At 39.6% G+C, this 144179-nt stretch overlaps 7 protein-coding genes across 9 annotated transcripts; 3 read left to right on the top strand and 4 right to left on the bottom strand.

Annotated features, from left to right (window-relative positions):
• The first annotated feature begins 61176 nt into the window (after positions 1–61176).
• On the top strand, positions 61177–77592 carry LOC149289086 (sarcoplasmic/endoplasmic reticulum calcium ATPase 2-like). Of its 2 annotated transcripts, XM_089491106.1 has the most exons (20): positions 61177–61294; positions 62190–62207; positions 62298–62380; positions 63878–63982; positions 65211–65349; positions 67642–67722; positions 67957–68042; positions 69335–69799; positions 71578–71666; positions 72225–72327; positions 73418–73549; positions 73635–73757; positions 74090–74308; positions 74881–75216; positions 75649–75869; positions 76102–76304; positions 76507–76592; positions 76841–76974; positions 77124–77241; positions 77323–77592. In XM_089491106.1, exons 1-20 carry the CDS (start codon positions 61177–61179, stop codon positions 77590–77592), a joined length of 3129 nt encoding a protein of 1042 aa, XP_089347232.1. The 2 variants fall into 2 exon arrangements, with proteins under 2 accessions (XP_089347232.1, XP_089347233.1); XM_089491107.1 differs by lacking the exon at positions 63878–63982.
• A 16212-nt stretch (positions 77593–93804) lies between these two features.
• On the bottom strand, positions 93805–101547 carry LOC149289085 (anaphase-promoting complex subunit 7-like). Of its 2 annotated transcripts, XM_089491055.1 has the most exons (11): positions 101447–101547; positions 100698–100884; positions 99653–99772; positions 99436–99547; positions 98617–98770; positions 98024–98166; positions 97646–97763; positions 97256–97452; positions 95663–95887; positions 94583–94733; positions 93805–93994 (listed from the first exon to the last, which is right to left on the bottom strand). In XM_089491055.1, the coding sequence occupies exons 1-11, from the start codon at positions 101545–101547 to the stop codon at positions 93805–93807; spliced, it is 1698 nt and encodes a 565-aa protein (XP_089347181.1). The 2 variants fall into 2 exon arrangements, with proteins under 2 accessions (XP_089347181.1, XP_089347182.1); XM_089491056.1 differs by lacking the exon at positions 95663–95887.
• Positions 101548–102337: 790 nt separating this feature from the next.
• On the top strand, positions 102338–106641 carry LOC149289084 (ubiquitin-conjugating enzyme E2 G1-like). The gene is made up of 5 exons (XM_089491053.1): positions 102338–102380; positions 103003–103105; positions 103605–103702; positions 105972–106150; positions 106555–106641. Exons 1-5 carry the CDS (start codon positions 102338–102340, stop codon positions 106639–106641), a joined length of 510 nt encoding a protein of 169 aa, XP_089347179.1.
• Positions 106642–110717: 4076 nt separating this feature from the next.
• Positions 110718–116186, bottom strand: LOC149289083 (actin-related protein 2/3 complex subunit 3-A). Its single transcript, XM_089491008.1, has 7 exons — positions 116181–116186; positions 114852–114951; positions 114074–114150; positions 113474–113542; positions 111972–112098; positions 111212–111306; positions 110718–110780 (listed from the first exon to the last, which is right to left on the bottom strand). Exons 1-7 carry the CDS (start codon positions 116184–116186, stop codon positions 110718–110720), a joined length of 537 nt encoding a protein of 178 aa, XP_089347134.1.
• A 2269-nt stretch (positions 116187–118455) lies between these two features.
• LOC149289082 (GPN-loop GTPase 3) lies at positions 118456–123839 on the bottom strand. Its single transcript, XM_089491007.1, has 8 exons — positions 123792–123839; positions 123080–123188; positions 121489–121656; positions 120826–120950; positions 119937–120052; positions 119691–119787; positions 119401–119529; positions 118456–118524 (listed from the first exon to the last, which is right to left on the bottom strand). Exons 1-8 carry the CDS (start codon positions 123837–123839, stop codon positions 118456–118458), a joined length of 861 nt encoding a protein of 286 aa, XP_089347133.1.
• A 5164-nt stretch (positions 123840–129003) lies between these two features.
• On the bottom strand, positions 129004–131847 carry LOC149289081 (vacuolar protein sorting-associated protein 29-like). The gene is given in 5 exon segments (XM_089491005.1): positions 129004–129121; positions 129466–129701; positions 130500–130691; positions 131787–131805; positions 131807–131847. Coding segments are annotated over 5 exon segments (606 nt in total).
• A 1381-nt stretch (positions 131848–133228) lies between these two features.
• On the top strand, positions 133229–140470 carry LOC149289080 (cell cycle checkpoint control protein RAD9B-like). Its single transcript, XM_089491004.1, has 10 exons — positions 133229–133262; positions 134548–134618; positions 135550–135699; positions 136295–136409; positions 137060–137159; positions 137588–137801; positions 138064–138128; positions 138515–138628; positions 139037–139214; positions 140339–140470. Exons 1-10 carry the CDS (start codon positions 133229–133231, stop codon positions 140468–140470), a joined length of 1173 nt encoding a protein of 390 aa, XP_089347130.1.
• Positions 140471–144179: the final 3709 nt, after the last annotated feature.

The raw sequence follows: 144179 nt of genomic DNA, 5'->3' as shown, positions 1-144179 counted from the left end.
TCCGGATGCCTCCAAACCGTTTATTGTGGAGGTTGATGCCTCCGAAGTTGGAGTTGGAGCAGTCCTTTCTCAGAGGAAGGACTTCAATGACAGGCTTCATCCGTGCGCCTTTTTCTCAAAAAAATTTTCTCCTGCTGAGATGAATTATGATGTAGGTAACCGTGAACTTTTAGGTATTGTTATGGCTCTTCAGGAGTGGAGACACCTTCTGGAAGGGGCAAGGAACCCTATCACAATTTTGACCGACCACAAGAACCTAGAATACCTTAGTCACGCTAAAAGACTGAACCCTAGACAGGCCAGGTGGTCATTATTCCTTTCCAGATTTTTGTTTATCATTTCATACCGGCCTGGATCAAGGAATGTCAAAGCGGATGCGTTATCCAGGCAGTTTGTCTCCGACCAAGACTCCAAGTCTGAACCTGAACCTATTATCCCTCCTTCTCAGATTATTGCCTCCGTCTCCACTCATCTATTTTCTACTTTGGTCTCTTGTATTCTCTCAGCTCAATCTAAAGCTCCTGTCCACAGTACATGGCCCATGGACACCCTGTTTGTGCCGGAGCGGGAGAGGGAACGCGTTATGTCCTGGGGTCATGCGTCCTTAACCTCGGGTCATCCTAATGCCCAGCGAACCTTTCGGTTCATTCGTAGACAGTTCTGGTGGCCTACTATGCATATTGACTGCTTTGATTTTGTCGCCGCATGTACTAGGTGTGCTACTGCCAAAAACTCTCATGTCAAACCCTCGGGGTTACTTCAACCCTTGCCCGTACCCTCCCGCCCGTGGTCACATTTAGCCATGGATTTTGTTGTGGATCTTCCCCCTTCCCAGGGCTTCACCGTCGTTTGGGTGGTAGTCGACCGATTTTCTAAAATGGCTCATTTTGTTCCCCTCCCCAAATTACCCTCGGCCCCGGAGTTAGTTCCTGTGTTTATCAACCATGTCGTTCGTCTGCACGGTCTCCCGCTCCAGGTTGTGTCTGATCAGGGGGTGCAATTCACAGCTCTGTTTTGGAGGACCTTCTGTGCCTCTCTGGGTGTTTCCCTAGCCTTTTCTTCTGCCTACCACCCCCAAACTAACGGTATCACGGAAAGAACCAACCAGTCGCTTGAGCAATTTTTACGTCTTTTTATTAATGAACACCAGGATGATTGGGCTTTACTTCTACCTTGGGCTGAATTCGCTAGGAATAATACTGTTCACGAGTCCTCCAAGATTAGTCCTTTCTTTTGTAACTATGGTTTTCACCCTTCTTCTTTGCCTTCTTCTTTCGCTCCTTCTCAAGTTCCGGCAGTAGACCTATATGTAAAACAATTACCGTTAGTTTGGGACGAAGTGCGCCGTTCTCTGGTTAATGCTGCTCACAAGTATAAGCGTTATGCGGATCGGCGTCGCCGTTTGGGTCCCTCCTTCATGAATGGGGATAGGGTATGGCTCTCCACTAAGAACCTTAGACTTAAAGTTCCGTCTATGAAATTTGCCCCCCGTTATATCGGCCCGTTTCGAATTCGTCGTAAGGTCAACCCGGTCGCTTATGAATTAATTCTTCCCCCCTCCCTTAGGATACCCAGGGTTTTTCATGTTTCTCTGCTCAAACCCCTCACCTGTAACCGCTTTACCCGATTGACTCGCCGTCCTCGTCCTGTTGTCATTGATTCCCAGGTGGAATATGAGGTGCAGTCTATTTTAGATTCAAGAAAAATTAGGAACTCCGTCTCTTACCTGGTCCACTGGAAGGGGTATGGTCCTGAAGAGAGATCTTGGGTTCCTGCTCGGGACCTACACGCTCCTGCTTTGCTCCGGTCTTTTCATAGGAAATTTCCGCATAAACCTAGTATGTGTCGGCCTATGGCCGGCCCTCACAGGGGGGGTAATGTCACTGTCCCGGCTCCGGACGCAGCCGGGAGTGTCTCCGTCCCGGCTCCGGACGCAGCCGGGAGTGTCTCCGTCACGGCTCCGGACGCCGCCGGGAGGAGGTCTGGCCGCGGGTCCCGTACGCCGGCCGTTCGGGACGGCGGTCGGTCCTCCGCCCGCGGCACTAGTAGCGGGCGAAGGGTTGTCCGCGGGTCCCGGGAAAACATCCTCCCGGACAGCGGACGACCCTCCGCCCGAGGTAGTAGGACACGGGGAGGCTTCGGCCCCGGGAACAGTAGTTCCCGGAGCCAGTATACTTACCCGTCCTCCGGTCGTCGGTCCGCCTCCCGGGCACGCTGCACGTTGCAGGAGGATTGATGGACGGCTGGGGGCGTGGTTTTGGTCCTGGTCTGGGAGGGGCTTGTGGAATGGCGCCAGTTTTAAAAGCCGGCTGTGCCTTTCACAAGCACCCTGTTGTGGTCTTCAGTTCGTGTATCTAGCTCGTGCATCTTGCTTCCTGTTTTTGACCTTCGGCTTGCCTGACTCTCCCTTGCTCCACGATTCGGTACCTTTGCTTGTTTTCTCTGGTTTTGACCCCTGGCTCGTCCGACTACCTGCTCCGTGTATCAGACCCCTGGCTCGTCCGACTACCCGCTCCGTGTATCAGACCCCTGGCTCGTCCGACTACCCGCTCCGTGTATCAGACCCCTGGCTCGTCCGACTATCCTGCTTTGTGCTCCTGTCTCGTGCTGTGCCTTGCCGCGGCTGCTGCCGCTCAGAGTCTATCTCCAGCTGGTGGGAGGTTGTCCACTGTTGGGATCATCTAAGTCCTGGACTGCTGCTGCTGGGAATTCCCCTCTCAGTAGCGGTAGTTTGGGCGGAAGAACTTCTGCGGGGACGACCTTCCTTAATAGTCCAGCGAAACAGTGACAAATCCTTTTCAAGTTAATGTTTGGGTTATTTTTGGGTTATTAGAAACAATATGCATTCATCATCATCATCATCATCAATACTGCACTGTCCAGTTGAAATACACACGCGTGACAAGCCTGGAGATGAGAGTTATAAGTATCCTTAAGCAAATTCTTCAAACACAGTCTATTCCATAATAATACTTGTGCAATAACCACGCAAGACACCAGCTATGAAAATTATACTGTGACGTAGTTTCATGAACTAACATGTAAAGAATTACTTAGTGTTCTGGTCATCCTCTGTTTCACTAGCTAACAGGATAAAATGCTGATATGGCATACTGCACCGTAATACACAGCATTACGTGTTACTCAGGTTTAAAATAGTTCTTTCTAAAAACTTTGGATATATACTCTAAAATAATGTATACAGAGGCAGTGTCTCCTAGGAAACTATTTAGGTAATAAGTCTGTCTATTTAAGTTGTTTAATCATGAATAAAATGCTATAGCAACTGGGTCGTTCATTGACCTTCTAAAATGGAGCTGGCAAATTCCCACCAACGTTTACCTTATCAGGTTAACCGACAAAGTGATCATGATCAAGTTGGACAGATTCAGAAAACGAAAATACCTAGTTTTCTGAAAAATGCAATGGAAACTGAAAATAATTTTAGTAAATAATGTTATGTTAGAAGTTTACAGTCTTTAAGGGTATGGATAATTGAGTCAACCGCCAACAATTCAAGAGCTAGCATTATGGCGGACGGAGACTAGTGTTATATAGCAGGCTATGCTTTATACTTCGTACATGCATTGTTTTTTTTGTAAGGGAGCATTCAGCATTTAATTTGAATATATATCAGCGTATCTACCCCACAGAATATGAAAGCTGATAAGAACTGCTGGCTCACTTTTCATTCTGACAAGTGGGGTTGGTAAGAACATTTGTTTAAGTCTACATAAAAACTGGTTTATGGGATTTATTAAAATATTGTCTGAACCAATAAAATAATGCCAGTGCCATAAAAAGCACTAATCATAGTTATAAAAATGATAACACCATTGATATTTTTTTTTGAACTGGATTTTAATCCTTTCTGAGACTTTCCCCAGTAATGAGAGCAGGCAGAGTTTATTGATTATGATTGGCAAAGATGGCTAATTCCCAGTAATCAGTAGTCACATGAACCAGGTGTGCTGTGGTTCTACCATATCTTCAATAAAGTTCCTAACCAAAACAACATTACATGTCAACATCGCGGTTTAAAGAACAGACTAAAACTCAACTATATTGAGCTAACTACAAAACTATCACAGATCTGCCACCAAATACCGTATTGGCTCGGATATAGGCCGCCCCTGTATATAGGCCGCACCCTAAAAGTTTGGTGCTTTTTTAAAGAAAAGTTTAAAGTTTTTTTCTTTAAAAAAGCACCAAAAAAACATGCTGACACTCTGTCTCCCCCCTGAGATATGCTGCCACTCTGTCTCCCCCCCCGAGATATGCTGCCACTGTCCTCCTCCCCCCCCGAGATATGCTGCCACTGTCCTCCTCCCCCCCCGAGATATGCTGCCACTGTCCTCCTCCCCCCTCGAGATATGCTGCCACTGTCCTCCCTCCCCCCCCGAGATATGCTGCCACTCTGCCCCCCCCCGACTTACCAGAGGAGACTCCCGGGTGTCTTGCGGGGCCGGCAGGGGACATCTACGCAATATGCGTATACAACTTCCGGTGCCGGAAGTTGCGTAGATGTCCCCCGCCGGCCCCGGAAGACACCCGGGAGTCTCCTCTGGTAAGTCTTGGGGGCAGAGGTAAAACGCATCGTGCGGACGGTCACCGGCTGTGGCGATGCGGGTAAACAACCTCCGCAGCCGGTGACCATCCGCACGATGCGCTTAGACAACCTCCCGTGCCGACACCCCCCCCGTGGAAAGTGCTGGCAGGGGAGGCTGTCTGAGCGTATCGAGGAGTAGGATGCAGGTCCCCTGCACCGCTGCGGGGGATCTGTATCCTAACCCTGCTGCCTGCCCGGCACTAGACCCCGAATATAGGCCGCACCCCCACTTTAAAGACTTAAAGTGGGGGGAAAAAGTGCGGCCTATATTCGAGCCAATACGGTATTTAAAACCTAAACAAATACTTTGTTTAATACTGTAAATGGTCCTTGTTTATGGAGGTTTTCAAGAGTAAATATTACATCAGAGCCCTGACCCCAAAGTCCATGGCTTAACAAGTTACCACCCAGCATTAAACATAACAGCTGTTGTTTTATTATCAAAAGTTTTGTCCTCTTGTGGGTTTGAAAACATTTCCCACATTGCTTCTTGAAACATGCAACAACAAAAAATGAAAAAACATAATAATAAAGAATAATGTTCATTTATATTACATAAATTTGATTATCCAAACATTTGTTTTTTTCATTTGAAGGGAATGGGGGAGAGAAACAGTATCTGAGTTTAACTGCTGTATCTATTATATATTTCCCACACTCCTACACGGACATCACCCAGAATGCTCTGAATGAACATTGCCCTGTCATAATTCATAAAAAAGGAGATTCCATCACTTCTAGGTGGCCAGGTATTAACTGCTACAATTCACATGCCACATTTTCTGGAAAAAATGCAGTCCATACATACCCAGGCAGCCACTAACATACATACTCAGACAGACAGACACACACATACACACAGCTCACTTACTCCGCAAAGCCCCAGTCTGTCTTTGATCCGTCTATCCCTGGATCCGCCATTGTGCTGAGCTCCAGCATATGATGTCATATACTGGCAGAATCACAAGGGAGCAGGAAGACCGAGGTCCGAACAGACCCGCAATCCCTTTATTTGTGCTGGTTAGAGGGAGATGCGTGATCTCTACAACTACCCCGGATCCTCTAGCGCAGGGGCGTCCAACATGCGGCCCGCGGAACCTCGAGGTGCGGCCCGCGTGAGATCGGCAGCCAGGATCAAAAGAGCCCTGCTGCTTACTTGTGGGAGGGTCTATTCTCTGCTCCAGACCTGCTTTCTCTGTGGGGAGAACGAGGGAGGCCGCGCCCCCTGCTGAAGTCTGCGAGCGGAATCGAGAGCTGTAGAGCAGGTAAGGGGGTGAGGTAGGTTGTGTGAATGAGTATGTCTGATTGAGGGAATGAATCTGTGAATGAATGAATTTGTGTGTGTGTGATAGCATGGATGTGTAAGTGCTGGAACCTAGGCATGATGGGACTGTGATTGCTGTTAGCAATCACACTCCTATCATGCCAAGTCAGCCAGTACATGCTGAAACCTGGCTAGCTGCCCCCCTTGTGTATTGATGCTGCCAGCAGTATGGGGTCTGCACCAGCACGTATTGGCTGACTTGGGATGATAGGAGTGTGATTGCTAACATCTAACAGCAATCACAGTCCCATCATGCCTAGGTTCCAGCATTTACTGGTTGCCTGGGTATAAAAAGAGTGTGTTTGCTTTTAGCAATCACACTCCTATCATGCTAAGTCATATTGTTGATTTTTTTTTGTACAATTGTGGTGTGTTACTTTTAATAAAAGTGTGGTTACACACTAAAATTGGACAGAAAATACAATGCCCAGCCAACCAGTACACGCTGGAATCTGGGTATGCTTGAGATTGCTGTTAACAATCATAATATATTATTTTTTTTGTACAATTTTGGTGTGTAACTTACTTTTATTAAAAGTGTGGGGGGTCACTTTCAGTTTCGGCTAAGTGAACCCTGAATTTTCGGTTTTGGTCCAGAATTTTCATTTTAGTGCATCGCTAAAATAAATAGAACTATTTTATTTTTACTTATCCAGAATCCTGAATTTGTAGGCCCAGAAATCCCAGAAATCAGTGAGAGGAAAAGTAAAGGTTTTGTGTCATTTACTTTATTTTAATCTGCATATCTTATTAAAGGCCATATTTTTTCTCAGTGAAAAATGAGTGCGGCCCTCGCACGTATACAATTCTGATGAAGTGGCCCACTGCAGAAAAAACTTGGACACCCCTGCTCTAGCGGATCTAGTCTGCTGCAGAGGAAGCGCCCCCACATAGATCTGCGCTCTAGGCCGGTGCTTACTTTGCCTATAGGTAGCACAGGCCCTGCAGTCAAATTATAGCTTTGTTAGGGTTGATATTTGCCACCCTGTTCCCATGCTGCCCCATGCTATTCAGTTCACACAAAAAGATCACATACTCTTCTTTGTAGTCTTCTTTGGCCAAATGCGTGATGAGATTTGTGCATTTCAAAATCTCATATTTCTTTATATGTTCGTTAGGATGTTTCTTGAATTATTTATGGTCGTTAGCCCCACTGAGAGTTCCATGTGTTAGCCATTTGTATATGCAAGCTCATCGGCTTCCATCCCTCGGTGTCCATGCCTACTTAATATACTTTGATTTCTTTAATCATTTATTCATGGTGTAGCAAACAGACCAATAAGTCCCCTGAGTGGAAAGATTTAAAAATACGATCACTGACCAAGTACTTTTCACTATACAGTTATGAGTATCTAGTCACATTGTTGGAATGCATTAAGCCCCTCTTTGAAGTAAAATATACAGTGTCACATCTGTTTTTTTAAGGACTACAATGCATCACTAGCATTTTATTATTTTAAAGCTTATTTATATTTGTTCATTGCATTCAGCATTTGGGTTCTATTTACATGTCTCGGTAAGGAGGTAGTCAGTCCTACCCTTACTTGAAAAAGTTGTATTTCAGAATTTTTAAAATATTTCCTTCCATAGGTATAATATCTATATGAAAATTAAATAGACACAGTGTAATGACATTTTATGTGTAAAATTGGTTAGAATGTCCCAGAATGATTTTTGTTTTTAAACTAGATAGCCATGATAAAGTACCCGATCCGGGCTGCCTGTGCCAATCTCCAAAGGATAACATGGAGAAATTAGGTGCGTCTCCCATTCTTTGCCACCTCCCTGGACAGGGTAGGCATTTTTTCCATGAGCCATCCTATCTCCCCATCCAAAGGGTGTGCCATAATCTTATTGGAGTTTTTGTGTAAGACCTCTGTTTATTGGGTAATGTGTTCCAAAGCCTGTTTAATGGTGTGTATAGAAGACATGTTTTTTACCCAAATAAAGGTGTGGGTGTTCTTGGGAAACTGCGTGGCCTGTTTTACTACCTGGATAGTTAAAGGGTGCTTTTTGACTCCCATTCCCTGCAGGATTACTGATTCAGCTTCACCTCTTCAGGCGGCTTCAGGGTCACCTGGTTGCTGTTACAGGTGGCATTGATGCTCTAGTATATTGGGTATACCGTTAACCTTCTTGTGATATGAATTGCATATAACAGACTGGATTCTTCGCACTGCATGAATCTGCTCTGGATGCAATACAGTGTAGTATATTATGGAGATAATTATACCATCTTTATTTTTATTATGTCATCATTATTATGTCATCATATAATACAGCATAATATAAATACAGGCAAGAGAGGCACCATAACGCACAAGGATACCAGTATTTTTAATGTTATCAAAATGATATAACATAGTATTGGAAAAGTACAAGAAATAGAGCCTCCCTCCCCCAAAACATGTGTATTGGGTATATGACGTTTTGATGCTATAGCTGAAAAATTGAAAGAAAACACTCCCCATCCGTGTCCTCTATTTGCATGCCCCTTCAACGTTAATCCAGAAAAAAATTACCGTCATGCTGAGTGCAGCCATTAACTTTTCTTTTGTAGGAGAAAATTAAATATCAGCCTTCCTTCAGACAAGGTCATGATTATTAAAACCGAGTAAAATATTACATACATAATACAATATAGATATGTCCATAATGGTATAAGTGAATCTTATTTTCCTTGCTGTTCTCTGTATAGTGGAATATTTTTGCCCACCATAAGTAAGTCCCACCTGAAGAATAAACTTGTAACCCATCGTCTGCAATATCTTCTTCCATATAATCTTGTGTAATGACTTTTAAATCCATTGGGATAAAATGTTCCCTCAAAAGCTATTTTCAATAACTATTTTTTGCCTAAAGTAATTTTTGTAATATAAAAAAGCAAATAGGTCTAATCTTTTTTCATTAATTATTTTTGTTGCTATTTCTGGATTCATAGTGATTTTAATATTAACAATTCCTAATAGTCAAGATGAGCTCTAGACATACTATACATTTTATATGAAGTCCACAGCTTAAACTCTATCCATGTATACTTTGTGCGGAAAGAGAAATCACCATAATCAGTTGTATCAAGTGCATTTACCTTTCATGCTGCCCTAGGCCTGATCAAAGCTCAGCACGTCTCTCACACCCGCGTTTACAATAATTAATGCACGATAGGGAGAATAGACAACAAAATCGTGATCAACGGCTGGTACTTGAAGTTGAAACATGTTTGTAGATCACACCAGATTCAGTAAGTAAGATATTAGCCAATAGCTACTGACACTAACAAAAGGAAACAGGACACAAATAACTCAAATTAGGAAAAAAGTGGCAAGTACAATATTTTGATATCCGAGTAAACATTGATAGATCATTACACATCTTCATCATGAATCATTGTCTCCTTTTTGCACAATTATATCAAAATCTTCCATAATCATACATTTTATCATATTTGTTAAAATCTGAAATGATTTGAATTATAGCATACTTTGTGTCCTTTCCCATATTCTCTAAGCAAATTAGTGTGTACCATTTTAGGTACTCCAAGAGGAAATCCATAGCATACTCCATAGTATATGGCCCAGTTCCAATCTTCTTCCCAACTGGCCCATTAAGAGCTACGGCGCTCCAGGGAGCACAATCATCCTCTACCACACTACTAGTTATAATGCATCTATAAGTCCTGTATCCTGTTGCTTTACTTACCTGTTTTATATCATTAACTATTGCTTTTATTCTTTAATTGACAGGCCAATCACTCAGACATGCCTGGTTTATAATTTAATAAAGTTTTATCTAAACTCACTGTACATATGAGTACACGTTTCTCATCGATTTATCCAAAACTGCTGTGCACATAAGTACACATTCTATATAATCTCTGGTTTGTTTTGTATTTTTTATAGTCAGCTAATAAAATTACTTTTATTAAGTGATTGAGCAAAATTTTAATAATTTTTTGTTAAATATTGTACAGAAACTTAATATGGACACGTCTGCCATCATTTATAATGCCAAGGAATCGTCCATTGTGAAAAACTGTTTAAGATGACCAACAAACAATATATCCAGATTGTCCTTACAGATCATTTAACTGCTATTAGATTACGGAACAAAAAGAAAATATTGACAATATACACATGGAGTTGGTGCTATATCCTGTATTACAGAAATTAATTATTAACTCCAGCATAGTGGGGAGCCAGAAGGCTAAGAAGGCTAGACAGGTGCTGGTGGTAGGGGATTCAATTATAAGGAAGGTCGCCAGGACCCCGAATGCCAAACAGTATGCTGTCTCCCGGGTGCTCGGGTTCGACATATTGTGGACCGGGTAGACAGATTGTTGGGAGGGGCTGGAGATGATCCAGCTGTCGTAGTACATGTTGGTGCAAACGACATAGTTAAGGGCAGGTGGGGGGTCCCTAAAAATTATTTTAGGGCACTAGGTCAGAAACTTAGGCAAAGGACCTCCAAGGTAATGTTCTCTGGAATATTACCAGTACCACGCGCTACTTCAGGGAGACAGCGGGAGCTTAGGGAGATCAATGCGGTGCTAAGAGCGTGGTGTAAGAAAGAGGGATTCGGGTTTTTGGAGAACTGGGCAGACTTTGCAGTCGGCTACAGACTCTACAGCAGGGATGGACTGCACCTCAATGAGGAGGGGGCTGCAGTGCTAGGGGAGAGGATGGCTAGGGGAATTGAGGATCTTTTAAACTTGTTTCTGGGGTTGAGGATAAAGATAGAAATGAAGTTCTAGCTAGAGTAGACTGGAAAGGGGGTCTAGCTATGGAGAAAGGGTGTGAGAGCATTGGTGGGGTTAGCACAGACAATATGGTGTTGCATAGTACAAAACCTGCTGTCAAGAATTATTTGTCAACCGTTACACCAGAAATGGGTAGTAACCTTAAATGTCTTTTAGCAAATACGAGAAGCTTGGCAAACAAAATGGGTGAGCTGGAAATATTGGTAAGTAATGAACAATATGACTTGATCGGTATCACGGAAACGTGGTGGGATGATAGGCATGACTGGTCAGTAAATTTACAAGGATATTCACTTTTTAGAAGGGACAGAGTAAATAAAAAAGGGGGAGGGATTTGTTTAAATACAAACCCTAAACTTAAGCCCAGTATTAAGGAAGATGTGCAGGATGACAGTAGTAATGTGGAGAGGCTGTGGGTAGAGATTAACCTAGATAATAGAAAGAGTCACACACTACTTGTGGGTGTATGCTACAAGCCACCCAACATTAGCAATGAGGGGGAAGATCAGCTGCTATTTCAAATTGAAAAGACTGCAAATAGGAATGAAGTTTTAATCATGGGAGATTTTAATTACCCAGATATAGATTGGAATAGTGGAACCTGCTTAATGACCAATTTATGTTGCAAATTAGTAGAGACCCCAAACAGAATGGATGCCTGCCTAGATCTGGTAATAACTAACAATGAGGAACTTATCTCAAACATTAAAGTAAGAGAACACTTGGGAAATAGTGACCATAACATGGTTTCATTTGAGATTAATTCCAAAAAGCAAATGGGTAACTGCTCTACCAAAACATTTAATTTCAGAAGGGCAAACTTTGACAGGCTAAAGTCAACCATGGAATATATAGACTGGGATGGATTGTTCTCTGGGTTAAACACAGAGGACAAATGGAATACCTTTAAGCACAAGTAAAACAGGAAATAAGGAATAAACAATTGGCATTTAAGCATTATAAAAGCGAGGGGACGGGAGTATCATTTATGGCATACAAAGATGCCAACAAAGCCTGCAAAAAGGAGATTAAAATCGCTAAACTAGAAAATGAGAAATTTATTGCCAAGGAAAGTAAAACCAATCCAAAGAAATTTTTTAAGTATGTAAATGGAAAAAAGTTAAAGGTAGAGAATGTTGCTGGAAATTTGGAAAGCCGACATCTTAAATTCTTTTTTTTCTTCTGTTTATACCAAGGAAGAGCCAATGACGGAGCCCCTGCTGGCTAATTTTAAGGAACCCTTGCAGCAAACATGGGATTGGCTGACACAAGAAAAAGTGCTCAAGTAATTAAATACTGTTAAGGTAGACAAGGCCCCTGGACCGGATGGTATACACCCAAGGGTACTGAAGGAGCTAAGCCTAATTCTGGCCCAACCATTATTACTGATATTTAGGGATTCTTTCAGCTCGGGCATAGTTCCATTCGATTGGCGCAAGGCAGATGTGCCCATATTTAAAAAGGGATCAAAATCTCAACCGGGCAATTACAGGCCAGTAAGCTTAACATCGGTAGTGGGGAAATTATTTGAAGGGTTGCTAAAGGTATACATTCAAGATCATATCTTGATCCATAATCCAATTAGTAAAAGTCAACATGGATTTGTGAAAGACCGATCTTGTCAAACCAACCTATTAGCATTCTATGAAGAAGTTAGTAAAAATATAGACCTGGGGGTGGTTGTAGATGTGATTTATCTGGACTTTGCTAAGGCATTTGATACGGTTCCACATAAAAGGCTAATCTATAAATTAACAGAAATAGGCTTAGGGGCAAATGTCTGTATGTGGATCAGAAATTGGCTAAAAGATAGAATGCAGAGGGTTGTTGTGAATGGATGTTTCTCAGCCTGTACGGAGGTGTTAAGTGGAGTGCCTCAGGGGTCTGTCCTCGGTCCTCTTCTATTTTATTTATTTATAAATGATCTCCCAAGCTGCATTGAGAGCCATGTCAGTTTTTGCTGATGACACAAAATTAGGCCCGGGTAATTCAGACTAATCTTGATGTTTCTTCTTTTCAGGAAGATTTAGACAGACTTGGGGACTGGGTGTGCAAGTGGCAGATGAGGTTCAACATAGAGAAATGCAAAGTTATGCATTATGGTAAAAATAATAAAAATGCAACCTATTCTTTAAATGGAATATCCTTGGGGAAAACTACCAATGAGAAGGATTTAGGAATAACAGTTGACAACAGACTTGACAACAGTGTGCAATGCCAGCAAGCAGCTGCGAGGGCCAATAAGGTTTTGGCATGCAAAAAGAGGTATCGATTCAAGGGAGGAGGATATTATCTTGCCTCTTGACAGGTCATTGGTAAGACCTCACCTTGAATATGTGGTACAATTCTGGACACCGGTCCTTAAAAAGGACATTATGGAATTAGAAAAAGTGCAAAGGAGGGCTACGAAATTAATAAGGGGATTGGGTGATACTAGTTATGAAGAGAGACTAAAAAAGTTAAAATTATATACACTGGAAAAAAGGCGTCTCAGAGGGGATATGATAACATTATACAAATATATGCAGGGCCAATATAAAGAGCTCTTCAGTGACCTGTTCATTAACAGAAATATACAAAGAGGTCACCCTCTGAGACTGGAAGAGCGCAGGTTTCATAGACGACAAAGGAAGGGATTCTTTACAGTGAGGACAATAAAGGTATGGAATTCACTTCCTAGGGAGGTGGTGTTATCCAATACATTAGATACCTTCAAAAGGGGCCTCAATAGTTTCTTAGAAAGGCATGACATACAGGGATATAAATGGAATAACATTAATATTTTAGAGCTTCTTGATCCAAGGCGAAATCCGTTTGCCTCTTGGAGTCAAGAAGGAATTTTTTACCCTGATGGCAGAATTCGAAGTAGCTTAATTAGGAGTTTTTTGCCTTCTTTTGGATCAAGAATAGGAAGGTTAGGTAGAAGGGTTGAACTTGATGGACTTAGGTCTTTTTTCAACCTTACGAACTATGTAACTATGTAACTCAGATCAAATCTATAAACTGCACAAAAAAGTAATCAGTTCTTTGCGTTACTAACGCAAATATACTGTTTGATCTTCAAATGGTATTGGTAACTATATGACATCCGAGCAAACAGAAGAGTGTAAATTCATGTTGAAAAACAGTAGTTGAAATCCTACTGAAATCACTCACATTAATGATTTGCTCAAGGACCTTGACTGTTGCTATGCACATTAAGAAATAATAATACATCTAGAATACCTATACCTTCTGTATGGATTCTGTAAGGAACAGGAAAAAAACTATTATTATTATTATCAGCCCACATAGTGAGAATTCCCCATATCCAGTTGCCCATTTCCTCGCCTTCAGCTGTTTTATGTGCAGAAGTCATCTCCCTGCACTTGATATACTTACCAGGGCTTGCCTGGCAAACACTGCGGGTAAATGTAGTAAAGGTGATATCAAACATTTATTTTAAAGGGTAATTGATTACCGGTACTGTAAATTTCCAACACAGAGTTCTGGGTATATACTGTATACTTATACCTACACTACCATTCAAAAGTTTAGGGTCACCTAGAAATGTCCTTATTTTTTAAAGAAAAGCAAATAAAAAATTAAAATAACATGAAATGGATCAAAAATACTTTATCACTCCTGTATTTATGTTAAACAGCGAGAAGTTTCCTTGTTTTACATGAAAATAGCTAAGTGACCTACGTATTTGGGGTCAGACAAAGTGCCAGTGAAGATATATATGTGCATGTGTATTTATATAAGATATAAATCTGGAACAAAGGAGCTTCTCCTTCCCGGGATATCTGTGGTGTGTAAAAGGACATCTCTCTCGCACAACTCATTGAAGCTCAAAGCAGCTGGGCTACAGCAGCATAAGACCACACAAGCTTACACTTGTATCAGGCAAATCCTAGGTAACTAACCTAATAAAGTGGCCACTGTGATAATGCATGGTCACATAAGTAGCTCATAGAACACAGATCTGGTTACTTATTACTGATACAGTTTTAGTATACCGCAATCTATTTCTGTACATGGGGTTTACATAGACACCCTAGTTCCATAGTCTGTATTGTAATGAATTCCTCATGAGCTTAATGTTCCTGGTGCTGGAGAATTCCATGTGCTCTGAAAACCTATTTCCAACATTGACATCTGTCAAGCACGGCTGGACTAATATTTTCCAATCTTTTCTTCATTAGTCAGAGTGTCCAGCTGGGTGATTAAGACTAAACCATTCTATTTACCACAGACATCATATTATTATATAAAAACTAGAACTGTTTTAACAAGACAAAACCAGACAATTTTTCTAAAAATATTTTTTAAAAGGTGAGACTAGTAGTACAACACGTGGTAGGGGTTCCTGTTAAAAAGTGATTAACATCTGTATGCTGTTATCAAATTTACGTCAGGCCTATAAGACGTGTTCCTACCCTAAACATCACTGACCTTCTCCTATAACAGCACTTCACTTTGCATCTTAATAATCAATGGGGAAATTACCAATGTTCTGTAACTAGAAACACTCAATTAACGTGCTGTTTTTGTAAAAAATAATGATAATAAAAAAAATAATATATATATATATAAGATTAGTTTTTAACCGTGCTTGCCTTCTTCTCATCGTATAACGCACAATACGGAGCAAGCATTTTTTTCTATGTCTTGGCAAATTGTCATACGTTTGTAGCAGCTTCCAACATCTTATCCTTTGCACATTTAATGTTGTAAACTATCTGAGAGAGCTCCTTTAACATGAAGTTTTTTTTTTTCGGGGACATCTTCATCCCTTTCATCATGAACAATTTCCTTGTTTGTGTTGATAAGTTCGCCTTCACTGAGTTCCTCTGGCTGCATATCTAGAGTCTCTTTAACAACGGCAGTGTCAACATTCCCACAGTCAGCTATTCCTTCTATTTTTATTTTATGTTCGATTTTAAATAAGGACAGTGTGGTAAAAATTTCTGCCTTTCTGCAGACATATTACTCGCTGTTACTTAATGCTATGAGGCTTAAATGCTTTCAATTGCGTGCTTTATGTCAAGTTTCTTCCAAAACTCAGCTAAAGAAATTGCATGGTCTCCAATTGTTGCGTCAACAGCCTGCCTGAAAATCTATCTAAGATAATAGGCTTTAAAAGTTGAAATAACTCCTTGGTCCATTGGCTGGGTTAATGAAGTTGTGTTTGGTAGTAAAAAAAACTACTTTCCACAATTTCATTCAGTTTCCCCAAGAGAATCACGGTGACCTGGAGCATTATCCAAAAGTAGTAGTGCGTTAAAAGTCATGAAACAGCGTTATTGTAATCCATGCACTTTTACTTGCACACCAAATGATGGGTAGAGATGCTTTGTTGTGATTTTTTAATGCTGCGGGATTTTCAGGCTGATATATAAGAATAGGTTTGAATTTAAAGTCACCCGCTAGTTTCCTCCTAATAAAACTCCTCTTTAACTCCTTTATGGCCACTTTGTAATACTTCATCATATTCTGTAGTGCTGTGCAATGGGTACACAGGACATAATAAGTAGTATATAATATAATAATTTGACTTACAGAGGTAAAAGTGCCACTGTTAAGGATTGACCAGACACACTAAGTGTACGTCTTGAAGGAGAGGTCTTAGGAAAGGTGAGATAATAAACACAGGAGGAAGGGCGTTAATGTGTAAGTTTGTAGGCATCCTGAAAGAAGTACATATTTTTCGACCAGCTTCTTTAAGGCCAAGGTCTTATGCCATCTTTTCTTTGTTGAGATTTTCAAATATTCTAGACACCTCCCATTTCGCCTCCAGTGGTATCACTTTTCATTCCTTTGCTGCATCTTTATTACCTAATTGCCTCTTTCTATTATTTATTTTTGTAAAATGTCACCACTAGGAGGCAAGGAGGCAATACATCTACACACTTGGGTTTCTGTGCTTGAACTGAATAACAAATGTGCAGTGACCAATCACAACAGATTCTGTAAGAAGCGACACGATTGGTCACTAAATATGATGTGCATCTGTTATTTAGTGATACATGGTCTAAAGGGCAAGCAGTGACGTTTGTATTTTATGCAATTACTCACAGTTCACGGTAACTGAAACTTGAACCGTGTTCTTAGTGGATTGATTTTATTTATCCAAGCCATGGTAACCGAAATGTGTGAATATTGGAACCATACAGCTGTCTGTAATGCAAGCGCAACCTGCTAGTATCACTCCACCATGCTGTTTTTCCACTTGGTACTTCATACTAAGAGTTACAAGCTCAGTGTGGTGCATTACACTTGTTTCCAGACATAATACTGTCTGCAAAAGATATATATATATATATATATATATATATATATATATATATTCCATCCTTTTTATTAAAAGTGATTAACAGTCATTGATACATGTTCAAATTCTCATACCTTTAAGGGACATAATTTTACATGCAAATCCATTACAACAAACGTTAATTTCCATGTTATTCAATGTTACTGCAAGACATCAATGACAATGAAAAATGTAAACTATACTGCATGGAGCCAGCAGATTAAACAGCAGCCACACGCTGTATCTGACTGGCTTATGTCTCATAACACTAACGTGCTTTAGAATTTAACCCATTGTTGAAGCAGACATGCCAAAGCGATGCCAGGAAGTGTTACAAAATGCAGTTGGCCCACTAAACATTGATCTTTAGCACTACTCTTATTTTTACAGCTCGCATTATCAGTTTCACAAGTATAGTATTTATTGTAGAGCTTATCATACAATTTATGAAACAACAGTAGACCCTTCATTTCTTTCTAAACAAAATGACACGTGTTTCCAACAAATAAGAGCTTGCTGAAATTGTCCCAAGGAGGTCTGCAAGGTAATTTTCTATTACATTACACTATACTGTATATATTTAAAACCCTACAGATTATCATCATTTTGATGTTACAACTGTTTTGCATGTTAGTAATATATGTATATGTAATATATATATACACCGGTATATAATATGTAAAATACATACTGCATTATTTTAAATTACCTTTTTCCTTAATTAAACATCCTTAGGATGTTTGCCAGAATCTTGCCTATCAATGTAATGTACATGAAGGCTTTCACCAATTCTGAAGACTTCTGTGAGTCTTGATTGTGTTAAGTACAAAACCATTCTGTACTTAGCATTGATATCTTGTAGAAAAGTGTGCAATTGAAAGCTTTTGAGGTGATTAGTTCACATAATACCTTTATAGGAAGTTTCTGGAAACAGCTCAGAAACCAATTAATGGGGCAGAGTTTGAAGGAAAAAAAATAATGTGCATTCTTGAAAAAGTAAAAAGAAACCCTTGTATGAAATCATATACTGATTCTGTATAACAATATAATCTGAATATTTGATGCTGAAGTTTATTACAAGTGCTTTATATCAGGTCTGACAATGTATACTTAAGAAGTGAGTTATGGAAGTGATTCTTTGTGTGATAACTGTTATATTGTCCATTCACAAAAAATTCGACCAAATCAGAGAAGCATACAATCTGTTCTCCAAGTACCCACGATTTGTATTCTGAAAGAAACCATCTTTTCTCACCTTCAAAACCTACAAGCCACTTTCTCCTCACATGACTTTTGCAACTAAGCAACATCCCCCTTTTGCTTCCAACTCATCCTCAATTGAGCAGTCCCTCACCTTGGGGTTGATTCAATGACCCAGGATAAACTTGTCCTTTGTGAAAAATAGAGAATGTTCATTCTGTATGTGTATGCTTGGATCAACTTAAAGATAAGGAGGGGGCGGAGTTAGCACTCAACGAAGATGGCCGCTTAAGCCGATAGCTCTTCTCACCGTCTGACTCCCCCCCCCCGAGCTCCCCTGTCCTCCTGTGGACAGTGATTTCGGGACTCTCTGTAGTCCCTCGGCTCATACGTTGTCGGCACGTTGTGTTGCCATGATAGGTGATTCTGTGGCCTATCTGCACTTCACACATTACATCTCACACATATGTTTATTTTATTGTTTATTGGTTTGTACTACACCATCTCCAACTATGTCATCTAACCACTTACACTTTGTGACGCTTAATATAAGGGGCTTAAATAAACCGGAGCAACGTTCCAAACTTTGCTCCTTTCTCCGTTCTTCTAAATCTCACATTGCTTTTATTCAGGAGACCCATTTTAAACAGGGCAACGAATATAGACTCTTGGATAGGAACTTTTCTCACTCTTTCTTCTCTAGCTCCCCTTCCTCGAGAACTAAAGGTGTGGCACTCCTTATACATAAGGTGGTCCGCTTTCAACTCTTAGATGAATGGAAGGATGATGAGGGGCGCTGCATATTTGTCAAAGGTTATGTTGCTAGACTTTCTTTCTCTTATCTGACGAGACCTAAGATGTTGGGGGTGATGGGCCTCCCCAACCTGGAACTTTATTGGAGGGCTGCCCATCTCCGCAATAGTATTTTAAACACTCTACCAAGTCAATAAATTGAGGAATCCTCAGTATTCTGGGATTTCAGCCAACTCAAATTAGAAACATGTGTTAATGTTAATTAAAGTCTACTAATCAGAGTACTTAAAACAGTTACTGTGTCAGTATTGAGGGAGTTAAAGGTCTTTGCTAAGCTTTATTTTTGCTTGACTGCACATGTGCAGTTTGTTTATTAGGTTCTTGTATGCTGTCTACATTTAGTTTAGTTAGGTCTACTGGAGGTTAGAAAAAAGATTTTATTGTCTACAATCTATAGTCAATAATGTATCCCTTTTAGGCACTTGTTCAAACTACACATCTCATTAAGTAGCTTTAAGGGAAGGGTTTTCAGTGGTTTCAATGTAACATTTTTTTTATGTCCGATCATTCTATGCAGTTTATTTAGGCTATGGGTTTTTTTTTCTTAAATAGAAAAATAAGGTTTAGTGAGATCATTGAACTGTGCCTCTTGTAACTAGTTTGCCTCTAGCCAGAGGCATGGTGGAACATTGGCATGATCCTTGCTGACAGCAGCAGCTACATGAGCAATCAGGGTACCTGCCACCCCATTCTTCTAGCTGATGAGTGCTCACTTGTGGATCTACCACCTCGTTATGGCCCTCACCACAATACATCTACCCAAGCAGAGTCCGAGGCCTCTTTGCCCTATGTGAGGGTGCTCAGTGATGTCCCTCCATGGGCCTTTGTATTGTATTGTATTGTATACCCAGTAAATTCTGTAACACTGCTATAAAGGGGGGGGATAATGGTTTAAACTCAACCTTTTAAAAACTCATACTATCTTAGAACTGGTGCCCATTATGGATGTTATAAAACAATGGGTTGAAGTTATATGCAATAAATAACTTCTCCTACTCCTGTGTTATTAATGTTACAACATTTTACAGTGTTGGGCCTAAAGTACAATGTTTGGTTGTCAGGATGTCCCTGGTGCAAGGAATGTTATTTTCAGCTAACTCCATAGCTCCTACATGATTTAACCTGTCCAGTGTGTCTTATACAATACAACATGGCAGCATCATGTTATATGTTTCTTCTGCATTTCTTTTGTTCCCACTATTCTGCTTCAAGTTTATAAGCATTCTTAGCATTAGCCAAAATAGGCTTTGAGCATATAGGCTCAGGGATTTACTGAGGAGTTCATTAGGAGGGTGAGTAGATGGGACTGAAGCCATCATTTAGGATATATTTGTTGTCCTCCCCTTTCCTTTAAATTCTGTGATCCTAGGCTTTACTCCTGACATGACTTCAATCCATTTGGCTAACCTGAATGCATGTGTCACCACTATTGGGGTCCATTAATTATAATATTAAATACCAAATGGGATGAAAAATGCCAAACCAGATTGGTCAGCTAAATAAAGCTTATTACAACCAGCATCTTTAGGTTGCTTCGGTTGTTTAATGCTCTCCAGCTCATTTAGCTGGAAATTGCGCCTATGATACATTAGAAAGGGGTCAGGAACTGACCATCTGTTACTTTCTTGTATGCCATGGAGAACTTGAATTACCGTATTTGCTCGATTATAAGACAAGGTTTTTTTCAGAGCAACTGCTCTGAAAAATACCCCTCGTCTTATAATCGAGGTCGTCTTCTAATCAGACCTCAAAAAAATGTCCGCTGGGACCAGGCTGCTTACCAGTGCTTTGGTCGCGAGCAGCGTCTCTTCTAGCAGCAGGAGAACAGGAAGCTAGCAGAGTGTCACATAATTCTGCCTCCCCCTCCTTCTTTTGGGGGCGGGGCCAGAGAAGTTGCCCGCACAGCTGGGCCCCTGAAGAAGTCTTCGAGTGAGAGATCTGCAGTTCAGGTAAGGGGGTGGGGGAGGGTTTTTGTGATTAATGTGTGAAGTATGTGTGATTAATGGAATGAATGAGTATTTAAATGTTTGTGAATGAGTGTGTGTGTGTGATAGCATGGATGTGTAAGGGGGTGGTGGTGGTAGCATGGCATAGGGAGGCTGTACTCACACTCCTATCATCCCCAGGTTCCAGCATGTACTGGCTGCCTTGGCTTGATAGGAGTGTGATTGCTGTTAGAAGATATATATATATAAATACCTCCAGAAATGCCTTTTAACCCCCTATATGCCACTCTGCCCCATGATATGCCTTTTAACCCAATATATGCCACTCTGGCATATAGAGGGTTAAAAGGCACATCATGGGGCAGAGTGGCAAATAGGGGGTATAAGGCATTTCTGGGGGCAGAGTGGCAACCCTGGGGGCAGATGTGCATAACCGGGGGAGCAGGTTGGCAAATAAAAGGAAATAAAAAAATATATATTTTTCTCAATCATAGCTTTTATTAAATATGAAAAAATTGTTTACATGAATTAACATTTACTAGTAAAACTTTTTTTCCTATAGGGTAGTCTTATATTCAGGCTTTTTGTTTTTTTCCTAAATTAATATTTAGATTTTGGGGGGTCATCTTATAATCAGGGTCGTCTTATAATCGAGAAAATACGGTATATATTTAGCTGCTTGTGATGATTTCTTTCTGTTCTTATATAAAGCTGTCCAAAACGTACTGTTTGATTTGGAGTAATGTTGGCTAATTGGGTTATGTTTTATAATTTATTAGTTATGGAGGTCTGTGGGCTATGAAAAGATAAGAGAGGACTTCTCCACGGGAAATTGATTACTGTTGTAGGTTTTGTAACCATCTGTCACAGAGCTCTGCGTGACTGAGATGAAATGGTAACTTTTAAATCAAATAATTCCAAAACTATCACAGTAATTTAAAAAGCACAATTTATGAGTAGTTTTTATAAATGGATTTTATGATGCTGAAAGCTGTGTAAGCTTCTTTAAGACACAGAAGTGCTATAAATCATTCATTCATCATCAGCTCACCAGACCACAACCAGCAAATTAGAATGGTTTTCCCCTTGTTTGTTTTAACTTGTTTATGGACAACTACATATGCTATACTGTATGTGGTTGAGAAAGCAAACAAAGGATGTCAACCATGTACCTCATGTATCCCCTATTCTGAATTAATTGGCAGCCATGTTCTCTACCTTCATCAGGTGTTTTTTGTGTTAAACTATACATGTTAGACTTCCATTAAAGAGGAAAGCCTTGTGTTTACAGTTAAACCTATGGCTTCCTCTACACTTAACAGAATGCTAAAGATCAATCTGCAACTTCTAGAATATGAAAAAAAGTAAAAGTAATACCCAATTGCTGTCTTAGGGCAGTGATCAGCCCATGGAGCAGAGAGCTTAATATGGCTGCTTGCTACCATGTAACAGCATGTTGCCAGTTGATCTACTGCAACATCACATAGGACCCTCCACTCCAAAAAAACATAACAAAAATAAAAACCTTGCTCCATAAAAAAAACAAAAAACACACAATTTATTTAGAAAAAAATAAAAGTGGGCTGATGATGTTTTGTAGGCCACAACACCCATCACCCATCAGCCAGAGGACACCAAGGATTATATATATATTGTTTTCCACCTAAATCCATGAAAATTGGTCTGGCCTTCCACAAAGGAAAAATGGGCCCCAACACCTGGTACTCAAAGGGTTAAATTCTGCTAGCATGTATATATCTTGTTTATGCTCAACACCTCCTTCCCAAACAGGTTTATATACTGTTTACATATCAGTTTCCCTATGCGGCGGAGGCATGTGAAACCGGAGCTTTTACACTTTACACAACCAAGATCTATCAAACACAACCAGGTATAAAGTAGCACAAACATCATAATGGCACATCTGCCATTTGATATAGCAATAGTAATATAAAACCTTTTATTACATAGTAAAATGTATCAGGTAACATGTAATTCTCCTATCGCATTCTCTTTGGAATGCCTGTAAGAGTTAGTTTGGCAAAATATTCATTACCCCACTGCTGGTGAACTTTCACCAGGTATTATAAATGTGGACGTCCCCCCCCACCCCATAATTCGGCGCTATAATTGAGTAGTCTGTTTGTCCCTTCCTTGTATTGTTAGCTGTAGTTTACAGAAGCTACTAAGTTGTTGGACAGCATAGAGTTTTTGTGACGTCTTTGATATGCACAGACCTCGTTTTGGGTTACTAGAGGTTAGATGAGGTAACATCTTAGGAGGATCTTAAAGTCTCATGGGTAATTTGTGCTCAATGGCTGCAGGCTCGAAGCACTGCACAAGAGTGTGTATGCAGAATGTAAGATTACTGTGAGACATATTGTACTCGGAATTAATGTATAGAAATTGCAGTGAGCTTCTGTATTGCTGATCACCAACAAAATAAGGAATATATCTATCCACTAAAATATTCTTTTAAGTTCCATTCTTAAATCTGACCCACCAGTTGATCTGTTTAGCATGCATCCTGAGAAAAAGATCAATTGGAAATGCTCTACTTTATTTTGTTGAATTTAAACTAAAGGCATTTCACTCTTCTTTAATGGTTTGGAAGTTGTGTCTAATGTGTTCATCTCAGATATGAATGTACCCTGTAGGAAGTGGCCAACGTTTCTTACACTATATAATGTCTTAGTACTACAAAACAAATATTTTCTATAATCCTAATGTTCTTTGCAGTATATACTGTATGGGTCATTCAGTGAGTTAGAGTTCCCAAGTTACCATTTATACAATACTGGAAAAACCAAGCACCTTCAGCATGTATCACCTATGCTGTTAGTTATTTCTGGAACCACTACATATATTACATTCCTCTTGTCTGCTTTTGCCAGATTATCTAAAATGATCGTACAATTGGCTTCTTCCCACAAGAGCTTCATTTGGATAGCGAGGAACACATGTTCCTATTTCTGTATTGTTGTCTGAAAGGATGTGGTGATGCCTGCATTTATTCATTAGCAATAAATTCTGCGCACAAGGACGTTGCTTCTTTCAACATGTCTATAATTAAATGTTTTGATTGGCCATGACGCACAGTGCTGGAATGGGGAATATTCTACAATGTCAGAGATAAAAGGGCCATCAATGCCAAATGATGGGGTAGTCCTTACAGTACATACACACATAGCCCTTCTGCTACCTTCCATGTGATGGAAAAGGTGAGACGGTAAAAATAATCATCCATACATAGCAATGCAAGTAATCTGACCATAATATTGTTACTAAAAATTTTCTCTTCATGGTAAAGTCTCTTGAAAATTCATGTAATCATCATTTTACTGGATTCCATTTCCTTAACTGGGAAAAAAATGCTTAGCGAGTATGATTATGGAAATAGTTTTGAATAGTTTCATTTAAAAACCAATATTGACTATTGATGTTGATTCATTAAGCTGTGGGTGCATGTGAGTTGGCTTAAAATGTGAGTTTGCATTGCAAATTTATATGCGTTGAACAAAAGTCTAAAACTCACCCTAAACTGCAGAAGAGTCGATTTGAAAAAAGCACTTGTGGATTCATTAACCTACAACTTACTGGCGAATTGCAAAAGTGAATCAGAACTTTGTGGGTTCCTGTGCCCCTATCCCATTTCCTAAACAAATATACATATATATATATATATATATATATATATATATATATATATATATATATATATATATATATATATATATATATATATATATATTAGGGCTGCAACTAACGATTATTTTAATAATCGATTAGTTGGCCGATTATTTTGTCGATTAATCGGATAAAAAAATACATTATTTTAAATTGAAGAAAAATTGCAATAAAAAACGTACAATTTACACTTTCATCTCTTTATTGCAATGGTCTCTCTCTATTCACCTTCTTATTTTACTGACATAATAATAAAAGCTACAAGAACCCAAACACAGTGTTTCTCAAACTAGGTTTTAATACAAAGTTATTAGTAAATATTAATTCATATGTTAACTATTTTTCATATTTAATAAAAACTGAGAAAAAAGCCTTGTTTACATTTTTTTTATTTACCAAACTGCCCCCAGTTATGCACATCTGACCCCCAGCTTGCCACTCTGCCCCCATTTATGCCTTATACCTCTTATATGCCAGATTCCACTGTGCCCCTGATATGCCTTATATTCCTTATATGCCAGTGATATGCAACTGAGCCCTCTGATATACCTTTTACCCCAGATTTGTTTTATGCCCCCCTGATATGCCTAATATCCCCTATATGCCACTGAGCCCCCTGATACCTTTTACCCCCAGATATGTTTATGCCCCCTGATATGCCTAATATCGATATGCCTTATACCCCCTATATGCCACTGAGCCCCCTGATACCTTTTACCCCCAGATATGTTTATGCCCCCTGATATGCCTATATGCCCTGAAATTCATAATACCCCCCCATACACCACTATAACTCACCCATACACCACTCTGGCTCCTCCCCCTCCCATACACCACTCTGGCTCCTCCTCCCTCTCATACTCCACTCTGCCTCCTCCCCCTCCCATACTCCACTCTGCCTCCTCCCCCCTCCCATACATGATTTTGGCTCCTCCCCTCCCATACATGACTTTGCCTCCTCCCCCTCCCATACTTCACTCTGCCTCCTCCCCCTCCCATACTCCACTCTGCCTCCTCCCCCTCCCATACTCCACTCTGCCTCCTCCCCTCCCATACATCACTTTGGCTCCTCCCCCTCCCATACTCCACTCTGCCTCCTCCCCCCCCATACTCCACTCTGCCTCCTCCCATACACCACTCTGGCTCCTCCCCCTCCCATATACCACTCTGCCTCCTCCCATACTCCACTCTGCCTCCTCCCCCCCTCCCATACTCCACTCTGCCTCCTGTGAACCTCCGTTGCTGACAAGACACCAGGGAGTCGTAGAGAGGCAGAGTGCCGTATGAGAGGGGGAGGAGCCAGAGTGGTGTATGGGAGGGTGGCTCCCATACACCCCTCTGACTCCTCCCCTCCCATACACCGCTCTGCCTCTACCCGGCTCCGTTACTGAAGGCACTTTCACTGCAGCTTCATAGAAGCCTCAGTGTAAGTGAAGGTGAGTAACGGAGGCTGTCTGTGCGATGCAGACCCTCACCGGCTGACAGAGAGGATGATCCTCTGTCAGCCGGTGGGGGTCTAAACGATGCGCACAGACAGCCTCCGTTACTGCCCTTCACTTACACTGAGGCTTCTATGAAGCTGCAGGGAAAGTGCCTGTCAGTAATGGAGCCGGGTAGAGAGGCAGAGTGGTGTATGGGAGGGGGGAGGAGGCAGATGGGAGGGGGGAGAGAGACGGAAGTGAGAGACCGGCCGACAGTGAGGAGAATCCAGGTCCCCTGCAGCGTTGCGGGGGATCTGGATTCTAGTGTTATAATCCGATCTCTGTTTGAGGTCGGATTATATAAGGAGAGGAGTTTTTCAGAGCATTTGCTCTGAAAAAAACCTCTTTTTGTAATCGATAAAAATCTATTCGATTAATCGATAATGAAAATCGTTGACAACGATTTTCATTATCGATTATTATCGATTTTATCGATTAGTTGTTTCAGCCCTAATATATATATATGCAATTTTTTTTTTCATTGTTTTTTTATATATATTTAATTATATTGTGGGGGAGTTAACCCTTAATAGGTAAATAGCTGAATAGTTTTCATATTGCATCTTCATTTTATTTATGTTTCTCTAAACTTTTATTTCATCTCAATGTCAAAGTGGCAAATAATGCATTGCTACTGGATCAGACACTGAAAACGATAACATGAACAGTAACATAGAGGTATTATCTAAAGCCTCATAATAGTTATGTGTCTGTAGAACTATTACATATATTATATCAGATGCCCAACCTCGCTCTCATCTCTAGACACAACGATGCATTGTCAGCTCTGTATGCAGAAGAGGTTGTCTAAAAAACAAACACGAGGACTAAACCAAGACTGGTGGAATTTTTTTTTCCAAAAGTTGGGTCCAGGCAAACAACTTAAGAAAATATGAAGAAGTCAGAGCCAAGGGATAGATGGAACAGGCAAAACACAACTAATAAGCATTTTTTAGAATGTGTTTAGGGTATTTATGAGTCTTCCCAAAATCAGGAGTATATTACATACACTCATACTACACTACCGAGTGCAGATGAATTCAGGGCATTGGTGGACCAGTCTCAGCAGGTTCATCAGACAGAGACAAGAGGGTACTTACTTAGGGTACTTAGGCTTATGAAACATTATGTAAAGAGTGTAAAGGGTAATGCAAGGGAGATGCAAGGAATAATTTAGCCAGGGTGGAAGATACTTATGGATATTCTATGCAAGATTAGGATAAAAATTAAGGCAGATCAATACAGGAACATTTTGTAATTGACTAAAGAGGGTCTGAATGGAAAGGTCACAATATGAAGACCAACAGACAGAAGCGCAGCAATGGCAAAATCTGGGCTGATGGCGCTCCACTGCTTATAGGAGATTCATAAGACCCTTCAGTTAATTCTGGCACTCATACTTAGGTTTTTCCTTTTTATCAAGAACAGTCACACCCAAGATGTAGGGGCCCTTACAGGCAGTATGGGGTATATATATCAGACATTGGGTTAGATTTACTTAAAACTGACCTTCAAAATTTGATACATTTGTGGCAGAAGTCCTACTGGGCGGCGGCAAGAGGGGTCAGTAAGTATCCTCTTTTGCTGGCGGTAAAAGGTTGCCAACAAGAGTGTTCTCTATGGTAGTCGAAGGTGCCATGTTCAGGGGTACATTGTAGGACATTTGCACCTTAAAACTCAATAATTATCGTTAACTGGTTAGCCCAGTAAACACTGTAATTTGCTTGGCATGTTAATATTCTTTTATTAGTTAACTTTGATTGCTGGGAATTAAACAGGAAGTTGACTAACACGCCCAAATTAGCTGGATAGTTTAAAGGGACACAGATATAATATAGATGTAAATAAATCGCTGCACTCTTTGGCAAATCATTGGGTTATTTAAATATAAGTTACTTCATTCCATATGGAAATATCCCCTTTACTTATGAACATTGCATATCATCAGCAGAGTCACGCCAATTTTTCTTTGGCAACTAAAAAGAGCTCCTTTTGTAGGACATCACTCTTTCTCATCTGAACAGTCATCATGATGGATCTGACCTTATTGTGACAGCTCTACTCTAATCCTGTCCTTAAATCAATTTTTAGAATATTGAGTATCCCAGTGAAACATCTTAACTCTGAGTACTAGTTACAAAACTCTGTGGGTTGTTATGAATCTCTTTGTAGTGTAGTGGTGCTGCCCATTGGTTTTGCCGCCATCACGTACTTCCCTATTGAAATTAGAGTTAAGAGAGCTGTTGGTTGGCAGCTTCTCTAACAATAAAAAGTTACAGTTATTAATTAAAGGGCTTGTTTAGTATTGTGGGAGTTAGCAGCAGATTTATGTTTTAAATTCATGGCATAATTCATTATGCATTATGAATAGACCAGCCCTAAAGAGCCCAAGAAGATCCAACATCAGTAGTGGTAATAAAAATAAATTCTCTCTTATGTTTTAATTGTTCTGAAAGTGTCATCCAGTTCAGATGTTCATACTACCACTCTTGGCAGTGCATGTGGGTTATGTTGTCCTATTATAATACTCTGGATTGTCGCATTGAAAATTGAATATAAAGGAATTGTCTATAAGAGAGAAGCACAGTGGAATGACTGGCACAGTGCCAATAGGGACATATTAGTAGCCCCCCACACACACTTTTTCACATCTCAGCCCCTCTAATAGAGGGAGGCGGAAACTGGTATATTGCTAGTAAATTACACTGAGAAGATTGGAGCATCAAACCTGGCAAATTAGGGTGATAACTGCTGCACACAATCCAGCTAGATACAAATGATTTATTAAAAAATTTTTGGGAAAATTAGCTGATGGAAAAAAATTAACCAATGCGTACAGTACAGTTTACTTCTGAATGCCTTGCAGTAGGGTTTGTCTGTTTGGGGTTAAAAGTTAATAATTATAGACCTAATTTTACTAATAATAACTCTGCGCAAGCTATTAAGGGAAATATGCTGTCTTTGTTCTTGGAGGTTTGAATCATTTTAATCATGTTTTTAGTATCTAAACATATTTGTTGACTGTATGGAAAATATGAGTGGGACATTTTTGTGTAGGGTACTTTTGAAAGCACTGTTTTTCTTGGTTGGTTATATGGACTCTTACATTGTGAATTAACACCATTCTAGACGAGATTAATGAAATCAACTTGGTTTTACTTTTTTCCTCCTCTTCTGTAAAGAACTCAATGTTCCTCGCAGCCTCATGTTCTATTTAGGTGACTGCCAACAGTCTTGGACATTTGCATATCTCAACAGGGTGGCCAAGAGAACCATTTTGATTTATTTTTTGTGCCATTTTCACATTTTGTGAACTGTGTGCCAAATGGCTGTCAAAAATATCCTACAGCAATGCACCTAGTTGATATAAAATATTAACCTACAGGATACCATTAATGTTATGAAAGTCGTTTCCTGTATGTCTTTATTACCCCCTCAGGGGAGTTTTTCAAGTTAACAGGACAGAAAAAAACCATCTAGAAATAATAACAAAAATTATTTACTTCACCTGTGCAACAGGACGTAAAAACCTCTCTCTCTCTCTGGATATCTATTTCTGCATAGCTCCGTTGCGAGCTAATCTGCACAAACTGAATCAACAAAGTAGTTTTTTTAGCAGTTTGTGGCTATGGATTCATAATTGTTCATAACTTATGAAAGCTTTGAAAAAGGAAAACTATAAATATCCCCCCCACACACATAAAATACTAATGAGCACGTCAGAAGTGTGTTACAAAAGTTGAAGGGATTTTCTAAATAGGTGAAGGTAACCTATAACCTTAATGTATAATAACAGTATATTATAAGTGAGTTTGGGGGGTAACTGATAGTATAGCCAGAACCACTATTTAAATAATAGGAGAGGAAATGCTGATCAGGCCACTGAGTAATTAATGCTCTGCATAATAACTTTGAATCAACGACTTTTCTTTTCTAAGCATTATGAACATTCTGTGCAGCATGGAAACTCTGTGCAGAAAATTAAGCTGGGTTTTGGATGGTTCTACAAAGAAATTTCACATTAACAAAGCCTGATACTGGCTTCCCAGGTACATACAAGCAGTTCTGGAGTGCAGATGTCCTCATGATATGTTGGGTGGACCTGAAGAAAGGCTCTGGATCAAATCCTTCCCCTGATGAATCGGGCAAGCCATGTGCAAGTTTGCACATCTTTACTGTATATTGTATACAATGTATGACAGAAAAAACTTAAAGGAGCATTGTTGCCTTTAAAGGTTAAGAAAATTCATTTATCAGGAATATGTATAACCTGTTTTTTCAGTCTATCACTTAAACTAAAAAGGGGCTCTTTACATTATGGAATATGAGATTGTGTAACTATCATTGTAGCCAAATGCCTCATCATCTAATTACTGATTCTCATGAATGAGATTCCCACTGTTCCCATATACACCCTAGAAAAACCACAGCCAAGGTGATTTTGACCCTATAGCCTACAGCTATAGGCCCTATAGGCCTGTCTAACCTACAACTTTGGAAAGACTTGACAGCATTAGGATAAGTGGGAGCACCAGTTCATGGTGTGACGCTGGTGAAATATGACTACTGATTTTTTTCACTTAACTGGTGGGGCTCCAGCTTCTGTCTTTAAATGCCAGTTGGACGCCGGACACAAGCTACTCCGAGGTCAGTGGCAAGCAGGGAGTTTGGCTACATTGGCTTATGTAGTCTACTGAAATGTAAAAAGTTTGAGAAGTGCCAGATCTTTGTTTTTGGCCCTCATGGGCCTCCTGAATATTTTTGACTTGGATTGCTAAAAACATGATTTTTGAAAATGAAATGTGTAACGTATAATGCAGGATATACAAATTAAGCCTGTAAAATAAAGCTTTTCTGCCCTTGTAATAAATGTTTATGGAAAATGATTGGTGCAAAGCTGGGCATGTTTCCCAGTTAACCATTTTGGGGCGTCTACAAATATTTTTCTTTAGTCTTCTAAAATGAAGTTCTTAAAATGTGTTAATTTTATAGTTAAAATATACTGCAGAAATGTCAGATTTCCTCATACTTTACGCTGTCTCATTTTCATTAGCTAAATAAAATATGACTGCAATTGGAAAGTACATTATCTGAAGATTGCCAGGAAGATTTTCTTCCTGGTGATGTATTGTAGTAAAACCTTATACCCAGATTGAATTTGCATTCCAGATTGTTTATACCATACAGTATATTAACTTAATGTCAAAGATATTATGATAAAAATGTTTCTAAAATCTGAATTGTCTCTACATGGGTTCCCTTAAAGTGGACCTGAAAAACACTTATGAAATAAAAAAGGGCATAAAGTATGTATGTTGAGCTAATGTTATTACACTTCATTAGCAATAAGCTATTAATAGTTTTAGTTTGTAACTCTGTTCTATATGTTTTAATGTTGTGGTACACACATGCGGATTTAATGGTAGATCAGTGGTTCTCTAGAATGCATCATGTGCGCGGTTCTTTGTATGGGTATACTAAAGTTAATGCTACCAATCAGCATACGAATATAAGAATGTCCTAAACATTGTTCCAGTTCTGGCCACTTTGCACTACCAGTGCTTTTTCTTGTTAAAAAAAACATGCACGAAAAAAAGTAAGAAATCGTTCATTACACAAATAAAGTGTAAGATCGCATTTTAAAGTGTAGTGTCACAAAACTAGTGACTAGTGTAATATCGCATTTTAAAGTATATTGTCACAAAACTAGTCAAATAAAGTGCCATGCTGTATTGGTGGCTGATATCAGGTAAGTATACATTGGCTTTACAATAAATGGAATTCTACCCTAGCATTGTACATTTACATTTTTGTAGCTCTCAAAACATAATCATGGTACTATTGTCGTTCAGGTTTAAATGCAGTGACATATTCTGTCCCTCTGCTGCAAACCTGGGACATATCACCCTCTTAAGCGATCAGCCCCCCTTGTGTGCCACTGCCCAATGGCCCTGTTACAAGAGAGATCTTTGACATCCTCAACAGGCCCATTTACACTACGAAGCCTCCATGGGATGCTGTAAAGGAAATGGAGTGCTGGGATATGACGCTAAATCCCAAGCCTGGGGCAATACTGCCAGTGCTTAACTGAGGTATTCCGATGTCACTGTTTAGATCCACAGTTATCAAAATCCTTTCTCTCTTGTCTTCAATGAGTCCTTGTACCAGTTTGTGATTTTTAAAAAAACATTTTTCTTAGCTGTTGTCCAAATGCTGTAAGTTAGCCTAGTTTGAACCATGTCATTCACACCCTCGGAGGCAGGGTCACTGCCTGTCCAGATGAACCTTGATCAACAGCAGGCTATTGTACAATGAATGGGAGACCACCTGGCTTCCCAAGTCCCTGAACAATAAGAAGGAGAAACCCTAACCTTTTTGTATGCGGCCTTTTGTGTGACCATTTGTTTCTGAAGAATGACATATTCATCCTTCACCATAGGCACATTCCCTTGTGGTTATTTTGTAACTTGGGTTTGTTTGTGATCAACGCGTTAGGCAACTGTTCAGACCAGCTACATCACCGACTTTCTACCTCAGGCCTTGAGGGCCACAAACAGACAAGGAATGCAGAGTATAATTACTGGAAACAAGTATTTTGTAATTATGTTTTTAATCAAGAAAGCAAGGATATTCAAAACTGTGTCCTCTTTGCTGCCCTTAAGGCCCGTGGTTGGAAATCACTGAAATATATCATTATTTTACTATAATATTTTATAGTATAACTCTATTTATATATTTTTATTTGTACTTTTGTATAAATATGTTCATATGTTCGATCCATATTTTATTTTAATACTTTTAAGACTTTTTCAGTTACTTTTTAATTATATAATAGGTATAAGATAAGTTTTTGCTACAATTTCCATGACTCTATTAATAATAAATTATTATTTAAATGGACTGCAAATGACAGAAGTAAGGAGAATAAACTTTATATATTGATTCCTTGGCAAATAAAGACGTGACACTCCTACAACACAATCTGTCTTTGATGAATTATGGTGTTAAATACTCCTTGGGGGTTATCCATACTTCTTCCATTGCAAGATTAGTAAAAGGGCTGACCTAACAAACAGAAGAAAGTCTGAGTAATGCTGCAAACGATTTGCATATAAATGTCTGGGTCCTCGAATCTTGCTGGGCCAAGACTTTCTAGCATTAGGGCTGCTTTTAGGCACTACTTACTAAACCCCTACCTCACACTCTTGGTCTCTTCATTGCTAAATTAATCTAAGATATGACATCATCATTATTATTATCTTTTATTTATATAGTGTCAACAATTTACGCAGCGCCTCTTACAATACATATATTCAAGGCAGTGGCGACTCTAGAAACAATATATAGGGGGGGCACACAAGATACCACAGTCAAACTGGGGGGGCATTCATAATTTCCAAAAGTAATGTGCTATGGAATTATACTTTTGTTATTGGGCTAAAATAATACTTGATCATTCAACATGGGAAGCCTGAAGCCACAATTGAGTGCGACTAATCCTTGAAATAAATATTATAACACAATAAATAACTTTTCCACTAAATGATTTCAGGGCCTTGTAACGTTTTGTCCCCTGAAGTCACTACATTTTATCTCTGGATAAATATAAATTAAATAATTCCTACTGTAAGTTAAATGCCAGGAAACAGATGACCAAACACACACACCAACACAGGCTCTGTCACACCGACACCCAGACACACACACCAGGACAGGCTCTGCCACACCGACAACCAAACACACACACCAGGACAGGCTCTGACACACTGACACCCAAACACACACACCAGGACAGGATCTGACACACGGACAACTGAACACACACAACAGGACAGGCTCTGCCACACAGACACACACACACCAGGACAGGCTCTGTCACACCGACACCCAGACACACATACCAGGACAGGCTCTGCCACACTGACAACTGAACACACACACCAGGACAGGCTCTGTCACACCGACACCCAGAGACACACACCAGGACAGGCTCTGTGACACATACACACACACCAGGACAGGCTCTGCCACACCGACAACCAAACACACACACACACCAGGACAGGCTCTGCCACACAGATACACACACAACAGGACAGGCTCTGTCACACCGACACCCAGACACACACACCAGGACAGGCTCTGCCACACTGACAACTGAACACACACCAGGACAGGCTCTGTCACACAGACACACACACCAGGACAGGCTCTGTCACACCAACACCCAGACACACACACCAGGACAGGCTCTGTCAAAAACACACAAACAGCAGGACACAATCTACGTCACAGACGTCTACATCAGGATGGATTTTTCACACTGCATTGTCGTTTATACCCCCCTTAGTGTTTTTGCCCCTTGTGTACTGATGCCCCTGCTGCCCATATATATTAACATTAGCCCCAGTTGCCGATAGCAGGTATAGATCAACACATTAACACACAAACCAAGCTTTGCATGTATAGATCAACTGAAATTCACTTGTGATCTCAAATAAACAGAATCAGACATACAAATCCTGTATTTGCAGGTATACAATAGTATATGAAACGTAGCATTGCAGGTATAGAACAAATAAATACATGGAAACAGCATTGCAGGTATTAATCAACTGAATAAGACATATTAACCCTGTATTTGCAGGTATACATAAATAATGTATGGAAACATAGCATAGCAGATATGGATCTACAGAATAACACACAACCCCAGCTTTGCAGGTTTAGATCAATTGGAATTCACAAAAAAACACGTAATTAAAAGGTATATTTAAAACCCCCTAAATTACACGCATAGATCACAGGTTGCATACCCCAAAGCCAGCCCTGGCGTCCACACTGCAATCACACTCCTATCATACCCAGGCAACCAGTAAATGCTGGTACCTAGGCATGATGGGACTGTGCTTGCTGTTAGCAATCACACTCCTATCATGCCAAGTCAGCCAGTACATGCTGGTACAAGGTGGCTGTAAGTGATGTGCAGACTCCATACTGCTGGCAGCATCAATACACAAGGGGGGCAGCTAGCTAGGTTTCAGCATGTACTGGCTGACTTGGCATGATAGGAGTGTGATTGCTAACAGCAATCACAGTCCCATCATGCCTAGGTTCCAGCATTTACTGGTCGGATGTGTAAGTGCTGGAACCTAGGCATGATGGGACTTTGATTGCTGTTAGCAATCATACTCCTATCATGCCAAGTCAGCCAGTACATGCTCGAGGTGCGGCCCGCGTAAGATTGGTTGCACTGGCTGGCGATCTTACGCGGGCCGCACCTCGAGGTCTCGCGGGCCGCATGTTGGACGCCCCTGCCTTATCACTTTCTAACCCCCTCTCCCTCCCTTATCACTTTCTAACCCCTCTCCCTACTCACTATCTACCCTCCCCCTTTGTAGTTCTCTCAACTTTAGGTCCAGCGACGGGAGCACGAGGCTTCTGTCTTCGTTCTCTGCTGCGGTGGCCGCTCAGGATGAAATGCCCGCACCGCAACAGGGGTAGAGGCCTCGTGGAGGAGAATGGGGGGCGCCGAGCGGTTGCTAGGTGCCCCTCTCTCTCCTCCGCATTAAAAAAATGTAAAAAAAAAAGACGGGATTTAAAGTCGCATTGCGACTTTTTTCCGAATTCGACAGGGGGGGCAACAAGGGGGGCAAGGATTAACCTAGGGGGGGCAATTGCCCCCCTGTAGCGACGCCACTGATTCAAGGGGTATGACAAGATGAGAATTGACAAACTAAGACAAACCGATACATTGGGTAGAGAGCCCTGCTCGCAAGCTTACAGTCTTGAGGGAATGGGGTGACAAACATAAGGCACAGAGAAAGGGTGAGAGGTAGTGTGCGGGTTGTATCAATGACAGGGAAGTTCTAGCAACTAAGGGAGCTCCCCTTTAAGAGTATTATGCTTTCTTTAAATGCCTGAAAAGGCCATTAGCACCCATCACCTCAGCCTAATTGCATTACAATGCTGCATTCATAGCAATCTTTCCTCCCAAATCATTCACCTTTTCATAAAGAATATGTAGAAACAAACCATTGAAGTGAGACCAAACTATTTTTTTTTAAATGAAAAAGCGCAATTACTGCAATTATAAAATTAACCAGAGAAGAGTAGGGTAGTACATGTTACAGCAATTAACGTTACACAGATATGGGGTATATTTACCACATAGAGTTTGCATTTGAACATTTAAAGTCCCTAAAATTGCCATTCAATATAAAGGACTAACTTTGTCCTTTTTATGGGTCAAGCTTATTGGGGGTGGCCCTATAATGCAAACACACAGGCACATACATACCCACTGTAACACACATACACACACTAACCATGCAATTTTCTACTACCGCTAGGTCACATAATGCCACGTAAAATGACCCAGCTGAGCCCATGCCCCTGTACTACACTATACTGCCCCTTCATACTATAGTAATACTGTTCTGTGTATGTCTTATGCTTTAGACCAAGGGCGTCCAACCTGCGGCCCTCCAGCTGCTGCAGGACTACATCTCCCATACTCCTTTGTCAGCACCTTAGCTGAAAGAGCATTATGGGGGATGTAGTCCTGCAGCAGCTGGAGGGCCGCAGGTTGGACGCCCTTGCTTTAGACGAAGGTACTTGATTAAAGATGTACGTATGGCTATACTAAACCAGGAATCTAACCTTGTGTATAATTTGTTTTCAAGTATAAATCATATTTGATTGTCATCATTTTAGTACATTACCCTTTGCTGGAACCTCACCTACTGTAAGTGTGATTATTAGCAATATTAATAAAAAAGATTATTTTTAAGCTTCATAAAATAGTTCTTAGTATTAAATTATCCAGTTAAAATTGAAACAGTTTTTAACTTAACTAAGAATGGCTTGGTGGCAATAAAAAATCATCTTTTATGGGCAGTTTTTTAGATTGACCTTGGGCATTAGAGTAAACTAGCTGTTGGCTGGAAGAGGAGAGATATAATCAATACCCTCGCACAGTGCTGCATTATCTTCAACAGACTGCTGGTCTACAATCTTACCAAAAGGTGTGCTGTATAACTTTGTACCAGTTAAGCCGATATCTCTGTCAAGACTAAAGATAAGCCTTTTTGTGTGTATGGGGGAAACAGTCCAGGAGTAGCGTAAGCGTGTGTAAAAGGATGAAGGTTACACTAATGTATTTGTTACACTGACTCCCTTTTCAGGGCTGTTCTGCAATTTTATATCCTTATTAGTTTCAAATTGAGTAGTTATCGGACTTCTGGCATGCTCCCTTGCCTAACATTTGCCAACACCTGATCTCTACTACCAGGCTGAACCCTACTACAACGGATAACCTTCCCTTGCTATCTGCAGTGTACCACTACCCTATGTATACTGGATCGGTCATTTGGCCCAGGTCTTCATCTTCAGCTGAAGGATACAATTAAGGCAATAGAAATTGAGCTTCAGTTGGCCTAAATGGAGGAGGCTCATTTTAACCAATTGATACACACTAGAAAGCTACCTCCAGCATGAATGACATACTAGATCTACTGTAGCTATGATGATTTTGAGTGCTTGCTTTTCCAAGGATCCTTTTTATCTAGACTTCCGATTTGACAACATTTCACTATACCAACATGGAACCTCCACAGGGTAATAGCTGTTTTTGCTACTTTTGTTTCTGGTTAAGTAGTTTAGTTCTTATAGGGAGACTGTATAAAATAGTATATGTGCTTCTGTCCTGCAGTGCCACACTACCTTTATGTCTTGTATGGAACTGAAGTGCTAGTGAGCTAAATGTAGTTTGTTGATACCACTGGAAACACCTAAAAACTCAGAAACTGATCCTCAAAAATACTGTCCTGCTCATAAGGATCAAATGTCACTTTCTTGAGTTTCAAGAGTCAGCAACAGTATTACTACATTTCTACTGGCATGTGGTATGGCTCCTTAACTTGTTTCCTTAGTGTCGTCTTGCAGTGGACATTGGCTATATCTGGACACTACTTTTAGGTATCTGGAGAGTATAATGTTCCAAAATTTTAAAACATTTACATTTGGAAAGTTTCATCTGGTAGGGTTTATAAGATTATTCATCATGAAACACCAGAGGCATGCTGTCCCTGCTATGTTGTGTAAATAATAATTCTTATGTTTTTACTATCTGTAACAGAAAGGGAACCAAGGCCATGATGCACAAGGACAAGGCAAAAATAGTTCATCACCTGAACTATAAACACTGCCTGAAAAGGTACATGTACTGTGACAAACCCCTTTTAGCCGAGGGTCATTAGCACGGTCCTCAAGGCAATGAGGCTCAAGAACACAGATTGTGCAGCAAACTGTGTGTTTCTATATACAGGTGCACACATAAAACTCCAAAACTAATTCATAAAAGTAAAACCTGGCTCTCAGTTTTAGCTCCCTCTGGCTAAGTGGGGGACCAGCCTAAACACCCGCTAACTATACCTCCCTACCAGACCCAGCTAAGCCAGGCTCTGGAAAACATCCCCAGATAAGACACCCAGGTCCAGCAGGGTAATGCCACACTTGGCATCTCTCTTCTTGCCTTGGGAGCAAAGGGGAACTTCTCAACCTCTCCCCTCAACATTCTTCCTGATTGTGAGGCTTCAGGGGTTTAAATGCCCAGCACCTGTACCTGATGCAGGCTTCATACAAATCCCAGACTGGATCCTATGACATCTAGTCTCTTACAGAAAAATTGTTGGAGCATTGGCCCATCCTGCTTTCCAAGTGCTCCACCCCATTGACCCATACACATAATTTGCACCTCATGCATGCACAAAATGTATACAAGGCATCTCCCTCTTTCTTTAACGTGTTAATACATATTAATTAATAGGGAGGTAAACGTGACATAACTTCATCTTATGCATAACTAGTGCAAGGAGGTTAACCATAGTTCAGCCTCTACCATACCGGTCATAGAATAATTAGTTACACACACCCAATTCTTTCATAGAGTGGGAACATCTATAACCATTTGAGGTGGCAAGGATAGAGTTGAAGACAGACAGAAATGTAATCAGTTTGGATATTTCCAAACATTGACAGCACTTGGAAGCTTTAGCTGCTCTTGCTTATACTATTTTCTTTCACTATGTAAGGACATTTAGTGATTCTTGAAGAAATGTCTCCTTCACATCGTTTAGCATTACTTACCTATCAACATTTGCTACCCTTCCTCTCCCTCTGTCCCTGCCGCCCCCCCCCACTTGTACTTACCTTTCAGCAGCCCTGCGGCGAGTCTCCCTGTTCGGTCTCGGTGCCGGCTTGTAATGCTGAGCGCCGGAAATCTTCCGGCACTCAGCATTACAAGCCGGCACCGAGACCGAACAGGAAGACTCGCCGCAGAGGAGAGAGAGAGGGGCGCCGAGCGGGTACTGACAGCTTGGTAAGCGAAAACCACTCGGCGCCCCTTTCTCTCTCTTTCGCTTTAAAAAAAAAAAAAAAAAAAAAAAAGGGCTTGGGGCGGCAAAGTGCCGCCCCTTCAAGAGTGCCGCCTGGAGCGGTTGCCCCACTCGGCTCCATTGTCGGAGCCGGCCCTGATTATAGCTCTCCATTATGTAAGTATAATTTAGCTATAGTCATGCAGTACAGGAAGTTAAGATGGGTGAGCCCATGGTATATACAGTACGTGGCTCGTAATATACTTTTTTAACACCATTAGATGGGTTTCTCAGTGTACCGATCTGCAAAATGCAGGATTTAAGGAAAGTGATCAATCCATTTTAAGGCCTATCCTTGTGATGGTTTCCCACTCATGACAGTAGATGCTGCTGTTTTTGACTGTCCTTGCGGATATTCTATCACATTCACAAAAGAGTTCCTCCCATCCAGTTAGCTAAGCAAACTGTAGGTCAGCAATCTTTTAATTAAGATCTCAAAGTTACCCTTGAATGCTTGCCTATCCATTTGGTGGGAATGCCCATTAGCTGTTGTACTTTGGACATGAGCGTTCCAACTGATATCTCTGGTATTGGGGTACAGTGAGGTTAGAGATCCTTAGGTAGCTCTGCTTAACAAATTAATGTAGGGTCTCTCAAAGGCGTGTAACAAACTAATCCAACCGACATGTCTAGCTGCTAAATCATGTATTGCTAAAAACTAGAAGCAAAGAGTACCAAATATAGAAATGGTATGTAAAAAGGTGCCAAATTTTTTTTTTTTTTCTCCAGACAATCAAACTTTCTATGTCAATTTGAAAATGTGTATCTTACTGTCTCACAGAGATTTATAAAACTCAAGTTGTCATAGCTTTAGAGAGACCAGTGGAGCACAGTTGGAGTTCTGGTCTGGAAAGAATGGAGTGCCTTTATCCTTGTGAGCAAGGTCTAGCCCTAAGAACTTTAAAACCCTTCCTTTCCCAGGTTTCTTTTCTGGCTTTGAAATATTAATGTTTCTGTAACTTTATCAGTGTTATTCTGGGCTGTACAACATTTGACTATGCCAAATAGCTTATATTTGGAGGAATGCCCCTTAGTGACAATTTCAAACACTACTGCTATGGAAACATGATTTGGTCTAGTTACAAAAGAGTAGTAAATCTTATGAAATGTATAATGAATCTTGTAATTTCTAGTAATCATGTGGACTTGACCTAAGGATTGAATGGCCTGTTGTTAATATTAAAGATTTTGAGCTTCAGTATGGCAATGGCATAGTGAAGAATACATTATTTGGGCACAAAGCTGTCAGACGGCTATAGAGTAATGAAGTTATGGCTTCCAAATTTGAGATGCAGTTTTTGTGGTCCGTCCTATGGCAGCAACTATCCATCTCTAGGAAAACCAATACAAAATAAAGGATACTGTATATTAACATTTTTTAAAACCATCTACAGTGGACCTGGAGGCATACGCATTGCATATATTTCCACTGATGAATACAACGTTTATACAAAGGCATTGTTGTATAAGATTTACCGCCATAGACCTGATCAACCACTCCCTCAAACCTTCTGAGAGGACCTCCTTTAGGGCTTTTTTCTCTAGAGAACCAGGATATTATGTTATATACTGAGACTTTACATGTGTTTCCAAACATGTGTGAGGAACCAGGAGATGATGCTTAGATGAAGCAGTGAATTAACTGATGTCTGGGACTAGGAAGATACTTATACCTATGTATAAATAGTAGAACAGCACTCCAATATGGGCACCCCAAAATATCACAAATAAAGTCACTCAGCACTCCAGTAGTTCAGTGAGGTATATTTAATTCAGCAACACGGGCAACATTTTGACCTTACGGTCTTTATCGAGCCATGGCAAACATGTGAATGCAGTGAGTTTATATAGCAAAAGACAGGTTAATTACAACAATCATTAACCATGTGTGCAATTTAAAGTGACAATGCAAAAAACATCAGATTAAAACAGGTGATTCCGTACACATGGGAAGATATTCATAAGTAACAAAGTGATACAATTGAATCAGTATTATTTTATGATCTATAAAAGAAACAATATATATAGTGTCAAATATAAGTGATTCTTATTGTGCAAAGTAACAATTGAACCAGGTGATTCCATACAGATGTAAAAGTGACCAAAATATAGTCAGGAGCCAAAGGCATACTTTGGATAACTAGCTAACTATGGGCGTAGGCACCTAGGAATGGGTAAAGGGCACCCTATTTGGTCTGAGGCCATGTCAGTGACTAAAGGATCCATGGACTGTATGATATTTAATACATGTTTGTATAGAAGTTCTCAATTTTTTTGTTTTTCAAGAACCCTTGACAATCTTCTGCTATTGTTATCGATAAATGCTCAACCCATTTGATGGTTATTGGTCTGTGACCAGTTTATCCTATGAAAGGAGAGATCTGCAGCATGATCTGGCACTAATTAATTCATTTTGCTTACCCTATCTTCACAAAGGCTCAGAAAACAAGAAGTTGATATAGCAGGTCCAATGGAAGACAGAAAAGGAGGGTTTCTAAAACATAAATATTGCAGTCATACAAATGAAATGAATTTTGTTATGCTAACAGCCATGCTATTGGCATTTACCTTTAATCCACTCTCTCACTGTTCCTTATCTCTGTACTTCCCTCTCAGTATTAGCCAAGATTCTAATCTCTACAATGTGAAAAGTAGATTAAAAGAGCATTACAGTAAAGTACACAATAAAACTTTAAGCACTAATGATATAATGGTATTATCATGAAGTGCTCTTAACCCTCTTCCTAATTGTATTAAGTAATATATAATTCATCTAAATATAATATTGAAACCTATAAGGTCTATGGGTGGAGAGTTACTTTAAAATGACATCATAAATATACATAAATTCATACAGTATATCAGTGACGTAACTAGAAACCACTGGGCCCCGGTGTGAAAATTGCACCAGGGCCCTTTCAGTACGATCTTTCAGGAGTACCAAGAGTGCATGGATAACAAAGTCAGAATGCTCTTGTATTAGTCCATTAGTCCAAGATACTGCTCGGTCCAACTAAAGTACATCAGTGTCAGACAGCCCTAAACATGTACTCTTATTGATGCCTTCAGACAGCTTTGAGAAAAGGTTACTCACTGAGAGTCAGGTTACAATATATTACTCATAGTGGACTGTCTGGAAATCTATCACCCTTGTCGTGGTACAGAAACTGAGAACTTTTCCAATTCAGCTTTTTGAAATGAAATAATATGACATGAAATAATCTAATCATTTCCCGATATTCTTGGATTCATCATCTTGGTTTGTAGAATGTTAGGACTCTCATCCACCAGTCTCATGAGAATTGTATTGTTATCAGTAGCTGAGATTTTTTGTCTGTGTTTATTATGAGATCGTTTTCAGGAGTTTCACTTGTCCTTATTTGGTGAAACTCTGGTTTATGTACCTTCTAACAGCAAATGCAGCATAATAGTACTTTAACCCGAAATCTGAAGCTAAAAGGAGAAATAAGTCCACTATAGTCCCACAATAACGTGGGCATTATACTGTAGCATGCAAAGGTGCTGGGATTTTGTGAGGGATCCAGTGCCTTTAATGTCAGGTAAATAAAACACATGACGTAATACATTTCAGACTTATTTTTTCTCTGTCTCTACTATATCATAAAAACATCACTTCACTTTACAGTTGAGTCTTTGTTGAACACCATGCTACTAAACGGAGGACCTTCTCAGTTCTTCTGAAAGCACAGGTTCTTACTTCAGTGATGAGGGTGATCCACCTGAATAGAACTTTGGATTGCTTGACAGATATTTAAAAAGTCATCGTTTCTCCATTTAAAACATATAGCATATGTGAAAGTTACAAAAGACACACACTTACTACACAGACCCTTTCGTTGCAGTCATATCTTGAATACACTACAAACCTACCATAAAATAGCATTTGCTTCCTAACACCTGTAAGGTGCTGCCCTGCTGATGTATAATAATTACTCGGTTACACATCCCATATACTCCAAGGCATCATTTTTCATGTGATGGTCAGCAATATGTAAAATATATATGTTTCCTGGACAAAATGGACAATGTGGTTAGTATTTCCATGGATGAAATATATGTATTGCAATATGAGTTCACCAACATAGCCCATACTATACTTCTTTCTAGTATAACTATAAGCATCAAAGTACATTATTTATTAATGTCTACTTGCATATTAATAATTTACATTGTGCAGCTAGTCTTCATAAATAATCCTTGGAGATTGATATGCTTAAAAGTGTGCAAACTCCAAGAGATTTCATGGCTTATTGATATTTAAAGGAATAGCCACACACACTTTTATTAGGTATCAGGAAAACAAACAGTTCCCAACTAATTTTTTGGAACGAACCTACATGCAATCAGCCTGTCAATCTACTTGTTTTGTACAAAAATAAGCTGGTGGCATGACTGTACACCTGTTAATAACTAATGACAGATGTCAATGCCAAGTGCTCACTTGTCTACTAAGATGGCTTGGGGGCTCCTGTACCACAGCGGTTTAAACGACACCTTCAGATGATATGGTATATCTTCAGTCTACACAGGGATCCGCTGTGTCAGAAATGGGAGACTGAGCACAGTTAATAAGTTCACAAAGTCATGTTCAAATAGTCCCAGATCGTTCAAATGTAAAAAGTGCTTGAGATGAGACAGAGTTAATGTGGCTGATGCCAAATTAGCTGGAACCTTTGAAACAGTCCCGTAGCGCTGTATTTCCACTTCAACTTCACACATTTCTTTATCCTCAGACATTATCATTAATTTCACCCTCTCTGGTTGGAATAAAGGAGAAAACAACCAAGGATAATGGCAAGAAAGAATGATCACTTATGCATTCACTGCAACCATTCTAAGATCTGCATTTAGCGAATAAATCATAGAAATTGCAACAACCCAGTGTGATGATGCAGACTTAAGTCTGAAAATATGATAATGTGTACCTTTAGAAATACTAAATTGAATTAAGTTCTGTGCATACTATTTATGAAATATAACTGAATTAATGGTTAATTCTGTTTTCATCATATTTTTCATTTTTAACTTTGGTTGTCCCTTATTTTATAAAAAATTCACACGTGCCAACTGTGCAGAGATCTGCAGAGGCAGGCATTCTGCCAGTATCAGAGACATTCTGCCAGGCTCTCTAAGAGATTGCTGAAATACACACACTAGAGCACACAGGCTGACACCGTGCCAGATACGCAGGCACCAACATCCTGTCGGGAGCACATTAACCTTCTGCCAGAAGGAGTACTAACACCTTATGGGAAGAAGTCTTTCAGGACTGGGAGACAGCCCTGTATAGGTAGAAATCTTTCTATAACAGACTCTGGTGGAGGGATCATATTGCTTCCACGTGCTTCGTTAATTGGTCCTCCTTTTGTATGGATTGTATGGGATGGAATATATTTATACATGTTACTTCTGTATGTCAAATCTATACACATACACCCTGCCAGCATAGTAAGCTGGCCAAAGGAGGACATGGAGGCCGCCGATGTGAAGAACCATGTTTCATATATATAGGCTTTGCCTACATAATACTGTAACCATTATGTTCTCCCCACTCCACAAGATACTATTTGTAAGTACAAACCAAAAGGGAACGTCTCTCAGAAAAGCAAATGAAGATGAAAGGCATGTGATAAATTTGTTCAAAATCCATGACAACCAAGCTCATATTGACCATAAGTCCATTCCGGAGACATCGTGTCTGAACCTCACTGTCCAAGGCAAGGTGTGTGCAAGGAATTGGTGCCTATGGGGCATTCATTGAAAAGTTTATCATGAAGCCTATAGGTGCCAAAATCTGATTATAACATATAAGCATTGAGCAGTGTCATTCAAGACTAACATGTCTCTGGCAAGAGAAGAGGGGAGCTACATCTTACTAGCTGCACAGTTCAGCGCTGATCTCCAGCTGGACTCCACTGTCACATTTATGTAAAAGATTGGCACCGATTCATACTGCAGTACAATGCAGGATCAGCATTACACTGCATTACAGCAGCACAACTGTGAAAGACCTATTAAAACATAGATAGATTATTATATTGCATTCGCATAATGGTTTAAATGATACATGCAGAGATACTCAGTGACACATTAGCGAGGGTTTACATTTCTAATTTAGAATGCTTGTTTCGCTACGTTATCAGTTTAGCCTCTGCATTTTTTTAAACAGTATGTAAAGAGACTACCAAGATTTAATTCAGCTTTGGTCTGTTTGTAGTAGACAATGTTTTTAATGTTTTTGAATCTCCAAGTATTTCAATAAAATGTATTAAATGGTTTGTGCTCAGGCAAGAATACACAGAATTCTCGACTCATTAGTGGCTCTAGATATCTGGCCTTGTTTAAAACCACAGTTCTATCTGAACATAGATGGTTCTATTAGATTTTCAGTGTATGATAAAGGCAGGGAAGCATATAATACGCAATATAAAGTGTCTACTGACCGCCACACACACACACACACACACACACTCATGCAGGTAATTCATATATTTTTAAAAATAATTCTGCAGGTTTTATAGATGTATATGAAAATCTCACTCTTTATCTGTATGTATATATATATACACACACACACACACACTATATGGACTTTGATGATATTGCATTCTAAATCCATAGACATTTATATGTAGTTCCCCCCCCCCCTCTCCCATTGCAGCTTCCACTCTTCTGGGAAGGATTTCCACAAGTGTTTGGAAAGTTTCTGTGCTAATTTTTATCCATTCATCCAGTAGAGGATTTGCGAGTATAGGCACTGATATTGGACGAGAAATCCTTTCTCGCAATCTCTGTTCGAGTTCATCCCAAAGGTGTTCGATGGGGTTGAGGTCAGGGCTCTGTGCGGGTCAGTCAAGTTCTTCCACACCAAACTCATCCAACCATGTCTTTATGGACCTTGCTTTGTGCACCACTGTATGGAAAAATGTATTGAGACATGACTCTTGATTATTGGGTTTTATTTTCAGGCTGATGTGTTTAATGAAATTGCATTGTCTCTCACACAGTCTTTGCAATATACTTGCATAACAACAATCAGGCACCACCTTTGTTGCATCCCTTACATTCCAGTATTTACAATATTTAGCATGAATTAGAAAAAGTTAATAGAGGTAAGTCATTTAAACATGAATGGGATAAGCATACAGTTACTCAAAATCTAACATTAGACCAAAGACTTGAACGCTTAAGAAATAAGTGGATTAGTGATGTTGGTGAAATTAGTGATCTAGAATGGACTACAACGTTGAATCTGACGCAGAAAGTTTCCATCTCTGAATCTCATAGACTGACCCAATTTTATAAAGTCCATAGAGCATATATGACACCAAGTAAGCTCTTTAAAGCAAAGTTAAAATTGTGTGATATCTGCCCCCGTTGTTTTTTAAAAGAAGGCAATTGGATCCATATGATATGGGAATGTCCCAGAATATCTGGATTTGGGTTTAAGGTTTTGAAAATTATAGGGTCATGTATTGATACAATTTTGACTATTGATCCTATATGGTGCATTTTGGGTTTGGTTGATAAAAATAGTAATCTAGATAAATATGCTTCTACTCTAGTCTCGACATTATATTTTTATGCTAGGAAGATCAATACAAATCCACCATCTATTATAACAATGGTTTAAAGTGATCAGTAACGACCTACCATTATTTATTTATTTTCACTTTTTATTAATCATGATCATATTACAGGTTTGAGGAATTTTCTGTTGTTCTTTTCTCTCTCTTGTATTGTTTTGGTGATGCAGGTTGCTGAGAACATGGTAGATAAGATGATACTAAAACTATAGGGTCTCTGCAATTGGGTCGAGGTGGGATGAATGAATTTGCTCAAGGATGATGAATTCTAATCATTAAGCTTCTATGAGAATGAAATCTGAGAGCCAAAAAAAAAAAGACCAAGGACCAGTTAAAGTTTGAGTCTTTACAACAGGAAAAATGGGCAGGCTAGATAGGCGGAATGGTCCTTATCTGCAGCCAAAGTTGACATTTCTGTGTTTCTATGGCTATTACTATACTACAAAGAATTCATACATATTCTTTCACACTTGCATGAGTAAGCAAGCACCTCTTTCCTGTAAATTGGACATTAAAGTATGCATTTTTTTAAATTACACATTTAAAAATTCATAAAATGCCTGATGCGAGTGCTGACGTATACTTTGAATGTAGGTTAAAAGAGAAAACAGACTTCATAGTAGAGCAATATCTTGTTTCTGTTTCTCTTCAGGAGCTGACAATACAGTAACACACCATGCGAACATCCTAAGGAGCTGCCAGGAGCCTGGTCAGAAAGGTTGCAGGATCTCCAGTAGACAATAAATATTGAATACATAAATAAGCAACAAAAGGACAGTAGCACAAGAATGTTCCACTCTTCATTGACATGGAATGGAATCTTGTAAGACACTTGTAAGACAATTTTGGTAAAGTGAATCAAGAAAAAAAAGCAATGATATGCTGAAGGTTTCTGGCATTTCTCAGATAGGCTGGTTTTATGAACAGTATTCAATTAGGTACTTCAAAGAAGGCAAAGGCCCAGGCTGAGAAAAAGTTTCAATTTGTTTCCATTGCACTGTCCGCATGTAAATGATGCTCAGGAGCAGGCCCGGACTGGGACAAAAAATAGGCCCGGGCATTTAAGCCTGAGCAGCCCATATTTATTTATTTATTGTTAAAGCCCACCCTTCATGTACCATCTTTGCATTTAATCATTCACACAAATCATTAACACATTCATTAATGCAGTCTCACAAATCATTCAAGCAATTCATCCACACATGAATTCATTAATTGTCATACGCATTCACACAATTCATCCACACATTTATTCATTCATTCTCATACGCATTCACACTACCCCCTCTCATCATCTTATCTGCCCCTTCTCACTATGTTCCCCCTTTTCACTATGTAACCCCCTTCCCCACTTCTCAATATGTACCCCCTCTATCTATCCCCTCTCCCCCTTTCTCACTACCTAACCCCCCTCTGCCCCTTCTCACTGCAGCCCCTTCCCTCACCCTATTTACCTTGTTGCCAGAGCAAGCAGCAACTGCGACCGCGCCTGTGGCAGGGCAGGATTGACTTAGGGGCTGATGGAGCTGCAGCTCCAGGCTCCTACCTTAAAATAGGCCCAGTCAGGACCGGACTGACTGGGCCTATATGGCCGCATTAAGGCAGAGCCCCTTAAGCCCGCCGCAACTGCAACCGGGTCCGCCACTCTAAGGCAGAGCCGGCCTTAGGTGTTCTGGCGCCCTGTGCGGACTACTCCTCTGGTGCCCCCCCATCCCAAAAAAAGAAAGGAATAAAAACTTGTAACAAAACTCCCCTTTCTCACTATCTATCCCCCTGTATCACTATCTACCACCTCTGCCTCTTCTCACTGTTATTATATACTGAGGCAGAAATTGACGGTGGTACAGCATAACACCTACCACTATATACTGAGGCAGACAATGACGGTGGTACAGCATAACACCTATCACTATATACTGAGGCACACATTGACAGTGGTACAGCGTAATCCCTATCACTATACATTGAGCCAGACATTGACAATAGTGCAGCATAACCCCAATCACTATATACTACGCCAAACATTGTTGTGGTGTAGGCCTACCACTTCATTGTCTGGCTTAGTAGTAGGGATGCACCGAAACGAATTCTGGACTGAAACCGAAAATGCAGCATTTACCTGTCCGAAACCGAATATGACCTCCCCACACCATAAAAAAAACCCTTTTATTTAAAGTAAGTAACACACCAAAATAGGACAAAACAATTAAAAAACAATATTTTATGTATATATATATATATGATTGTTAACAGCAATCACATTCCTATCATGCCCAGGCATACCCAGATTCCAGGATGTACTCGCAGACTTGGCATGATAGGAGTATGATTGCCCTATCTACCCCTTCTAACTCCCTTCTGCCCCATCTACCCCTTCTCACTCCCTTATCTACCCCCTTTCCCCCTATCTACCCCCTTTCCCCCTTCTCACGCCCTTCTCCCTATCTACCCCCTCCTAACTATCTACCCTCTCCCTTTTTGAAGTTCACTTACCTTTCAGGAGTCCTGCGGTGAGGGAGCAAGGCCTCTGCCTCCCAGCTCTGCCACTGTATGGAACAGTATAGAGTGATGGGAGTTATGATGTACTTTTAGAGCATAATTAGATCATGAAAAAGACATTGGAAATGGTACAGCATAACACCCATCACTCTCACACACTTACCAATCCACACATATATACCAATCCACACATATATACCAATCCACACATATACCAATCCACACCTATATACCAATCCACACCTATATACCAATCCACACATATATACACTAATCCACACATATATACACTAATCCACACATATATACACTAATCCACACATATATACCAATCCACACATATATACCAATCCACACATATATACCAATCCACACATATATACACCAATCCACACATACACCAATCCACACATATATACCAATCCACTCTCACTGAATATTTTCCTACCTTTACTCTTTTCTCCTTACAGCTCCTTTTCCTCCTCTTCGCTCCTCTTCTTCAGTTCTTCTGTCTTCTCTGTCTTCTTCCGGTTCAGAGGGCACGGACAGCGGTGGGCGCGGCTTCAGTGTTGTGCGCCGGGATCTAACAACAAACCCCGGCGCACAGCAGCTGTTGCCGCGCGGATCACAAGGGAGCGGTATCGGAGGTCTTTAGCAGACCTCCGGCTCCCTTGAGTGATTTTAAGCCGGGTTGAACCCGGCTTAAAATCACTCAAGGGAACCGGAGGTCTGTTAAAGACCTCCGATACCGCTCCCTTGCGAGCCTGCTCCTCCAGCGGCGGACATTACTGTCCGTCTCTGGAGGGGTGCCGGGTGCCGCAAGTTGGCACCCACTGATGAGCGGCACCCGGTGCGGACCGCCCCCTAGAGTGTGACGCCCTGTGCGGTCGCACACCCCAAAGGCCGGTCCTGCTCTAAGGGGCCGGGAAGCCCCCACCAGGGCCGGCCTTAGGGGTTTGCGGCCGCACAGGGTTTAAATTAAAACATCGGGGTTTTTTCTCAACTTTATTTAACATCCTCCATGTTAAATAAAGTTAAAAAAAACTTTATTTAACATGGAGGATGTTAAATAAAGTTAAAAAAACCCCCGATGTTTTAATTTAAACCCTGTGCGGCCGCAGACCCGTAAGGCCGGCCTTGGTGGGGACTTCCCGGCCCCTTAGAGTGGCGGACCCGGTCGCAGTTGCGGCGGGCTTAAGGGGCAGGTGCCCCTTATGCCCTGCGTTAATGCGGCCGTAGGTAGGATAGGGGCCTGGAGCTGCAGCTCCATCAGCCCCTAAGTCAATGCGGCCCTGCCGTGGCCCGGCCCACCGGGCAAACGCCCAGTGGGCCCGATGGCCAGTCCGGGCCTGCTCAGGAGTAACCAACATGCAGCTCCCCAGTAGCTGGACCTACAATTACCATGATGCAGAATCCTTCTCGCTCAGGATGCATAGCTCTTCAGCAGTTTGAGAGGTATATGTTGTAGAACCAACTCTATACAGAAAACAACACATTTTTAAATCATGATGAACCCATGGCAGAGACTGCATTGTTTCACTTACAAAACTTGTTTAACTTGCCAGGCTTGGAACCTGAAGCCTAGATATGCTAAACCTTGTGCTTCAGTGTGCTAATGATAGTGGCAAAAAAAGCATTTCATGAACATAGCAAGAATTTATAGTCATTTTTATGATTATTATTATTATTATCTTTTATTTATATAGCGCCAACAGTTTACGCAGCGCTTAATACAATACATAAATTCAAGGGATATGACAAGACAAGAATTGACAGACTAAGACAAACCGATACATTTGGTGGAGAGAGCCCTGCTCGCAAGCTTACAATCTAGAGGGAAAATGGGGTGATAAACATAAGGCATAGAGAAAGGGTGAGAGGTATTGTGGGGGTATCAATGACAAGGATGTTCTAGCAGCTAAGATGGTATGCTTCTCTGAAGAAGTGGGTTTTTAGATGTTTCTTGAATGTCGGGAGGGAGGGTGAATTCTGAAGGTTCCTTGGGAGCAGATTCCAGAGATATGGGGCAGCTCGAGTGAAATCTTGTAGACGGGAAAAGGAAGAGGTGATGAGTGAGGAGGAGAGCCTTAGCCCATGGGAGGAACGTAGGGATCGAGTAGGAGAGTATTTGCTAATGAGGTCAGAAATGTACGGAGGAGCGGTATTGTCATGTATACTGTTTAGCCAAGTATGTCTAGCTAACTTCTAATCCTCTGGGCAAAGGCTCACCAACCCTGTCCAACCACTGTTCCACCTCCCTATATTTGTACAGTTCTTGACTACCACCTCCTTTGTCACACAACCACCACAGGAACTAGTCCCGCACTATTCTATTGTACATAAATACTTTTTAGTTCCATTTACATTTTTTTTTATTTCCCTTACTTTTGTGATCGCCTACCTTCCTTGTCTCCCTTCAGGTGCTTCCCTTTTCACCTACTTCCACTTCAGCTTTTGTCCTGATGCTCATTTCCAAATTGTCTGTTCATGTGTGAGGATTAGAGCCGACTTGTTCATCAATTAACGTTCATCCAGCTTTATGTAGGCTCTGCTAATGGTATGTTCCAGTGTGTGGTAGCCTGGATTTCGAGCAGAACAATTCTGTCCTGAAACATCATCAGAGAACGAGGGCTCCATTTTTACTTTTACCTTGTCATGTAAGTGACAGGCTAAGCAATTGTAGGGTATGCAGGGTTTGGAGCGTAGCGAGGTGAGACACCAGATAAGCAATAGAGGCAAACAGGCAATATAAGGAATATCAGCAAGTTTATTCCACTGAATAGTAAAAGGCATAAACGGTACCGTGTAGCAATCCTGAGGTCAAGGGTAGGAGAAGTATATCAAAGTCCATAAACAAGCCGAGGTCAAATGTCCAGTAAATCGAAAAAAGGGGTATCAGCAAACAGGTATGTAGGGACTTGAACAATCAAGTAATGAGGCATAGGTGCTGTGGGTTTAAATAGCCCTCGAGAAATCAGCTCCTCCCCACCAATAACAGAGACCCATCCCTCCTCAATATGTCCAATGGAGTAGTGATTGTCAATCACTACTCGTCCCGCCCCTAGCCAGGACTTTCTCATTATTGGAGGCGCAGGCCACGCCTCCCCGCCATCACTCCACACGTGGCGTTTCTCCTGTGCGGCATTCGCCGCACTGGAGTCCGGGCATGCAGCCTACCGTAGGCCACAGTGGGCCGCGACTGTACAACGGAGCCGCGTGGTACGCGGACAAAGTCCGTGACGTCCCGCGACTCCACCATCAGGTGGAGACCTCTGCTGCCACCGGGGGATTGAGGTAGGACCCTGACAGCAATGCTCAAGGGTGTAACACAGGCTCCTGAAGGTATTAAGAGGGCACCAAGGCTCTTTGGTACAGAAGTGGGTCCTTTGTTAACATATGTTGAGCAAGGTTGAAGTAATTTGGACCTGAGACAGGAAACATATATAGGAGAAGGGCCCCTGAACACAGCTGGCAGACGGGTACTGTATTTTATGTGAAGCCATTATGATGCATTTAATGCGATTTATAATTACATTAATGCTTTGCAGGGGTTCTCATTTGGATATTTGATATAATGAATGGAAGTATTATAGCTGTGTCCTTTTCTATTACTAAGACTCATAATTACTGCTACATCTGTTCATAGGGCCGCCTTGACTTTACAATGTTTATCAGTTCATGGCTTTAGCTCTGAAACATTATAATTACAGCTGCTGAGCTTAATTAGTCCTTGTTTGTCTCAGATGACTTAATGTTATCCAACAATAGGCTACGATAATGCAGTGTAACTAGTTTTAAATAATATAAGCAACCATGTAGCTGCATAAATTAACATATTCTATGTATCATTTATTTATCTCTAGAATTTGCAAGAATATATCTTTTATTCACATGGGGCAAATCTTAAAAAAAAAAAATTGTAACCAATACAAAGATTTCCAAAAACAAAAAGTATCCCAAAAGGTGAAGTAACATTTGGCAGCTTAACAAAAGATTTGCAGGATTGCGGCATAATTATTTTAGGCAAAAAAAGCAAAAAAAAAAAGCAAAACCCATTGACTTGTTTATACACGAAGGAATGTACTCTTCGTTTTGAATACGGGACCTGGTTTACTTCTACTGAGACTTTGCTTGTTCTTCTCTGAATCACTTGGCTGTGCCTCCTAAAAATTAGGAAGTATATATATATATATAGGTGTGTACGTTGCATGCTTACAAAACCTACTGGGTACAAGTGGAAAGTGTGTGAATCCAGGTGCTCCTTTGGGGATACAGATGGATTATGTGTACTTACTCTGGAGGACTCACAGGATTAGCGCAACCAGTCAACACGGCAGTTGCCTAGAGTGGCAAACATTGGTAAGAAGCAGCCGGCTGTCTTTCCAAAGAGTGAAGCAATATGATCCGTTGCTTACGTGAAGTGTTACGAAGTTTCGTTAGTGCCTTGGATTTAAGCGGTGCTTCAGTATTTTTCTTCTTTCGTTATGTTATTTATTTACCTAAACCAGTCATATATATATTTATACTAAAAAAAAAAACAGCATTAAATTCCACAAATATAAAATGGATGGATCACACACATTTTTTCAGGTTCATGATCCCTGCAATGCATTGTTCCTGTACACACAAGCAAATATCTAAAAATAAGTAAATAAATAATCTACTGTTAAAATATGTGAATTTAATCATAATTAAGAATAAGATATTTAATTTCATAAAATACTGCATTTCGAAGTACAAACTTTTTTTTTCTCAAAGAGGTCCTAACTCTTATTTTATATTCCAAAAACACAAAAAAATGACCATCAATAATGGATTTGTTTCTTTGTATTTGTATATAGATTTATGTTTTGGGAATTTAGTGCATTCTATATACTGCAAAATATCGTGCGTTTCTATTTTTTCGATTGATATCACAAAAAGTATTTTCAAATACCTATGACTATTATAAACACATGTATTCCTAGGCAAAAAGACCATTAACCTCCCGTATTTATGTATATATAAACATTTAGTTTAGAAAACAATTAGGAATGTTTGAAGGACAGTCATAGGTATATACCGTATTTGCTCGATTATAAGACGACCCTGATTATAAGACGACCCCCCAAAATCTGAATATTAACTTAGGAAAAAAGAAAAAGCCTGAATATAAGACGACCCTAAAGGAAAAAAGTTTTACCAGTAAATGTTAATTCATGTAAACTATTTTTTTTAATAAAAGCTATGATTGAGAAAAATATTTTTTTTGTTTTTATTTCTTGTATTTTCCAGCCTGTCCCCCAGTTACGCACATCTGCCCCCAGGCTTGCCACACCAATATGGCACTGTGGCCCATGATATGCCTTTTAACCCTCTATATGCCACTGTGCCCCATGGTATGCCTTTTGACCCCCTATATGCCACTCTGCCTCCAGAAATGCCTTATACCCCTATATCCCATTCTGGCATTTAGGGGGTTAAAATGCATATTATGGGGCAGAGTGGCATATAGGGAGGTATAAGGCATTTCAGGAGGCAGAGTGGCATTAAGGGAGTTAAAAGGCATTGTATAGAGCACTCTGCCTCCAGAAATGCCTTATACCCCTATATGCCACTCTGGCATTTAGGGGGTTAAAGGCATATTATGGGGCAGAGTGGCATATAGGGAGGTATAAGGCATTTCAGGAGGCAGAGTGCTCTATTAAATGCCCCCTTAACGCCACTCCAGAAATGCCCTATGCCCCCATTTAACTAACACACACACACACACTCTCTCCCCCCCCCTCCCCTCCCCTCTCCTCCCCTCCCCTCCCCTCCCCTCTCCTCCTCTCTCCTCTCTCCCCTCTCTCCCCTCTCAGCCCTCTCTTACCGGTGCTTCCAGCCGGGGCAGCGGGTTGACGTCGCCTTCTGCTGCAGCCGGAAGGAGGTGGAGTTGGCAGCGGGGGTTTGTATGCGTCCGTCGCGTATACTTTCCCCGGCTGTCAGAGATCAGAGATCTCTGACAGTCGGGGAAGGTCTACGCGACGGACGCAGACAACCCCCGCTGCTAGCCACACCTCCTTCCGGCTGCAGCGGACGTTGTCTACGCGGATCGCGTAGACGTCAACCCGCTGCCCCGGCAATACAGCAGGAAGCACCGGTAAGTGTGTATGATGGGGGGGGGGTGAGACAGGAGGATCCAGGTCCCCTGCAGCGGTGCGGGGGATCTGGATCTTAGTCTCCTAATCAGACTCTATTTGAGGTCTGATTAGAAGACGACCCCGATTAGAAGACGAGGGGTATTTTTCAGAGCATTTGCTCTGAAAAAAACCTCGTCTTATAATCGAGCAAATACGGTAATACTCAACGTGAGAGTGGGAAATTGAAGGTGGCAGTGGTTGACCTAGTCAAAATCGGTGGAATGTCCGAGGGGTATGCCTAACATTAAATCCCTCTCCTTGCCTCCCAGGGGGCACCATAAAACATATAATCCTAGACATATTACTTCATTTTTTTTTGGTCTACACAATCTGATTGTAGAGAAAATCATTTACTGTGCAGAAAATAAAGTAAAAAAAAATACAAGCAATCAGAGTTATAGCACTGAATACCACTGTGCTAATGATAGGGAACAAAACTGATAATAAGTCGACACCGGAGCACATGTTTCAACTACATATCAAAGTTCAGGAACCGCAAACTGTGGAACAAGCTGTATTAGCAATCACCAGGGGGGAAAAGTCTGAACGTCTACATTTGTGTGTGCATAGTTCCAACACACGCACTTAGTGTTTAACAATTGAATTCACTTTCTGGCAATTACTGTGTGAAATCTTGTCTGGAGTTAAAGATATAGCCACCTGCGCCAGCAGCAGAACTGCAAGCAAATGCAGTCTGCAAACGAAAAAGTGCACTTGTAGCAATATAAACCAGTTTTTCCTTTGAGTAAAAATCCCCAACTCTGTTGCTGCCAGCTTTCTTACGCACATTTAACAATGATTTCTGTTTGATGAGATTTGTTGCAACAACAAAGTTGCTTGAGTTGTTGAGGCCTAAGAAGTGGAACGCAGGAAGGTCAGCGCCTCCCTTCTACGTCTGGATCTGTGCAGGCCCTCCCATGACTCCAGCCAGTGCCTTGAAAGGCTTTCAGGAAGCACTTTAGCTGAAAGATAGCAAAGGTCCTTTTTTGTCAGCATTGCATAAGACCAATGAATAACTGGTGACTGCTATAGTGGAAAGGTTAACTCCTTGATGGCCACCGAACGAGCAACATATCGCTTGGTCTAAGCTTTTCAGGATACTTACAACTTTTATCATACCAAGCAAGGCGCAGGCAGACAACTTTGTTGTTAGCACCATAACTCCTATCATGCTCAGCCAGACATTGAGAAACTTGCTGGATTTGTGCTCAGTTAAGCAATTTTGATCTGCCACATCTTGCGCCCAAGCCGATGTGGGCTGCAACTCCCAATATTCTCAGCCAAAAATGCATAACTCTGGGCAGCCTTTGCTGGGTAGAACTCATTTTAGTATAAAGTAAATCCACAGAAGTGCAGAATTTCCAGAATTTCCTAGGCATTTGGTTATTTCATCTACAGTAGCTGGATTGTCAGATGTCCCCTAATAACAAACATGTGTTCAAAGTCAGTGTCCCAAAGAGTCTGTGGCCACCCACCCCTTGTAGCCCTCTCTTTCCTCCTCTTTCCACATAATATATGTGAAGCTTGAGTGTCACTGGCGCTCAAGTCTGTGAACGGGAGAGCCTTTCTTGCTCGGCATTTGGGTGACCCTGTGAGTGGGACTACGATGATGTTACAGACCCACCCAAATTCCTTAGCTTAAGGGCAGAGAACTAAGATGTATGCTGATCGAGGGGCTCGTGTCTCCCACACTAGACCACAGGATGGGTCACAAGGGGTGCTGGCTAACCAAGTCACATGGGTGCTGAGAACTATGTTATGTTGCATGCATCCTAAATGCCCCAGTTGGATTGCTTTTTCACACCTTGTTTGGGGAAACGTGTCACATTCCATGCTGTTTATAAGACATATCAACTCTCTGACTTCACTATTCAATATGAAGCACAAACTTCAGTGAGTCTGCTACTCAAGGGTCGGCCCTTTTAAACACACGGTTAATGTAAGAAGACTCTGTAGGTGATGTTTGCACAATGTGACACTAAATTAACATGATGGCTTTATGAGATACGTTTGTGTATTAGATTAAATTTTTTTTCCACCAACCCACGTGCTTTTTTTGGATTACTACATACGCAAACTCAAAGAACACAGGTGATTTGGCATCATTTAATGGTCTCATGAACCAGGGACCTTCATAAAACCCAATACCCCCTGCAAAACAATGATTTTAATGGAACTCGGCAATGTACAGTTTGCATATGCGTACCTGGCTAAATTGGCACCTCTGGTCACCCTATTCTCACTGCACTCTATATGCTGATTTTATTGTATACTTTTTCACTTTCAATTGCCACAGCTAGGTTTTGTGCCATTGCCCCCTGCCTCCTGGAAACTAAATTCTATTTCACTGAGAAATGCTGCTCAGTTACTTGCCAGGCAGGTGCCTTCTGTTATCAGACAGAAAGGAGTGCCAGGTAGCTGCATATATATGCACACGGGCACTGGACCCGTTCACCCACAAGCTCCTAGCCCTCCACCCCTCTGCAATTGGGTGACACAGACTGTGGTGTTAGAGAAGTGACAGAAAGCTTAGCATGTTTCCAATAGATGGCCTGGGCTACTTCACATTACCAGTGTGTATCAAGTGGCCATCTGGCAAATGCCTGGTGGGCCAGTGCACAATGACACTGCTCACCCACCTTTACCGCCACTCGCACAACAGATCCTGTGTGGCCGCTGATTGGATACATGTGGTCACATGCTGCACCAATGTCATTCATCAGCCACTGGTCTTAAAGAACAAGGGCTGATTTTAATCCTCAATCTAGCCCTAGTACATATATTAAAACTATTAGAATAGAGGTGGACGCTCATTTGAATTATGTCACATTCATGTTTTTTTTCCATAAAATTTCCATTGTTTTCTCTTCAAACGGAAAGCTGGCCCTCCCACTTAAACCGATCACGGCTACTTGGCCAGACCTACTATTTTTCTAGCAAACAAACAGAGGTGACCAAAGGCTTGTAGCGAAGCATCACAGTGTGCTGAGTAATACTGAAGGGGATGTGAATGGTTTGCATACACAAGTGAGGTCCTGAAATGTGGGTGGCAAAGATTGCCTTTGGCTGCCCTAATTTGAGAACATACTATAGTTTTTTGCCACCTCTTTTCTAGTTCCATTAGTACTGGATCCACACTATCAGAGCAGAATTTCAAAAGGTTTTTAATTGTAGGAAAGAGAGAGTTGCTTATGATTAATGATTGCTGCCAGACACAACCTTTTTGAGATTTTAGGGGCGTAATAAAGACGCCACAAACAAGTAATACACGCAATACGTGAAAAGTAGCAAATTAGTGCTTCTGCCATAACAGACTGGAATTACCAGCACTTATCCTGAAGGCCTTTTTGACAATGAACATGCCGCATTTTATGGCATTTTTATACCCATTTTCATTCAGATGTACTTTTTCTGATGTTGCTGTCAGAAAAAAAATCTCTTTATACTTTTTATACATATGCAGATTCTAATAGGCACCCTTCCATGATATGAAAGCACATGATAGATACAAACTTTAATTATGCCATGTAACAAGGTAACAAGCATCACGTATCTTATCTTATTCGGCAAACAAATATATTGGTTTTATGTGTGTCCAAAACAAGCTCACAACCGGTTTTCCAGGAATTCCATAACTGCATTCTGTAAGCACGTGCTGATGTTACAAAAAACATAGTTTCTTTATTGAACTCCTTGTCCCCGTGACTTTTTTATAAAAACGGTTAGCTTTAGGCAAGTTAACTTCCCAACTTTGCTATGATTTATTCAGATGCCCATGAGTTTGCAAGTTGACCCACCATCATGCATAGATTAATAAGCGAGATTTCCTTGATTTACTTTCAAAGTTGGCGGCCTCTAAGTTATGTACATGTGGCCACATGCCTCTGACTAGTCATCTAGTGCACCGGTCACATGCTTGCTGGGCTACTGCCTGACATTGCTCCATATGCACCCCATCAGCCCCTCCAGCAGCGGATTTGATACTGCTGTGTGCAGTCATTGCCTTGATATGCCCGGCCACGCTCTACGTGAGCATACAAACATAACATACGGCTTGTCAATCCCATGCCTCCACCGTACGGACGTCATTTAGATGGCCACCAGCCTTAAAGTGCCATGGCCACCAAGCTATCAGTAGTCCTGCCCTGATTTTTATACTCATGCAGTGTGCAGCTGTATCCAGCCACTGGAGCAGCAGTATTGGCACGTATGTGGCCTCACTGGTCACCAGCCCACCAGACATCTGCTGGGGAAAGTCATTCTAGGGCAAAGTGAATACACCATGGCAACAAATGGAAAGATAATTTAATGGCTCCTATAATGTTAGGAATTGTGAGCAAACTTTGCTTTGAAATATTTTTAAATAAAAGCCAAAGACTTGATTTCAAATCCAGAGAGTTTATAAAAATGTGAGCCTCCTTTATATATCTATTCACATCAACCACAGCCCAGAGGTAATCACAAAGCACTAGAACACCAAATCACGGGTCCAGGGTATCGCGAGAATAACCGGTCTTCAGGGCACCACAATAGAACCGCAGCGATAAAATGGATTTAAAGCTCTAAAGCCCCGCCCCCTTTCCGCCTCAGCTGAGCGCGGGATGAGCTCCCCCACTGGACGCAATGCGAGCTACGTCACCATGATCCGGGATCCTGCTGGAAAGAACAAGGCGTGGCCACGTGACGTATACTGCAGCCAATCAAATTCGTCCACATGCCGCGACCGTAAGGCTGGGACAGCCTCAGAATAAAATGCTATAACTGCTCGGCTTCGCTGCCATTAGGAGTAGGAGCTGCGTGCACAGTTGTAGGGTGTTACGACGGTGGGGTGGAAAAAAAGGAACGGGAGGCCGCAGCACCAAAACCGGAGGGAGGCCTGTAGGACATTAACTATCGCTTGCCGGGACGGTTTTCTTAGTGGTGCATCGCTAAATATACTTCGGAAGGAGGAGAGTAGACGAAGGTGCTGAGGTAAATCTCCTCTGAATAATACGCCGGTCGTGCCAGATAACGATCTATCGCAAGCGGCGGCTCCGCCAGTCCTACGAAGGCTCAAAATATTTATTTTCATATTTTCTCCCATCGGCACCGAATCTTTTATTTTAGAGGGTTTTTTTGTCTTCCTTAATGAAGTCTACAGAGCATCCCTGAACAGAAGATCCTCTCCCGGGATACATCAGGGAGGCCGTGGACGGAAGACTCCCCACCTAGGCAATTGGCGGTGACATCCCGAGTTTACGCTCCCTGGGGCGGAGGCATTGTATGGGAAGCGAGCTGTGAAGACCACTTGTTCGTCATCTTATATTGTAGACGGGGGAGATCCGTGTACACGACGTGGGGGGGGGGCTGAACCGGTCCAGCCATGGAGAACGCGCACACCAAGACGGTGGAGGAAGTTTTGAATCACTTTAACGTGAATGAGAGCACGGGACTCGGCCTGGAGCAGCTCAAGAAGCAGAAGGAAAAATGGGGCCCTAATGGTACGTGAGGGGGTTAATCTACCGGGTCCGTGTGAGCGGGCATCTGCCGCTCAGTAGCATCACAGGCCGCTCACTGCGTCTCAGCTTGGCCTCTGCAGTGTGTATAGCCTGAAGCGCAGCTGCTTTAACGTAAATGGATCTATAGAAGAGGTCATTGAAAAGCAATAATCCGGTGTATCCGAATCGCTTTCATATTGCAGCTCAACGCTAGAGAAGAGCTAGTGTTGGCGTTTGTCACTATAGGATGTGGGCTAGGTGCGTGTGAATGGTGTTATTATTGCTAGTAATCGTTCACCTGTTCTACCATAGAATAGATGGCATTGGCACACTTCCTGTGCGGCCTATCCTGTGTCTAGCCGGCGTCTCCATGATACTAGGATTAGAGAAGATGGCTGCCTGGATGCAACCTCGTGTTTTTTTTCCTTTCCCTCCCACTGTGCAATAACCGGTTTCTCCACTTCCTTAACATCTGCGTTTCAAAATGATTTTAATCTTGGAACGTTTATTATTTTTTTTAATCCATTGCACAATATTCAGCCTCTTCCTACTTGCACAATTCAGAGACTCTGGGAAATGGGTTTGATAGAGAATATAAATCGAAGCCTAAGCTTTTTACCTCGGAGGAGCTGTTTTTGGATATTAACCTCTTATTTGTTTTCTGCTTTCGGGTGTCAGTGAAGAATCAGACTTTGGTTATATAGATATATATTTTACTATTCTATATTGGTATAGGCATGGTGACTTGGCATGAAATGGACAGTTTCTGTGCTTTAATAACAAGGATAATTACTGGCAAGAGGTGAGATTGTTTTATTATTTTTTTTTCATAATTTTAACTCTTTATTTTCTCTCCATCTCCACATCTGTTCCTGGGGAAAATCCATTGTCCCAACAGAATTACCTGCAGAGGAAGGTAAGCTTTTCCCTGACTGTCCAGAACTTTCCGTTTGTGTGAATAATAATTGCCTAAACCACTTGTGTTAAACCCGCTCTCTTTCTCCAGGAAAAACATTATGGGAGTTGGTGATTGAACAGTTTGAAGATTTATTAGTTAGAATTTTGCTTCTTGCTGCTTGTATATCATTTGTAAGTATTAAAATATTTCTCCTAAAATATTGGGGTACATGCTTCTCAAAGTATCTTGCTATCCTGAATTTTCATTGGCTTTTAATTGCTGATCATTCACACACACACACACCATCATTCAATCAATATCGTACTGTCCATTTCTAGAACCTTCCTTATCTGCCTTTCTCTTAGGCTGTGTTTTAACACACAACAATTGTCTGTGAAGGCTCTACTACTTATTTGTACATTTAAGTTAATTTTAGTTAAATGTCTCAGATGTGTTGTGTGGCAGAATGTTTGATGCCTCACTAAATTGGGTAAATGACCTTCAGTAATGATCTGTTCGTTAGTCCTGACAGAATGAAATAATATTGCATTGTGCTGATATCAATCTACTTGTATATAGAAAGCCCCTGGTAGTCTCAGTAGTTTGCTGTTGTGCATTTAGATGAGATGAGGATGTCTGCTGCTGCTGTGTCATAACAGTATCTCTCTGAGCGGATACAATATTGCTTACTCAATGTAACATTCCATTGTTGGCTTCAGGGATAAGGCCACGTTTTAGCCTGTGTGTCGTGTGTGTCAGTATCTGCCACGTCCAGACATCAGGTGAAACCTGTGCGCAAAACGTCTGCCCTGGCCTTGCATGTATTTCAAACTATACAAAATTGTCTGTTTTATGAAGTCCCAGAGAGCAACTACAAAGCCATGGATGTATTGAGAAGCCAAGCCAGAGAGCTGCCAAAATGAAATGTTCTTCCGTACCATAAATCCCATTATATACTGCATTAGGTCGGAATAGGGCTGGTTAAGAGGCCACATAGTGGCTTTTGATGAATTGTTAAGGCAGAATATAGCGTATGTGTATATATGCCACAAAATCCCTTGCAAATGAATACTGTGTAGACAGACTTGATGAATCCAGACAATCTGTCACAACATGTTATTACTTAACTGTATTGTCCTCAGTGAGTCAGCGAGCAGGAACTTCATGTCACTGATTGCTTTGTGAATCCAGCAGAAGGAAGCTATTGATTGCCTTCCAAACACAGCAGTCCCATTGGACTTTGAATTAGAATTGTACCCCGCAATGAAATACTAAATAAGGAACACGTGAGGCTCTTTATTGACTCTAATCCAGCGGTTCTCAACCTGTGGGTCGCGACCCCTTTGGGGGTCGAACGACCCTTTCACAGGGGTCTCCTAAGACCATCGGGAAATCACATATTTCACAATATAGAATTACATAACTTTATGGTTGGGGGTCACCACGACATGAGGAACTGTATTTAAGGGTCGCGGCATTAGGAAGGCTGAGAACCACTGCTCTAATCCGTTCTCTAGGGATCTTTCTAGAAGTTGTGCAAATGTTTCTTTATATGTACTAGCTCTTGTATGTAGTCTGATTAGTGGATACTAAGCAATGGTTGGACAGGTAAGTGTTATGCGCAGAATGATTTTAGATCGTATGTATAAAGGCAGTCTTTATTTCATTGGCTCTCTGTTTTATTGCAGGCCTTGGCGTGGTTTGAAGAAGGAGAGGAAACGATTACAGCCTTTGTAGAACCTTTTGTAATTTTACTTATATTGGTAGCAAATGCCATTGTGGGTGTGTGGCAGGTAAGCAAACATCTCGGGGAAAGGGCAGTGTGTGTAGTATGACGTTCCCGGAACTTATCATATCCATGATATTCTTTCATCTGTAAGCATGGCTTGTGTGTTTATTTTCTGTGGCTTGTTAGCTTTTTTTCAGTGACTGTTTTCCGTTTGGGATGTTTCAAGTCTTTATGGGCATCTGAATTCAGTCTTTAGCTGTGCCACATTTCAATCAGATCTGGTAGCCTGCTATGGTTGCTGGTTTCAATTGAACTTACTATGGTAGTCATTTTTGTACGTACATCTATATATTAATTTGTCTGCCGCTTGAGCTAGATCACCCTTGATTCTTAGTTACCATGGTTGTTGACGTTAAGCAATAAGTTAATGTACACGGTCCTCAAGTATAAACTTGTGTTGTAACATCCTTTTGCACAAAGGTTTTTCTTTTCTTGCTGTGCTTTTGATTTGTTGCCAGCTAGTAATTCCTCTTGTTCAGGCTTATTAGTAATGCAGGTGTTGGATATCATACAGCAAGAACAGTAACTATATGCGAACGTTGCTTATTGGCCTGAATGCACTTTAGCTTACCTCTTCGTAAAATACCACTAATGTGATGTTTAAAGGCTTCTCGGACACTTTCTTCATTTCCACCCCCTCCAGACAGGGTTTACATTGATCTAGTGCTCCAAATTCTTTTCAGATCGTATTTTTTGCTGCTATTCAGACATATGTATTGTAATTAAAACTTTGAATCTACTTTTGGAAAGTCGGTGGTATCTTTACAGTACAGCTCATGTATGATACAAATAGGATGTCACTTACAGCAATGTGTAAGGAAACCACTTATTTAATTTTCTTTCATGTGATCTTTTTCTGTTTAAAATTTGTCCTTGGAAGACTGTTCTTATGAATCATTGATGCAACAAGGTTACCCCAGCAGGTTTTGTTCCTTTTTTTCCATGGTTAATCATTTTCATTAACCCTAATAGTGATGCTGGTCACTACTTCTGTCAGATGGCATGCAGTGTTAAGTATTACGGTGCAATGACCTAATTGTACATGGCGTTGATTAAAAACACTGAATGTGTACCTTGGAGTGTAGCTTGGTAATGTGACACTAGTATTAGACTGTATGGGCTTTTGCAGATTTGAATCTGGGGAACATTGTTTTTCACATTAGTATACTGAAAGATGGGATTTGATCTATAAGCTGCATTAGCATTTATGTATTCATTTTTTTTTAACCCAGGAAAGAAATGCTGAAAATGCTATTGAAGCTCTTAAGGAGTATGAACCTGAAATGGGCAAAGTCTACCGACAGGACCGAAAGAGTGTACAAAGGATTAAAGCACGAGATCTTGTGCCTGGGGATATTGTTGAAGTGGCAGGTAAGCACGTTTTTTTTTAAAACTGTTAACGTTTTCTTTTCCTTTTTGCCCTTAATTCTTTGCTGTATAACAAACCAGATTGGACCAATAGAGAACTGCTGTCAATATTTCCCTCTGTTTCATTCTCACACTGCTAATGGCTTAATGGGAGAGGCCTGGGTAGCTTGAAGAAAGTATCTTCTGAGTCATACAAGCCTTAGATCTTCTAACTCACTGGATGGGCAGTATTGATGTAGTGTATTCCTCTTAAAGGCCCAATACCTGAGGCCCTCGAGTGTGTAGGAAGCCGTTACATTCAGACGCTTTCAGATTGTCACTAATCTAGTCACTAACTGGCTCCTTGGGGGAATTTTAATGTGTCCAGGGGTTCTTATACCTGTTTAACCCCAGAATTCTAAAACAGATGCTAATAGGTTTATCTCCTTATCTCCATATTTTTGAATATTGGGAATATTTCATGAGTTTGTGTGTATGGCATGTGGTGGGGGTAATATGGTAACTGAATTTGTGAGAACATTGTGTGAATGTACAGTGGCGTGATCACTTGGGAGCCTGTACGCCAGTTTTGAGTGATTTAAGAAATCTGTGCGTGATGCGAAGAAATATGTCTAAGAGCACTGTGACATTTACAGACTTTAAATCTTTTTATAAGATCTGCAGCACAGATTTATTGGGTGTCTCCCGTAGTCCTGATGCAATGCTGATGTGACTGAAACACGCTGCTAATACGTTTATGGCGGGTATTGAGCGGTCTTTGCCATAGAATGTCAGAAGAGATGTCCATGTAGGGAAGTGGTGGAGCACCTCACACAAGGATGCATATCTCAAAGTGGAATTCTAGGCCTCATGCCAATGACATTTGTATGTCCACATTAGTTTGTCTTTAGCGACACTGGTGAATGACTGTCACTGACCTATACTGATGTATGCATTTTTAGTGCTGGTGGGTATGGTTGTAGAACCTGTTTTTTAACCCCTTGTGCCAGTTTAGTGAGCACAGAAAAGCTGAAAGTGGTGTATCCTGGCTACAGTGCAAGCATGGTTTTGAAAGCATGACAGTGACAGTCTTCTGGAAAGCCAAGTACCTGGAGCAGCCATCTACAATTCTGTTGCCAGATAATAAAAGGAATGTCTTAGATACATATGGGTCACTGATCAAACTCTGCATCTTTCCACCTTGGGATAGCCCGCATTCATAGGTTTGGGTATTTCTGCAGTGTAGGTAGAGGAGTCTTACCCTCAACTATTTGGCTACAGCCACAACATAGTAACGGCTTAACAAATGTCCTGCCAGACGTGGGAGAAGAGTTGGTTTGTGTTTTGGGCATGGAGCCACCATGCACACAAATGTCTGTGTGGTTTGTATGTTTATACAGACATTATTTATTTTTTCATTGTATGTTCCAATCAGAAATATCTGGAAAGCTAATATATTGTTCAGTGTATCTTAGACCCTCTGACGTCACAAAACAATACTGTCACTGGCGGCTGGGTGCTACCGAGTAGCTGAGAGCCTGCTGATGTATGTCTCAACGTGAACCAATTTACAACACATGGATTACATTGAAATAGTTTTCCCATTTTTGGCTTTGTTCATTGTTTAGCAGGCCCCCCTTGCTCTTCAAGGACACACTTACTAGCTTATCATGGAATATTGGTGCAAAAGGCAAATGAATCAGTCTGTGAATGAACCTCCCGACAGTCTATTGCTTATAATTGCGTAAGCTGCCCCTCAAGGGAAATAACGCACACGATTCCTGCCATAGAGAGCAGATTGGATTGTGTGGTTCGATTTGGCCACTTCTAAAACTGCTTGTAATTTTTTTTTCTTGGAGTGAAACTAAAACTAAGAATTATTACTTTCTAACCAGAAATATTAAGGGTTCATAGCTAAGGTTTTGGTTTTTTTTTTAATTATTTATTACTACTTTATTACAAGTGGCTTGCAATCAATTTATGATTATAACTCTTGTGAAACCCCGTTGGCTATATGGCAGATGAATCCTGTGCCACTATCCGATATTTCATTCAGTTTAGTAAACCTAGATATTTAATGCTCACTTATGAGCAGGGCTAACAAATCCCAGGAGCCAATTAGCCATAGCTGTATGTGACAGTATAGTGTGATTTCTTGTAACTACATTTTAACCTTTATATATGTATGTGTATGTCGCAGTTGGTACATTCATGGATATACATTGTTATGCAGTGCTCGGCATTACATTGCCTGGTGTTTGAGCACACCACACATGTCTAGTCTCATTCTGTAATGCTGAATATTCTGGTTTCTAGTGGGTGACAAAGTTCCAGCTGACATTCGACTAACATCTATCAAATCAACAACTTTAAGAGTTGACCAGTCAATCCTTACAGGTATGTAAACTTTCTGCTTTAAATTAAATCAATTTCCACTGAAGAAAAGACTTTGTGCGTAATGCCCAGTCTAATGCTGGCGTTCAAATGGAAATCATTAGCAGTACTCTAGTGATTATAACGCTAACTTTCAGATGTATGCAATGTGGTGTTTTATGCTGGCACAAGATGTTACTTTAGATGTAATGGAAAACACCCGCTAAATGATACTAAAGTGTAATTTTCTTTTATTAGGGGAGTCTGTCTCTGTTATTAAACACACTGACCCAGTCCCCGATCCTCGTGCTGTCAATCAGGACAAAAAGAATATGCTCTTTTCCGTAAGTATATGATTTGCTTCAAATTTATGCTGACGTTTTACGATTCAAAATGTATTTTCAATAAGGAACCCTGCTGCGCTTTAATTTAACAATTTCTAGTTGGCATCCTTTTGCTGTCAAAGAATCCATTCATTATACTAAAAACGTTTATTAAAGTGACCATTTTATTTTTTTAATCACTTTTCTGAAGGTATCTGGTTTTAAAGGGACTATTTTACCTTAAGGAAGATGAGGTTTTGGCAGATGGTGAGACCGCTCCCCACGCCCCAGCCTTATGGCTGCCAGAACCAATCCACATAGGTTTATTTAGCATGCTAAGCCAGGGCTCGACAAATCCCAGGTCGCCATGGCGACAGAATTTTGTCCTGGCGCCTAGGTGTTTGTCAGCCTCTTACATCCAGAAAAAATTGCCCCCGCGTCGCCACCAGACTCCTGGGCAGACAGCACAGCCACTCCGAGCCCGAGATCACTCCCACGGAGTGATCCTGTAGGCTGAAAACGCGGTTGCAGGAAAACCAGCAATCGTGTTTTCAGCTGCCACAGGCAGCTTCAGGGAAGGGGGTTGTGTGTTGATTGGGTCCCCACCCAACACCCCCCCAGCTGCCTGATCGCTCCATGAGAGCGACAGTGCAGCGTTAACCCCTTCAATGCCCCGATCAGGCAGAACAGCAAAAACGAGCCTCCATAAGCCCTTTGACTTCTGTAGGCATGGAAGCTTACAGCAGTCATCAAAGAGACTCCCCCTGCAATGGCTGGTCTATAGACCAGCCATTGCGTCCCAGCTGCCAGAGGCAGCTTCAGGGACAGTCTCCATGTGAGTGTGGACACCAGCCCCAACACCCCCCTGCTGCCTGAGAGTGACAGTGCAGCATTAACCCCTTCAGTGCCACAAGCTTGTGGGGGACTAAATATCAGTCAATGCTGTGCTCCAATGGAACATCAGCATCGAAAGAGTTAAAAAATAAAAATGTAAAAAAACAGCACTGACCTGAAAGTCCAGGGTGCTTCCAGGTCAAACGCTGTGAGTTTAGTGAGTGGGCTGATGATGATCCGATCACTCCTGACCAACTGTTAGTTTAAAAAGAAAAATCCTGGCTCCTAACTTTTTTACCTGGCGCCTAGATTCACAACAAATTTGTCAAGCCCTGTGCTAAGCTATAGAACGTAGAATTTCAAATAAACACAAGGTGGCTTTCTGATGGTTAGGGTATTTTCCACACTCTGAATTTGGGTGATACATATATTGTGTACTCTTGTGAACTGGGTAATAAAGCTTTTCTTATTTCTTCCAGGGTACAAATATTGCTGCCGGTAAAGCTATTGGAGTTGTGGTAGCAACTGGCGTAAATACAGAGATCGGTAAAATACGAGACGAAATGGTAGCTACTGAGCAAGAAAGGACTCCTCTGCAGCAGAAACTTGACGAGTTTGGCGAGCAGCTTTCCAAAGTTATCTCTCTAATTTGTATTGCTGTTTGGATCATCAACATTGGACACTTCAATGATCCAGTCCATGGGGGGTCATGGATGCGAGGTGCCATTTACTACTTCAAGATTGCTGTAGCCCTTGCTGTTGCTGCCATACCTGAGGGGTTGCCTGCTGTCATCACCACATGTTTGGCTCTGGGAACCAGAAGAATGGCAAAGAAGAACGCAATTGTCAGAAGCTTACCGTCTGTTGAAACGCTGGGCTGCACCTCGGTCATCTGCTCTGATAAGACTGGCACTCTAACCACTAACCAGATGTCTGTCTGTAGGGTAAGAATCTTTATTGTAGCGAGTAATTCCTGGAAAACTGCCTGTGACTGGCGACTGTCATTTCATAGGGATGTGTAATACAATCCAAGCTCGGGGCCACTAGTGAAACTGCAAGCGGGCGTTCTGTGCGCTTCCTCTGAGCACGGTTTGCGCTGGTCCTTTGTTGCCTGTTTTGTCAGAAGATCGTTCGCTTCCAGGCATACATTCTTTTCTTATTAAATAGTGGGATAACAATATATATTATTTTAGAAAGCTCTATGCCTCTTCGATGGTCATTGCTAATATCACCGCTGCAAATTCATTGAATGATTAGAATAGTCTGGATGCTAAGGATAAATATGTTGACGTTCTAGAGAGAGCTTAAAGAGCTACTGAAATGGTGAATGATTTGCAGGTTACTATTTTAGTATGTATGGCTTGAAGGAAAGGTGTGATTGCTTATATACTTGGACTGATTTAACAAAGTACAGAAGGGGAGTTTATTTCAAAGGAGGAGAAAAGTTAGAACAAGAGACCATAATCTAATACTAGAGGGTCAAAGGCTTACATGTAACCTAAGAAATTTCTAATTCTCTGTATAGTAGAGAAGCGTCACCCTTCCGGCAGACGACGTAGAGGCTGATACAATGAGGGAATTTAAACGTGTATGGCCGGTGCGTAAAGCTATCCGGAATCTGCCGTGAGCCAAGGGCTGGTTGTGTCTCTACGTTGGGAGAAGAAGCAGGCAGAGTAGATGTGCCAAACGCTTGTCTCTTGTCTTCTCTGTAGTTGTATGTTCTGCATTTTTAGATTGCGCACCCGCATGCCCAAACTCTGCTTTCACATACATCTATGTAGCAGGAATTGCCTGCATTTCCAATGTCACCTTGAATATTTCACCCGTGTAGCTGTTATTCTTCCAAACACGTTTTAATTATTCCGGAGCAACCTGCGGTGCATTGTCTCGCTGTTTAATTGACCGTTCATCCTTGCGTTCACCCTCACCGCATTCTAAATATTGCGCTTGATATATATTTTTTTTTTGGAGGATTTAACTTCACGTAATGCTTTTTATCTGGAGGGATAAGTAATGACCAAAAAATAGATTGCAAGTCATCTTCATGCCATTCTGTATTTAGCCCGCACCAGAGCACAGTTTAAAAAGTGTCATACATAAAGTAAATGTGCGCGGCTGTTGACCTAATGCATGCTTAAATAATTTGGTAGCCTTTTTACACATAATTAGGTATTCCAGAGGAGGCTGCTTGCAATGCTGTTGCATAACCGCTGTAGGCAGACGGTCTTATATTCACATAGGGCAGCAAATTACTGACCCAATCACACAAATACGAAATGCATTTGATAAAACACAGCAGAGTATCACAAAGTGTGCCCACTGAAATTGGGGGAAATTGAGGAGATGCAGGATTAAGTAGCTGTCTAATCTTTCTATTGCCATAATGCTGTAGGTAATCCGCTTGGATTTGATCTGTTCATATAGCGTACGATTATCTTATTTACTAAGAACTCAAGTACCGATAAGTCTTCTGATGCAGCGTTCTATAGATTTGTTTCTTGCTGTGTTTTTAAAGTTCTGGTTTACTTGCCTATACTCTGCGTATATTCCTTTCTACGAGGAAGGAATGAGCTGCTTGATTACAGAAGGACACGGGGAATAAAGAAAATCAAAAGCGATATAAATGTAGGAGCCCTGGCTACCACGATATCTAATCATGGAAAGCTGGGTTTGACATGTTTGATGCCAGTGATCCTGACTGCATATGTAATTTTTCTTTCAGATGTTTGTTATAGATAGAGTGGAAGGAGACAACTGCTCTCTCAATGAATTTTCTGTCACTGGATCTACATATGCCCCCGTCGGAGAAGTGTATGTATATAATAATTTTTCATACTGGGTTTAAGGTAGTAACCGGTAGACTTGCTTGCCTCTTTAGATGTATTGAAGTGTTATGCTACCTATAATTAAAAACATATTTTAACATGTTATAATGGAATCCTTTCATGGTTTTTTAAAGACATGGCACTTAAAGTGGCTGTATGTCTGTAAAGGGTGCATTCTGTAAGAAAGCGGTCCCTAGAAGCAGGACTCGGTGTCTTAGACTTGCAAACTAGTTAAACTTTTTTACATTTTATTTTAAGCCCTGTATTTTTTTCCAGATCATAGGGCTAGCACACCTTGTAAATATTGGATGTGGCTTGAAACCCTATTGATCTCAGAAGGGATAATTGTGTGCTTGCCCTTGCAGGCATTGTGTGTACTCGCTGAGTAGTGCAGTATATAGTTTAATAGTGACATTTCTATCATGAGAAAGCACACTCGGTCTGTTCAGATACCAAATAATTGTATGTATCTTTCCTTTTCATTCTAGATTCTGTAGGTAACTGTTTTCTGTATTAAAAACGTATTGCTTTGTTCTCATAACAGGTTGAAAGATGACAAGCTTGTTAAATGCCACAAGTATGATGGCTTGGTAGAACTCGCTACAATCTGTGCGCTTTGCAATGATTCTTCTTTGGATTTTAATGAGGTTGGTACAACTCTGCTTTTTTTCTAAATGTTAAAATCAAATTTGCATTCTCACACCCATGCTCTAGGACCTTGGTTTTCAAGTTTTTTCTGCAGTGGGCCACTTCATCAGAATTGTATACGTGCGCGGGCTGCACTCATTTTTCACTGTGTGAAAATATGGCCTTTAATAAAATATGCAGATTAAAATAAAGTAAATGACACAAAACCTTTACTTTTCCTCTCACTGATTTCTGGGCCTAGAAAGTTTCGTGACTACAAATTCAGGATTGTGAATAAGTTAAAATGAAATAGTTCTATTTATTTTAGGGATGCACCAAAATGAAAATTCTGGACCAAAACCGAAAATTCAGGATTTACTTAGCCAAAAGTGACCCCCCCCTCCCCCCACATACTTTTAATAAAAGTTGCACACCAAAATTGTACAAAAAAATTATATATTATGATTAACAGCAATCTCAGGCATACCCAGATACTGCTGGCAGCATCAATACACAAGGGGGGCAGCTACCCAGGTTTCAGCATGTACTGGCTGACTTAGCATGATAGGAGTTTGATTGCTAACAGCAATCACAGTCCCATCATGCCTAGGTTCCAGCACTTACACATCCATGCTATCACACACACTCATTCATATACACATTCATTCCATCACAGGCATACTCATTCGAACAACCTCCCCCACCCCCTTACCTACTACAGCTCTCAATGCCGCTCAGACTTCAGCAGGGGGCGCGGCCTCCTTCGTTCTCCCCACAGAGGAGGCAGGACTGGAGCAGAGAAAAGACCCTCCCACAAGTAAGCGGCAGGGCTTGTGATCCTTGCTGCCGATCTCATGCGGGCCACACCTTGAGGTCACGCGGGCCGCATTTGGCCCGCGGGCCGCATGTTGGATGCCCCTGCTCTAGGACAAGCTGATCCTTATCACCATAGCAACTAACATTCCTGTTCGTTTGACCATCCCATTAATTAAGTGAACCATTAATACCCCAGCAGTTGTATGCTACAAATTCTGCTTAACTCTTTAATGTGCATTGAAATAGGTTTTTTGTTTAAAATTTCCATTATATTAACTCATCTTCTTTTTATAGGCTAAGGGAGTTTATGAAAAAGTTGGAGAGGCTACAGAGACGGCACTTACCTGTCTGGTAGAAAAGATGAATGTCTTTGACACTGATCTGAAAGGACTTACCAGGATCGAACGGGCCAATGCCTGCAATTCTGTAAGTGCAGTATGTGTAGATAAAGTAGTGCAAAACGATGCATAATGTGCATGTATAAATTTACCTAACATCTCATTTTTTGCAGGTCATAAAACAACTAATGAGGAAGGAATTTACTTTAGAGTTTTCCAGAGACAGGAAGTCCATGTCTGTGTATTGTACTCCAAACAAGCCAAGTCGCACTTCTATGAGCAAAATGTTTGTAAAAGTAAGTTAAATATCTAGTAGCTGCTGCTGCTGCACTAGTTGTGGATTCATTGTGATCATTTGTGGTGGTGAAAAAATTCTGTGCCAGTTTTGAAAAAGGTCTCTTATTACTACTTTAAAGGCCAACGCACAGAAATTACTGTCTATAAGCAGCGGTTTCTTTTGGTCAGTAACTATATAAGTTAGGTTGTTTTTTTGGTTTTTTGGTTTTTTTCACAACACTCCTTGTTTGTTTCTTTACCACATAGCAGCTTTTGCTTTGAAGTTGCTTGTGTGCTTTTTTGTGTTGTAGGAGGATAAGTAAGTTTTCTCATGACATTTGTGATCTCACAGGGTGCTCCAGAAGGCTTGATCGACAGATGTACTCATGTTCGTGTTGGTAACACAAAAGTGCCTTTGACTCCTGGAGTGAAGCAGAAGGTTACGAGCGTGATCAGGGAATGGGGCTCTGGGAGGGACACTCTGCGTTGTTTGGCACTGGCAACTCATGACAACCCACCAAGAAAAGAAGATATGAACCTTGAGGAGTCTTCTAATTTCATTAATTATGAGGTATGGTTCCACTATATTCCTCCTTGCTATTTAAACACCTCATCGTTTAGTTTGTGTAAAAAATACTTCTGGTGCCAAGCTTACACTTGTATTGCCATAATAAACGAGTGCTCCAATCCGCAAGTACATTCCTCTAGTCACTATGGTGGTGAGGCCACCCAGCATTAGCAAGAGCTATTCATTGTCTCGGCTTATTTATAGTGCACCTATAACACAGTACATGGTCCCTTTTCACTCATATATTCAGGGCATTTTTGTCATTGATTCTCATGTCATATTGCTGGATGGGTTAACACATGATTCATCTTGTACTTGAGCCTGTAATACACTACAACTAATGAACCATTCACAAAATGCAGTAATTGCTAACATGATCGCATGTCTTGGCTCATTAGTGAATTTTAACTACGCCAGACGTCCTTTTTGCTTAATAGAAATGGCCTTAATATAATTTTGTGAAACTTAATTTTTCCTACTAACAAAATCTGGATGTTGTGTTAAATGCAGCTGATCCATGCATTTGTATTTTCTCAAGATGTACTCATGAGATTATTGTTCTGTCTCTTTCTTAGACCAATCTAACATTTGTTGGTTGTGTTGGAATGTTGGATCCCCCAAGAACAGAAGTGGCTGCCTCTGTGAGAATGTGCAGACAAGCCGGCATTAGAGTTATCATGATTACAGGTGATAACAAGGGAACTGCCGTTGCAATTTGCCGTCGCGTTGGTATCTTCCGTGAAGATGAAGACGTTTCTGATAAGGCTTATACTGGCCGTGAATTTGATGAGTTGTCTCTGGCTGCACAGAGAGAAGCCTGTATGAAGGCTCGCTGCTTTGCCCGGGTGGAACCTTCACATAAGTCAAAGATTGTAGAGTATCTACAATCATTCGATGAAATCACTGCCATGGTAAGTAGCAAATGGTGGGAGGTCCATTGAATTAGGTTTTAATTGCGTAGGGCTGTGTATAACCTTTAAAAGTTAGGCGTTATGATACGTGTTGACCTACTCATGCTTGTGGTACCGTGTAGCTCTGTATTGTTAGAAATACTAGTTTCTAGGTGACTGATCAAATATCTTGTCAGATTGTCATGTCTGATGTTGTGCTGTTTACACTGTAACTGTGTCAAAGCTATAATTGGGCGGTTAATTGACTGTTCAGCAATTAGGGGAAAGAGCTTTCGATGGCTAGTATCTCCTTTTCATGCTTTCATTTCATACTATCCAGAACTGGCTCAGCCCCTTTTAATCTTAAATGCATATTAAGGGTAATACTGGAATTGCAGGTACACCATTCGACTTCCCCAAAACAGGGAATATTTTAATCTTTCTGTCTTTTAGACTGGTGATGGTGTGAACGATGCACCGGCTCTTAAGAAGGCAGAGATTGGAATAGCAATGGGATCGGGTACTGCAGTTGCTAAAACCGCCTCAGAAATGGTCTTGGCTGATGATAACTTCTCTACCATTGTGGCTGCTGTTGAGGAAGGACGTGCTATTTACAACAACATGAAGCAGTTTATTCGATACCTCATTTCCTCAAATGTTGGGGAAGTTGTCTGGTATGGGTTTTTTTGTACATCAACATTTTTTTTTATTTTTTTTTTTGTTCTTTGGAAGACACTTTTGTGTTACCTTTTGGAAATAGTTTAATATAGGATATTTATTTACTGCTGCTTTTCAGTGGAAGATAATCGCATCACTTGCATGCATAAACTATGCCACTTGTTTTTTAAAGCATTTTTTTTCCAATCTATTTTTTTTTTAACAATCTATGAATTCTTTTATTTCTAGTATTTTCTTGACTGCTGCTCTTGGTTTCCCTGAAGCATTGATACCTGTTCAACTTCTTTGGGTAAACTTGGTGACTGATGGCCTTCCAGCCACTGCATTGGGTTTTAATCCACCAGATCTGGACATCATGAACAAACCACCCCGCAATCCCAAGGAACCTTTAATTAGTGGCTGGCTTTTCTTTCGTTACCTTGCAATTGGATGTGAGTGGGAATTTTTTTTTTTTTTTGTAGTAGATTTAAAATATATTCTGAAATATGCTTTGATTACTACCCTGATTTGAATGAAGCCCAGTGTTTTATCATTTTGTCTAGTTTGTGACTGTGGTTGTGTTAGAAGGTAAGCTTGTTTATGTGAATTTAGGTCCACCCGTGGGAGACTAATAATTTATTTATTTTTGTTAAGGTTATGTTGGTGCTGCTACAGTCGGTGCCGCTGCCTGGTGGTTCATTGCTGAAGAAGATGGACCAAAAGTCACATTCTACCAGCTTGTATGTTAATCATATTTTGCACAAATCAACACAGTTCATATATTTTAAGAGATTAGCAAATTCAGGAGAAATCCAGTTAAATGTTCTTAAGATTCTGCTACTGACATCTACCTTTTCTGAACATGTATACATAGAGATGACATAATTTGATACAGCTTACTTAAATTTAGCATTATATGTTGTATCTTCTGCACGTAAACACAGAACACTTTCCTTTTAATTAAAGCAGCATATTTTTTCCCCCCCAGAGTCATTTTCTTCAATGCAAAGAAGACAATCCAGAATTTGAAGGTGTTCAGTGTTCAGTCTTCGAGTCTCCTTATCCTATGACAATGGCACTGTCTGTTCTTGTTACCATAGAAATGTGCAATGCCCTCAACAGGTGAGTGATATGAATAAACAACAATTTTTTTATTTATTTTTTTTAATCCCCCCTCCAGGTTTCCAGTAATGTTTTTTGTTTTTTTATGTACAGTTTTTATTTTCAGAGACTGGCTGATAAGTAATCTGTTTTTTTTTCTTCTACTTAAGCTTGTCTGAAAACCAGTCATTGCTGAGGATGCCACCTTGGGAAAATGTGTGGTTGTTGGGCTCAATCTGCTTGTCGATGTCGCTTCATTTCCTCATCCTTTATGTAGAACCATTACCGGTATGTTGATTTTATTGTGATAAGTTACAGAATAAAATAGTACATTGTTATACCACCAAACTAATGCAATTCTTTCTTTAGCTCATCTTCCAGATTACACCGTTGAACTTGACTCAGTGGCTGATGGTGCTGAAGATCTCATTACCAGTTATACTTCTGGACGAGGCACTTAAATTTGTTGCCCGTAACTACTTGGAACCTGGTAAAGAGTGTGAAAAGCCTGAAGCCAAACCGTGCTCTTTTTCCGCATGCACTGAGGGCATCTCCTGGCCGTTTGTGTTCATCACTTTACCTTTGGTTATCTGGCTTTACAGCACAGACACTAACATAACTGAAATGTTCTGGTCTTGACTGACAGTTTGACAGAATGGAAATGTCTAACTTAACCAATTCATTTTTATACATTTTTTTTTTAAAGCAACTGTCTATTTCTGCTGAATTTTCACATGAACATAGTGCTGGTGAAGGCAAGATTTAGTTTCCTTACTAGATCTTACTTTGCTCTCCAAAGCCCTCCTCCTTAGAGGGTCTCTCTTTTGGTTTTTACACTTTCTGTTCATTGACATGTTCAGAGAACTAACACTATTTTATGCATTTTTTTTTCTTTGTAGATGGGAAAAAGCATGTACAGTGTTCTGTTTCATAATCTTCGTTATTGGTTAATAAAAATAAATTAAAAAGGAAGCAAAAAGGAAATAAAACTGATCCAATGGACATTATCTGCAGAAAAATGTCAGCAGAATTAGGGAATGTGATTTTTTTTTTTTTTTTTTTTTTTTAAACTAAAGCATGGTTTAAACTGTCTTTGCATGGTCGTCGGTTTAATTTGATGTCATGTCTGTCAAGTGGTCTGTTTTTTTTAGCCATAAGCCAGTTTTTTTTATTTCTGCACTAAGCAGAGCACTGCTACCTCAGTCAGTATTTTTTGTTTTCTACATTCTCATTTCACTGTTTATTTACTTTTTCTGTTTACACCATACTCTGTAAGAGGTAAGCCTATTCCTGCTTGTGCAGAATATATACATATATATATATATATTGTGCAGGATATGTATGTGTGTATATATAGATCACAATTTCAAAATTCAAACATGGTTTCCCCTCCTGTAGATTTTTAAGGTTATTTATTTGTGTGATGTATTTTATTCGTTCAACACATTTCCTTTTTTTTGGCATGGGGGGAGAGATTGGGCTTTATTGCCATTGTTGCCCATATCAGGGACTATACTTCACAACTTAGACAAAAATAAACCTTTTAATGGACAGAGAACATTTGATGTCTTGGTTTTTAACAACTGCTTTCTCACCGAAGTTCCTTCAGTTTGAGTTTGTTTTTCTTGTGTACATTTGCATGATCACAAAAGGAAACCTGCACTGCAAGGTTAAAGGCTGGATGATATAACCGATCACACATAACCATTGTTTTTATTAGTTTATTATTGCAAGTTATCCCAGTGACCTGTATTAACCAGAGATAGGGACGTAACTTGAGTGTGCATCTTTTTTTTTTTGTAAAATCTGTAAATAACACATGACCAAATGAACATATTGTATAGAACTATTTTTTATTTAAGTGACACTAACAATTATACTGTTACTGATAGAGCATGTTTCTGGGTTGATATACTCGACCATCGTTGTCATTAACCGTCCTTACTGTGGTGTTTTTCTCCAAATGCCTTCCAACCCGTCATAAATTAAAGTGAGTATCTGTTGCCTTTAAAGCACTCCATCATAGCCAGTTCATGTAGTGATGCAAGAAATTACAGTTTGTATTATGTCTTAAGAATAAACGGTTAAGTTTTCCATCTTGCGCTGAGTTTGTCATGCCCTTTAGTTTCATGCAAGACCATTTCGAGGCAATCCAGACAAATGAAAATCTTTATGCATTGTTGGGCTTTAATGTATTTGATGGTATAAAGACCAACATCTTGCAATAGACATTTAGACCGAATTACACAATCTTTTTTTTTTTTTTTTTTTTTTTTTTAACCACAAAACCTATGCTGTGTTGAAGAAAATTTGGGGTGATTCTGCACTCATGAATCACTCCATGAGGTTGGGGGGGCAAGCAAACTGGTAAGATAAAGGACACTTGGCTATAATATGCTTTAAAGTGGCTGGGCTGTCTCTTAAATATAACTTTTTACAGTGTGCTAAATGTTACTCATGATAGTTTTATAGAAGTGGCTTTTGCAACATTTTTGGCGGATCTTACCACACTTTGAATTGCTTTGGGACTCAATATAGTTGGAGCTGAACATCGGCTAAAGCAGACATTGCCAGCTATCCCATTCTCCTCTAAACTTGGAACAGGATGTAGTGTCTGTCAAGTGCAAGTCTAAGCGTCAGCTCTGCGGGACCACGAGAATCTATAGCGTAATAGTTATTTGCACAGATTGCTAAGAAACAGAGTACAAAAGTATAAACTTATTGAAACACACTGCGATTTTAACTTTAAAACTCAAATACTACTGGGGTAGTAAGGTGAGTAAAAAGATGACCACTGTCGCTCTGCAAAAGAAGGTCTGGGTAAAGGAGCAGTTTGTTACACCATTTAATGTGTGAGGGCGTAGACTCTTAAAAAGAGGACTTACATTCACATACCTTTTGCAATCACTTCTGTGAGATAAGAGGCAGCATCAGGCCAGAAGCATCATGTTTTGGAAGATAATGGCCATGACTGCTTTGAGCAGGTTCTGGTGGCTCCTTGGAAGTTTTTAACTAAAGGTCAACGCTGTGGCACACGGTTTGTATACAGCTTATATGGTTTAGTCATTTGAAACCGATAAGTAAAAAGAATTCTGGCAGGATGCCTACATATAAATAAATATGGTATCGCTGGTTTTATAATAGATTATTAATAGCTCATTGTAAACGGTCGCACTTCACTATTCTTTCATCTACTGTGCAGTATCAGTATGTTGAACCTTAAGATGCCTCATGATCACTGTTGTGCTTAAACCTCAATCTGCCTTCACTTTGTTTGACTCCATTAATGGTTAACACATCACAGTCACTATAATAATGGAAAATAACTCACTCTTTTATCTAAATACACCGACTAATAGGATTGTGCGCACTGATTTTATAAACCGTTCACGTGTGTTCTGCAAAGTGTATGTAGATGCCAGTTCTGGAAACTTTTGTTGCAGGTCTAATAAAGCAAACCTTGCGAGAGAGAAAAATGATCGTGATAAATCTCTGCCGTTTAAATGTTTGTTTTTGGGGGGTGAAGAAAAGAGGCACCTAATGAAACAAATTCCCTTTTTTAATTTTTGGCCCAATGGAGAGAAGTTTTCTTCAAACATTTCAGATTCTAAGCTTAGTACCCCTTGAGTGTGCCTCTCTGTGCCAATTATTATCAATTGGTTTAATGCATATTGGTTGGTTTATATATATATATATATTTAATTCATATACATCTATCCAATTATCGAGTTTAACATCCCGTTATTAAAGCAGGCTTTCAAGGCCGCGCAGAATTTACAGTTTTGTAGGCGTTTAGATTGGACAGCTTTAGGACTATATTAAAGCTATGCAATTAGTCTGTTTAGGTCCATTTTCTACTATTTGCAAATTTGGCATTTCCCCAGAATGCTTTTTTCTGATGCCCTGTTTCTTCTTTCCTTTTACAGAACAACTGGAGTAATCCCCTTAAATATTTTTGCAGAAATGTAAGGTTGCTCTGTTGCGTGCATGTGTGTGTGTGTTTTAGAAAGTTACCAAATAAAAGTTCTTAAGAAAAGCCCTTTGCATGTGCTTAAAAAAAAAAAAATAAAGTTATATATCGGCGAAAAAAAGTCAAGACAGCAGTTGGAAGCTTCATACGAGGAATACATTTCGCTGTGCAGAGAAAACGCAATATTTATCCTTTTAAATTGTTAATCCTTTTGTTGCTGGAAGGAAAACTTGCATCCCATCCAGTACTTGGTCCCTCTAGCATCAGATGACGTAAGCTTAAGCAGTGTCGCCAAGTTTCCATGTTTCCCGCCATGTAATATGTCATTAGTTCATGTACAATGTCACTGTAGTGCATGCTTTAAGTTGTAAGTAGCCAAATGTCTGTATTGTATCATTTCCATTATAAACAGCTATGTACAATATGCACTTCTATTTATACTGTATATTCATTGAAAAACGCTGCAGATGTCCGAGTGTTGTAAACCTCCAGTTCACCATTTCAAAAGCTGTTTATTTTTTTTTTCATTGTGCAAACGTCATTTTGCACTGTGATCATGTAACTTATAAATTATAAAGTGTTTATAAAAGATTTTGGTGCAATACAAATAGTGATGCTTTTGGGGAAAAAAGTCAATTTATTGCAAAAGCATGTATGGGATTTTTTTTTGTTTTTGAATAATTGTAAATAAGTCCAGTTTTATTCGATGCTGGTATAAGCATTGTACAGACATCCTGGTTTGAGGTAAATAAAAGTCTGTTCCACCATGGACTCTGTTAACGCGGATGGTGTGGTTTTATGCTGTTTACATTTTATCGTTATTGAATGCTTCCTTCTATTATTGCATCATAGTGTCCTATCAAGACTTGGTTCTTATATGTTCTTGCCGGATTTATCCTTCTATTCACCCAAGAAAAACCTTTGTGAAATGTTGAGACAAACTCAGAAGGCCGTTTATTAGTATGGAGGTGATTCTGTCACCTTCTTGGGATTTGTCATGACCTTGTTCGACCCAAATTTCTGTTATGAGTAAAATATATATAACAATCTTAACAATTTATAAACTTAACAGCTACTGTAGAAGAGATCAAAACATATCCATTTACTTTTCTCATTTAGACTGTTTGCCACCCTTGGCATTTACAGGTAGAGCGAGTGCTTTGTCCTGTACTGTTAAAGATGCCATTATAATTTTTATACCAGGATTGACTCCAACACGTTTCAGTATTTTCTTCATTTTTGTCTCTTCAAGCAAGGACATTGTGTCCCTACATATAACATTTCAGTTGATTATCTTCCATTATACTGAAGCATACCAAATAAGATGCTCTTAACTGTGTTGTACAACAGATGTTTAGAACTTAATGGATCCGAAAAAGATGGTTGCTTCGTCAGAGTGACCCAGCTCATGCAATCGTCTCTCGTAATATATTTCCCTTAGACCCAGGGTGACAGCTCAACGTAATACAGAATGCACGGTGTGTCAAATGCAGGTAACATTTTCTCTTGTAATGGGTTTAATGGGTAAAACCAGTTACGCTTAAGTTGAACTATTATTAATGTGTATTTCCCCAGAAAAAAACCCCTAGGAGCTAAAGATAGGTATTTTTGCCATATGTCTCATGGGAGCTGAGAAGAATACAATTTTGTCTGCCGTGTAATTAAATATGAGTAAGGTCTAATAGGCTAGCCTACAAAATGTCTGCTTCAGTGCCTGTTCAACTGTTACTGTAAGTTACATTCCAAGGAATCATTAATGCATTCTTTCAAATGGAACAGAGATTTGTTGTTGTGACCTGTAATACATTTTCCAAATCCTATAGCTTAAAAAAAAGTCACGTGAAAGATGTATAAAAAGAGTTTCACTATGAAATACACAAACTTCTACAACTGTGTCCTTTATTGGTTTGGTTCCATTTGTTTGAGACAACAATGTACATGATTAGGACATTAACACTGACAGATGCAATGGATTTCACAAGTGTAGTTTTTAAGGGACTATACAGTCCCTTGCAAAAGTACTTTTCCGCCCCCCCTTTGGCAATTTTCCTATTTTGTTGCATTACAACCTGGAATTCAAATGAATTTGTTGGGGGGTTTGTATCGTTTGATTTACACAACACGCCTACCACTTTGAAGATGCAAAATATTTTTTTATTGGGAAACAGGAAGAAAAAAAAAACTTGAGTGTGCAGAATTATTTACCTCCCCAAAGTCAATACTTTGTAGAACCACCTTTTGTAGCAATTACAGCAGCAAGTCTCTTTAAGGCAAACCTCCTCCAGCTCCTTCAAGTTGGATGGGTTCCACTGGTGTACAGCAATCGTCATGCCACAGATCGGGGCTTTGACTAGGCCATTTCAAGACATTGAAATGTTCCCCTTAAACCACTCGAGTGTTGCTTTAGCAGTATGCGTAGGGTCATTGTCCTGCTTGAAGGTGAACCTCAGTCCCAGTCTCAAATCTCTGGAAGACTGAAACAGGTTTCCCTCAAGAATTTCCCTGTATTTAGTGCTATCCATCATTCCTTCGATCCTGACCAGTTTCTTCTGTCACTGCTGATGAAAAACAGACCTGCAGCATGATGTTGCCCCCACCATGCCTGGTTCTTGGTGTGATGAGGTGTTGGGTTTGCGTCAGATATCCCAACGTTTCCCTTGATGGCCAAAAAGCTCAATTTTAGTCTCATTTGACCAGAGTACCTTCTTCCATCTATTTGGGGAATCTCCCACATGCTTTTTGGCGAACAGCAAACAAGTTTGCTTATTTTATTCTTTTTGCAATGGCTTTTTTCTGGCCACTCTTTCATAAAGCCCAGCTCAGTGGAATGTACGGTTAAAAGTGGCCCTGTGGACAGATACTCCAATCTCCGCTGTGAAACTTTGCAACTCCTTCAGTTATATTTGGTCTCTTTGTTGCCTCTCTGATTAATGCCCTCCTTGCCTGGTCCGTGAGTTTTTGGGGGTTGCCCTCTCTTGGTAGGTTTATTGTGGTGCCATATTCTTTCAATTTTTTAGTAATGGATTTAATGGTTCTCTGTGGGATGTTAAAAGTTTCAGATTTTTTTTCTAACACAACCCTGATCTGTACTTCTCCACAACGTTGTCCCTGACCTGTTTGGAGAGCTCCTTGGTCTTCAAGGAGAGCTCCTTGGTGGTGCCCCTTGCTCAGTACTGTTGCAGACTCTGGGGGACTTTATTTAACCAATTATGTGACTTCTGACGGTAATTGTTTGCACCCAGGGGCGGGCTGGGCCGGGGGGCAGGGGGGCAATTGCCCCCCAGGCCGCCCTAAATCCGGGCCTGTGGGCCGGACGGACGACCGGCAGACGAGCATTCAATGCAGCCGCAAAGTTAAAAACTAAGCGGCCGCGAGCAAGATTGAATGCGGCCGTCATGCCAGTAGCGTACCTGGCGGGGGGGCACGCCTTCAGAAACGATGCGCGCGGCAACTGTGGCTGTGCGCCGGGACTTGATGTCAAATCCCGGCGCACAACACTGAAGCCACGCCCACCGTCTTCCGCGCTCAGTACACCGGAAGGACAGGAAGAAGAAGAAGAAGAGGAGGAGGAGGAGGAAAAGTGAGAGTGAAAGAAGAAAAGGTAGGACAAGATTCAGGGAGAGTGGATTAGTAAGTGTGTGAGAGTGATGGGTGTTATGCTGAATGTAAGTGTGTGAGAGTGATGGGTGTTATGCTGAATGTTTGTGAATGAGGGTTTCAGATAGCATGGATGTGTAAGTGTTGGGTTATAGCTTGGCATAGGGAGTCCATCATCACATTCCTTTCATGCCCAGATTCCAGCATGTACTGGCTGCCTAGGCATGATAGGAGTGTGATTGCTGTTATAAATTATTTTTTGGTCCAACTTTGGTGTGTTAACACTTTTATTGGACAGAATAATTCAATGACAGTATTAATATATATATATATATATAATTGCAAACAGCAATCACACTCCTATCATGCTAAGTCAGCCAGCACATGCTAGAACCTGGGCATGATAGGATCATGATTGTTTTTATATATATGTGTGTGTATATATATATATATATATATATATATGTTAATATTGTTATTGATTTTTTTGTCTAATTTTTGTGTTACTTTTAATAAAGTATTTTAAAGTTTTTTTTGGTTTTTTTTCAGTTTTGGCCAAGTGAATGCTGAATTTTCAGTTTCGGTCCAGAATTTTCATTTCGGTGCATATACTATGCCAGTCACTAGTGTTAAGCCTACACCACATCAATGTTTGGCTTAGTATATAGTGATAGGGGTTGTCAGTGTCTGGCTCAATGTATAGGCACACATTGACGGTGGTACCGCATAATCCCTAAGTATATAATGATAATAATTTTGCTGTACCCCTGCCAATGTTTGCCTAACCATAGAAACTATGCAGTTTTAAAGTGTGTGTGTGTGGGTCTTATTTAGGGGCTTCATAGCATAGGAATACATATGCACGAACCACTTTTCCATTTTATTTTTTTTTAGCATTTTTTTTTTAAAAAAACACTTTTTTTACTTTGTCAATTTGGTCTATTCTGTCTATGTCCATTACAGGAAATCCAAATAAAAATCCATTTTAAGTTCAGGTTGTAATGCAGCAAAATGGGGAAAATGCCAGGGTGGGTGAATACTTTTGCAAGACACTGTAGTGGTAGGTTACTTATAAAACATATAGTTTGGCTAGAGCATCAAGAGCACTTATACTGTATGACCAAAGGTCATTGAGTTTAGGTGCTTCAATCATACCCATTGCTACCAGGTGTATCACTCCAAGCAGATAGGCAGCCATCTCCTTAAAAAAACATTGGCAGTAGAAAGAGTGATACTGAAGAGCTCAGTGACCTTAAACGTGCCACATAGAAAACCACCTTTGCTATAAGTCACTTTGTGAAATTTCTGCCCTGGTCCACTGTAAGTGCTATTATTGTGAAATGGAAGTGTCTAGAAGTAACAACAGCTCAGCCACAAAGCTCTGGACCATACACTCTCACAAAGTACTGAAGTGCATAGCGCGTACAAGTTGCCTGTCCTTTCTAGCATCACTTACTACAAAGTTCTCCACTGCTTTCTGGAAGCAACATCAGCTCAAGCACTGTGCGTCGGGAGCTTCATAAAATAGTTTTCCATGGCCGAGCAGCTACGGGCAAGCTGAAGGTCACTATGCGCAAAGCCAAGCGTCAGCTATAGTAGTCTAAAGTGGAAACATGTTCCCTGGAGTGATGAATCATCAGGAAGTCTGATGGACAAATCTGGGTTTGATGGATGCCAGGAGAAAGCTACCTACCTGACTGCATAGTGCCTGGGCTAGAGCTCTTAGTACCATGGATGGTAATATTAATGCTGACCACACAAAGACATTTTAGACAATTGTATGCTTTCAACTTTGCAGCACCAGTTTGGCAAAGGCCCTATTCCAGCCTGACTGTCCACCTGTGCGCAAACCAAGGTCCATAAATAAGTGGTTAGGCGAGTTTGGTGTGAAGGAACTTGACTGGGCCCGTCTTTGTGGTTAGAGAGTAGGCTTTAAAAAAATATTTTTTATGTGACTTTTATATGAGTTTTTGATAGGAAGAGAAATATTATATTTTATTTACACAATTAAATTTATGAACCAGTTTTCTGGTGTTTCCATACATGTTGTTATGACTGTAGAACAATCATACCCAGCAGACAATGAGCTCCCAGAAAAAGTAGACCACCTGGTAGCTAAGAAGGATTCTTCTTCCTAAGTAGATAGACTTGGGAGGTGTCAATTGAAAGAGTTAACCAAAAAGTTTCAAGAAGAAGCAAAAGGTTACCAAGGGACCCCCAGCAGATGAGATAAGAGAGGCATTAGGCAGCAAGCTGAATATTTACAGTAAACAGTAAGACTTATATTTGGTCAATAAGTTAGTGGGCTCATCAACTGAATTCCTTAAAGGCAACAAAACAAGACTCCATGTTTATCATAAACATAAAAGTGTGTTACTTTGTTATGCAAATAAACATGAATAATGCAAGAGGCTACTTTCTACTACCCCCTATAACAATAATGTTTTTGGGGATTTGTAGAGTTTTAATACAGCTTCATGACCTATTTAAGTTATTTGTGTAATTGTATAAAAATGTATTTTATTCACACAACGTATTTTATAAAGATCTCCTGTTTCTATTCACATGACTTTTAGAACACCGTGACACACTCATCCCCAACAAACATTCTGAGTCCTAGAAAAAGGGACATCAGAGGAAAGAAGGACACATTGTCCTCATCCTCCACCAATTCTTCTGCCAATGGGTTTTTTGAATCATAATCTATAAGCTATTCATTAACTCTTGATAATAAAAGTGCTAAGATTTTATGAGTAGTAGGCCTTTGTCTAGGCTTGATAAGCTCCTATTCCAATTTACCGTTCCCAATTATACTTTGTGGAAAAATCTAATTGCTATCAATTCCTATTACTTTTGTAACGATACAAGCTTGTTGATTTTGACTTGTGCAAATAGCATCACGAGAACTCGAATAGCGATATAAAGAAGGAGAATATTAAAATATTCTAGTGCTGCTATAAAACATCCCGTGTATTGGGTTAATGTGTGTAAAATGACATATACTCAGTGGACAGTGTACCGCGTGTTAAGTTAAGCATTACTACCAGTGTCTCTTATACATAGGCTGGGAACCGAGCCAAATCTTTACAGCCTACTGAGCTCAATATGAAATTCTATGCAGATTTGTCAGACTCTGATGTAGTGGTTACGTTCGACGTTACAAGGATTTTGTTAATAATATGTTTACATCTTTGGAAAATCAAAGATGAAAGCATAAAACAAACCCTAGCAAATCTTCCTTATTTGGCTCTCCATGGCTTTTTAGATTCCCCAGCTCAAATGCTTTCGAGAAGCACGGGGGATTTTTCAGGGAGTTAAAGCACCAGTATTTATGCTTTATGTATACATTGTTTACACTGGAATCTCATAAAAATCATTTTTTAGATGTACATTTCAGCATATCCTATCATCCTGCTATAGAGATATATAAAGCAGTTACAGACTGAGCTGCTACCCGCCCATAGGCAGGGTACCAAAACTAGGACTCTCCATGCTTGCACTACTTAGTAAATAACTAATTAATACAGTGCTGCAATTAACATGTACAGATCTATAATGCTTGCTCGGGGCTCTGACATGGCCTCTGACTTGGCTGAAACTGCTGCTGCTTAACAGTCAGGTTACAAAGGAGGTCTCTGATCTTCCCAACTCACTCATTCACACTATGGGGTCTGTGCCTATCGGCCCCTCGTTCTTAAGAGGCAGAGCACCAGGGTATGACATCATCTACTGGTCGTGTTTAACAGTAAGGATGGAGACTACAGAGGGGGCAGCCAGTGGAGCTGCCCTGGGTCAGGCCTAGGATAGGGTCCAACATGAATATATTATATCCAACTGGGAAGCTGCTACGGCCCGTTCTGCCACAGCATTTGTACATTATGTGGAATTTTATTTAGCCATTTCATTTAACTGTTAGGGTGGTTTAGCTAATGAATTAAGTTACAAGAGACGGCTCTGCAGGGCCTAGTAAAGTGCAACTACTTGCCCCGGGGGTTAAGCCCCTGTTCTACTATGGACTGACTACAAAGCCTGTCAAAAGAGCTCTTTTTTCCACCTCTTGCATTTTGCCATCTTTGTTACACTTTTTTGTAAAATGCTGACAGCTTACATTTTACTTAAAACTTCCAACCACTGTCTTTGGCAGGAGAAATGTTAGCCTTTATTAAACCCTGAGCTCGAGTTAAACTGTGTGTCAATAATCATAAATGGATATAAAACAAAATGTAAGCTGCTGTTTTGCAGTTTGCGTGATGGATAAATAAGTAACTTATTGATCAGTGATATATAAAAAATATGTATATCTTTGGCAAAAAGACCACTGTGGCGGTTATACATCTACTTGTATCATATGTGGGAAAGGTTTAGAGTACTGCCACTGTATCATTTACTGGCACCATTAGTTTTGTCATGAGCCTGGCTCCCCTTCTTTCTCTCCCAACATTGCTGGTCTGCTTATGAAAAGCGAGTCTGGCTGCCCGGCTTCACTCAAATCATCCTCTACTTCTACTCAACTTTCTCTTTCACCCCTGCCTCTTTCTGCCTGCCTCTACTCCCCACTCATTTCTCTTATACGCCTCAAAACGCTTTCCCCAGTCATTCCCCAGTCATTCCCATCCATTTGTCAATAACTCTTAGTCTTCCTTTTATGAAGTAAGATATTTAACATGTGTCAAAAAATCCACAACTCAGTAGCCATACATATGCCAATTAGCGAACCACCTTATACATACATATCAGTATATAATATGCGGATGGATTAAATGCTAGCCCACCTTTCTCTCCACAGCTTCAGCTACCCTTTCTCGCAACCTGCTCTCTCTGTTAAGACCCATATCACTTGTCCATCTGTCACTCCTATCTCTGAGCTTAGCTATGTCTTGAGGGGTTGGGGTGTCTATGCCAATTGTAACTATGCCCTACATGCTATGTCCATTAATAATTATATGTAATTGTATAAAATTATATCATCATATATAGTTACATATATATCCCTCGTCCACGCTTCCAGTCTATGCCCTGCTACACTCATACCAACCCCCTCTCTCCTTGGCCTTTTTTTTACTCTTAGGTCCCTATCAGATGCCAGTCAACAGCCTTTTGTTTTATTGCACAACAGATTACACTGAGTTTTTTGTTTGTTGACATTTTCTGTACTTTTTTGTGTAGAATAGGTAGAGAAATAAAAAATATTCCTAATTAGAAACCAGTAGCCTAAAATTTGTGTTAAAAGCAATTATAGAGAGCTAAAAATCCCAGATCGCTTTGGAGTGGTAGTCAGATAAATAACTGGGACACATAGTCCCTTCAGCTTTAGCGTTATTAATACGTTCTGTGCTTGTTCTTATTTTGCCTAGAATGCTCTGTGATACAATGACCTACATCAAGGAGCCACCTATTTAATGCGACTATTGAAATCTTCTCCACAAAAAACAAACAGTCGAACGGTCAAATAGCCTAAATGGCCTCATAACAGAGCTGTCCGTAGCACATCTGGTAAACAAGACGTTTACTACATGCTACCTAGTTCTGTCTTACATGCTTACTGTAGACTGCACCGAAAACCCAAATGTCTGTATGTGAAGTATCATAAAAATATACAAGAAGAAATCAGAGCCGTGTGGGAAGGGATTGGCCTCCTGTCAGTCTTCTCGTGTGCAATCATGTGTACCGCCATTGAAGCCAGTAAAGGAAACATGTAGGGGCCGCAATCATTATTCTTCTTAGGTCCATCTTCATTAATCAATGGCTGTGGGCAGCCTTTAGTCAACAGTGGCAATTGACTGCTGCCCCTATACCAAGTAAAATAGGAATGAGGTTGATGGGACAGTTGGCCACAGACAACAGAGAAACAGTTCTGTTGAATACCCAGCATACACATCACAGTGATTTAAAAGAAGGGAAAACATAAAAAGACTTTTTTGAGTTAAAAGTTTATTGAATAAAAGAACACACGGGTAGGAATTTCATATCTAAAAGTTATTGCTGATAATTCTTCAGCTCTGCCCAGCATAGGGTTGCCACCTTTTACCAAGACAATCTTTGATGGGTTATTTTTGGGTGTGGTTTTCTACTTTAGAACAAAAAATGTGTTTGCATTTTGTTTATTAGAAAGAGAGGCGAGGGATGATAGGGTAAAAAAAGAGAAGAAAAAAAAAAGGAGGAAGAGGGAAAGGAAGAGCAAAGGGTGACGAGAGGGATAGGACGAGGAAAGATGAAAAAGGCAAGAGATAGAATTGAAAGAATTGGGAGGAGACATGGCACACACACATGCACACCCAGACCCTTACACTAACACCTCTATCTTGGGGGAAAAAAAGCCACCAGCCCCACAGTTTCCGGGACATAAAGTGGTAACAGATTTGGGACTTACATCTTTATCCTGGGAATGTCCCAATGAAACTAGGATGGGTGTCAAACCTAGGCCTGCACAAAATCAAACAACAGTAAGAAAACATTAAGGAAATAAAATGTAGAGGTGGTATCTAGGTACCGGGTCGTGTCTAGGTACCTCGTCATGGGACATTGTCATTGAACCCCTATGGGAAATGAATCTCAATTAAATTGAATCTGTAATGTGATAAAAAGGATTGTGGCCTAGAAAACAATCCAGGGCAGGTTCTATGACGGTAAATTTAGAATTGCCTTTCTAACATTGCAGACAGCAAGGGCACAGTGTAAGTTTTATTTAACTGCTTTGTGGACATGTCTGGTAGTAGATGATTAATGTTAAAGTGAATAGATTGCATGCTTCTGTAGAAAACCTAGAGGTGTATTCACTAGAGAGTCTGAGAGTCACCAGCTTCATCATGCTCTTTTACCTCTATAACCTACCTCACCATTCAAAACAAGCTTCTACATTCAGATTAGCTCTCATTACCTTAAAACACAACCAATTCCTTGATTATTCATTGCCGCTGACTGATGCCCCTGCCACTTCGAATAGCCATTCTCCCTAGGTATTAAAATGGTGCAGTGGCAAGCTACATTATACACGCCTTGGGTTAAAAATAATTTACATATTAAATCCACGGCTGGCACTAGACGTAATAATTTCAGGGTAATACCAAACTATTCTTTGCTGGTTGCTTTACCAAAATCTAATAAAAACCCATCGCTTATATGCTGTACATTAAATGTAGCATGGTTGACTTATTTAATGGATCACTTCTACGAAGCTTCACAGGCTAAAAGCTCTGGTTTTGGCACAAACGACAAGCCTGGATTTTCAGATGGTTTCTCTCATGATGTGTTAGTTTTTGCTAGGTTTAAAACCAGATGTCTTGCCTCAGAAGGCAGAACTTTACCCTGCCAAACGGCATTCATCACACAGATTGATTAAAAGAGAAAAAACACTAGAAACAAAAATACAAAAATGTTGGGTTCATTAACGATGAAAATAAGTACACCTGCAATATATATATATTTTTTTCTTTCATGTTAACATTAGATCAAACAATGGGCCCTGGAAACCCTTTTTTCCCATGTTATATTTGGTCATCTTCCATTCGTTCAGCAGTTGACACTAACTGTGGTTGACCCTGTACAATGTTTCTACTGAATTTTTAGTGAATAAATCCCAATCATTTAATTTAACTCCATTGACAAACTGTAAATAACTGTAAAAGAACATCGACATCCCTTAAGCTGCCGATGTTTTCACAGTAAAGGGCAGAATGACCGTTTTTTAAGGGGTTACCTTCATGTCCGACAGCCACACCCCAAAATTTTACCATTTTGGATCATGCTTATCTGAGATATGGAGGACCTGGTCCATACACCAAGGGGCATGTTTCCTTGGTGTCATTTCCAGATCTGATATCTTTTCCATGAACCTTGGAAAACTGAGTGACAAACCGGGTCCTCCCAATTGTTGTTCCCAGGTGTTGTCTGGTTATTGTCGTCCATATGCATGTTGATGCCTTTATCATGGTACTATGAGATGTTTTTGCCATTATTTGTATTTTGCTTTTACCTTCCCCCTTGTGAACCATTATGTATTGTTTTACTTAAACAGATGATGTACAGTTTACTGCTGTAATACTGATTAATCTTATGATGGAAAATAGAAAACAATCGGCTAAATGCACTTTGTGGTGCTTGGATATGAAATTACATAAGGATGGTGACTTTACTAAAGACTGTAAATTAGCAGCCCTTCCACATACAGAGAAGCTTTATTCCCCACAAGATGTCACTTATGTGATATGTGGGTCCACCAGACCAACCGTGCATCCCATTAGTGGTCATGCAATACAAAGACTTCCACAAACAGTTAAAGGACTGCTCTTCTGTGCATCAACGAGGCGGTAATCAAATTATCTTATTTTATTCAAAAGAAATGCAATTGTCCTTTGCACACTTTTAAAGCCTGTCATTTTGTATACACTGTATACATTTTCACATTTCAGGAGCTTGCCATTGCCTAATTGTATGTGTGAACTGCACAATGACATAACATGACAACTGATCATATCACAGAAAAAAAATAAGCATACGCCAAAAAAATAAAATAAAAATACAAGACACTATGTAGGAAAGAATTCTGGCTAACCCTACTGAGGAGGATTGTATATATTTATGAAAAAACGACTTTACTGCATTCTCTTTAGACAGAAGTCAGGGTTATGTACAGCAAAACATCTGCTTGGGACCATCGGAAATTATTGATTCTAGGCGTTACTCTGTTTTACCTTTAAAGAAGGTATAGAATCCTAAATGATTAAGTTAACGGAACCTATAACTTTTATATATTTTTAACCAGTCGATACAGCATCAAGAAAATGGGAAAATAGATCTTGCGGGCGATTAAAAATGATTCAGAGAAACTTAGAAGACCGATCATCGGCAGCCAGTCATAGCATGATGATGAACTTTTAACAGTGGATTTTACATGGTTTATGACATAGGGAGCGATTTAACACACTGCTACTTGGATAAATCCCCAATTGTAAACACAGATGAAACACGGAAAGCTGTGTTCAGCCAGAGAAGCGTTACACTTCGGCCTTTAAAAATCTCTCTACTGATGAGAGATGGAAACATCTCATAATCAAAATGTTTGACGGATTACGGCTAGGAATATGCCAAGGGAGAGTGCAAAACCTCTGTTAGGCACAATGCTTCTCGTGACCTGTACATAATATGGCTCTCATAATGTCCCACAGAAGCTGCTATCTTTAAGCTCCACCTTGGTGTGGAAGTCATTGTTCTGTAAGCTAAGATTTTCTTAGCATAAATATAGAGGAATAACAAACTATGTGAATAATTCCTCCTTCCCACAGAGCTCACTGCATTCCAAACCACTGCTCCTGATCTGCCCACTGGGCAGCTTCGCTGTCACTACCCTCTAGGTCTCCGTCTTCTCCACTCCCTTCCATGTCATCCACATCTTCTTCTTGAGTGGCATCTGTTGGGCTTTCTTCTTTTTCCATTTTCTGCATTCCTTCAAGGGACTTCTGGTCATTAGGATCCAAGCTAAGAGAAACAAGAATTACATTTCAAAGAGTAAGAAATACAACAAAAAGCCCCATTAACAAAGACTCTTTAGGATAAAAATTAATTGTACATTCAAAAATGATCCGTTATACAAGCCAAAGCATTTGTGTCTCTTTTAAAATATCTACCAGAATGGAACAAGAATGCATAGATCAGAGCTGGTAACTCCATACTGGGAAGTTGCATTTAGGTGTGCTAAGCTGGACACGTTTCACTAGGATACAACCAGAGCGAGAGAGAACAAGCACAGTTATCGATATATGGTCTGCACTATAAGCCCTAAAGAAAAGCAAATCTCTGAATTACTGTGAAATTATTCATGATGGTCCATATGTTCCAAATGAACATACAAGTTTCTAGCAACATATGCTAAATACATTTTCTTTGGAGTATTCTTTAACCAACATGCCACCTTTCATCAATAAACACAAGCCCTTATTTAAATGGGAAAATCACATGCAGATTTTTCTTAAACAAGTCGTTCTACTTTGCTAAATATGAACGGCTGGTACAAGTATAATGTTAGTAAGCCCGAAGTATTGTTAAAGTGGCCAGTATGAAGTATACCTTAGGGCGATGCTGTACTGATCCATTGCTTCCTGAAACTCATTCACAGCCACAAGAAAGTCTCCCAGCATGCGATGCAAGACACAGTCACTCTGATTGGCAAGAGTGTTTCTCAGAAGGGCAATTCCTTCTTCGTACTTTTGTTCTCGACCTGTAAATAAGTTAAATTGGGGTAAATTGTATAAATGTGAGCAACGTTTGCAGGAGAGGAGAGTTTAGTTTTTAACTCACCAACTTGTTATTCATTATGGAGGACCAATCATGGCAAATGTCTCTTGAAAAAAAAGTTATTATGGCCCTGCATAATTCAATATATGAACCACAATTCTAGGAATCTCACTGATTTAACTCCCTAACACAGGTCCAACAGTCCTATTCTGGCACAAGAAGCTCACTGGGGTTAGATATTTACTATTAGTAGTGAAGATGGGACATTAAAAACACTACAGCAACATCATCCTTTAGTAATTACACAAGATTGGGAATACAGATTTGGTGGAACGAGTAAATGCATAAAAGAGTGAAGGCAGACAGAGGGGTGACAATATATAGGAAGGTAAGGTCACGTTTGAATCTATGTCAATCACAAACAATGAATCAATTAAAGTAGGATGATTGCTTACTTGGTTAACAATATAAAATCATCAAAATGTGTTAAATAAACCTAACTTTGAGCTGTAATAAACCAAATTCCTAAATCTTAATTTCTCAAAGTGACTATATGACTAATGATCTATAGTATATAACAAAGAGCACAAACCAACCCTACAAGTCAAGAAGGTCCAAGTTTGGCAACTGATACAATATAAAGTCATATATGTAAAGCAGCAACCCTAGAAGGGGTGAACTGCTTTAGGGAAGCCATAAATATACCAATAGTTAAAAGCCAGTATGCCGGAGCGGTTACAATGGCTACGATAGCATTAAAGCTCATCATCATTCTGCACAAACTATTATATTATACTATATATTGAAATGTATCAGTATATGAATGCCTTAAAACATCTAGACAGTGGAACAACTAGCTTTTGGTTGCTGGAACAGATGAAAGAATAGAGAATCCAAAAAACACTGGCTTACTGAGCAGCTCTGCTTTCTTCACCACTGCCTTTATATAATCCGGTCTTTGTAAAAGAGCTTTGTCCAAAAGGGTTTTCGCTTTCTCTTGGGTCACTGGATCTTCCAGACACACTGTTGCCAGCAAAGTCAGGGTCTGTGCATTGGCTCCTAAGGTTTTGTACACATTGTTGGCCATTACCATGGCTTCCCGAACGCTGTTGGACGCCAAGTAACATTCTATGAGACCTGGGAAAGCAAGAACAAAAACCTATTGTCAAAACACTGTTCACCGGATAACAATTTCATCCAAGCGCGTTGGCACGAGGTACAATCCTAAATGAAAGAAATACTATATAGGAAAACTATTCAGAGCAGAGAAAGAAAGTTCATTTTAAAAGTTGCAGGAAGAGGGAAAAGCTAACTTTATTCATTTTTATCAAGAGAAGCACATTATATATATGTTGGCATAGCTAAACTCACAGCCCCTTAATGTTCTAAATTAAACAGTAAAAATATGATGGTCTATGTCAACAGCATGTTCTTTATTTTATGTTATTGCATCTATTAATTAATCTCTTATGGATTGAAATTAAGTTGCATGATGGTTTCACAGCATGCCCCCCTCCGCAGAAAAAGAGCAACGCCACCATGTGGTCAAACACTAACATTTCTGTCCAGCGCAGACAAAAAAAAAAAACCAAAAAAAAAACAAAAAAAAAACACACACACACCACAGTAAAGTCAGATTCACATTACTTTCAAGGAAATATCTAATGTAATTTTTTTTTTTCTTTCCATATTTTATAATATACTGCAACAATTGAAATATGCATAAAGTTATGCTGAAGACAACATCAAACTGTAAACTTAAGAGAGAAGCGACAGTAGTTCCTAACAAGTGTCAACGTTATTGCATATTTTGTATATTGTCACTTTAAATGTCCTTGTTAATTTTCCCTCTCTCCATATTGTAATGGCGATATGGAATCTCATGTTTTTACAGCAGGAAACAATAGGTAGGATTTTTTTATTTCATATTCTAGGCGTCCATGAAAATATAAAGTATATATTGTCTTTTGGAGCATAAAAATATAAAAAATACAAAAAAAAAAAAAAAAATTGGATCATGGGAGCAGAATAAAAATAATGAGTGGTTAGGTGTATTGACCTCTAATTATTAATACACTTACTCCTGATAAAAATAGTCTTTTCAGTTATTTTAATCAGTCTACTGAAATATGCAAAAAGTCAGTTTCCTTGGCTAGCTGTAAAATAAAATAATATCACGCCCAAATTGGCTTGCCACTCCAGAAACCACTTCATTAAATAAAAATTTGGCTTTTGGGGAGAGGAATGGTTTCTAGATGATGTGGTTTTTTTTTATTATTTAAAAGGAAAAAATAGATTGGAGCTAAATGACATTTGTGTGAAAAATGATCTGCTGATCTTCCCTCAGCCTCTTTATTTCTGATCTTTGTTTTATATGTTTGTATTAAAAATGTGAAAAACTGAATAAAAAAAAATAATTGGTATTTGTTACAAATATTGAAGAAAGCACACATGATGGGCACGTATAATTTCACAGTACTTGGTGTGTCGCTCTCCAACACTAACCTTCACAACAATCTAAGCGGCAGGGGGCCAGCCTGATTGCTTCCCGAAAGTGGATAATTGCCTCTTGTACCCTTCCCATGTTCCTCAGGGCTGCCCCCTTCAGAAGCAAAGCTTGGACACTATTACTGTTTAACTGGATAGCTTTGGCTCCCAAATACAAGGCTCTGGAATGTCTCTTGGTATAAAAGCTGTGACACCTTAAAGCAGAAGAAGAGGTTACAATTTGAGGTATGATTCATAAAAAAAAAAAAAAAAATATCACAAAATAATCCATGTTTCTGTAAGTGCCTTGGGACACTTTTTAAAATTGGATTATAACATCCCAGTATAGCAGACATTCCAGCATATTGTGTTGCATTTGAGTCTGGTTAAAGTCCCCAAGCTCCTTACCCCGAGACCACCCACGGCTCTGCATGTTGATCAGATATATTGAACAGTCGACAACCAAGATTTTCTACGTCCTCTAACCGTCCTTCTCTGGCAAGCAGGTATCCATAAATATCCATCCCTAGGGGTGGAGAAAGAAAATGACTCAATACAAACTCAAAATAAAGAAATGCTTGATTGTAATTTACAATTTGATTTGAAAAAAACAGACTTCAAAATATCCCACGGATCATTCGTAAACAGACTAAACCAACATGCAGAAAGATAGACAAAATAGATGCAAAGCCTACTGTAAGCTGGTGACAGCAGCCAAAACCAATGCACAATGTAACATGCGGTCTTAAATTTTATACCCCATGATGGTCAAAGACAATTGCTTACCTTTGATGAGATAGGGATCTAACATCTGTGCCTGTTCAAACTTCAGAATAGCATTTTTATTATCGCCCACTCGAAAATAGAGGTCCGCCAAACTTCCAAGCAAATCCACGTTGTCTCGCAGTAAAGATTTCTTTTCGAGAGAACTGAGAAATTGATTGATACATTAAAATGTAAAACTGTGATCATGCTTTTACAGTATATTAAAGAATATCTTCAGAATATTAGTAAATGTGAGACATTTCCTCTAGAAAATAAATAAAACAATATTTTCTCAATATTGTGTTAAGGAACCTTAAAGATTGTTTTACGTGGAGGAATGCATCACTTCAACTTGTGCATTCTAAACCTTAACTAAAACACATTATAAATCATTCAATTGTTTTGGTTTGTTTTTTTAACTATTTTAAAACTAGACACTCATCTGTATATTCCATAACACAGACCAATCAAATCAGGCTTCAGAACATGGGAGAAACAGCATGGTAGCGTAATGCCATCTATGTATATACAAAGTATTTGCCGTCCAACACTTAGGTTTAATACTGGGTTTTTAATAACACGTTATTGAATGCCTGATGGGATATTCTCCTTACCAGATTGTATTAATAGCTCTTGTGTTGTCTCCAGTGTGAACAAAAGCATATGCTTTGATCCAAGCAGAAAGCCAGTCTAAGTTGGGAATACTCTGGATGACATTGAGAGTCATGGATGCGACTTCAGCACCTTTTACAGATAGAGACAGCAAACCTGCGAGTGGAACAATAAATACAAAGGTCTCCAAATGCTAAATAATAAATGCAAGGTCCAATTATGCACAATCATTGCCTTGTTCCAGACGAAATACCAAATGTCACATAATACTGTTCTACTTAGAATCCCAGGAGGGCCACATTTTTTCACCAAAGCCATATCTTGAAAGCTAAAGATATGCAGCATCTGGAGGCTCACAGTTCAGAGCGAAGCCTTGTATGGCGGACGTCTTAGAAATCTACCCCCGCTTAGCCCCAAACATCGCAGAGAACAGCATGTATCCTATAAACCGAACATATTCTTTTCTTTATTACGGTAGTACGCGCAGCCCATTTGTTGGAAGAATAATAACGGTCAATGAGAGTCCTTTCATACTTTTGCAAACAATTTACCGACATGCATTCCTGCTGAAAAGCGTTACGGCCAGCCAGTAAGACAGAGTTCTTGCAAACAATAGGTGCACCTATTTTCATCCTCTCTGCCGGTGGGGAAAAATAAAAAGGATGTATAATGAAACCCATGCATTCAAACTAAAAATGTAGTCTCAAAGTGCCAGTGTGCACGAAAAAAAAAATGATTATTTTAGCAAGAGGAAAAAACCTGCCAACTTACAAAGCTGTAAAACTAAGTTACGGCCTAAGAAACATATACTTAGGCTGTACCTAGGATGGCATCAAGGGCTAACGGGCATTGCCTGAGAACTTCCTTGTAACTCGTGACAGCTGAACGCTCCTGACCAGACTTCTTGTACAAATTGGCCAACATCATGTTGATCTACACAAAGGGAAACACAAGTGAACAACTCAAATAGTAAACCAGCGATTATTCGATTCAAACAGGAACATTAGGGGAACCCCCCCCAAAAAACATCCATTTTACCTTTGGGGTTCTCTGTCGTGAAGGAATTCCATCCAAAATGGCTATAGCATCCTTGTCCTGCTTTAACATGGTGTAACACTCTGCCATCTTATATTTGACTTCAATCTCTGAAGGCAGACTCTAGGATCCAAGGAGAGGAATTCAGATAAACAGCAATACAAACTTGGCCAAGCTAGGTAACGTGAACAACCACAAAACTGCCTAAACACAGAGAAGAATTCATCACATACACGCAAGCCGACATTTTTCCACTTTCAGAATTATCTATGATTACAAAATATTCATTAAAAATATTAAGCGATTGTCTTCACAGCTCCAATTCAGACTTTCCTCATGCAAGACACTGAAATACTAATTTCTTTTCTTGCAATGCCCCATCTAGATGGACTCCATCTGCTGTCACATTGTGGCAGTTCCGAACAGGAAAAAACTCATGACCCTTACCTACGGAGCCCTTCATAACACCGTGGCTTACTATTATTCTTCCCTTTCTCCCAATATTCACCTACCTGTACTCTACGCTCCAAGTACTATCACCTGCTCAAGTCTCCAGCTCTTTCTATTCTCTGGAATCTGATACATTGCCTTGCTACAATTAAATCACCCTTACCCAAGAAGGACCTCAACTTCAGCCCCCTAATAGACTATCGGCTCCTAAGAGCAGTGCCCTCTACTTCATCCTTTCCAGTACATCACAACACGTTAATGTTATTCTCAATTATAATGTTGTTGAACATTAGTGTCCACTTCGCTTATGTAGCAGTTCTATGGAATCTTTTGGCCCTCTATAAATTAACCGTAATATAATAACAGAGGAGAGATACCTTACTGGAGCTCAATAAAAACTCAAATCTTGAGCTGCTCTTACGTTAGACATAAGGAGCAGAAATACTACACTTTTACATAACATTTTATTGATATCGAGTCAGCAGATTCCACAGCACTGGATGTATTCTGCAAAACAAGGTGGAATTTAGATGTATAAACCATAAAACTAAGAATTCAAGATGTATTTGACCACTGCTTGTTGGCGAGTTGTGCCTACCTGATTTTGTGGTGTGGTGGCTGTATTTCCAGTAGACGGCCTCACTTTGGAAGTCTTGGTTAACGTCTTCTTTTGCTGGAGGGCCATGGTGTATTTGCTGACAGCATTTCTGTATTCCTTGTCGTGAAAAAGTGAATCAGCATGATAGACAAGCAACTGGTACTTCTGCGACGGTGAAAACATTTCCCTGAAAACAACAATTAAGATCAGTGTTGAACCGTACGGTATAGACTCGCAACGCATTACAGCATTAACTATGTTGGGTTCTAAACTGGCATCACACTCGATTGTGAATTCATTGTCCCGGTACGACAACTTCTGTCAGACGGTTCGATGGTTACGCCGTCCCCTGTAGTAGCCTCTTAGCAGAAGCCCATTTTCTCAAGCTCCACAAACACCTGCTGGTCTCTCCCTCTCTGTCTGTCTGTCTGTCTGTCTGTCTGTCTGTAGGTCCGCCTCTGCCTGTTGGGCTGTCAATCACCTCCATGGCAGTCTGTCACTCACGAGGGATAGGTGACAAGCGGAGATGAAGCTCAAGCAGCCCCTATGACTTGGAGACATTGAGCCACTATCTCTCATTATGAAATCCCAGCTCTAGAATGTTACAGGCCAGGCTGGTGCTGTTACATGACACCATTGTGATTCCTGACTGGGTTCAGCCTCACTCGCCCCTCTCTCCACTTGTGCTGTCACTGGTTCCCTATGGCTGCAGGTTTTGTGTGTCTCCAGCCAGCCCATGCATTACTCACGGGTTGTTGTTGCTCATGGTCAGCAGCAAACTGCTCAGCAGCCTAACGTTAGAATGCAGGCCAGCAGCAGCCATATCCCGCACATGATCGATTACATTCATTTTCACGATGATTGCTAATCAACTACAACAATCACACACATCAACACAACTCCACCCAGCAGCACAACTAGCATTAAATCATGGCGCCCGGCGAGGACCTGTATCAGATATAAAAGATTAGCTGCCTCTTCTATGCCCGTTTGCGATATTCTGCAAGCATTTATATGTGGGAAAGTAACAGTAAAAGCTATGCTGGTAATATTACTGGATACATTTAGGTTATATTTTTCCGTATGCGGTTTCATATTCTTGGTTCTTTATTGTTTCAATGTTTGTTTTATAAATGATCGTAGCCGTCATGAGGACTTGTGAAATTTGTACCATTTAGCTTCCCATTAACTCCGTGTACTAAAAAATTTGGAACAGGCATATTCAGGCCACATAAAAATAATATTTTAGCCGCGACCTAACTGTGAAGCAAAAGGCGTTCATGTTTGTCATGGGCAATGCACGTACGTACTCGGTGATTGTATATGATTATGATTTACTACACGGGTGTGTTTTCCGGGACCGCCTCCTCATATCAATTCTTTGTGCAGATGCGTATCCGAAAACAAAGTACTTAGTAGTGTCATTTACTCTAACAAAGTTTCATGAAGGACCTTGCCCTTTTCAAAAATGGCGTCTCTCTATACTGCGTTGTGCGGTCCAACCCAGAAAAGGCCCTACATGCGTTCCAGGAAGGACTGGGAGTCTATAAGGGCGGAAGTTCTTTTAGCCGGAGAGTGAGTGGAGAGGTGTCGGAAGGGAGCCTAGTTGAAGGGTAGCCTTGATTTCTAAAGCCCACGCCATGTCAGAGCAAGCGGTCCTCCTTCTCAGGAAACAATTAGCAGGTGAGCTTTTCATTCGGCTTTTATTTATTCCGGTGTTTCACAAGTCACGAGAAGTGTTCCTGAACGTTAATATCAACTCATTCCCCGGCGTTTACTCCGTTACAGCGGTGTACACCCCGGGCACACTTTCCACGGTCACTCGGAGCTGTCACTTTCCTGTCAGATGTCTTCTGTTCATGGGCCACGAGCTCTGTGGAACGTGAAGCGGTTTTGTTAGCCGGCTGTCCTCATTTTCAGAGAATGTTGGAAAGTCTGGAGCTTGGAGCACGTTGGATAACACTTTCTAATATGAGGCTTTTTTTTCTAAGATGGATACCGTTTTATGAACCAAGTCTTATACATTTTTTCATTAAAATAACTGGTTTCTAGACCATAAAATGTGGTAAAAAGTTCTAGGGCATTGATTGTAGAGAACTCCATCCTTGTAAATTCCTAGACCTGAAGAATTGGGGGCTAAAATAAAATGTAGCATTTTCCCATTTAAGAAAGACATTACTGATGGGATTTCTTCTACCATGTTTGTTTGGGATGTTGAGCTTTAAGTTGGCAGTAAGACTTGGCACTGTGGTGACTCTTCTTCCTGTGTTTTTCCTTCCTAACTTCTGTCCTGTTTCTTTAATAGAACTGAACAAGAACCCTGTGGAAGGATTTTCTGCTGGACTGATTGATGACAACGATATCTACAAATGGGAAGTGTTGCTTATTGGCCCTCAGGATACGTTGTTGTAAGTTTGTCTAAAAGTCCCCAACATATGGCAGATCAGCGCCCCTAAAATGATGTTGGGTGTATGATTTAGACATGCTATGTGGACTAGGGCGGTAAAGTATCAATTATCTGTCAACTGTGGCCTACTGGAAACCTGCAAGTGTGTGAGTAGCAGGCTGATGCATGTCAGGCCAGGTATTGGGAGCTACAGAGTTTGGTTATTTGTCCTTTACTCAAATCTCCTCGATTGTCTCCAAATTGATATGCCCTACTTTTGGTTATGTCCTGTTTACCCATTGTACAGTGCTGAGGAATAGTGACAGTATATGGGCACTATGTAACTATAACTAAGGGCGCTCAAGCCATGACAGCGGACCTTAAGCGCAAGCGGAAGCATATATAATATTGCAATGTTCATGCCTGCTTGTATTCGCTTTCTGACCGGTTTCAAACTCTGGTTTATACCTAAACACTAGCTTACAATCTGTTAGTTCCATATTTTTTTTCTCTCTCCTCAGCGAGGGTGGCTTTTTCAAAGTACACCTAACATTCCCAAATGACTATCCTCTGAGACCTCCAAAAATGAAGTTTGTTACAGAAATATGGCATCCTAATGGTGAGTGCTTTTCTTTTACTCCAAAATGCCTAATTCTGTTAAACATTGCACAATTCTCTCATTGGAAGATGTGTTCATGTCATCTGAAAAAGGCCCAAACTTTCTCCAAAGGATTTGTCTATGGGATCACTTTGTAAATGGAGAGAACCTATATTATTGTAACTCTGTTTGCTTCTGCCAGACTTGCCTTCCTCTCCCATCGCTTTACAAACGTCTCTCCCCTCTGTCAGTCTTTTCACTGGCTGCCTGTGCGCTTCAGGATTCATTTCAAAATCCTCACTCTTACTTTCAAAGCCCTTCACAGCGGTTCCCCTCCTGGTCCCTCTGCTCATCCAATGATCTCCTTCTATCCTCTCCTCTGATTACTAGCTCTCATGCACGGTTACAAGATCCCCCCCCCTGTCTATCGTTCTCTCCGTCTCTCCCCCCTCCTTCCAAAAATCCCCCAAGACCCACTTTAACTTTTTAATGACAATTGACTGTCCGGGCACGTCACCCGAAAACAAAGTGTTAATGACAATTGACATGCCAGGTCCCTCATGACTTTAAACGGGTGCAGAAAGTGATCTACGTTCGCTTTCTGCACCCAAACGGTGTTGCTGTAATGCCTCGACGTGGAGGCATTCAGCAACACCGTGATCGGCATCAGGGTCCGTGTCTGGCCCCTTCCTGGGTCTTCAACGTCCGCCATACACTGTATGGCGGCAAACTCCTGTCTTTAAAAGTGTTTAGGAGGTGATCAACGGTCACCTCCTAAACTTCAATGGTGTTGCTTATCAGAGGAACCTTCAAGCTCCAAAAAAATAAAAAAATAATAAATAGATATAAATATATGAGCAAGTCCTAAAAGTAGCACATCTGCTTAAAACAGGGGCTTCCGAGGTGCGGCCCCTCGGGCACCTCAAACCCTGCTACAACAAGAGCCCTGCTACTTACCTGTGGGAGGGTCTTTTGTACTAAACAGAGGAAGCGGAACACAGCAGAGTTCACGTGACATCACATAACTCTGCTCCAGTCCTGCTTCCTCTGTTCAGTACCAGAGAACACAGAGGGAGGGCGCGCCCCCTGCTGAAGTCTGTGAGCGGCATCGAGGAGCTGCAGTTCAGGTAAGGGGGTGGGGAGGGTATTTGAATGAGTATGCGTGATTGAGGGAATGAATGAATGAGTGTGTGTGTGATAGCATGGATGTGTAAGTGCTGGAACCTAGGCATGATGGGACTGTGATTGCTGTTAGCAATCACACGGTTTGGAGGAGGGAGGGAGTGTTAAATGGGGGGCATAAGGCATTTCTGAAGGCAGGGTGCTCTGTGAAATGCCTTTTAACCCCCTTAATGCCACTCTGCCTCCAGAAATGCTTTTTAACCCTTTATACACCACTCTGCCTCCTGAAATGCCTTATACCTCCCTATATGCCACTCTGCCCCATAATATGCCTTTTAACCCTCTAAATGCCAGTGGCATATAGGGGTATAAGGCAATTCTGGAGGCAGAGTGGCACATAGAGGGGGTCAAAAGGCATATCATGGGGCACAGTGGCATTTAGAGGGTCAAAAGGCATATCATGGGGCACAGAGGCATATAAGGATATTCTGGGGCAGAGTGGCAAGCCAGAGGGGCAGATGTGCATAACTGGGGGGGCAGGTTGAAAAAAAAAAAGGAAATAAAAACTAAATATTTTTCTCAATCATAGCTTTTATTAAAAAAAAAAAAATGTTCACAGTTTACATGAATTAACATTTACTGGTAACTTTTTTCCCATAGGGTCGTCTTATATTCAGGGTTTTTCTTTTTTTCGTAAATTAATATTCAGATTTTGGAGGGTCCTCTTATAATCGGGGTCGTCTTATAATCGAGCAAATACGGTATAACTTGTGTGGGTTCAGTAAACAGGAAAGAAGAAAATTACAGCTAAACACAAGCAGCGCAGAAATGTTAAAACTGCCATTGTCACGAAGGGTACAAAAAATAAAATAAGCCTTCGTCACAAAGGGGTTAAGGATGTTTACAACACTGTACATTAACGCCCTCCCATATTCCTTTAACTCTCCTCTCCTAGTCCCTCTAATGCAGTACATTAGTGTGGCTGCTCCATCCCTTACAATGGCACTTTTACCGTAATTGTGTAATACGCCCCACCTAGATTGTAAGCTCATTTGAGTCAAATTGTTATATACTAGTTATGTCCTGACTATGGAATATGATGGCGCTATATAAAACAAATGTTCGCTTTTGTGTGTTTTTTCTTTTCTTTTCCTGGTCACATCATTAGTTGCAAAGAATGGTGATGTTTGCATCTCAATTCTTCATGAGCCTGGTGAGGACAAGTTTGGCTATGAGAAACCAGAGGAGCGTTGGCTGCCAATTCACACAGTAGAGACCATCATGATCAGTGTTATTTCTATGTTGGCTGACCCAAACAGCGATTCTCCAGCCAATGTTGATGCTGCAGTAAGTACCCCCCTTTTTTTATTTTATTTATTATTGGAATAAGTTCTAGGTCTGTCTGTTTTGTTGGGCGTCTACATATCTTGTCCTTAGCTTAGTTGTATTACCTGGGAAGTCCGCTGCCAACAATAATGGATAAATAACACAAGAGTATCTTAAGTAGAATGCATTTCCCCCCCCCAGTGTGTGGTGGGAGAACCGGGTGCAATTTGTAATGAGTTGGTGTATAATGTACAGTCGTGCCTCCCACCCCTGTGATCTTTAAGTGCAGCATCTTTGGATGGCAATATACACTTGCATGGTGACCATGTGATGTAATCTAGCGGTTTAGAAATGTTAGAATTAAAATAAAGGAGATTTTGTGTAGATGCAGTATCTGAAAAACTTAAACTGAGCTTTGCTTACAGAAAGAATGGAGGGAAGATCCAAATGGTGAATTCAAGAGAAAAGTTGCTCGCTGTGTCAGGAAAAGTCAGGAGATGGCATTTGAATGAACAGGTAGTTTTAAATTGATCCATGCTCTGCGTCACACAAACATTTCTGTTTCTATGTAATATGGGCTATTTTACACAATACCATGTGTTGCAGATCTGTGCACCAGCTGTATAATGCTTTGGGGTGGCTTTTACTGCTTCAATCAAACAATATATACATAAAAAATAGTGTGTGCGTGCCTTGGATTCAGCTAACACACCATACAATGATCTCTCATTCTGCTCCATTCATTTTAACTGTCTGGTAAAGTTCACCTTTCAAGGTGTAGCTACATAGGATTACTTTTTCACTGGTTTGTTGGTTCATGCAGCTTTATTATAGGCAGGGAAAGAACAGACTGTAAGGAAAGTAAAGAACTAGCAACTGGTTTTTAGTTATGCTAAAGCTGTGACGATTAGCTCCGTAACAAACTTTTTTTTTTTTTTTTATTTTTTTTCTCAGTGTTGCAGTGTTTCAATCAAGAAATCCTCCTCTGTACTTTGCATCTAATAAGCAATATAATTTGCGTGCAGAAGCAGAACGTATCGGAGCTTGTGCGGAGTTTCACAGACCTCTATTACTCAGTGGGCAGTTTACTTTTTTCCCTTTCTATTTATAAATTCTATGATCCTTCTGATGTTTTAACTGCAGAACCTTGACTTGATTGGTTTGCAACCCAGCTTGAACTCATTTATTTATTCAAATATATATTTTTGGATTTGTATTTTATAAAGCACACATTGTTAATGAATGTCATGCTTGTCTGTATTTACCCTTTGCCACCTATAGATAATGTTGACTATACAGTTCCTATGCAGTTTATTACAGAACCCCAGCTTCCTGATGACAGGGTTATTCTTGCCTGTGGCTCTGAACCCCCCCCCCCCCCCTAGCAAATCTTGCCCATAAACCTTAAATAGCTTGCACAGTGAAGATGAGATGTTGGAGACAAGTATTGTAGTAAACGGAATCAAATCCAGAGCTAGCATGAATGTGTGTGTGTGTGTGTGTGTGTGAGGGGGGGGGATCTGGATTGTTGCCCTCTTTCTGTCTTTGGTCTAAAAATGTAACGTACAATGGTTGCCAGCTATACATGAATCCTTACTGCGTAAGTAATTCAGTTTTTTTTTTTTTTTTTTCTTTTCTCAGAAGCATTTTACTTTTTGTTTGGTTACAGAATTAAACTATTTTTGGAATGTTTTTGATAACTTATGGCTCGTTTTTTGAACAAAAATAAAATTGTATTGAATTTTAAGTGTTCTTCTCTGTCTTCAAAAATCAATTTCTTGAATGCAATAATTCATATCCTGTATGGGAACCTGGGATGAAAGGGGAGGTCTGTTCTGTCATAATTCTGTCAAATTCAGAAGCATCTTATGGCAGGGCTTGACAAATTTGTTGTGAATCTAGGCGCCAGCTAAAAAAGTTAGGAGCCAGGATTTTTTTTTTTTTTTAAATTAAGTTTGTCAGGAGTGATCTGATCATCAGCCCACTTACTAAACTCACAGCATTTGACCTGGAAGCACCCTGGACTTTCAGGTCAGTGCTGGTTTTTGTTGTTTGTTGTTGTTTTTTTAACTCTTTCAATGCTGATGTTCCGTTGAAGCACAGCATTGCATGATATTTAGTCCCCACAAGCTTGTGGGGACAAATGTTAACCCCTGCAATGCCACGAATGTGTTATACACAATTGTGGAATTGAAGGGGTTAACGCTGCACTGTCGCTCTCAGGGAGCGATCAGGCAGCAGTGGAGGGTTGGGGCTGCTCTCCACACTCGTGGAGACTGAAGAACCCTCTCCCCTGTCCCTGAAGCTGCCTCTGGAAGCTGGGACGCAATTGCTGGTCTATAGACCAGCCATTGCAAGGGGAGTCTCTTTGATGACTGCTGTAGGCTTCCATGCCTACAGGAGTCATCAAAGGGCTTGTGGGGGCTCGTTTTTGCTGTGGCTGGGCTTCCAGGCAGACCACCAGCAGCAGAGCCCCGTACAAAATGGGAATTAACCCCTAAATGCTGCGATCGCAGCATTGAAGGGGTTAACGCTGCACTGTCGCTCTCATGGAGCGATCAGGCAGCAGGGGGGATGTTGTGTCAGGTCCCCACACTTGTGTGGGGACCCAATCAACACATCACCCCCTTCCCTGAAGCTGCCTGTGGCAGCTGAAAACGCGATTGCTGGTTTTCCTGCAACCGCGTTTTCAGCTTACAGGATCACTCCGTGGGAGTGATCTCGGAGTGGCTGTGCTGTCTGCCCAGACTCCAGGGCAGACAGCAGCAGCGCCCCCGCGTGGTGATGCGGGGGCAATTTTTTGTGAATGTAGCAGGCTGACAAACACCTAGGTGCCAGGACATGGGGACCTGGCGCCTGGGATTTGTCGAGCCCTGTCTTATGGGTATAAAATGCACCCAAAGTTGATACTGCATAATGACACCCTTAAAACACAAACCTCCACACAACCTGTTTGACAATTAGTTATCAGTGAGTTGGAAATGTCAAGTATATACAGACATGGTTTACAGCATCCTTAGTATCCCTTTTATATAGAACAGACACTGCTAGTTTTAAGTGGGGATCTTTAAAACAGAGGTGAGCCCAGATTTCACATCCTATTTTAAAGGGGTGCTCCCATATATCTAACTATACATCTGGGGGTTCTCCAGCCAGCTGCAAATTAGTGATGTGCATGTGTTCTAGCTGTTGTTTAAAACACTACAACACCAACTACTTATACCTCCTGCGGTAAACGGTAGAATGGTCTAATCGCCTAGCCTGAAACTGCCTCTAATGAAAGCGTGTGGTGGGATAGTCTTCATTGCCGTTGCCAGAATCATGTAAGCGTGGTGTTCAATCTGGGAAAGTCATCCAAATCTTTGACTAAATCCAGGTGGGTAGAATGGAGTAAATTAGAACAAAGCAAGAAGAAACCAGGTTTTGTCAATATTAACTTGCATCACTGCATGCACCACTATTTTATGCACACAGATATTTTCCATGGGTCTTACCTGACACGATTTAAAGGTTAACATTAAGTGACACACTGCAGTTATCATGAGGCAAAAAGAACCTGCATCTTTGGTGGATGTCATGCTTATACTGAATTTTAATGTACTCAAAAATACCCATATTACTTACATAAAATGGCAATTACTCATTTACATTTGGATTGTCTGTTGCTGAATAGCTACAATCACACTGTGAATGAATGAGAATTTGCGTTAATCACATAGCAGAACATAAGTAGCCAAACTAGGAGGCAGTTACATTACTCTAGCTCTGAAGTCTGATTTGGTGTAAATTAACACCTTGTTAATGTGCTCGCTCTGACTGAGGTAAAGGAAAATGTTTCTTCTCTATATAAGATGGTTATGTTGACATTTCTTGCCAGGTTGCAAATTGGACTGTAGGTCTTCATGCAAACCAGGTGAAAATGGATGATTGTATCATAATCACTACACAAAGGTTTGGTTTCAACTCCCTGAATTCACAGGCACTAAGGGCCTGGGCTGGTTGTATTGGTGTTTTAGTTGCTGCAGGAATGTGAATTAAATAAAGTCATATGAGCTGTCACTCAGGCAGTATGCTAAAGTGAAATGTATTCAACACAGGAGCGTTGTGAGATTCCTTTATAAATCAGCTTCCCAAATGAACAATGCATGATACAGGGTGATCTCATGCTTTGCTTAACCAATTAACCAGGGTTAGCCTGCTATTATACATTAAGTGGGTATTCAGACGCCCCTGTAATGCATTATGTGCAGCAAAGGCGATATTACTTCATCTTATTACACCGTTCTAATGTTAAACGGAAACCTTATTTACTAGTATACAGCATGGGCTGCACATATTAACAGAAGATACCCTAGCCCCTGGAGTAAAGAGCCTCTTTATATGCATACATATCATATACGACACCCACAAGCAGAAATCCAAGAGAAAAACACAAATTAAGGATTTACAATTGCTTTTATTAAGCACCATTCAATCGGATTTCTCTCTGTATAGAAATGACCATCAATATTACAACACAGTAAAAAATATTTGAAAAACCAACAACTTGATATCACGGCCACATCGTCCTAAATGTTCCTTGCTTCATTTATTGCCCTGGGCCGGAGAGGGACTTGTTCATAAACTGCTTCTTCACAAAGCATGTCCACCACTACAAGTGAAAAACAGAAAACAGATTACTATAATATAACAATGTTAGATGCCGGGCTATGAAAGTGGAACAGTGGATTGCTGCGTAACATAATGCAGACACCCTCAGACCTTTAAATATCTTGCGTACAGATACTCAAGTGCGTAAGAATGAAAAATTAGCACAGTTGCAATAAAATGTAATAAAAAAAAAAAAGCATAAGGACTACATTTTCCTCAGTAATGCGGTTTGAAATTTCACAATAGGGGGACATTTTTAAATTATAAAACCTGGACACCTTTAAAAATAGCATCGTGTGCAGAGGCATGTAAGATTACGGCAATTATCGACAGGAATAGTGAATTTATTATTATTTATCATTATTGTATATTCATAGCAATGCAATGGTAGCCTGACAATTTCCAAAAGGGCTCTGTAAAAAGTGAATTTACCTTGCTTGGTTTGTCTGTCTGAGGGTCAAACACTTTTTCACAAAGTCTCAATCCAGTTTCTTGCCTCAGCTGTTGTAAATAGGCTCTCATCACCTCTTGAAACAGAAATCAAATTCGGATTAGTACACAGCTTTTACAGTGCCATTACAGGGCTTACAGACACAGCAGAAACATGAAATAATAGCTACCGGTGGCCCTGTTTACAGTCTAACAAAGGGATATCCCAGCCCTTATATATGCACTGTTTTAGATGCATGGGGGGGGGGGGGGGTCAGAAGAACCCTGCTATGCATGTGCACCCCCCAGTTCCTTGCCTTGCAGGAGATGTGTTTACCCACCATTAGTCAACTCATGGAGAAAGTACTCCCGTTAATATCATCGGAAGTGGTTTCCTGCCACTGATTGGCTACTTTAAGCCAAAAGTGGTGTGAATAGTGAACAGCGGTGAGCGGTCAGTGATGATGCTGACAGCTATGTTAGAAGGGGAATAATGGTTGAGCTCTGTAATTACTCTTCCGTACCGTGTGTGTTGTGTGGGAAGACTATACAGAAAAGCATATCAATAAAAGCTTAAGTGTTTAGCTTGTAACTGGTTCTGGTTAAAAGTCACCCCTGCAGGACATGCCAACTGACCCATCCAGTGTTAAAATGTAAATCTCCATGGAGCAGGATCAGCAGGGATGTTTAATTTCTATTAATCGTTTCCAGCGTAAGGGTTATATTATACAGCACAGCATTCTCATGCAGATGGAGCTCTTACCGTCTTCCTGTTTGTTGGAAGGTTTCACATACATGGCATTGAGAGGGAATCCGGGTTCTCCCGGGATGGGGAAATTTGTAATTCCCAACGTGTACATTTCCTTTTCCCCCTGTCCTTTGGAGTTACACTGAAAACAGACAGGGAAAACATTTTGTAACATTTCTATAACTTTATCTGGATACATTTTATTTTTCTGTTAATCAATGAGTCGTACAAATTGTAACAAGATGACAAAGGTCACCTGTACAATTCCAAAACCTTAAAGTAGCATTTATTATTACACACTTGAGAAAACGATTACGCAAACTTTACTTATATGAAACATAAGGTTTGCACAATTGGTACAGCAGATCACACTTCCTGCTTCCTGTCTCGGACAGTGGGGGTGTCAGCAGTGTCCGTGTCTCATTTGGACACTTCCAGCACCCGTACTGTCCGAGGGAGGAAGCGGTAAGGCAAGTAATGCAGATTTTGTACTTGAATGCTTAGTGATTGTGCATATCTTAATTTCCGTATAAGTAATGTTCACTTATTCATTTTCTTAAGAGTAAAAAAATAAAAAAGTTTAATGTAATGAATGCCTATTAAAAGTACTCGGTAAATCCTTAAAGCTATTCCCACGGATGTTTTTTCCCCCTCAACTTTAATAGATTTGTATATTATTATGTACTACTATAGTATACATCTCAAATAAACATATTCCTTTTTGAAATAACATTGTTTTGCTGTATTTTCTTGTTCCAAATATTTCAGTGGGGCTTCTTCACTGCTCAGCCTTCCCATCTCTGACATCACAGAAGGGGCAATACCGTTAAGGTCTCATTCCCTCATCAGACAAATCAATTTTCAATCCTGTCTGTCTTCACTGCTCAGCCTTTCTATCTCTGACATCACAGAAGTAGCGTTACCCTCAAGGTCTTCTAGCTTAAGGGGATCTCATTCCCTCACACACATGACTGCTATCACACAAAACACCTCACTCAATCACACCCGCTCCCAATCACTGTGTATGAGCATGAAATGGCAGGTCGGAGAGGCTGTGGATGATCAGACTGCTGTCAAATAATACATTGGGGAGGGCTTTGGAGGGATGACAGGACTCTCTTTCTAGGCAACTATAGTATTTCAATAAACTCAAACTCATTAAGCAGAAAAAAAATGACAGTTCTGTTTCTTTTAGTACTGAAGAATCCCCTATGCATTTGCAAAATGGACAACATACAAAATGTAAAAGGACCACACAGCTGTCTATGGCTGGTGTGTCCCTTTAAAAGAAATAGCAAACAGGTCTCCTACGTAAAGTACGCAATCTCCAGTGTGTAACCACTCCCTTGGCTAACTTTTCTATGGTGCCAATGAAAACACAAAGATGTGAAATGACTTCCATTTCTATATAACTATACAGAATGTCACATTTAATCATCGTAAGACAATACCCTGTGTACACTAATGTCTTCAGTGTACACTAACTAGAATGGTGGTGAAAAATTCAAGAATCTCACCTTCTGCAACTTTTTTAGACACTCAGAAACATATAGAGTGATGTATATTAATGTACGGTCAGCTTCATTCTGCAAGAAGATAACATTGTATTAGATGGGGAGTAGGTTAAACTTTCTTTTTGAGCAGTATTCTTATAAGAACTTACCAGAAACTAATTCTTTGGTCCTTGAGCATGCAACCTTATTAACTGTCTGTTGCTTATCTTTATTTTTAATTTTTTTATGTTTTTACATGTAATAAGTCTTGGGTAAACCCAGGCCAAATGTTAACATTACATCCTCCCACCACGCAGTAACTGACTTACATAAGTGATTATCTATGCCTATTTGTATTCATGTAGAACTGTATGTTATAGAATACAGGAAGGACAAAGTGCAGAACATTCAATCATGCATATGATATAGCTAAAGGGGAAAATCCTGGAATATATACAGTATCCCCTTCAGGGTAAAAGCTAAATACTGCTTCATACTTTAGGTATGGAAATGAAAGGGTGAACGAGTTCTTTAAAAAAAAAATAAAAACCATGTTTTTACATATAGCTACAGCAATGATACAGTATACAAGATCATACTGTCAGAATGACTGTCACGGCTTACCTTGATTTCATAATTTTTAAAAAAGACGTTAGCCTTGAAGTAATAAATGGCTTCATCGATAATATCTGTATCTTTGGCTTAAAAAGGGAGAGAGAAGCAATATTAAATTTGAATAATATACATTTTTTTTTTTTTTAAACAAATGATGCTTGTCACTATGTTACAGTATATACTCGGGGGTTAAGCACACCACCAATATTATAGAGGAGGTGGGTTCCAGTGGGGTAGCTTGTATGGTGTGGTTACATTGTGGACAGACGGAGGCTACAAGCGGGTAGGTGAGTAGCGTGTGTACATGTGCAAGTGTCTGGATGTGTGCGTGTTTAAATTTACACTTATTGTCTTATCCGCGGGTTACAGTTTTAATGTTTACTGGTTTGTTGCTTGAAATTTTTGGTGTTAGCTTATCCCTGTGTATATACGGTATTTGAGACAGTCTAAATAATGAAAAATTAAAAAATAATAATAGCTTTGTAACATACACACACATATATGTAATATATATATATATATATATATATATATATATATATATATATAAAAATTGACAATTGTATTGCAAGTATAATTCAGTGCAGGATTGTTTTAGACATACCCATGTTAAAACATTATTTGATGGCTTAGAACATAGCAAAATAGTTTACTGGTCTTACAACACTCAAAACTCAAATAGAGTTTAGCAAAGGCAAGCATCAGCTTGTTGAATAAGTGGATACAAAAACCAGGAGTCACGGCAGGAATGTCTGAAATACTACAAATGAAGTCTTGTAGAACTTACTTTCTCTTGGGGCTGGTCCTTTAAACTGGGTTCTTATTGGCAGCATTGCCATGTTACCAATTAGTTTGGTGTCAGGTTCCATCAGGGTGGAATGGTAGGCCTGTGATAGAGAAATCAGAATGTCATGTGCTATCATTGGAACAGTACTAGATCACTAGTGATCTGCTTAGATCAAACAGCGTCCATGCATGATGAAACATGGAATCCGATGGCAGAAACGAATCGTCGGGTCCATCTAGCCTGCCTATTTTTCCTGATGTAAAGAATCAGACCTTAATTGGTCCTTGGTCTTCTCTTCCATACAGGATGGCTTTGTGCCTATCCCACATATCTACCACCCTCTCACTAAAGTAAAACTTCCTTACATTGCATGGTCATTTAGGTTAAAAGGGGCACAAGTTCTGCCTCTCTGTTGATCCAAAAAAAGAAAATGAGTTGTGGTTCTGGCAAACTCACTTAAATTTATTAGGAATGTCAAAAAGGCAGTTTTCTTCAACAATGACTAAGCTGGCCCTGTATCACGCATAATTCAATGGGTGAAAACTTGTAGACACAACTATACATTATACATGGCCAACCATACTCTTCCTGCAGCAGAAGCTCACTGGGGTTAAAGATCTCTTATAATGTATTGTTTATGATGAAATCAAGCAGTTAAAACCTCAGCTCTCCCTTGTTTCTTATTTAGGCCACACATGATACACTTAACATCCACCTTGAATTCGTCATAAGAATGAATATGCAGTGAGCTTCACACACTGAAACCCACTTCCGGTATGAGAAACCATGTTCCTTATTCTGCAAAAGGGCTCTAGAGCAACAACCGCTGTTAACTGTTTGCATGCCGGGTGACATCGCATGCTATTGAAAACACAGTACACCGATCCCCCCTCTATGCAACGTTAACACAGGGGGCTTCCTCCACGATAAAACCGGCGGTCAGTTTGTAAACCACGCATGGCTGGGATCTCATGTTCACTGAATATAGCCCATTATAGGTGAAGAGGCTGGGAGTGACGTAAAAAGTAATCATCAGAGCCAAGGTTGCAGCAAATGGTTGTTATGAGTATAAAGACGCAATACACATCATGCTGTGATGCTAACGGGCTATATACAGGCAGCAGACATGTCACCGTTAACGTTAACAGTGTCCGGTCCCCACTGACAATTAACAAACGTCTAGATCTGAACGATAGAGAGAACAGTTCCGCTGCCGGGTCCCAGGGCCTAACTCCCGCGGTACAACTTCAGAACTAAACCTACGACTGGTATAAAAACAGACGTTTGAAAGTGTAAATAATTTTACTGGCAGACATTGCGGACACTCACCGGCATGATAACGAACCGGAGGCGGACAAACAGCGACTATTTCTACGGAATGGGGTGATGCTCCTTCACTGCTTCCGCTGTCCCACCCTAGGTGACTAAAGCAGGAAGTAAAATGCGAACGTTTCCGCCAGCGGCCACCAGATGTCGCAATTGCGCCCATGAACTCCTTGGGCTCAAACGAATATTTTGCGCTACCGCGACTGGACGCTAGGGGCGCCACTATACATTACACGCTATACCACCACCAAGAACAATTTTTAAGTTACTTGGCCAATAAGGATTTTTGCCCTTAATATAACTCACACCCCAAAAATTATAGATAATTTATCCTGTCACTTTTATAGACGGGCTGGGATTTTGGTGGTTTACAGAGTTCTATAATCTTGAAGTCACAATAACATAAACAGCAGGAAATGTCTTCATATAGTGTAAATATATACTATTATTCCGTTTATAAACAATGCAGTTATAACATAAATAGCTGAAAACGTCTGATTCATTGCTGTAGCCGCCAGCACACCTTGCATGTCCCATTATCCTCCCCTGGTGTCCCTTATTGCCAGCATCCCATAATGATTGGTGGTTGAGTATATTTCAGTGATCTGCGCAGAGTACACAAACAGCAGGAAATGTATTTAGAAATTATGTAGATTTAAGACATTTGTCCCTGGTAAACCTATCACTAAACGTGTTTTACTTTACCGAGAGGGTGGTAGATAAACATTCAAATAGTTATGCCTACCCTGATGTATGTTTACTGTGTTAGCCTCTTCCACACCTGCTGGGAGGCTGTTCTACTTACCTACCACTTTCTAAGTAAAGTAAAACTTCCTCACATTACATGCAAGCCTCTGACCCTCTAGTTTTATATTTATGGCCTCTTGTTCTTACTTTTATCCTCTATTGAAATAAAACCAATCTCATCCCCAATGAGCTTCTGCTGCATGAAGATCATGAATAATGTATAGTCAAATTAGTGAGTTCACCGGTATCTTTACATATTGAATTATGCATTATACAGGGATACAACAGTCCATCACACCGGAGAATCTTGCCAGCGTTGTCCCTTCATAACTCTCACTAGTGGATAAAACCCTTTTGTGTTACAGCACATTTTGTGCCCATCGATAAAGCATAAAGTACACCTTCCACAAATCTAAATGTAATAAAAACTAACATTCAAAGGCATCTGTGGTTTGACCTGAAGCACCGGTAATCTTATCTTGCATGTATTTGTTAAAATGGGGGAAGAAAAACAGCAGTTCACATTATTCACAAAATAAAATTTTATTAAATTATGAGTTGCATCCTTAGAACTATTTAACTTTGTTGTGTGAATACTTTGTCTTGACTAAAACACAAACATTTCTTCTTTACCGCACTTGAAGAGAGGCAGGACCGGTGTACTATGGTGGAAAAAAAAAAAAGGGTTGACAAAAACAAATTACACAGAGTGAAGTATAGAGAAACAAACACAAATAGGCTTAGTAAAGTAGAATGCACATTAAAGTACTTTGCGTGTACTTAAATATTTAGTATTCTTTGAAATGTAAAATCAGAGGCAGAAAAGAGTTCCCAGTGAAATAAAACCTGCAGTGAAATAAAACCTCCAAGCCAGCGTTGAGGCCGACTAGCGGTAAGTAGATCACATGGCAGGAGATGGGTTCAAAGGAATTCTGCAGAATCTCACCATGTCATTTCAAGGGGGAAACCATGTCAATTTAAAGCGACCTCTCAGCTATCCTGTGCATTAAATGACATATGATGGCCGTAGATTATGTACAGAGAAATGTAAATATAAAGAGGTTTTCTAAGAAGCTGTCATTGCTAGGCTCAATATCCCAAGCCTTCCAAGTATCTTCTTCATAGAGCCCATCCCTGTAGGAGGTTGGGATTTGTCTTCCCTGTGGGAGAACCTTACTGCGTTGTGTCATAGTTCCACCATATTCCTCTGCAAAGCTTATTTTTATACACACAAAAATGGCAGGGTAGGACCGATAATATTATTGAGTTAAAAGAGGACACAATTTCCCTTTAGGTAGAGTCCCCAGATCGCCTCCAATCATGGCACCAGACATACGGACCAATGATAAACTGCCGATACTTCAGGCACCAATAAAAAGTTATATCCTCCGTCATGTCCGTCAAGGTGGTATCAACATCGAGGCTTTCTCAGGCAAACGTGAGGGATTGGCCTCTGTATCCAGCTCATGATGTAGAAAAAAAAAATCCAAATGTTTCACTCAAAGCAGTTCACTAAACTTGTAAGGCTTCGTTATTCCTCCTCATCTGCTCGGTCTTGAAAGAATTCATCAAAGTTTGAAGATGCGTCCTGCTCAGTTTCCTGTTACAAGAAACAAAAACCTTCAATAGGATTGTGGCAGCACACACTTTACGGTCATGGCAGGGCAGTCAAAATACAACTTGAATGAGTAGTAGATCAGTAGACTAGCGTTCCAGCAGATGTCTGTGTACAACATGTGCGGTATTTGTAGATGCGACCCCCTCTGCATTAAATGTAAATAATTAAAGTTGTTGATTCACAAGATAATTTGGTATTTTAATCACATGAAGACAGAGGGTTCTCCTCCAAGTTTGTATCAAGTGTCTTCTAGTGTAGAGAGTTTAGTATGGACCCGTCACCATACCAAATGCTCTCCTAAACGGAGCTATTGTCTGACATGGACAATTTCTCCACTGTAATCATTTAAGTTAAAATTTCAATAAATAATATTAACTCTAATAAGTTAGAAATGATCATACAATTGTAAAGAAAAGTAACACATGAGTTTGTAAAGATTTTATGAGACAAACCATTTACGATGGTTCACTTATGGGTATAACACTAAGCACCTTGACTAGAAGAATACAAAGTCAAAACAAAGAATCAGCTCATTAGCATTTCTAAAGGGTATCAAGGCACATATAATAAAAATAACAGGGCACTAAGGCAACGGCAGGGCAGCAGATTTTCAACATTGAACCCTCTACTGCATTTTAGCCTCACAACATCATGATGATCTTATCAGACGCTATGAATGTATGATGTTGCGAGGCTGAAGTGCTTTCAGTAGAGGCTTGAATGTTTAAAATCTGCTCAGGCATATTGATACAATGAAGTTACCACAAGGCAGGTTCCAACATCTCTGTGTTGGTTGGACTACTTTCTCACCACCTGGGTATTTTGATCTGTGGCTGATAACAAGGATAGTCATCTTACCTTGGGCTCCTTAAACTCCAGGTCCTCTCCGTACTGGATTGCAAAATCTATATGCTGTAGCACAATGTTTATACCTTCTTCATCAGAACGGTCAAAAGGTAGGAATCGAACCATGCTGTAATCATCAATCTGGAAATACGCGAGAGACATTACTGTTTATTCAAGTGTGTGGTTTAAGAGTAGTCATTTCTTATTTAAGGCACAGTTACATGTACACTGCCACTATCTGCTATAGAATAAACCTTGAGCAACCAAAAACAAGAAGTAAATATTTAAGTACAAAGTCTCACCAATCCACAAATGGCTTTTGTCAGTTTTTGAAACTTCTTGCTTCTCAGCCGGCTAGAGGAATCTTCAATCATGGAATACATGTCTGGATCTAAATACCTATGAATGAGAAGAGCAGAATAATCCATCCTCTGGTCTCTCACATACAATACATTGTACTGAATATACTGAAATGGTATATAAATGTCAGCGGTCGAAAGGACACAAAGAGCCAGATAAACATACAAAAAGTTAAAAAATCCTCTTACTTCTCAATTTGTTTTTTAGCTTTCTTGTTTAACAAATCCATCTTGGTCATGATGTTACATTGTGGAATCTCCAGGGAGATCATAGCACTGAGTGCAGCCATAACTCCGGAAATAAACTGAAGAAGAGAAGAATACGAACATACAATGACAGACAATAAGCATTTTAGCCGGAATATTAAGGCATGTGTTTCTGTACAGCACTGATGTGTTTTCAGAGAGATCATATTGAAAGAGGACTTATCACCATGAAGAATGATATAAGCAATGATCACACAATAACTAATTAAAACGTGTTTGCAGAAATCACTCAACACGACTGTTTTCCTTAGTAGATCGCATGCTAATACTGTTTCCTACACGTGAACAGAAGTACCACTGAGGTCTGCACATCATCTGGGTGCCTGTTGCCAGAAAGGGGTAACTATTGTATTTACTCGCACTCTGTGATTGCATTTTAGCTAGTACTGTGGCAAATTATAGACTTTGTTTATATACCCCAAAAGGCCCTGAAATGTCAATTTAACCTGAACAACACAGTGACATACCTGTGAGAAGAAACTCTGAGGTCTTCCCTTGCTCAAGGATCATTTCAATGTATTGCAAACTTATATTTTATTTAAGGACAATCCAACTGTATGGATTGTAACCATTGAAGAGCTAGACCCTCATCTCTTTCTATTAGGACATATTATTGTCCATGTCATTGATGTATTTTATACTGTGAATTGTAATTTCCTCTTCTCCAGATTGAAATGGTGCTCAGGAATCCAGCACTTAATAAATAAATACAACCAGAATACCTCAATAATAAACTAAGATGGACTGTATTGTAAAAAAAAATGAATGAGCAGATCCCTCTTTCTTCACCAAGGATGAGATCAGATCTCACCTTAAAGGATTCGACCATGAATTGAGAATCTACAAGGAAAACTCCACACACTCTGAATTCCCACTGCTGAAGCTGCTCCACCAGGTACTTCATGACTGGGAGATGGGTATACAGTTCAATCTGACCTAAAAGCCCAGGGAAGCAGATAAGAGTTTTGTAGTTCGCAGCAGTTCACACAAATATAGACAAATAGTAAAGTCAACATTCAAAGCTCTTTATTATTATTTATTGTTTTATATAGCACCATCAGATTCCATAGCGCTGTACAATGAGTAGACAGGGCAAAACAAGTAGTATATAACATAACAATTTGACTTACAGAGTTAACGGAAGCACGCTTGGCGCCTTTGCTAGACTGAGTGGGTATAATGTGAACCTGTACTGACAAAGCCTCTCATACACCACGGCACCAGCTAACGTCAGAGACATATTCTTACGGTCATTGCCTTGAAATATGATTGGTGTCCACAAAGTTAAAAAGTTTTCTCATGGGTTAATACAGCTATATACGTTTTCCTTATTAAGACAACGTTACTGACACGTACAGACACTTTAAGATATGTGAACAAAATTAGTAAAACAAGGTTGATTGAATAGGGATCTATACAGTAGAGACGCTTGTACAGCTCTACAGCAAATATTTCATTTGGATTTATCACCCACCTGGGCAATCAAACAGGATGTAATCATCTTCTGTGTGACCCAAACAGCTCTCCAGCCAGTCAAAGTTATTGGCAAAATACTCCATACAGTACACCAATCCTCCGTTTGGCCCAAACCTCAATGTAGTATCTTCCATCACGTCGTCAACTTCAATAAGCTCCCTGATATCTATCGACAGGAATGGAATGAAAGCCTCTTATTGGTGGGGATGACCTGTTGTGATTGCACTCTTCCGTTAATATGATGGGGACTTGCTGGGCTGATATTAATACGGTTTTCAAATAGCCCTACTTGTCCCGAAAAAAAAATAGGTTACACTAAACGAGAAGGGAACTTTATCTGGTCCTAAAGCTTACAAAAAATATAATTTATATATATATATCTGATCGTTAGTCCCCAGAAGCACAAAGAGAAAGCAGCTACGACTAAATAACTGCAGTATTAATAATTATTTTTTTTTTTCTTTAAATCATATTTATTATTTTTTCACAAATCATACAACATGTAGCAAAAAAACAAAAAAAACAAAACATAAGTATTCATACTAATTCCTGGCGTCTTTACCGAATTAAATCATTCATCATCTCATATCATTTCAGACCTCTATATGGTCATATCATAATAAGCGCCAAAGAACTTAAGCAAACAAAAGACAGAAAAAAAAACCACAGACACATGGAGTCAGGAATAGAATTATTTACCCAATTACTGATTTCGTAAATTTCGTTACTTTTTTAATCCAGTCTTCACAAATTTCTGACTTTCTTTTATATGATAGACTAACCCAGTTTAAGCCTCTTTCCATTTGCAACTGGAACATTATTTGTTTTACCAACAGTATCTTAAGTATTGGTTTAGATTCTTTCCAGGCTCTAGCGATTAATATCTTAGTTGCCGCTATTACGTGTATTGTTATTATTTTTCTTTCTATAGATATATTCTTTGTGAGAATATGAAGAAGAGCAGTCTTCATATTTTTCTCAATTTGAATGTTATCCAGTTTTTCTAATAACTCATAAGTGTACTCCCAGAGAGATCTTATTTCTTTGCATCCCCACCAGATATGTTTATAATCCCCCTTATCTACATGACATCTCCAGCATACATCTTTTTCAGCTTCATTGGGGTCAGATACCATCGATGTATTACTTTAAAATAGTTTTCTCTAATTGTTATAGAATGTAAAGTGTTATATGTCATGTTTATTGCTGTGTGCCATTCTTCTTCTGTGATCTGAGTCCTTATATCTCTAGCCCATTTTACTAAGAACTTTTCTGGTGTAATCTCGTCTATTTTTTTAATCAATTCATATAGTTTGGTCATAACTTTCTTTATACTTCTCTTATTAAATATTCTTTCAAGTTTTTCATGAATCCCTTTTATCTGTCTTATATCGTGCATATTTTAAATAGGATTGTATTCTTAAATATGTAAATATTTCCGAGTTAGGCAATAACTGCGGTATTAATAATTAAATGGACAACCTCTGACATCATTTCCTAAAAAAGCGCATCACTATCACACTCTAAGTAGGTTTATATAGTATATATAGTATAATGATTTATATAATTTGTTTGACATAATCACTTACCAGCCATTACAGGGTAGTCAAAATACTCAGCTGCAGGGTCCAGATTAACCACCTGGACAGATCTATTCAGAGCCTCACAGTGCTGGACCATGGTGGAACAATATGTGCTCTGAAACACACAGACACAGCAGCGCAATAATAACCTGAACTGTTAGAAATAAGATCTATGAGGTTTTTGCCAATCCAAACAATGCAGAATATGGAGGTAGGAAGTATATATCTTATGTATTTCTTCTTCTTCTTCTTCTTCTTTGCTATGTGACGTTATTATACACGTAGGATCAGCTGTGATATGCAGTAAGAATGTTTTCTATTTATTATTTTGTTTTGTATTGTCTTTTTCGATCTTGTTATGTTTTGATTGAAAAAAAAAATGTATTTCCAAACATCACTTTGGAAGAGAAAAAAAATACTTATTTTTAAACTGAGGGCAAATACATGATGTGTAAAATATGTTCATTGTACAATACAAAACAATGTAAATTTAGTTTAAAATGTTGTTCCTTGTCCAGAATAGACATGTTCTATTCAGTCTAAGCTTTAATTCACTGGTACTTGGGTCAATACTGCTTAAGAATGGTATATAGATCTTCCTGCAGCACAAGTTCAGTGGGGTCTGTGCTTCATGACGAATAGACTCAATAGAAAGTTGTGGGTTGAACGCTTGTAAACAAGCTTCTCCAATGACATTAATACACATTAACGCGCTCACCTTCCCACTGCCAGCGGGACCCATTACAAGCTGCGCGTAGCGAGGCATCTTTACTCCAACAGAACCGCTGCACCGCTAGATCTGCTGTCCCCACTCGCGTGTTACACTTCCGGGATGCTCCTCTACGGGTACCGCGAAGGCCCAAACCAGTAACCCACACTGTCCTTCGCAGTTACCTCTTTCTTTGAGCGTGAAGCTACCCGCACGTAATTTAACACATGTGTCTCTTTTAATGGACTTACTTTAGGAAAATATAAGGAAATAAATCCACAGTCTCTTATAATCAACGCAGACTATATTCTCTTCTGATACATTAGTATTAAAGTTAATTGTCCGGTCTCACCAGATTATATCCTCATGGGAACGCCTGATAATGAGTATTCGACCTATACTGCTTCTTCAGCTGTAAATACAATGACATGAGTTTCTTAATAATTAAAGCTAATTATGTTAGTAAAGCAGTTATATGAATAGGACATAGGGGACCGCGCATGCGCACCTGGTTGCTAGGTTTAAATCCCTAAAGTATTTGTAACCATTCCCTCTCCTGACAACGGTACATATGAGCTGGGTGGGGCGGAGATTTGTATTCATGTTTAGAAGATGAGCAGACCGATCACTACTACGGGGCAGCCACTCGGTAAGAAAGGACTTGAGAGCAGGTGAGACAGACAGACAGACAGACAGACACACAGACTATATGTGGCGATGACAGAGCAGATCCCATTGGCTGAATCCCTTTAACATGTTACTCTGTGTGAGTTTATACATCCCACACGCTTTACGTGTGTCTGTAACATTTGAAATATAGATGAAATGCCTCATTCAAGATTTGTCATGGAAACTGGTAGACAGACCCACTCCTGTTGTGAATGTGCATCCAAATATAACATCCATCTGTTTTCAGAGTAGATGCGTTTCATTTGACTTGAAATCCGTCATTGACAACACCTAGAATTAAAACGACAAAGAATATATATAAGATATATAAGATATTAATCGCTAGAGCCTGGAAAGAATCTAAACCAATACTTAAGACACTGTTGGTAAAACAAATAATGTTCCAGTTGCAAATGGAAAGAGGCTTAAACTGGGTTAGTCTATCATATAAAAGAAAGTCAGAAATTTGTGAAGACTGGATTATATATATAATTTGAAATGAGAATAACAGATGAGTACTGCAATACAGAAAAATACATTTTTATTGGACTAATGTTCTATTTTAAGGTTGAGCTTTGAAGAGTATCAGCCTCCCTTTATCCAGTCAAAAGCAATACTAACCACAAAACATCCCAGACATGGGCCTCATGATAGTGTTAAGGAGAAAGGATAGAGCAGGGGTTCTCAAACTGCGGCCCTCCAGCTGCTGCAGGACTACATCTCCCATACTCCTCAGCCAGCCCCTTAGCTGAAGGAGCATTATGGGAGATGTAGTCCTGCAGCAGCTGGAGGGCCGCAGTTTGAGAACCCCTGGGATAGAGACTGATAAGGTCAGGTCACAGGAATGTGTGAGAGGAATTTAGAGGGAGTGAGGGTTATATTATTGTTAAAAAACTTCATTGCGCTAAAAATTGGATGAGAACAATGTGGCTGTATTAGAATTAAAATAAGCGGGGTGGCGGTATGCTTGGCCGCACAGCTGTTGCTGTACCCTCCCCACCTTTCTTTATGTGCAGGTAGAATGAATCTTTTTAAAATTGTCATATTTTGCATTTCATCACGTCAGCTCGCTATTATGTAAATTTTCAGTTTGTGTCCTGCTTCCCTGCATCTCTATAACGTTTACGTGTTTTGTGACGCTCGTGGGCACAGCCGGGCTCATGCTCCGAGAGGGTGGTAGATAAATGGAACAGCCTCCCATCGGAAATAGTAGAGGCTAATAGCGTTGGAGTTTAAATATGCATGTGATAGGCATAAAGCTATTGTGAATCTAAGACAAGACTAAGGACTGATTAAGATTTAAGGTTTTACATCAAGAATATGGGCAGATGGGCCAAATGGTACTTCATCAAATTCTATGTAGGACAAATCTATATAGAAAATAGCGAACTGTCTCCTGAGATTTGATAGTCCTGAGACAAACCAGTAATGTAATGCCTCAATGTTTGTCCTAATCTCCTGCTGCCCCTTTATTTCTTGGATTATAGAATGGAGTTTTTAACGATAAGTATTTTTTTTTATTTTATACAGGTCAGCTGACCAGAATCACAAGAACCAAATGCACAGTAAGTGCAATACGATACCTATAATAGTGTTTAACCAAAATATTATTACGCTAGCAACTGGTACCATGATTAGTACTCTTTTATACATCGCCCTCAGACGGCAATGAAACCTCTACAATAAGCTTCATGATTAAATGATGGCCTAACACATGCTTGTTATTGTATCTGTTGGCATCCCTCCAGTGACTACTGATCAAAATGTACATATTATATTATAGAATAATGCATTTAACAGCACTGAATAAAGGAATGATTCTTGCTTCTTCCACATAGTATGTGCTTTTTAGGGTTTCGTGGTATTTTGTGACATCATCCATCCTGCAATAAGAGAAGCTGCTTTGTGTATTGAAAGTAAGGATTCATAGATCAAATCTTTACTTACTGCCGTTTTATTGCGAGGAACTGGGAAGAGCAAATTTTTATTTTCAGTTATATTACTTATTTGATATTGCATCATCATATTCTACGGCTCTGTGTAATGGGCAAACACGGCGTAACAAGTATTACATCACATAGAAATTTAAAGCTAGTGAGGGGGTCCTGCTCCAATGAGGAGGTCGGGGTATATTACACAAGAGTTGTGGTGTATCAGCCACAAAACTATATCTCAATGCAACAGAGTTGTATTTACCTTTGAAGCTAAAGACACATTTTCAAAAATATCCAAACATCTTATATAAATAAATACAAATAAGACATTTCAAGGGTCCTGGGCACTCATCTCATTCTGTACTTCTGTAAAAGATTGTTGAAATCCTAGAGGTGGAGACGAATGACTTTAATATCAATAATAAAAGAAAATATCCACATCCAAAGTGTTTTAACTGAACTCTCCCTGGTATTTGTTTTTGTTACGTGGATATACAGTATATACCATGCGTTTATGGTGTGCGTTCCACAATCCTTCTACCGGAAGGTAGTTTCGCAGAATCAGAACCTGTGCTGAAACTGTAACATTTAGAGATTAGAATATTTGCCTATGCCAACGCCTTGCGTTTTGTTTCGTTGCTTGGTTGTTGATACAATGCCATTATTATCTTTATTCCACAGCGGTAGACGATACTAACGTTTGTGAAATAAGGAACACAACCAAAGGGAGTACAGGATCCAAGAATTGGTCTGAAACGTCACAGGTTAATACTGTCCACATTCCCAGCTCTATGAGAAATGCCACATTTCTTAAGGTAAATCTTCCCATTGCTTTATACAGAATTAAAAATATATGCAATCAAACCTGGCGTTGTATGCCTATTTCTTTTCTCTGCTCAACATTCAGTCGTCGTCCCCCCCCCCCCCCGAACAGTCCTATGAGAGACATCATAGGAAAGAATTTCTGGTCTAATATGGCTTTAAAAAAAAATGCTATATGTGGCACGTTCCCCTGATTATAAAAATTGAGCTGATATGACATCATCCGAATGTTAACGTTCTATTGAACAGAAGTAAGGAAACATTGAAACAATGGACAACAAAAGATGACAAAAATGTCAAGTCTATCAATAAGTATGTATTGTACAACAATATAAACATAATGATTTTTTATTTCAGCACCCTGGCCTTACTATCGGCCAGAAACTGTATTTATGTAGCATTGCTAAGGTCTACAGCACCAGCCACATGAATACACTGATTCATCGAAACCTGGATCCAAAGACCGCGCGTGGTAAGGAGACGTTTTGGACACGTCAGAAACAAATACATGGAATTGGATTCGTAAATATGCACAGTTAAGCTAGCTAAAGTATTTTAAACATAATTTGTAGTACTGTTGAATGCCCAGAAATGATTTAGTAAGGTTTTGTCTCATTCGTAATTTTGACTGGGAAAACCTGGCACTCAGAAACTGAAAAAAAACTTCTTAAATATATTAAAATTCACCTAAATATATTAAAATTCACATATTTAGTAATGTTTAACATTCTAGAAGGGTTAAGGTTTGTCTAAGTGGAACGGAAACATCCCCCTTTTTAAAATGCACATCATAAAAATTATACAAAAAATAATTTTCTACTCCGTTTCCATATATTGTTTTTATTTTTTTCTCTTAGGCTCTGCAAATAACATTAGGAGATACGACTCAAAAGAAAACAAATGAGATGCCTAGCATTCTGACAAGTCAGGAAAAAAAATAGATGGAAAAATAGTTTGTGTCCTTGAAGAATGTTCTCCACGGCCTTTATGAAAATATATTTTTTTAGAGCCACTTAATGGCTACAATTGTGTAATAATCATTACTAATGGGAGGAGGTTGACTTGTGTTAACATTACAAGAGACAGTTTGTTGAAGCATAATAATATTGGTTGTGTGTTCACTTGTTCAAAACAATTGTTAAGATCTCAGGGTTTTTTCCCTAGAGCATATCACTTTTCCTAAATATTACAATTCACAGTTGAGTAAAATACTAGTAATACTAGCACCATACCGATTGACATTCAATTCTGAATTAACATGCAAACAAGGTAGCCAGATACCCACTTGGTTCCCCATTAGAAATATTCTAGGAGGCATATTTATAACAGAATAAGATAATTCTGCTGTATGAATTTCCTCGCCTCTATTCTTCGCGTTGTAGAAGGTGGATATTTTAACAGAAATAATAATTATACCAAACATATAGATCCGCCTATAAGGAAGGGAATTGTATTTTGTGAAGGTGACAGAGTCACATTTCATAAATGAACACAAGAAATAAAAGGCAACACCCACACTTTTCAATTTGTATTGTTATTTTGGTAGCATTTCTTAACAACGTTAAGATATTTACAAGTGTATAATTTTACACATTATTGTGGCACAGTTTCAGAACACAGGTAAATGAACAAATTAATATATATATATATAGTTTAGTTTACAACAAACCTACAGCTGCATGAAATAAAAATGTTACAATGCAAACAAACGTCCTATAGCTGCTGCAAGACATGACTTGATTGAAGACCGAGTGGGAATGGAAGTTAAAGGCCGTGACAAGTTCAAAGGATTTGTTTTAGGATTTCTTGTACTCAATTCTTTCTACTTTGACATCATCGCCAATTAATTGGTATACATAGGTGACGACCGTCGATGCTTGTATGTCCATCAGTACAAAAGAAGGAATGATGTTACTGCAAGAGAATAATGGAACACCTTAAAGTGGTATAGAAATTGAGTGGAAAATGCAATTAAAATAAGATACTTACATGCAGAGCAGACTACGTATGACATACGTTATTCTGAAAATTCACAGTAACACAATTTTCAGCTATCATATAAATAAAATATATAACCAAGAATGGATGAACACATTTCAAGAAAGGTAGGTGTTTTTGGGAGGGAATGTGCCCCAAATGTTCTGCCTATATTGGGGCTAATATACTGGAATAAACAAAACTTTTGTATGACACAGAGGTGGATTGCAAACACACTAAGTGATCTACAGAATAAAAGTCTCACATAAAAAAGGACTTACTTTTCTAATGCGTTGTAGGCTCCTGTGGCAGATCCAGGATTAATGTAGAATTTGTTTTCGTGCTCGAATGCCTCAAACTTTTGTGTATGTCCTGAAATCAGAATATCTACATCCAGCTGCCGCTGTAATAGCGCCAGGCTAGCCATATCTCCCCATGGAATGACTTGGTGGCCATGGATCAAGCCAATCTTAAACTGACCGACAGTCACAACCTTCTGTTCAGGATAATTCAAGTTCTAAAAAACAAAATAAAGAACAAAATAAAAATGTTATAAATTAAATGCTTCACATCTATGCACACATAAAATATACATTTGTACAGATAGAAATGGCCCCTAAAATGTTGTCTGGTTTTCCCACAGACATCCGGTCCTAATCCTATGACACAATAGTAAAGGGCAAGTAAAAGAAGTAGGGATTGTTTTTAATTGTTTATTCACTTTACATCAATATACAAAAGCACAAGAAACCAGACACCCGCAGTAAATAGATAACTGCACATAAATGCATGAAACAAACTACAGTTCCTCTTGCGTTCTACTGGTTCTTTGCACTTGCTAACAATTGCACTACAGCAAATGATTTTGCACAACGGGCACACTTTAAACCTTTCGTAATGTAATATGATCATTGAAATACTGGCCATTATCTAATTTTCTCCTCATGAACTACTTCTTTATGCAAATTAGTACTAACCTCCAGCTAGATCAGCTATGCATTTAGTATATGGGACACCACATCAATGTGAAAATAGCTTTTCTTGTCCACTGTGGTGGATTCGGGTTTCCAGAACTACTAGAAATTGTTGGTGCGTTAACATGGTATGGCAGTGCTAGTTTCTCTCTTTTTAAGCTTACTGGAATGGCCATGTTTCCAGAAGACTCAAGACTTGCTAATTTTCAAGATCGTCTTTAAGAAACCAATGTTTCTATCCAGATGAATGAATGAGCTTTTTCTAGCACTCTTAAGTGACTCAGTAGTTTTTTAAAAATGCCTTTAGCTTAAGCAACAGAAAAAAAAGATAACGTGGAAACCTCATCAAAGTCTCCTCTGACAATGTGAACATCCCCAGCCAGAGTCTTGAGGTAGTCGTAGCTCTCCTTGGTGCAGAGGTTCCCGGTGCACAGGATATGCTGGATCTTTCCAGGCACCAGCAGCTTCTTGAATTTTGCTGGCAGGCTGTTGCAGCGATGTGGAATGTGCAGATCTCCTAACACCAAGACCAACTTAAAGAGATTTAAGAAGCAAAACGCAAGTTAGAAATCTGTGTGCGCATGCATCGCAAAAGAAAACCTTTCTACTACTTAAGGCAGTCTTTCACACATTAGCAGGCATGAAAGTACACCCTATTAGTAATGGATTACTGCCTTCAGTGCCTTATTAAATAGTTACAAGACATTTAACTGCAAATACACACTAATCTTAAAACATTATTGTAAAGCAGGAATATAATCTAATAATTGTAATCCTTTTGTATCAGTTTGTGATTTTAAATGTATCCTACTGACTACTGGTAAAGCGCTACAGAATCTGCTGGCGCTACACACACCAATATATATATATATATATATATATATATATATATATATATATATATATATATATATATATATATATACACACACATACATATATATACATACACACATACATATATATACATACACACATACATACATACATACATATACATACATATATATACATACATATAGTTATTGTAGATGAGACTGTAGTGATGTCATCACTCAAACATAATATTACTATTTAATACTGTTTCAAGTTTGCACTAAGGAGGGGGATTTGTGATGAAAGTATCATGTAAAAATACACACATTTTAGAGAAGTTCTGGTAGCACAAACAACTTTAAAAACGACCAGTACTCCATTCTTTATAAATACCAAGCGATAATTAGTCAAAATGCAGGGAAATCACTGAATCATAATTTGTCTGCATCTGGATGCAAAAAAAAAAAAAAAGAAAAAAGAAAAAAGCCCCAAAACAATCAGTTACAAAACACGGCAATCAAGAAGTTTGCGACAGTGCTGACCCAACAAAATTTTGTGGTTTTATATAAAATCCAAAATGATTTGGACCCCTACTTCATATCACAAAGAATCAAATACAAATTAAAAACATGCGAAGACGGAAACAAAGAAATGGCGTGCTTCTTATTGTTTGGCAGAAACAGACTGTTAAAGCTTGGTGTGGTCAAAAGTAAATGAGCAGAGAAAAGGTATTTCCAGCTTAAGGAAAGATACATGAAGATTTCAATCACCGATCCCTCACCGGGGTTAGTGCGCGATTAGAGAAAACTTACTCTGTGCCCAGGCTTATGGAGGAGTTGATTGCAGACAAGGGAGTGTGAAAGGGTGAAACATGAGCGATGTTAAATAAAAGAAAGCAAAAGAAAATGGGTAACAAATTAGGAAAATGAACATATAAATAATATTTATCAATCTGAGGTGATAGGAAATGTTAAATTGGATTTCTATGATAGAGGATGGGGATAGAAAAGTGCTTTCAAATAATTTTGTTATACATTCAGATACAGATTTTTTCAACACAAACGTAGTTCGGGTTTCGGGGCCGAGTAGCGCAAAAAAATCATTTTCATACTGAGATAAGAAACACGGAATTCGATGGCAGATGAGAACCGTTCGGCTCATCTAGTCTGCATTGAAGGGCATGCAGGAAAATCCCAAAGGCGTTAATACAGCTATGTAGTCTGGCCAGGAAGGGGTTATTGTTGGCATCGCAAAATACAGAAAAGTTAAAAATGGGCAAAACTTAAAAAAAAAAGGTCCTTAGAAAATCGTAGATACAAATTTACAAGCAGCATCTACCAATCTATTGGACCTGGTGGCTTTTCTTCTATGGTAATGTATGTGTATAGAAAGAAGTAGCAGAAATGTATAAAACAAAACGAAATTGTCATGTTCCATAAGCAGCTCTCCAAGAAGTTCTAGTTAGATGGAAGTTACAGGGAAGGTGTTTAATGTTCGGGTAAATCTATGCAGCGGTGACGGGGGCACTCGGTGAACGAGCTGGATGTGCTCAGTCTGAGGTCATATGACAGGCTGCACCAACACCCATTTCCATTTACAGGCCCCGAGCCTCATCTTGGCCGCAAAGCGAGGATCCCTATTACTCGCTCTACGTCTACATGCAGCGGGCTAAAACCGCGAACGGCAAAGGAGGCCTCTGAGGTAGATTCACTCGAACTGTCCGTCGACTGGAAGGTTTATTCGAACGCCTTACCATTCTGCACCTCGGAGCCGTTCACACAAGAAGACAGCCGTCAAAGACTACAACAACCAATAGGGATGCACCACTTGCAACCAATCACAAGATTGCGCCAAGGACCAATAAGAAGTTACAGACAATTGTCTGAAGCCAATGACGGATAGACGGAAGAAGCTGTGAGGATGTGACTACGGAGCGCGACAAAGGCCAAACATATATTATGATTTTTTTTGCAGCTTTGCGAAGGGAAGTAGTGCGATGTCAGTCATTTTGTTTTGAGCCACTTGTGCGGTGCTGGCTACTGTTGCTGATTGGCCGTGCCTAACATTCCCGCCTTTCTGGTTCTATGCGATAATCTTTGTGGAGGAATTACAGTATGGTTATTATTTTGTATATGTGAGCCATATAACACACATAGTTGTTCCAGAGACTAAGTAATATTAGTGAATGCCCACTACATTCTCTTTCAGCCTGATAAAGTGCCAGTATAGTAGCTGTTTGGAGGGGATTTTTACCATGAAGTGTGTTATTCCCGGTGGGCATGTCAAAGGTATAACATTAATGAGCATCTTAAATGTTGAGGTAGATTATGTTACATTACATAATCAGATGACATTAATTTAACATATTGAAACTTTTTTTTTTACATTTTGTGGGGAATTATTCTTACTATCAATCTATTTTAATTTTATTGTGATTAGAAAGCTGGACTCCATTGACTTGCATGGTTAAATGCAAGTCAATGCAGGTGGAGAGATCTTCTTGGAAACTTGACAGAGGCAAAATCTCTGGTAGTGATGCTTGTGACCACACTCCGGAGAGGTCCCAGCGTTTGGGGTTGCCTATTTAGGCATTTCAGCGGCACCACATAAGCTTAGGAGGTGATTATTAATCGCCTCCTAAGCTCTTTTAAACCAGGCGTCCACCGCCATACAATATATGGCGGATGTTGATGTCTGCGGAAGGGGCCACACAGGGCCCCTGCTGCAATCATAGATCTCTTTCTACACCCGTTTAAAGTCACGAACAGTTTAGGATGGACTAGTTGGAGGCTCGTTTAGATAGAGGGCACAGAAGCCAAGGGTTTTTCTGGATTTGGGCAGGGTTTACAAGCTACACAACACACTCAGGATAAAAACCACATTTCAATACACCCCATGTAGACCCCCGATTGTACTGGAAACCGGAAACTGTTTTTTTTCCAAAGCCACGTGGAATATCTTCTTTTACAATGATAAATAATATGTTTATGACATGGCATTCAAACTATATTACATGAAGACCTTTATGCAATGTGTCCACATCCGACTGGCACTGACTTTTTCATTTGCAGTTGGTGGTAAGGTGCAAATCTGATTGGGTGATTGTGATTGCTCTCCCCGTCCAATCCAAGGAAGAGGATTAGAGGAGATCTTTTGTTTTTTGTGTTGATGGTCACTTCATTAATTTTGTTGCATTTGAGAGAAATGGGAGTTACCCGTTCTGATGTATAATTGAAATGTTCTTAACATATACATACCTTGTTGTTCCATTTGCAACAAAAAATAAAGTTTTAATTGTATTTCTTCTCAGATCTGTCATTTTTAATAAACTTTTACTTGTTCTTATTTAAAAAAAATAAAGTTTTAAAAAGCAAATTTAGTTTATTATTTACCGAATAAGCTATATACATTGCATTTCATGTTCCAATTCCCAATTATTTTATTTAAATTCACTCATTAAAGGATATAATAGCAAACACGTGAGTTGCCATTTTTCATTAAAATTGATCACATCTGTTTGAATTCTATTTTGTGATAATATGTTTAGGTTTCTCCCTTTTCTGTTGACTGTAGTCTTTGGAAAAGCCATCCATTCTCTTTCAAGAATTGGTGATGAGCTATGGTTTGACCCTTTGGAAAAAGGCGTAAGTTTGGTTACATTTTTCTACTTTTCTCCTGAATCATATGGCCCCAAACCTCATGATCCGCCAGCTTTTCTTTTATTGTTGTAGATTCCATTCCTAACGAAAATTGTCATATATATATATATATATATATATATATATATATATATATACACACACTTACTGGCCACTTTATTAGGTACACCTGTTTAATTGGTTGTTAACACAAATTGCTCATCAGACAATCACATCGCAGCAACTCAATGCATTCAAACCGAGCATCAGAATGGGGAAGAAAGGGGTTTTAAGTGAATTTGAACATGGCATGGTTGTTGGTGCCGGACGGGCTGGTCTGAGTATTTCAGGAACTGCTGATCTACTGGGATTTTCTCGCACAACCATCTCATTGTTTAAATGCGACAGCCTACCTGAGTGTTGCTGCTGACGACAAATCTGCAGCGAATGGGTGATGCCATCATGTCCATATGGACCAAAATCTCTGAGGAATGTTTCCAGCACTTTGTAGAAAGTATGTCACGAAGAATGAAGGCAGTTCTGAAGGCAAAAGGGGGTCCAACCCGGTAATAGCAAGGTGTACCTAATAAAGTGGCCAGTGAGTGTATGTGTGTGTATGAAGATCTCATTTAGATCTCATCTAGAGGTAACATAGTTAAGTGGATGCAAAATTATATCTAAGTGTCTGTGAAATAGGAAAACATGAATGAATGTAACATGTTGGCATTTTGTCCATGGTGGATGTTTAGTTGAATCCAGAGAATTTTAGGTTGGCTATTGGGTGTCTCAACCAGCAGAACCAGCATTGTTGTACAGACGTCAGACTTTGTTGGTTTTACTGGGTATAATTTTAAAAGGTATTAACAGAGACACAATATGCAAAGATTGTTCCACATCACTTGTGCAAGTTCACTTTTTGTCCATTCTATTCCTTTAGCTTGCTCTACGAGTGGTGAATGCCGCCAGATCAGCATATGCTTGTGTCCTTTTATCATCCTTCTTTTTCCACGACTACCACGTTGCATCTATTCAGGAGCAAGGTCAAGGCAATGTGATTTTGCAGCTCAGATGTAAATTATCAATAAAGGTAATGCCATGTTTAATGTATCTTCTTGGATTTAATATCTTCTTTGATTCCCACCAGTAACCTTTTGTGCAATTTCTGAAATGCATACAAAATAAAATCGCTGATTCGAAGATGCTTACAGGAAATCAAGAAAATTAACATAAAGTTGTTCCTGAATAACAATTCTAGATATGCATATCGTATAGATGTACAGAATGCACCAAATGTAAGATATATTTAATTAGAACATGTTATATTAATCAGAGTTATAGAAACAGCACATTTAACTCTTAAATAACAGAATAACCAAATGAATTTGAGAAACATTAAGCAATCTGTCCTAAAATTAAGAAAGTAGGCTAAAGCTTTTTGTTGAGGTAGGTGTGATTTCCTAGAGATGTTAAATAAACACTTTAACGTGGTTGTACCGGCATGAGCCGTGCTACTATACTGTTTTTTCCCAGTAATAAAGATTGACGTTATAAGTGAGATTGCTGTTATGTATGAACATACACGCCAGTTTTCAAATCATGTAAATAATCCAGTCAAGCACCAAAAAGTGACTAGTCCGAAATCTGTCTGGATATCCAAATTTTAACATGCTATTTTTTTTCAGGCGGTTCTTCCTGTGTTTAGATCTCTCATCATGCTAGAAAGGAACGTGGAAAAATGCAGCATATACACAAACTTTACCAATTGTCGCCTGGTTTTCAGGTTGTTCTGCAAACATGGTAAGTAATACACAGTAAATTCAGATGCATGTGATGGTAGCTGTGAAACAATGATTATACTTCAAAGCATTTAATTTACTTGATATTTTCTAATCATTTGTAATTTTTGGGAGAATTATTGACTGTTTTTCCAAAAAAGTAATATGACGTCATCCATAGTCTCCCTCATACTCATCTTTCCCCTCTGCAATCCACCATGCACGCTGTCTTGGTGTCACTCTTGATTCCGACCTTTCGTTCACCCCCTACATTCATCTCTAAAAACTGTCTCCATCTTAAAAACATTGCCTGCATCCGTCCCTTCCTTACACAGCATGCCACTAAGGCTCTTGTCCATGCACTCATTATCTCCCGTCTTGATGATTGTAACTCTGTCTTAGCTGGTCTCCCTCTCAACCGTCTCACCCCTCTACAATGCACCATGAATGAGAGGGAGACCAGCTATATTAATCAAATATTGCTTTGTATATTCGATTTAACAGTATATGTGATTTGATGAATGCATCGCCTGAGCTCAATTGCGTATAACATCGCGATACACAGTTATACTTGCAACATATTGCACACGGCGGCGCCTGCTCAGCCATGTTCTGGCTCATAGGTTCCTGGGATCATATCATTCCTCTAATCTACCGGTCTATCCACCACAGGGATCACAAAAACTCATAAACTGTATTATGAAGACTGCGAACCGTTAGAAGCAGCCTTTTCAACAAACGCATGCCCTAATGTTTTAAAAATGCACTCAAGGTAGGTGTATCCCACCAGCGATATATTGCATGCTTATATTCATGCTTATTTATCGTTTATTTTGCCCATTAGAACCCATGTTTTACAAATTGCACTTGGAATGCAGTAGCGCAGTTTTATTTTTCAGTATTTCTTATTAAAATTAATGAAATGAAGTAATGTTTAAACAATACATTATATAAGAGAGGAGTGTTGTCATTTACCTTAAACATCTGTAAGCTGTTAGTTTATGGTTTTAGTTTATTGTCCTAGAGTTAAAAATCCTTTTATTATTTATGACAAATCTTGTGTAATACATTAGAATGCCAGGGATCCGTATGTACACGGAATGCTTTTTAGTGAATGTGGAATATGTACCCAATCTCTAACGTATGGATTCATGTATTAGAAATGAGATTTTACAGCACGTTTGTGCATGTGTTTTACAGAATATTTTCTGATGCAATAATACATTTTCCAACATGCCAGGATGAAGTCACTTTGACTATTACGCCTCTTAAGGTTACACTGAAGAGCTATAATGAGGAGGCAGAAGGTTTCCCAAAGAGAATGCACACTGAAATACACCTGGGCAGAGACGAGTTCCTCTACTTCAAAGCTGGCGTAGACTCTGAAGTCACATTTTGTCTGAAAGAACTTAGGGTAATTCACTTTGGTAAACAAGATGCTCGTTGCTGCTTTATGAAACATTCCAGTTCATCTCACCATCTATCTGATAAATATGTTTGTTCTTGCCGACAATATATATATATATATATATATATATATATATATAAATCTATCAACGGGGGTTACTTAAAATGTTTTGTTACTATGATTTTATTTGTGACAAACTTTGTTTATTTGTGACAAACACATTTGTTAGGATTAGTGTAATTAATTGAGTTTTTTTTCTTTATTTAAGGGGTGTCTGGCATTTGCAGAGACAATCAGCGCTTGCATTTCAGTTCATTTTGGACAGCCCGGAAAGTATGTTTTCGATGTTAAGGTTGTTTTCTATATTTTGGCCATCAAACATTTACACATATGTTTTACTAGATGTTTCTTTTCACCATTTTAGATACAAAATTATTAATGTTTTAATAAACTGTAGATATAAGTAATACTCAAAGTATTGTCCATATTTAGCATACGTATTATATCTTTGGATGATTGATAATTCATCAAGCCGGCTGACATTAGCCGAGATGTTCTTTTATGTCATGGTTATAGTGGCAGACCTTGCTTATAGAGTCCATTGGCCTGTCCACTCCTCTTTTTATCCAAAGTTAAATGAAATGCATTGGTTGGCATTCATTTTTTCTGTAATATTGAATTGGTGTAATATTAATTTTCACCACATCTTCTGCTTCCAGACCTATTGCATTTAGCATAGATGACATGATGTTTGAAGCACACTTTATTTTGGCAACGCTGGATCAATCAGAAAGTGGGACATCCACTCAGACCTCACAACGCATGCTTGTTGAGTAAGTCTAATAATTTATAATTAACATGACGTGGTACTGAGGGAACAACCGCTGCCCAACTTTAAGCTTCAAGGCTGGTGTGCCACATTCACGCACATAAAAGATTTTAATGTGCGTTATTTGTACCAAAAGAGAGTGCCTGTCAGTATGAAAATGTAATTTTATGTATTGATGCATTATCTAACTAAACATAGATGTGAAGTGGGTTATTTTACGGAGCGTGAAGTGCATTTACAAATATGCGGCTTTGTTGAATTGCTTTACACCCTGAAGGTTGCACCTGATGATCTTCAAGTAGAATTACATTCAAATTTAAAAATGAGTTGCGTATATCGAGAACAAGAGAACGATTGTCCAGATGTCCACTTTTTTTGTCTATAATTTTTTTTGTCATGTATGTTTATGAAGGTCAAAACAGGGCACTCCATTTTTGGGGTCAGGCAATGAAAATATTAAAAAAAGCATGAAAATGAAACAGACCAGCAAACAGCAGCCTGTGTTCAGCGCTAGTCCAGCAATGTCAAATATCCTTCAGAATGCTCCAGAACAAGCACCACGGGAGCCAGCTCGTCATTCATCTTATAAGGTATTATTCATTACATTTAATAAAGACTTTTGTGCAATTCTAATTCTAACACTAATCGCATATTTGAAAACCCCGATATCCTTCCTATTCAGCAGCACAGGAATGCATTGATTTAAGAGAAACAAAAGGTGTAAAGGCACTGGTTTCCTAGTGCAGGCAGTTTCTAAAGGGATCGCTGGGCCTCTTAAAACAGATTGCCAAAGGCTTCACTAGGAATTAGAAAATACTTAGACAACCAAATTTCTCGTGCTTCCAAGTGAATGTAAAAATAAAATAAAAAAATTAATAATACTTCACCGATGACTGCCGCAGCCCAAAAACACTCTTCCTCAAAGTGTAGATAGACCAATGCATAGATACTCGGGGCGCAGACACATACAAGGGAAAACAATAGGATAATAATGGTGCAATATTTCTGAACAATATTTGGTGCTGTGTGTGGTGTATTACGCACTCAAACATTATAGATGCATCAGACCCATCAGCATATGGTGTAAAATCCTTTTAATGATCTGCTTTAAAATCTATGAAAAAGCAAACTACAATAGTGCAGCATCTTTAGGTGTATCAGATGGAAGAAAGTCAAATTGCACTCACAGATCGCGTAGGCACAACATAAAAAGATGTGCTTCAGCGCTGGTTACACCCAAAGTCTGTCGTAGTCCTGTTAAAAAAGTCCAGTTAAATCCTTTGACGCATTTCACCGGTTCGGCTTCCTCAGGAGCGATGGAAATATTAATTTTTTATTATTTCCATCGCTCCTGAGGAAGCCGAACCCATATGCGGATGGGTCAGATGCATCTATAATGTTTGTGAGTGCATAATACACCACACAGCACCAAATATTGCACCATTATTATATTATTTTTGTCCCTTGTATGTATCTGCGCCCCAAGTATCTATACAATGGCATGACAGTGGAAATTCTGTTGCAGCCACTAGGTATCATATTCCGCAGCGCTAGATATATACATACACATAGGGTTGCAGCTTAGAGGTGGTTTCTTTTGTATAAAAAGCTCAAAACAGTAAACTTTATGATTTGTAAATAACATTACTGATATTAATGTAGTCTTATAAAGTATAATGCTGCGTGATGGAAAAGTTATTTGTTTTGCTCGCAGTTCTGTTCCCTGTTTTTTGGCGCCATTACATCTCAGCAAGATGACTTTAATCAGGTCTTCCACAGTTTGGCAACAGCCAGCGAAGATGAAGAGGAGGGGGGCTGCGGGAGAAAGCAATCTCAGACATTTTAATGTTGCAAGTGTATTAGTTGGGTTGTTTAGCCACTTGTTACCGTTATAGTCAGTGATAATTTACACATCAGCGGGTTATGAATTTATAATAAGTTTGACATGTTCAGTTAAAAGATTATTTCATTTTACCATTTTAAGAATTGGCCAATGTACATTTCCAAAACAAATTCTCAACACAAGAGAAGAAACAGAGTTGTAACACAGATTCAGTTATTGTATTTCAAGATGCAACAAGACAACACACACCCTGAACTCAATTCACAATCTCCTGCAATAATAACACCGTCTTCAACTCAAGTCCTTTTGAGCTATATCATAGAACTCTAAAATTAACTTGGCTATCTGATCACAGGAACCAAGAACAAAAAAAATCCAAAACAGAGAGACGCGCACTGGCATTCCAAGATTCCACATCTACTTTCGTAAATAGGCATTACTGCGTGAAAGGCCAAACATAACGAGTCGGATTCTTTAGAGTATTGTTAATCCCCAGTGTAAACCAGAAAGCTTACGTTTTTAGTTTAAATTAAGTTCACCAAATCCTCTCACTACTGAATACTTTGATCAGTTAACCCCTGAACATGAAAAGCTATAGAACAGCTAAAGTGTAGCAAAAACCTTATCCCGGGCCTTCAGTAGTTATAGATCCCGGCTCCTCAGCCATGAGCATCCCGGCTCCTCAGCCATGAGCATCCCGGCTCCTCAGCCATGAGCATCCCGGCTCCTCAGCCATGAGCATCCCGGCTCCTCAGCCATGAGAATTTCCTAAATTCCAGTTAGTGCAGTTTGACAGTTGAGTTATCTTCTTTTATTTACACAGGTTTTGTTTCATTAAGATTTGATCTGGATATTTAACATTCTATATTGTATTAACATGCTGTTATTAAAGCCCTGTCACAAATGAAGTATCCATATTTATTTCACTGGACCAAAAAACAAAATACACAAATGCACAGAATCAATAATTCAAAAAGAAAACAAAAATGGGGTAATTGAGTAACAAAAAAAGCAGAAGCTTGATCATTTACAGTCTCTAATATACAGCATTCTAATTACCATACCGAGTATCACGCCGAACTGGCACAATATAAATGCAGACACACACCGGTATTTAGTATAAATACTCTATTTATTAAATAATTTCATACAGTCGTTTTAATTGTATGTACAAACCTACGCTTGTGTTTGGAGACATTTCATTCACAAAATGTTTTTTTTTTCCTGAAAATGATATATACACATATCTATCCCCATCTAAAGTATATAAATACTCGGATTGTATACCCTCATCGTTTGAAAGTCTAACTCACGCACTCACATGATCTGAACTTTCATTTTTGGACACAAAAAATACACGCATATTTTCACTAGCGTATTACCACATGGCTTAATCAAACATAAATCAGGATTCAGCCATACCTACACATCTATCAGAACACTATACAGAAGACATACACACTCCTAAATCTCTCACTCTATATTACACTTATCATTCAGCAGGCTTACACAGCCAGAATGTGCAATTAGTCGGGTTATTTCTGTATTTTATAGACGGATTATGCAGCACTGTTATCAGCTAGATCCCTTTTTAGATTACATTAAACAAGACGGGAAAAAGCAAGCAGTCATTCACCATTCACCTTGTCAAATCAACCAACACAGAGACAAAAAAACACAACTGACTTGTAACTTATTTGATCACGTGAGCATTTACACTTTCAGAAAGTTCCTTCTGACATAAAATGTTTTGTGCGCAAACAGCTTTAGAGGAAGAGATTAAGTAGGTATGTAAAAGAGTGGAGAACTTCAAACCAGTTACATTTCACCAGAATCCAGATTAAAGATGATTTATACTACATTATTGCTTTATAAACCGAGATGGAAAGCTATTCATTTGACTTTGCTTTGGCATTTTTAGTGAAGGAAATAAGTCACTACTGAAAAAAGCTATACTAGAGATATAATTATGAGGAAGGGTTCAAAAAGTGCTAATTGAACAACAGGGCACCAATGTAGACCATATACCATAATTACAGAATGCCATTTATTCAAACGTAAGACAGCTGCACTGAACCAAGGAGCGGGAAAATATAGATATTAACATAGCTCCAGAAAATCAAATAAGCTTTAAATCAAGCATTGGAAAGAGGCCGACATGTTCAAAGTGTCTTAAGTAACCTGTAAGCAAGGCACCAACAAGAAGGTTGATATTAACCCAATAGGCAGTGAGGTGAAAGGGAGAAATATATATCAAAACTATGTTGAATGGGCACAAAAAGCACAATGGATCCTAGCCACTTGGATATTTCCATGCTGTATGTTACACTGTCACTACCCAACATGGTCCATTCCACTCTCACCTTGTTGGGTGCTACAAAGATGGTCCTCTGCTGTTCATTTAGTCTCCCCTCTCATTTCTATAAAGATAATTTAATGTTGCAGGTTCACATTCACTTTATCTTTTTATCTGTTGAAAACTCATACGGTTCTAACATCAATTTGTTAAAAATAATCGATTTATTCCTCTGAACACTAAATGCCATCAGAAATCAATTGGGTAGGAAGAGGTTGATTTGATTAAACCAAGTATTGAACATGGAGCTTTGTGTGAGGAAAACCAAAACCACGGCATTAATTAAGGTGATGCTGGCCTGGTTGGCTCCTTGAAAATAAAGCAAATCCCTATTTTACAATGTCAGTTGAGAAAATAATCAAAGATTGTAGAAAAATTCCCACTTGCTGTACTTATTTAAATACACAGCGATCTTTATAAACTCACAATCCGGTAGAGCTGCTCTGCCAAGTTATGGGCAGTTAAGGCAATTGAAGAAGTCATTCAAAGAGACCTCAGGTACGTACGATACCAGTTTTGGAATTACACCTATGATAACTTCTTCCAAATGAATAGCTCGATACCATTTAGAATGAAATGCCTGTTACAAGCATGATGCGCTGTCATTAGGACATGTACATGGTACATGTTAAAAGTCTTAAATAAAAGCTTAACATACAGTTATGCAAATATACAGTACTATTTCACACAAATGAAGAAAAAAAAAAATGTGGGGTAACATTACACAATACAATCCTTTAGATTTTACATATAGGGAAGAGTATTATAATCCCAAAGTTATAAATGGCTAACAATGTACGGTACATTTTATCATGTTACCTAAAATTATGCAAAAAAAAAAAAGTAAAAAAATTATAATATATATATATATATATATATATATATATATATATATATATAATCATGGCTTTAAGTATCCATTAAAATAACAAACATACCATTAATATTGTTAACAGAAGTTAACAGAAGGTACTAACCATCTCATTCGTATTTTTACAGCAGTTGGGTTTCACACAAAAGCTTATAGTTAAGCTCAATAATAATAAAAAAAAAAAAAAAAAAAAATTCATATTTTTACACACAAAAAAAATAAAAAAAAAATATTTACTAGTCCCCAAAAGATGAACCTGGTTAAATACCACAGATTTAAGAAAAAATGTTAATCTTAGTAATTGAGGTCTCCAAGTGTGCTTCTTTTTGGTAAAATGGGGAAAATACTATAATAAAAATAACTGACATATTATGTACATTAATATATACATAATAAAATAAGACAAAAAATTAATCAAACACATTAATGTTATATGGGTTTCATATGGTATGCTCCTATTTTTTTTTGTTTATTATTATTTTTCC

This window comes from Sceloporus occidentalis, unplaced genomic scaffold, assembly GCF_023333645.1.
Source record: "Sceloporus occidentalis isolate IW3139 unplaced genomic scaffold, rSceOcc1.0.p SCAF_48, whole genome shotgun sequence".
Lineage (NCBI taxonomy): Eukaryota > Metazoa > Chordata > Lepidosauria > Squamata > Phrynosomatidae > Sceloporus > Sceloporus occidentalis.
The sequence above is the reverse complement of the archived record's forward strand: the minus strand, read 5'-3'. Positions and strand labels throughout refer to the sequence as shown.

Coding starts and splice junctions, on each gene's coding strand:
- LOC149289086 (XM_089491106.1), top strand. CDS start 61,177: ATGGAGAACGCGCACACCAAGACGGTGGAGGAAGTTTTGAATCACTTT. Junction 63,983..65,210: donor CCATTGTGGGTGTGTGGCAG/GTAAGCAAACAT, acceptor TTTTTAACCCAG/GAAAGAAATGCTGAAAATGC. Junction 67,723..67,956: donor TGACCAGTCAATCCTTACAG/GTATGTAAACTT, acceptor TTCTTTTATTAG/GGGAGTCTGTCTCTGTTATT.
- LOC149289085 (XM_089491055.1), bottom strand. CDS start 101,547: ATGAATGTAATCGATCATGTGCGGGATATGGCTGCTGCTGGCCTGCAT. Junction 98,771..99,435: donor AGCCCTTGATGCCATCCTAG/GTACAGCCTAAG, acceptor TTCCACTCGCAG/GTTTGCTGTCTCTATCTGTA. Junction 93,995..94,582: donor CAGTACAGCATCGCCCTAAG/GTATACTTCATA, acceptor TGTTTCTCTTAG/CTTGGATCCTAATGACCAGA.
- LOC149289084 (XM_089491053.1), top strand. CDS start 102,338: ATGTCAGAGCAAGCGGTCCTCCTTCTCAGGAAACAATTAGCAG. Junction 102,381..103,002: donor TCTCAGGAAACAATTAGCAG/GTGAGCTTTTCA, acceptor TTTCTTTAATAG/AACTGAACAAGAACCCTGTG. Junction 103,703..105,971: donor AGAAATATGGCATCCTAATG/GTGAGTGCTTTT, acceptor TCACATCATTAG/TTGCAAAGAATGGTGATGTT.
- LOC149289083 (XM_089491008.1), bottom strand. Junction 111,307..111,971: donor TTCCAACAAACAGGAAGACG/GTAAGAGCTCCA, acceptor TTCTGTTTCAAG/AGGTGATGAGAGCCTATTTA. Junction 110,781..111,211: donor AGACAGACAAACCAAGCAAG/GTAAATTCACTT, acceptor TTTCACTTGTAG/TGGTGGACATGCTTTGTGAA.
- LOC149289082 (XM_089491007.1), bottom strand. CDS start 123,839: ATGCCTCGCTACGCGCAGCTTGTAATGGGTCCCGCTGGCAGTGGGAAG. Junction 123,189..123,791: donor GTCCCGCTGGCAGTGGGAAG/GTGAGCGCGTTA, acceptor TGTGTGTTTCAG/AGCACATATTGTTCCACCAT. Junction 119,530..119,690: donor CAAAAGCCATTTGTGGATTG/GTGAGACTTTGT, acceptor GCGTATTTCCAG/ATTGATGATTACAGCATGGT.
- LOC149289080 (XM_089491004.1), top strand. CDS start 133,229: ATGAAGTGTGTTATTCCCGGTGGGCATGTCAAAG. Junction 136,410..137,059: donor CAGGTTGTTCTGCAAACATG/GTAAGTAATACA, acceptor TATCCACCACAG/GGATCACAAAAACTCATAAA. Junction 138,629..139,036: donor TCACAACGCATGCTTGTTGA/GTAAGTCTAATA, acceptor ATGTTTATGAAG/GTCAAAACAGGGCACTCCAT.